General features: G+C 53.9%; 5 protein-coding genes across 33 annotated transcripts; 2 read left to right on the forward strand and 3 right to left on the reverse strand.

Annotated features, from left to right (window-relative positions):
- Positions 1-764: 764 nt before the first annotated feature.
- Positions 765-25,728, forward strand: ADGRE5 (adhesion G protein-coupled receptor E5). Of its 12 annotated transcripts, none has more exons than XM_074026134.1 (20): positions 765-900; positions 7,801-7,851; positions 8,052-8,194; positions 9,872-10,027; positions 14,070-14,201; positions 14,803-14,949; positions 15,379-15,525; positions 15,612-15,658; positions 15,785-15,862; positions 18,476-18,653; positions 18,738-18,848; positions 19,677-19,942; positions 21,362-21,541; positions 22,731-22,922; positions 23,296-23,522; positions 23,665-23,731; positions 23,835-23,926; positions 24,027-24,195; positions 24,915-25,016; positions 25,103-25,728. In XM_074026134.1, the coding sequence occupies exons 8-20, from the start codon at positions 15,614-15,616 to the stop codon at positions 25,130-25,132; spliced, it is 1,737 nt and encodes a 578-aa protein (XP_073882235.1). In that variant the 5' UTR covers positions 765-900; positions 7,801-7,851; positions 8,052-8,194; positions 9,872-10,027; positions 14,070-14,201; positions 14,803-14,949; positions 15,379-15,525; positions 15,612-15,613; the 3' UTR covers positions 25,133-25,728. The 12 variants fall into 12 exon arrangements, with proteins under 12 accessions (XP_073882235.1, XP_073882238.1, XP_065392354.1 ...); XM_074026137.1 differs by having other exon boundaries at positions 18,738-18,845; XM_065536282.2 differs by having other exon boundaries at positions 8,052-8,168.
- A 94-nt stretch (positions 25,729-25,822) lies between these two features.
- Positions 25,823-36,099, reverse strand: DDX39A (DExD-box helicase 39A). 3 transcript variants are annotated; one of them, XM_005588244.4, is made up of 11 exons: positions 36,028-36,099; positions 30,067-30,278; positions 29,604-29,731; positions 28,568-28,660; positions 28,018-28,201; positions 27,244-27,362; positions 26,770-26,901; positions 26,565-26,674; positions 26,331-26,475; positions 26,065-26,212; positions 25,823-25,981 (listed from the first exon to the last, which is right to left on the reverse strand). In XM_005588244.4, the coding sequence occupies exons 2-11, from the start codon at positions 30,272-30,274 to the stop codon at positions 25,965-25,967; spliced, it is 1,284 nt and encodes a 427-aa protein (XP_005588301.1). In that variant the 5' UTR covers positions 30,275-30,278; positions 36,028-36,099; the 3' UTR covers positions 25,823-25,964. The 3 variants fall into 3 exon arrangements, with proteins under 3 accessions (XP_005588301.1, XP_065392360.1, XP_073882241.1); XM_065536288.2 differs by lacking the exon at positions 36,028-36,099 and adding an exon at positions 33,235-33,296; XM_074026140.1 differs by lacking the exons at positions 28,018-28,201; positions 28,568-28,660; positions 29,604-29,731; positions 30,067-30,278; positions 36,028-36,099 and adding an exon at positions 27,449-27,577.
- An 18,247-nt stretch (positions 36,100-54,346) lies between these two features.
- On the forward strand, positions 54,347-95,494 carry PKN1 (protein kinase N1). Of its 13 annotated transcripts, none has more exons than XM_065536293.2 (24): positions 54,828-55,047; positions 56,093-56,157; positions 56,947-57,071; positions 63,277-63,577; positions 65,618-65,769; positions 69,075-69,210; positions 72,892-73,037; positions 73,421-73,634; positions 74,368-74,562; positions 81,724-81,833; positions 81,928-82,071; positions 87,446-87,521; positions 87,607-87,748; positions 87,839-87,932; positions 90,905-90,984; positions 91,065-91,140; positions 91,226-91,317; positions 92,993-93,169; positions 93,403-93,465; positions 93,564-93,640; positions 93,815-93,957; positions 94,210-94,317; positions 94,406-94,486; positions 95,214-95,494. In XM_065536293.2, the coding sequence occupies exons 5-24, from the start codon at positions 65,737-65,739 to the stop codon at positions 95,415-95,417; spliced, it is 2,391 nt and encodes a 796-aa protein (XP_065392365.1). In that variant the 5' UTR covers positions 54,828-55,047; positions 56,093-56,157; positions 56,947-57,071; positions 63,277-63,577; positions 65,618-65,736; the 3' UTR covers positions 95,418-95,494. The 13 variants fall into 13 exon arrangements, with proteins under 13 accessions (XP_073882242.1, XP_065392365.1, XP_065392366.1 ...); XM_065536294.2 differs by having other exon boundaries at positions 56,982-57,071; XM_074026142.1 differs by having other exon boundaries at positions 55,242-57,071.
- PTGER1 (prostaglandin E receptor 1) lies at positions 94,876-98,974 on the reverse strand. Its single transcript, XM_005588249.5, has 3 exons — positions 98,894-98,974; positions 97,012-97,970; positions 94,876-96,451 (listed from the first exon to the last, which is right to left on the reverse strand). Exons 2-3 carry the CDS (start codon positions 97,951-97,953, stop codon positions 96,185-96,187), a joined length of 1,209 nt encoding a protein of 402 aa, XP_005588306.3. The 5' UTR covers positions 97,954-97,970; positions 98,894-98,974; the 3' UTR covers positions 94,876-96,184.
- A 2,417-nt stretch (positions 98,975-101,391) lies between these two features.
- GIPC1 (GIPC PDZ domain containing family member 1) lies at positions 101,392-120,853 on the reverse strand. 4 transcript variants are annotated; one of them, XM_065536299.2, is made up of 9 exons: positions 120,796-120,853; positions 117,775-117,829; positions 115,747-115,833; positions 106,789-106,887; positions 104,142-104,327; positions 103,854-104,034; positions 103,037-103,149; positions 102,323-102,404; positions 101,392-102,198 (listed from the first exon to the last, which is right to left on the reverse strand). In XM_065536299.2, the coding sequence occupies exons 5-9, from the start codon at positions 104,322-104,324 to the stop codon at positions 102,047-102,049; spliced, it is 711 nt and encodes a 236-aa protein (XP_065392371.1). In that variant the 5' UTR covers positions 104,325-104,327; positions 106,789-106,887; positions 115,747-115,833; positions 117,775-117,829; positions 120,796-120,853; the 3' UTR covers positions 101,392-102,046. The 4 variants fall into 4 exon arrangements, with proteins under 4 accessions (XP_065392371.1, XP_065392368.1, XP_073882248.1 ...); XM_065536296.2 differs by having other exon boundaries at positions 106,789-107,106; XM_074026147.1 differs by having other exon boundaries at positions 120,683-120,853.
- Between the last annotated feature and the right edge of the window lie 1,043 nt (positions 120,854-121,896).

Below are 121,896 nucleotides of genomic sequence, written 5' to 3' on the forward strand. Positions count from 1 at the left end.
CAAACTCCCCAGCTCGGGTGATCCTCCCTGCCACAGCCTCCTGAGTAGTAGTAGCTGGGACCACAGATGTCTGCCACCAGCCTGAATAATTTTTTTTTTTTTTTTTTTTTTTTTTTTTTTTTAGAAACAGAGTTTCGCCATGTTGCCCAGGCTGGTCTCAAACTCCTGAGCTCAAGTGATCCTCCTGCCTCGGCTTCCCAGAGTGCTGGGATCACAGGTGTGAGCCTCTGCACCTGGCCTGTTTTCTCATCTGGAAAATGGCAGGGGAAGGTTCTGCCAGCTGAGACACTGGCTCTGCCAACTCTGACATGCCAAAGCTCTGGGCACAGGGCGAGCCCCACCAGCGTGGGCACCCAGAGCTATTTCTGACCAGGCCCCTTTGCGCCTGCCCAGGGAAGAGCCAAATGGCCCCAGGCTTGGGGCCTGCCGCCCAACCCGGCTGCCACACCTTCCCCTCCAGAGCAGCCAGCCGGAACACAGAGGCCAGAGGGTTCGTCAGAGCCACATGGTGGAAACTCCAGCAGAGGATTTTGAAAGCAGGTTGCACTTCATTCTTGCTGAGGGAGTGCACGCGCGTGTGTGTGTGTGTGTGTGTGTGTGTGTGTGTCTGTGTGTGTGTGTGTGTGTTTGCAGCGCCCCTGGGTCTGTGTTTTTATTGCACTTTCCTGCTGGTTTCCAGCTGCACCGCCAGTTCCGGGGAGGGCCCTGGGCCAGCGGCTGTCAGTCCCCACCTCCTTCATAAAGTCCTGGCTTCGGGACAGTCCGCACAGCTGCCCAGCCTGAGACGGGGCAGCCCGCAGAGCTGCCCAGCCTGGGGAGACAGGACAGACCTGTCCCACTCACTCTTTCCCCTGCCACTCCTGCCGGCAGCTCGAACCATGGGAGGCCGCGTCTTTCTCGGTAAGTACTTCGGGGCCCCGCTGGGAGGGGCGAGGAAGCTCCAGCGGTACCTTTGGCTGCGTCTGAGAAACGGGAGGCCCCGCTGATGGCTGTGGGGCCTGCGATGGAGGGAGCCACATTGTCAAGCAGGCACTCTCGGCACATGGGGAGAGGGGCTGGTTGTGCTTGGACACCCCCACACCCCGGGAGGAACTCCAGGGTGTTCTTGGAGCCTGCTACTCTGCCGGAGGTATCCTCAAGCTTTCTACTGGAGCCAATTTGGCATCTGCTCCCTAAGAGGGGAAACTGAGGCACGGGGGAAGGAAAGGGGCAAAAAGTGAGTGCTGGGACCCTGAGAGCCGCCGTGCTTAATGTAACGCATAGACGGACATGGGCGGGGGTGGGGAAGCTAGAGGCCAGGACTTCTCCACTGCGGGGGACCCCCAATTTGTCCCTCGCAGTCTCAGCAGCAGGGGCAGCACCAGAGTCCCCAGTTCTTGCTCCCCGCAGACCTGGCTGGGGCTCAGCTGTGGATCAAAGGAACTTTGGCTGGCTGTGGGTTTGAATTTGATTTTTGTTGTGACTTCCCGGGGACTCCCTTTCCCGCCCCACCCAAGGTGACTGTAACGGTTATCAGGGTAACTCGTTGCCTAAGCAACAGAGCAACAAAGAGAGTGAAGAAATGACATTTGGGGCAAAACCTAGAACTTCCCGGACCACAGGGACACAGCTTCCCTGGGCCAGCCCCAGGTGGCAGGTGTCAGCTCAGCACCCCGCCCTGGGCTCGAAAGCGAGAGACAAGAGCCCACGTTGGGGTTCTTGGGGGCACACCTGGTGGGGGCAGCTGCTAAGACCTGGCTTCCCAGTGGTTCCACGCCCTGGTTGTCTGTGTCACCAGGGCCAAGTCACAGAGCCTCTGCGCCTCACTTTTCTCATCTATAAAATGGAGCACAACCCGTCTCCATCTTAGATTGTTTTAAGGGTTGAGTGAGTTAGGACACAAACTATTCCTGGTTCACAGTAAGAATTAGGTAAACAGCATTTTAAAAGTGTTGGCTGGGCACGGTGGCTCATGCCTGCAATCCCAGCACTTTGAGAGGCCGAGGTAGGTGGATCTCTTGAGCCCAGGGGTTGGAGACCAGCCTGGGCAACATATTGAGATGTTGTCTCTACCAAAAAAAAAAATTTTTTTTTTTTTTTTTGAGACAAAGTCTTGCTCTTGTCGCCCAGGCTGGAGTGCAATGGTGCAATCTCCGCTCACTGCAACCTCCGCCTCCTGGGTTTGAGCGATTCTCCTGCCTCGTGCCCCTACCCCGAGTAGCTGGGATTATAGGCACCTGCCACCATGCCTGGCTAGTTGTTGTTTTTTGTTGTTGTTGTTGTTTTTGTATTGTTATGTATTTTTAGTAGAGACGGGGTTTCACCATGTTGGCCAGGCTGGTCTCAAACTCCTGACCTCAGGTGATGCACCCACCTTGGCCTCCCAAAGTGCTGGGAGTACAGGCATGAGCCACCATGCCCAGCCAAAAAAAATGTTTTTTAATTAGTCGGGCTTGGTGGCATGTGCCTGTCCTAGTGAGCCCTAGTGGCTCAGGAGGCTGAGGTGGGAGGACCCAGACCCCTTGAGCCCAGGAGGTTGAGGCTGCAGTGAGCTATGTTTGCACCACTGCACTTCAGCCTGGGTGACAGAGCAAGATCCTATCTCAAAAAAAATAAATAAATAATAAGGCCAGGTGCAGTGGCTCACACCTGTAATCCCAACACTTTGGGAGGCCCAGGCCAGCAGATCACCAGAGGTCAGGAGTTCGAGACCAGCCTGGCCAACATGGTGAAACTCTGTCTTTACTAAAAATACAGAAATTACCTGGGCATGGTGGCGGGCACCTATAATCCCAGCCAGTCGGGAGGCTGAGGCAGAAGAGTCACTTGAACCTGGGAGGTGGAGGTTGCAGTGAGCCGAGATCACGCCACTACACTCCAGACTGGGCGACTGTGAGACCATATCTCAAAATAAATGAATACATAATAAATTATGATGATTATTAAATTCTGGTAAGACGCTAGTAGGTCTGGGGAATTGTCTGGGGGTCCTTAGGAGGAAGCCTAAAGAAGGAGTGACTGCCCCGCCCCCCACCCCAGGGTCTCTATGCAGGAAACTGACTGCTTAGGGCTCAGCCCAGAGAATGCAAACCAGATGAAACTCAAACCAGAACAGCAGCTTCTCTCCCAGCTTCTGTTTGGGCAACTTCCAAGGCCCCAGATGGAGGCAGCCAGGCCCTGTAGCCTCACGGTGGGAGTAGAGAACCCAGCCCATGCAGAGGGGATGGGGCACAAAGGAACCCTTCCCAGGGCCCTGGGAACCTCAATCTCTCAATTCCTCCTTCCCCAGCCTCTTCTGTTCATTGGATTCTTCCTCATCCTTTTCTGGGCTCTAAGCCTCAGTTTCTCTATCTGTAGAATGGGCATCAACACAGCCCCTGCCTCCTAGAGCGGTTTTGAGCTTTAAAGGAGTTACCTGGGGCTTTGGGAGTTGGAGATGAATCTGCCTAGATCCTGTCCTGCCAGGGGAGGTCATTTTGTGGTCTGTTCTGCAAAGAGGAACTGGGTTCTGGCCGAGGGAGGAACTAGCCAAGCCCTGTGGCCAGAGAGGAGGAAGAGGAGAATCCTGACAGAAGCAGGGAGCGTGGGCTTGGGCAGCGGGGTTTAACCCAGCTGGAAGGAGTGTGGAGGTGGGAGTGGGGATCTCTGCCTTCCACCCACCTAAGGGGTATGAAATTTGAACACAGGGGCTGAGTGGTCAGGGGACCTCCAATCTGCACCCCAAATACCCGCCCTCTGAAGCTGTGCTCACAACAACAGACCCTAAAATTCCCCTGGGAGCTCCTCCAGGGTTGAATTGGGGCAAATGAGTGGTGAGTCATTCCTTCCCTTAGGCCCAGGAAGTGACTCACGCCCAGCCGTTGTCCTGGTCCCCATCCCTCTGCCCGACACCCCCCTTCAGGTCTCCCGGATTATTGGGGTCCCCAGGATTCCCAGATCGGCAGGGACTGGACGTCCCCTCCCAGCCCGCCCCAGGCCCCACCTGCTGCTCAGATCCCAACGCCCTCCCTTCCCCTGCCCTTCCCTTCTGTTTCCATCCACCCTCCTTTCTCATGGTTTTCTCTCTTCCTCGCTGTTTCTCTCTCTGGCCCTCTGTTCTCTCTGTCCCATTTCCTCCTGTTTCCTCTCCTGCTTTCTATGGGCCCCTTGTTTCTCCACCTCTCTCTTTCGCCATGTAATTTCTGTCTCTCTCCATCTCTCCGTGTCTCTCTCTCCATCTCTCCGTGTCTCTGCCTCCTTCTCTGTCTTCTCTTTCTCTAGCTGTCTTCTTTCTCCTCTCTGTCTCCCTCTCTCTCTTTCTCCAGCTCTGTCTCCTTTCTCCTCTCTGTCCCTCTGTCTCTCTGTCTCTCTCTCTTTTTTCTTTTCTTTTTTCTTTTTTTGTTGAGAGTCTCGCTCTGTTGCCCAGGCTGGCGTGCAGTGGCAGGATCTCAGCTCACTGCAACCTCTGCCTTCTGTGTTCAAGCGATTCTCCTGCCTCCAACTCCCCAGTAGCTGGGATTACAGGTGCGTGCCACCACGCCCGGCTAATTTTTTGTATTTTTAGTAGAGATGGGGTTTCAGTATCTCTGTTGGCCAGGCTGGTCTCACACTCCTGACCTCAGGTGATCCATCCGCCTCAGCCTCCCAAGGTGCTGGGATTACAGGCGTGAACCACCATGCACAGCTCTCTCTCTCTCTCTCTCTTTCTGTCTCTCTCTCTGTGTGCCTCTTTCTCTCTGTGTCTCTCTTTCTGACTCTTTCTCTCTCTCTGTTTCTCTGTCTCTTTCTCTCTCTCTCCCTCTGTCTGTCTCTCTTCCTGTCTCTCTCTCTAATCTCTATTTTCTCTCCACCCCTGCTTCTTTGACTCTCTCTCTCTGGTGAACAGCAAGGAGATCCCTAGGTCCCCATCTCTGAATCCCCTGGTGATCTGAGGAGGGTCCCCCAGGACATGGCTTGGGAGGGGGAACCCCCTGAGCGCTGGGAACCGCCACTCCATGTGCACCCCAACAGGCGGCCACAGTGTCTTCCTGTGGGAGGGGCGCCCAGGGTGTGAAATATCACCACTGGGTCCCAGGACAGACCGCCAGGGCTGGTGGCGGTTGTGGGTGTGGTGTGTATGCACCTGTGTCCCTGGAGGAAGCGTGGAGGTCCAGAGCATCTTAGAGCCTGGGGGATCCAACACCGTCATTTTTTTTTTTTTTTTTTCTGAGACAGAGTCTTGCTCTGTCATACAGGCTTGAGTGCAGTGGCATGATCTCAGTTCACTGCAACCTCTCCCTCCCGGGTTCAAGTGATTCTCATGCCTCGGTCCTCCAAGTAGCTGGGATAACAGGCACTTGCCACCACACCCAGCTAATTTGTTGTATTTTTAGTAGAGAGGGGGTTTCACCATATTGGGCAGGCTAATCTTGAACTCTCAACCTCAAGTGATCCGCCTGCCTCAGCCTCCCAAAGTGCTGGGATTACAGGCCTGAGCTACCATGCCCAACCACGTCTTCATTTTTACCTAAAGAAATGAAGATGGCAAGCAGGGCGTGGTGGCTTATGCCAGCACTTTGAGAGGCCGAGGCAGGCAGATTACGAGGTCAGGAGATCGAGACCATCCTGGTTAACATGGTGAAATCCTGTCTCTACTGAAAATACAAAAAAATTAGCCGGGCGTGGTGGCGGGCGCCTGTAGTCCCAGCTCCTCGGGAGGCTGAGACAGGGAATGGTGTGAACCTGGGAGGCGGAGCTTGCAGTGAGCCTAGTTCCCACCACTGCACTCCAGCCTGGGCAACAGAGCAAGATTCTGTCTCAAAAAAAAAAAAGAAAAAAGAAAAAAGAAAAAAGAAATGAAGATGGCAGGCCGGACGCGGTGGCTCACACCTGTAATCCCAGCATTTTCAGAGGCCAAGGCAGGAGGATCAGTTGAGGCCAGGAGTTCAAGACCAGCTTGGCCAACATGGTGAAACCCCATCTCTACAAAAATACAAGAAAATTAGCCAGGCTTGGTGGCGGGTGCCTGTAATCGCAGATACTCTGGAGGCTGAGGCAGAAGAATTGCTTGAACCCAGGAGGTGGAGGTTGCAGTGAGCCAGGATTGTGCCATCGCACTCCAGCCTGGGAGACAGAGAGAGACTCTGTCTCAAAAAAAAAAAGAAGAAGAAGAAGAAGAAATGAAGATGGCAGTAAATGCTCAGGCACACCAGACAGCAGTCATGTGGTTCATTCCCACACATACTACACTGGGGAGTGGGTGTCATCATCATCCCTGTTCTACAGAGGGAAACTGAGGCAGAGAGGCCCACTGTCTGGGATTTGAACTGTTTTCTTAGCCACTCCCCACACACCCCAGGTCAGAAGAGCGACAGCTGGAGCTGAGACCCCCTCCAGGCTTATGGCCCTTCCCTGCTCCTCAGTTCCTGAAACTCCACCCCCAAGCCGAGCTCGGGAGGCTGAGGGAGGAGGATTGCTTGAAGCCAGGAGTTCAAGATCAGCCTGGGCAACAGAGCAAGACTCTGTCTGTAAAATAATTTTTTTTTTTTTTTTTTTTGAGATGGAGTCTTGCTCTATCACCCAGGCTGGAGTGCAGTAGTGCGATCCGGCTCACTGCAAGCTCCGCCTCCCGGGTTCATGCCATTCTCCTGCCTCAGCCTCCTGAGTAGCTGGGACTACAGGCGCCCGCCACCACGCCTGGCTAGTTTTTTGTATTTTTAGTAGAGACGGGGTTTCACCGTGTTAGCCAGGATGGTCTCGATCTCCTGACCTCGTGATCCGCCCGCCCCGGCCTCCCAAGTGCTGGGATTACAGGAGCCACCGCACCTGGCCTAAAAATAATTTTAAAAATATTTTGGCCAGGAGCGGTGGCTCACGCCTCTAATCCCAGCACTTTGGGAGGCCGGGGCGGGCGGATCACGAGGTCAGGAGATCGAGACCCTCCTGGCTAACACGGTGAAACCCCGTCTCTACTAAAAATACAAAAACTTAGCCAGGCCTGGTGGCAGGCGCCTGTAGTCCCAGCTACTCGGGAGGCTGAGGCAGGAGAATGGCGTGAACCCGGGAGGTGGAGCTTGCAGTGAGCCGAGGTCATGCCACTGCACTCCAGCCTGGGCGACAGTGAGACTCTGTCTCAAAAAAAAAAAAAAAAAAAAAAAAGTATTTTTAATTTTTTGACCTGGCATGATAAATTATTTTAAAATTTTTGAGTCAGGAAATGTGGCTCATGCCTGTAATCCCAGCACTTTGAGAGGCTGAGGCAGGCAGATCACCTGAGGTCAGGAGTTCGAGACCAGCCTGGCCAATATGGTGAAACCCTGTCACTACTAAAAATACAAAAAGTTGGCCGGGTGTGGTGGCGGGCACCTGTAATCCCAGCTACTTGGGAGGCTGAGGCAGGAGAATCACTTGAACCCAGGAGGTAGAGATTGCAATGAGCCAAGATCACACTATTGCACTTCAGCCTGGGCAACAGAGCAAGATTCTGTCTTAAAAAAAAAATTTTTTTTAGTGCACACTTGTGGTCCCAGCTACTTGGGAGGCTGAGGCAGGAGGATTGCTTGAGCCTAGGAATTGGAGGCTGCAGTGAGCTATGATTGCACCACTGCACTCCAGCCTGGGTGACCAAGTGAGACCCTGTGTCAAAAACAAAAACAAAAACACAGCCCCTATGGGGACAGGGTGACAGACTCTTTGGCTTTGAGCATCCAAGTGGGATGTGACATCTGCCCACTCTGTTTGAACGACAGGCAGGATCTGAGCCTGAGAGGGGTCAGCATCCTCCTCCCCCAAAATGCATCCCCCTTACGCCTCCTTTCCCACCTTGGGATTCCCTCTGACCCCCCTTTCCTTTCTCTGTTGCAGCATTCTGTGTCTGGCTGACTCTGCTGGGAGCTGAAACCCAGGACTCCAGGGGTGAGTCTGCTGGGAAGCAGAAAGCACAGTCCACAGCCAGAGTCTGGGGAGGGACCTGGACCCCCGCCCAGCCCCCTTCAGCCCAGGGAAAGAGAGGCCTCGTGCACGGAAACTCAGTGCCCTGCCCCATCTCCCTCAGTGCCCCCTTTTTGTGTGTCCCCTTGCCCCTCACCTTCTGACCGTGCTCCCTGCTCTTGCAGACTGTGCCCGGTGGTGCCCTGAGAACTCCTCGTGTGTCAACGCCACCGCCTGCCGCTGCAATCCAGGGTTCAGCTCTTCATCTGAGATCTTCACCTCCCCCACGGAGATTTGTGACGGTACAGAGGCTTGAGGGCAGCGCAGGGTACATCTGAGATTATGAGGCTTTGCCCAGTGCCAGTGGGGGACAGAGGTTGTTGTTAGGGGCCACAGCATCACTTTCCAGACTATCATCATGGACAGAGAAAAGACAAAGAGGGCAGGCATGGTGGCTCACACCTGTAATCCCAGCACTTTGGGAGGCTGAGGTGGGCAGATTTTTTGAGGTCAGGAGTTTGAGACCAGCCTGGGCAACATGGCGAGACCTTGTCTCTACGAAAAATACACAAAATAACCGGGCATGGTGGCACACATCTGGAGTCCCAGCTACTTAGAAGACTGAGGCGGGAGGATTGTTTGAGCCCAAGGGTTTGAGGCTACAGTGAGCTATGATTGCACCACTGCACTCTAGCCTGGGCAACAGAGTGAGATCCTGTCTTAGGGAAAGGAAAGGGGAAGGAGAGGGAGAGGATGAGGAAGAGGGAGAGGGGAAGGGGGAGGGGTACGGGGAGGGGAAGGGAGAGGAAAGGAGGCAGGCAGGCAGGAAGGAAGGAAGGAAGGGAGGGAGGGAGATAGGCCCGGCGGGGTGGCTCATGCCTATAATCCCAGTACTTTGGGAGGCCAAGGTGGGTGGATCACCTGAGGTTGGGAAGGTCGGGAGTTTGAGACCAGCCTGACCAACATGGAGAAACCTCGTCTCTACTAAAAATACAAAATTAGCCAGGTATGGTGGCACATGGGCTCATGCTTGTAATCCCAACTGCTCCGGGGGCTGAGGCAGGAGAGTCGCTTGAACCCGGGAGGCAGAAGTTGCGGTGAGCCAAGATCGCGCTATTGTGCTCTAGCCTGGGCAACAAGAACGAAACTCTGTCTCAAAAAAAAAAAAAAAAAAAAAAAGAGAAGAAAAGAAAAAGAGAGAGAGGGAGGGAGGGAGGGAAAGAAAGGGAGGGAGGGAGGAATGAAGGGGAAAATAAGGGAAAAATATGAAGGAGGAGAAGTAAGAAGTGAATAGGCATGGCTTCCCAGGGAGAGAGAAGCTGGGTGCTCAGGAATCTGGAGTCTGTGCCTCAGTTTACCCTTAAGACTGGGGAGGGGTACATTCTGGCTATGAGTTTTTTCTGCCTTTTTTTTTTTTTTTTTTTGAGACAGAGTCTCACTCTGTCTCCCAGGCTGGAGTGCAGTGACCCGATCTTGGCTCACTGCAACCTCCACCTCCTAGGTTCAAGCGATTCTCCTGGCTCAGCCTCCTGAGTAGTTGGGATTACAGGCATGCACCACCACGCCTGGCTAATTTTATATTTTTAGTAGAGACAGGGTTTTGCCATGTTGGCCAGGCTGGTCTCGAACTCCTGACCTCAGGGGATCCACCCACGTCAGCCTCCCAAAGTGCTGAGATTATAGGCATGAGCCACTGCACCCGGCCGCCATGGGGTTTAAATTTCTACAAAAAGACTGGGGATGGGGATGTGGAGCTTCCTGTTCATCCCCCACCTCAGCTCTGTTCACTGTGTCCAAATCTAGGATGCCAGCCAGAGAACTGAGATCAAGTGTGGTCTTCAGGAATGGCTTGCTCCAGCTGCAGCACAGCCTGTGCAGTGCAACTTAGGATTCTTTCCAAAAGATACTAAGCAGCAGGCCCCATGTTGGGGAATCAGGATGGGGGTCTCTGCCCTGATGGAATTCACATCTTTGGGAGGTGACTCCCTGTCCTGTTGTGTTCCAGACATCAATGAGTGTGTGCCACCGTCAAAAGTGTCTTGCGGAAAATCCTCGGACTGCAGGAACACAGAGGGGAGCTACGACTGCGTGTGCAACCCGGGGTATGAGCTTGTTTCTGGGGCAAAAACATTCAAGAATGAGAGCGAGAACACGTGTCAAGGTAAGAACCACCCCACGTCCTCTGACTCTCCATCCGTGAGATTTGGGGTCACCACAGCCATTCTGGCAGCATCCAGAGAGCAGGGCCTTGGTTATAGGGTCAGTGAGATGGGACAAGTGTGCATGTACCTACCCCACCACCCCAGAGAGGCAGAGCGATGTGAGGATTAAGGGCTGACTCTGGGACCAGCTGCCTGGGACAAATCCTGAAAACCAAGTGTATGACATTGGCCAGGATACTTATTCAGAAACTTCTGTCCACATGTGAGATGTGATAACATTATCATGCTTGTAATTCCAGTGCTTTGGGAGGCTGAGGCGGAAGGATCTCTTGAGGCCAGGAGTTCAAGACCAGCCCATAGCAACATAACAAGATCCCACCCCTATTAAAGGGGAGACCAAGGCAGGTAGATTGTTTGAGCCCAGGGGTTCCAGACCAGCATGGGCAAGCAGGTGAAATCCTATCTCTACAAAAAATACCAAAAAAAAAAAAAAAAATTAATTAGCCAGGCATAGTGGCCTGCGCCTGTAGTCCCAGCTACTCAGGAGGCTAAGGCATGAGAGTCGCTTGATCCTGAGAAGCAGAGGTTGCAGTGAGCGGAGGTCACAGCACTGCACTCCAGCTTAGGTGACAGAGCGAAACTCCATTTCAAAAAAAAAGAAGACTGGGCGTGGTGGCTCAAGCCTGTAATCCCAGCACTTTGGGAGGCCGAGGCGGGTGGATCATGAGGTCAGGAGATTGAGACCATCCTGGCTAACACAGTGAAACGCTGTTTCTACTAAAAATACAAAACATTAGCCGGGCGTGGTAGCGGGCGCCTGTAGTCCCAGCTACTCGGGAGGCTGAGTCAAGAGAATGGCGTGAACCCAGGAGCGGAGGTTGCAGTGAGCTGATATTTTGCCACTGCACTCCAGCCTGGGCAACAGAGTGAGACTCCGTCTGAAAAGAAAAAAAAAAAAAAAGCACTTAAAAGCTCCTGGCTTGCAGAATGTGCTCTATCAGCAACGGCTATTGGGGATTTTATCGTAATTCTGATCTGATGCACCCCCAGGATGGGTACTGTAGCGTGCGAGATCAGAGAGCAGCTGCAAGGCTCTAACCCTGCACAGAGGCCACAGCTTTTGCTATGGTCTTGCTTGAGGCCATAGCTCAGGCCAGGAGAAACTGGAACTCCAGGCTTTGCCTCTTTTTCAGGGAAGCTGTTTGGGCAGGGAGGGGCTTCCAGGATCCACAGGGGCAGATGGGAGCCAGCAGTGGGCAGCTGAGAGCGACTCATTCAAAGAGAGGGAGTTAGTGCAGGGTACCAAGATCAGGAAGAGGAGTGGCGCGGAGGTGGGAGGTGATGAGACTCAGACTGCAGAGAGAAGAAAGGGCCCGCAGCCCAGATCCCAGCTTCCCAGCTCCACCTCTCCTGCTCTGCATTCAGGCAGAGTGCAGAGGGACGAAGAGGGAGGTAAGGTGGGGGACAAGACAGAGATGCATGTACCTGGGACATGAACCTGCATGGAGCCCAGCAAGAGACTTCTGTCCACCACACTGCTAGTCCCCAGGGGCCCTTGCAAGTGGACTTGGTGTTGCCCCACACGCATGTGACTTGGCCAGAGGACAGGGTCTTCCTATGAATTGGAAAAAGATCCCCCTCTCCCAGTGGACACATTTGACAAACAAAGAGTGGACTGGTTTTCAGCCCCTGCTCATCTCACTGGCCCAACATTTTTGTGCAGTGAGCAACCTGCACAACTGTACTTGGCGATCATGGTTTCCTCCCAGGGTGCCCCGGCTAGGGGTGCTGCCCACCCGCTGCTATGAGCCCTCTGCATGGGATGGTGGTTGTGGTTATGGAGGAGGTGTGCTGCTGTGTTAGAAACAGGCCTGGGCTGAGAGAAGGTGACTCAGTCAGGCAGCTGGGCAGAGACGTGGACAGCAGGGCTGAGGTGATAGAGGGACCTCCATGGACATCAAGGCAGGTGATAGAGACAGCAGCCTGCTGGTTTGGAGCAGGACCTATCACCAGAGGTGAGAAGCTCAGAGGGGCCTGGGCCCCTCCCTTTAACCTCAGCACTCCAGGCTTCACTATTACACCTGAGGACACATGCACCCAATGTCACAGCCCACGGGGCCTCTGACATCCGGCTCCATCCACTCCTCACCCCACTGTCTCCAGGCGTCTCAGGGCCATCCTAGACACCTGATCACCCATCTTTGTCCCAACCCTGAGACTCAGGAGCCTCCACAGGGGGCCACGTCGGAAGCTCAGAACATCCCCCTGCCCATCTGGCATCTTATTTGCATAAAACAAAAGGGGGCTGGCACTCAGGATATGTCATGGGCTCATGACATGGCGTGTGGTGGCGCATTCCAGTACAGTATCCATCCTTTCCGCCATCGCCAGGGACTGCCAGGATGAGACTTGCTGCCACTGGGGCTCACATGAGCTCAGCCACACCTGGAACCCCTCTGACACCCACTCCTACCATAATGAACCCCAAAACCCTGTCCAGAATCTCAGGAGGAGGGAATCTCAGCCAACAACCTTGCTTGGAGAAGATGCCTCCTGACCGTCTTCCTGGCCATTTAGCCCTCATCCATTTCCCCATTCAAGGCTCCACCCTCACCCACTCTGATAATTCCTGGGCCTAAATGCATCTCCAGTGACCAAAGCTTGGGAGGATGCTGTGGCCAGGGGTGGTCAGGGTGACATGAACCCCACAAATGGATTCAGAGGGCCAGGCGCTGTGACTCATGCCTGGAATCCCAGCACTTTGGGAGGCTAAGGTGGAAGGATCACTTGAGGTCAGCAGTTCGAGAGCAGCCTGACCAACATGGTACAACCCTATCTCTACTAAAAATAGAAAAATTAGCTGGGCGCAGTGGTGCGCACCTGTAATCCCAGCTACTCAGGAGGCAGAGGCAGGGGAATTGCTTGAACTCGTGAGGCAGAGGTTGTAGTGAGCTGAGATCACATCACTGCACTCCAGCCTGGGCGACAGAGAGAGACGCTGCCTCAAAAAAAAAAAAAAAAAAACAGGCACTCAGAGGATTGGATGAAGGAAGCGGCTCCAGCCTGGACTAGATGGCAAGAGAGAGTGTCACTGGAGACCATCGCCCCAGGCCTGATCCTCTCCCGAGCCCAGTCCTGGTCTGGAGCACTTGGGGACAGAGATGGAAGCTTGAACCCCATTCAGCAGGGCCCACAGGTCTCCATCCCTGGTGGAATGACAAGGGAAGAGAGGACAGATACATCTGCCACCCCTCACCCATCGGCACCGGTGCCCTCTCCAGCCACAAGCCCCCACTCACGGCCAGCTCTGCTCAGATATGGATTCTCACCACATCCTGCTATTTCCCTACCCATAGATCCCTTCCTGGGGGTCAGAAAAAAGCATCTTTGTAGACTCGGGGCTGCTTGGCTGGACATCAGCCCCCACTGTCCACCCCAGCCTGGTGCCCACTGTCCAGGCAGCCCTAGCCTGTCCCGCACCATCGCTCGTTCACCCCACCCCTGCCATTGCACTGCATCACGGGGGCCCTGGCTCAGGGAGGGGCCTTGGCCCATGTCCATGAAGCTGGGCTCTCAGAGCTAGTGTGGATGGGACAGCGCCGTCCTGCCAGGGCCACCAGGATTCTGAGAATTTGGCCAGCGAGCTGCCATCCTGGGGGAGTCAGGCCCAGGGCCACCATTGAGAGCCAAGACACGTCCTGCCCAGGCGCACAGCATGTCCCTTGCATTTGGTTCTCAGGAAGGCCCCACCCTGGCCTTTGCCCGGAATCCTCAGGCTGGGACACAGATGGCTGGGACACACCAGCTTGGAGCTGCCCAGAAAGGCAGAGCAGAAGGGAGGACTTGGCTGCTTCCGGCCACATCTGGACAACAGAGGGCCTGGGCCACCACCCTCACCATAGGATGCCTCTGTGTGGATTGGAAAAGGGAGGAGACAGTGGTGCCTTCCAGATGCTTCCGTGCCGGGAAACATGGCGGACCCTCAGCCCCGAAAGCTGCTCACAGCTACGGGCATCCTTCACCCTCTCCTTCCTCTTGCAGACGTGGACGAATGTCAGCAGAACCCAAGGCTCTGTAAAAGCTACGGCACCTGTGTCAACACCCTCGGCAGCTTCACCTGCCAGTGTCTGCCTGGCTTCAAGTTCAAACCTGAGGACCCGAAGCTCTGCACAGGTAGAGGCCCCGGGAAGACGCTGTGAGGCTGGATGGGAGCTGGGGATGGAGCCGAGGCAGGTCCTGCAAAGCAGCTGAGGAGGAGGGAGAAGATCCGCAGGTTCCCACAAGGTCAAGGACCTGCTAAGCCCCTGCCTAAGGATTCACCTCCCAGGAAGGTCCCGCCACAGCAGGGAGGCAGCAGGGCCTCTGGGGCTCGGAGTGCCCTGTGGGCCCCCAGACCTCACCCCTTCCTCATCTGTCACGTGTGAGTGGAAGAAGGTGTCACTTCCAGTTCTGAGAAGGGGAACCTCCACCATGACCAGGGAGGGAGCAGATGAGAGGTTTTAGTTTTTAGTCATGGAAGTCCGGCTCCCATGACTCAGTTTCCCTTTTGCTTTCACCTCCTATAAACTGGGGACCATGGTCCCTGCTGTGCCCTTCTGGTAGGAAGACCATCATAAGATGCTTTGAAGGTGAAGCTGAAGGTCACCAGGTGGCGACACGTGCAATAATGGTCTTCAGTCCGGGGCAATGAAAAGACAGGGAAGTGGGTGCAGTGAGTGGAGGGCAGGCCTGGGCTGGTCAGGGACAGGGTTTGACCCTCTGGCTTTGTCCTCAGATGTGAATGAATGCACCTCCGGACAAAACCCATGCCACAGCTCCACCCACTGCCTCAACAACGTGGGCAGCTATCAGTGCCGCTGCCGCCCGGGCTGGCAACCGATTCCGGGGTCCCCCAATGGCCCAAACAATACCATCTGTGAAGGTCGAGAGCTCAGATCCCACGTTCCCAGAGACCCACAAACATCTAACCACATGTTCAACGGCACCCCACGAACCAAGCGGAACGAACGCTGGAGGCGCCCGGCTGTGCCAGGCGCTCGTTCTTCTGAGGCTAGATGAGAAAAGAGCAGGGCTCCCCGGGAAGGAGCTGGGGTACTGAGGGGGGAGGCTCAGGGGGACCCCAGGCAACAGCTGATGACTCACTGGGAGGAAGACGTTTCACCATATTCGTAACCTGCACATCTGCACGGGGCACACCTGCTGTGCCCAGGCCTCTCCACGCTTCCATAACCCAGCGTCCGCCACTCCAAGGGGGGCACTAATGCCAGGAAGAACGAGCTGGGGGCACAGACAGGAGACAGGACCTTCTCTGAGCTCGGACAGGGCCTGACTCCCTTCTTCCTGTCCTCAGATGTGGACGAGTGCAGCTCCGGTCTGCATCAGTGTGACAATTCCACCGTCTGCTTCAACACCGTGGGTTCGTACACCTGCCGCTGCCGCCCAGGCTGGGAGCCCAAACACGGAATCCTGAATAACCAAAAGGACACTGTCTGTAAAGGTATGACCTGACCCTAGAAGCTCCCCAACCCCCAACACACACAGACACTCTCCCGCCTAATGAGCCGCTTGTCTCGTTCCCTGCAGAGATGAATTTCCCCACCTGGACCCTGCCCCCTGGAGTCCACAGCCAGGTGAGTGGCCCCTGCAGGGACGAGGTGGCAGGAACTCCATCCACACAGCACCGCATCTGTCTCCTTGTCCTAAGCTTCCCACCCACCGTCCAGGCTCTCTGACCCCCACATCTCCTCTCTCTGCAGACGCTTTCCCAATTCTTCAACAAAGTCCAGGACCTGGACAGAGACTTCAAGACAAGCTCAGCCAATGTCACCATCCAGGTAAGGGCAGGATGCTGGGGGACCCTAGGACAGTGTAGAATCAGCTGGGGGAGGCTTCCATGTGGCCAGAGAGAGTGCCCAACCCAAGCAGGGGCCTCTAGTCAGAGATGTACATGCGCATAAGATACACATACTACATACAGTATGTACACAAACATATGTACACTCGGACACATGAAGACGCACGCACACACACATACACCAGGTATAATGGCAACAGACTGCAGCACTTAAGAACCTGGAGATGGGCCACAGGAGTTCAAATCCCCCCATTGCCACTTCTTCTTTTTTTTTTTTTTTTGGAGGCGGAGTCTCGCTCTGTTGCCCAGGCTGGAGTGTAGTGGCCGGATCTCAGCTCACTGCAAGCTCCGCCTCCCAGGTTTACGCCATTCTCCTGCCTCAGCCTCCCGAGTAGCTGGGACTACAGGCGCCCGCCACCTCGCCCGGCTAGTTTTTTGTATTTTTAGTAGAGACGGGGTTTCACCGTGTTAGCCAGGATGGTCTCGATCTCCTGACCTCGTGATCCGCCCGTCTCGGCCTCCCAAAGTGCTGGGATTACAGGCTTGAGCCACCGCGCCCGGCCCTCATTTCTAAAATAACAAAAAAATTAGCCGGGCATGGTGGCAGGGACCTGTAGTCCCAGCTACTAGGGCGACTGAGGCAGGAGAATCACTTGAACCCGGGAGTCGGAGGTTGAAATGAGCCAAGATTGTGCCACTGCACTCCAACCTGGGAGACAGAGTGAGACTCAGTCTCAGATAAATAAATAAATAAAGTTAAGATTACATTTAACCCAATAGATCCAATGTATTACCACTTTAACATGGAATGATTTTTTGTTTTGTTTTGTTTTGTTTTGTTTTTGAGACGGAGTTTCGCTCTGTTGCCCAGGCTGGAGTGCAGTGGCACCATCTCGGCTCACTGCAAGCTCCGCCTCCAAGGTTCATGCCATTCTCCCGCCTCAGCCTTCCAAGTAGCTGGGACTACAGGCGCCGCCCACCATGCCTTGCTACTTTTTTGTATTTTTAGTAGAGACGGGGTTTCACCATGTTAGCCAGGATGGTCTCGATCTCCTGACCTCGTGATCTGCCCGCCTCAGCCTCCCCAAGTGCTGGGATTACAGGTGTGAGCCACCGCGCCCGATCAAAGTTATTGTTTTTGTTTTGCTTTGTTTTGTTTTGAGACAGAGTTTCGCTCTTGTTGCCCAGGCTGGAGTGCAATGGCATGATCTCGCCTCACCGAAACCTCCGCCTCCCGATTCAAGCAAGTCTCCTGCCTCAGCCTCCTGAATAGCTGGAATTACAGGCATGCACTACCATGCCCGGCTAATTTTGTATTTTTAGGAGAGACGGGGTTTCTCCATGTTGGTCAGGTCGGTCTTGAACTCCCGAGCTCAGGTGATCCACCCGCCTTGGCCTCCCAAAGTGCTGGGATTACAGGCGTGAGCCACCAAGCCTGGCCGGGAATTATTTTTTTTAAACCCTGAGATATTTTGTATTCTTTTTCTTAGAATAAGTCTTTGAAATCTGTTGTGTATTTTACACTTCAGAGCAGGTTCAGATGCATTAAAAGTGCCGGACAGAGTTAGAACAGAGCCTGCCGGGGATGGTGGTGGCCACCTGTAATCCCAGCTACTGGGGAGGCAGGAGGATTCCTTGAGCCCAGGAGTGGGAGCCTCCAGTGAGCTAGGATTGCCCCACTGCACTCCAGCCTGGGTGACACAGCAAGAGCCCGTCTTCAAAAATAAAATAAAAGGTTGAGTGCGGTGGCTCACGCCTGTAATTCCAACACTTTGGGAGGCCAAGGTGGGCAGATCTCTTGACCCCAGGAGTTCAAGACCAGCCTGGGCAACATTGTGAAATCCATCTCTACAAAACAGTACAAAAATTGCCGGGCGCAGTGGCTCATGCCTGTACTTCCAGCACTTTGGGAGGCAGAGGTGGGTCAGGAGTTCAGGAGTTCGAGACCACCCTGGCCAACATGGTGAAACCCCATCTCTATTAAAAATAAAAAAATTAGCTGGGCATGGTAGTGGACACTTGTAATCCCAGCTACTCAGGAGGCTGAGGCAGGAGAATTGCTTGAACCCAGGAGGCGGAGGTTGCAGTGGTCCAAGATCGCGCCATTACACTCCAGCCTGGGCGACAGGAGTGAAACTCCATCTCCAAAAAAAAAAAAAAAAAATTACAAAAACTAGCCGGGTGTGGTGGCACGCTTCTGTAGTCCCAGCTACTCAGAAAGTTGAAGTGGGAGGATCACTTGAGTCTGGGAGGCGGAGGTTGCAGTGAGCTATGATTATGCCACTGCACTCCAGCCTGGGAGACAGACCGAGACCTTGTCTCAGAAAAAGAAAAAAAAAGAACAGAAAATCAATACAGAGCCTGGCAGGCAGGCTGTGCCCAACCAGTGTTAAGCACTGTGATTCATACATACATGGAGGCATATACTCAATCCGCCACTTGTTTTCTGGTTACTGCATGATCTCAGTGATTCCCTTGTGCCTGTGGGTCTCCAGGATGTCCCCTGGTGGGCAGGGGGGAGGTGAGATCCAGGTCCTTCAGGCAACCCCTGTGGTCCCATGCTCCAGCGATTCTGTCACCCGCCACCCCATAGAACCTCATCAAATTGGTAGACGAACTGATGGAAGCTCCTGGGGACATAGAGGCCCTGGCCCCATCTGTCCGGCACCTCATAGCCACCCAGCTGCTCTCAAACCTTGAAGACATCCTGAGGATCCTGGCCAAGACCCTGCCTGAAGGCCCCTTCACCTACCTTTCCCCTTCGAACACAGGTGAGACCTTGGCCTGCCCTGCCCTAACCCTGGGCCCCACCTGGTACCCGGGGTCCCTAATCACTACTGCCCCTCTCCCCTCAGAGCTGACCCTGATGATCCAGAAGCAGGGGGACAAGAACGTCACTATGGGTCAGAGCAATGCACGCATGAAGCTGAATTGGGCTGTGGCAGCTGGAGCCAAGGACCCAGGTAGCAGTGGCCGTCTGGAACGGGAGCCCGTGGGAAAGAGATGGAGGAGCTGGGATGGGGCCAGGGTGAGGTTCAGAATATGGAACAACTGACCGGGCATGCCTGCAATCCCAGCATTTTGGGAGGCAGAAGTGGGTAGATCGCTTGAGCTCAGAAGTTCAAGACCAGCCTGGGCAACATGGTGAAACCTGGTCTCTACAAAAATTACAAAAATTAGCTGGGTGTGGTGGCCTGTGCCTGTAGTACCAATTACTCGGGAGGCTGAAGTGAGAGGATCAGTTGAGCCCGGGAAGTTAAGGCTGCTATGAGCTATGATCACGCCAAAGCACTCCAGCCTGGGCGACATAGTGAGACCCTGTCTTAAAAAAAAAAAAAAAAAAAAAAAAAGCCAGGCGCAGTGGCTCATGCCTGTAGTCCTAGCACTTTGGGAGGCTGAGGCAGGTGGATCACCCGAGGTCAGGAGTCCGAGACCAGCCTGGCCAAAATGGTGAAACCCCGTCTCTACTAAAAATACAAAAATTAGCTGGGTGTGGTGGCAGGCGCCTTTCATCCCAGCTACTCGGGAGGCTGAGGCAGAAGAATCGCTTGAACCTGGGGAGTGGAGGTTGCAGTGAGCTGAGATTGCGTCACTGCACTCCAGCCTGGGCGAAAGAGCGAAACTCCGTCTCAAAAATAAATAAATAAAGGAACAGCTAGAAACTGACTCATCGGGAGGGGCTCCTGGCGTCATCGTGGTGGGCTGGCTGAGCCTGAGTTGGGCCATCTTGGGAGGGAGGATACAGCATGGGAGGAGGACAATAGGAGTAGGCAGCAAGCGTGTCTGTTCCCCAGGCCCCGCCGTGGCGGGCATCCTCTCCATCCAGAACATGACGACATTGCTGGCCAATGCCTCCTTGAACCTGCATTCCAAGAAGCAAGCTGAGCTGGAGGAGATCTATGAAAGCAACATCCGCGGTGTCCGACTCAGACGCCTGTCGGCCGTCAACTCCGTCTTTCTGAGCCACAACAACACCAAGGAACTCAACTTCCCCATCCTGTTCGCCTTCTCCCACCTTGAGTCCTCCGGTGGGAAGGAGGGAAGAGACCCTCCTGCCAAGGTCTCTGCTCACTCTGCTCCTTCCTCAAAGATAACCCAGGGTCTTTGCATGTGCTGGGCCCCTCCCTGTGAAGCTCTTTCTCCATGTGACTCCGTTTTTTTTTGGTGAGACAGAGTCTCGCTCTGTAGCCCAGGCTGGAGTGCAGTGGCCGGATCTCAGCTCAGTGCAAGCTCTGCCTCCCGGGTTCACACCATTCTCCGGCCTCAGCCTCCCGAGTAGCTGGGACTACAGGCGCCCGCCACCTCGCCTGGCTAGTTTTTTGTATTTCTTAGTAGAGACGGGGTTTCACCGTGTTAGCCAGGATGGTCTCGATCTCCTGACCTCGTGATCCACCCGTCTCGGCCTCCCAAAGTGCTGGGATTACAGGCTTGAGCCACCGCGCCCAGCCTTTCTTTTCTTACTTATCTATATTTTTAGACAGGAGGGTCTCACTCTGTGGCCCAGGCTGGAGTGCAGTGGCGCAATTATAGCTCACTGCAACCTCGAACTCCTGGACCCATCCATTCCTCTGGCCTCAGAGTTGAGTAGCTGAGGCTACAGGCATGTACCACCACTCCCAGTTAACTTTTTTATTTTTGATAGAGACAGGGATCTCACTATGTTTCCCAGGATGGTCTAGAATTCCTGGGTTCCAGTGATCCTCCCGCCTCAGCCTCCTAAGTAGCTGGGACTCTAAGTGTGCTCCACTATGCCCAGTTAATTAAAAAAAACATTTTTTTTTAAATGGAGGTGGAGGTCTTGCTATGTTGCCAAAGCTGGTCTCAAACTCCTGGCCTCAAGCAATCCTCTCACCTTGGCCTTCCAAAGTGCTGGAATTACTTACAGGCGAGAGCCACCACGCCTGGCCACCTTCTAATGTACTATGTATGTTACTTATTCATTAGGTTTATGACATAATCTGCCTCTCCCACTTTTTTTTTTTTTTTTTTTGAAATGGAGTTTCACTCTTGCCACCCAGGCTGGAGTGCAGTTGCTCAATCTCAGCTCACCGCAAACTCTACCTCCCAGGTTCAAGCGATTCTCCTGCCTGGGACTCCCAAGTAGCTGGGATTACAGGTGCTTGCCACCACGCGCAGCTAATTTTTGTATTTTTTGGTAAGAGATGGGGTTTTGCCATGTTGGCCAGGCTGGTCTCAAACTCCTGACCTCAGGTGATCCGCCCGCCTCGGCCTCCCAAAGTGCTGGGATTACAGGCATGAGCCACTGTGCCCGGCCTCCTCTCCCACTCTTATGTCAACCTCACAAGGGTAGGTGCTTGTCTCTGCGGCGTTCACTGCTGTGTCTCCAAACTGTTACATTCAGTAGGCGCTCAGTCAATACTCATCTAGTAAACAAGCATCCCTCTTGGGCTCAGCGCAAGCCCAGGACCTAAGAGTGAGCTCCAGGCCAACCTCTCTGACCACCCCCATCTGCCCACAGGACGTGATGCCTGGGCCACGGCAGGAGCTGATCTGTGCCTTCTGGAAGAGTGACAGCAACAGGGGAGGGCACTGGGCCACCGAGGGCTGCCGGGTGCTGGGCAGCAAGAACGGTAGCACCACCTGCCAATGCAGCCACCTGAGCAGCTTTGCGATCCTCATGGCTCATTATGACCTGGAGGTGAGCAGCTGGGGCCATCCTCAAGCGCCCACAGGTAACAAGGTCCAGCAGCAACCAGACAGGCAGCTAGTTCTCCATGGAGCCCTGCTGGTTGCTCAGATATGTCTGCATGGTTGCACAGCCCAGGTGTCCCCACATCACACCCCTCGCATCCTCTTCCTTTGGCCTCTTCTCTACAACTCAGAAACTATACATCGGGTGCAGCCAGTAGCTCCTCTGCCTGTCCATCCTGTACCAATTGTGAGATGTCAAGTAAAAGCTCCCGGTGTAGAGCATTCCGAGGGAGCACCACTTGCCTTTTTTCTTTCAGACGGAGTCTCGTTCTGTCGTCCAGGCTGGAGTGCAGTGACGCAATCTCAGCTAGTGAGGTTCAAGGGATTCTCCTGCCTTAGCCTCCTGAGTAGCTGAGATTACAGGCGTGCACCACCATGCCTGAGTAATGTTTGTATTTTTAATAGAGACAGGGTTTCACCATGTTGCCCGGGCTAGTCTTGAACTCCTGACCTCAGGTGATCCACCCGCCTTGGCCTCCCTAAGTGCTGTGATTACAGGTGTGAGCCACCATGCCGGCCTTTTAAAATTTTTATTTTTATTTTTATTTTTTTTTGAGACAGAGTCTTGCTCTGTCGCCCAGGCTGGAGTGCAGTGGTGTGATCTTGGCTCACTGCAACCTCTGCCTCCCGTGTTCAAGCGATTCTCCTGCCTCAGCCTCCCAAGTAGCTGGGATTACAGGTGCACGCCACCATGCCCAGCTAATTTTTGTATTTTTAGTAGAGGCGGGGGTTTCACCATGTTGGGCAGGCTGGTCTCGAACTCCTGACTTCAGGTGATCCGCCCACCTCAGCCTCTCAAAGTGCTAGGATTACAGGCGTAAGCCACTGCACTCAGCCTGGAGCACCACTTTCTGTATGTGACTTCAGTAGAATCCATAGTTAAGCTGGGCCTTGTCGAAAACCGCAATTAGGCAGAGAAGGGGAGCGCCTGTGGTCCAGGCCATAAGCCCAGCAAGCACAAAAATGTGAAATCCGTAGACTCCCCTGCCAGCTGGTAAGTGTGGCCAGATCTAGGAGGGACAAGGGAGGAGGTCAGAGAGGTGGGTCCGTCAGAGTGTTGGCGGAAAAGGGACCACAAAGAGGGCAGAAAGGCCTCAGGCCCTGAAGGAACCCTGAGCACCCGGTGCCACTCCTAGGACTGGAAGCTGTCCCTGATCACCAGGGTGGGACTGGCGCTGTCACTCTTCTGCCTGCTGCTGTGCATCCTCACCTTCCTGCTGGTGCGGCCCATCCAGGGCTCGCGCACCACCATACACCTGCACCTCTGCATCTGCCTCTTCGTGGGCTCCACCATCTTCCTGGCCGGCATTGAGAACGAAGGCGGCCAGGTGAGGTCCCGCCCGGCTCCCACCTGAGCTCTGGGGTCAGGGAGACCTGGGAGGGGTTAGCCCCGCCCACTCCCGGGGCTCGGTCGGGTAGGCGGGCCCTGGAGGCATGAGGCCCCGCCCCTGCCCGGGATCTGGCCCCGCCCACCGGGGGGTCGGGTTGTCTCTTTAAAGGGCGCTGGCCTTGGAGCCGCCTGGCCATGCCCCGAGTCCCCGCTCGCTTCTGAGCGTTGTTGGGGATGGGCCCTGGAGGGGAGCCTGGCCCGGCTCCAGACCCGCCCACCCTTCGGCTGTGGTCCCGCCCACTCTCGGGCCCTGGCGCCGCATGCCCCGCCCCGCGCTGACGTCGACCCGCCCCTCCGTCCCCGCCCCGCAGGTGGGGCTGCGCTGCCGCCTGGTGGCCGGGCTGCTGCACTACTGCTTCCTGGCCGCCTTCTGCTGGATGAGCCTCGAGGGCCTGGAGCTCTACTTTCTTGTGGTGCGCGTGTTCCAGGGCCAGGGCCTGAGTACGCGCTGGCTCTGCCTGATCGGCTATGGCGTGCCCCTGCTCATCGTGGGCGTCTCGGCTGCCGTCTACAGCAAGGGCTACGGCCGCCCCAGATAGTGAGTGCAACGAGGTGGGGCAGGGGGAGGGCGGGGTGCTAGGCCCGGGGCTCACAAGCAGTGCCACGCACGATGTCCAGCTGCCCTCGGTTCTGCTTCTGGCTTCCTGGGACACTGATGGGACCCCTCCCTTACCTCACAGCTGCTGGCTGGACTTTGAGCAGGGCTTCCTCTGGAGCTTCCTGGGGCCTGTGACCTTTATCATTTTGGTAAGTGCCCACTCCCCCTCCATCAAAGCCCAAGCGCCATGGGCCCAGGCCCGCCTGGACTATCGCTCTCGACCTCTAACCCACAATCTGCTCCCCCGCCCAGTGCAATGCTGTCATTTTCGTGACTACCGTCTGGAAGCTCACTCAGAAGTTTTCTGAAATCAATCCAGACATGAAGAAATTAAAGAAGGCGAGGTGAGAGGAGGGGCTGGGAGGACTTGGAGGCGGGGCCGGGGTGAGGGGCATGAAGCTGGAGGTGATGTGGGGGCCCACACTGCAACCCCCCTCCCCGCAGGGCGCTGACCATCACGGCCATCGCGCAGCTCTTCCTGTTGGGCTGCACCTGGGTCTTTGGCCTGTTCATCTTCGATGATCGGAGCTTGGTGCTGACCTATGTGTTCACCATCCTCAACTGCCTGCAGGGCGCCTTCCTCTACCTGCTGCACTGCCTGCTCAACAAGAAGGTGGGGGCCTGGGCACGGTGGCACACACCTGTCATCCTCCCACCTACTTGGGAGGCTGAGGGGGGAGGATTGCTTGAGTCCAGAAGTTCGAGACCAGCCTGGGCAACATAACCAGACGCTGTCTTTACCAAAAAATTCAAAGATAGCCAGGGTGAGGCCAGACGAGGTGGCTCACGCCGGTAATCCCAACACTTTGGGAGGCCGAGGTGAGCAGATCATCTGAGGTCAGGAGTTTAAGACCAGCCTTGGCTAATGTGGTGAAACCCCATCTCTACTAAAAATACAAAAATTAGCCGGGCACAGTGGCACATGCCTGTAGTCCCAGCTACTTGGGAGGCTCAGGCAGGAGAATCACTTGAACTGGGAGGCGGCAGTTGCAGTGGGCCAAGATGGCACCATTGCACTCCAGCCTGGGGGACAGTGAGACTCATCTCAAAAAAAAAGATAGCCAGGTATGGTGGTGAATACCCATAACCTCAGCTTCTCAGGAGGCTGGGACAAGAGGATCACCTGGGCCCAAGAGTTCAAGGTTGCAATAAACTATGATAGTGCCACTGCACTCTAGCCTGGGCGACAGGGGGACCCGATCTCAAAAAAAAAAAAAAAAAAACACACACACACACAAAAACACCAAGGTGGGGCTTAAAGGCAGAGCATGGGGAGGAGCACGCACGGTCCCAGGGCCTGCTCCTGCCCTGACTGGGTATCTGGGCCGGCAGGTTCGGGAGGAATACCGGAAGTGGGCCTGCCTAGTTGCCAGCGGGAGCAAGTACTCAGAATTCACCTCTACCACGTCTGGCACTGGCCACAATCAGACCCGGGTAAGGGGCTGCGCCTGGGGCGGGTGTGTGGGCAGGAAGGCACCAGGGCTGGCAGGGCTCAGGTCTCACTGGGCTCTCCTCTCCAGGCCCTCCGGGCGTCAGAGTCTGGCATATGAAAGCACATGGTTCTGGACGGTCCAGCAGCTCCTGTGGCCGCAGCAGCTTTGTACACGAAGACCATCCATCTTCCCTTCGTCCACCGCTCTGCTCCCTCCACCCTCCCTCCCTAAGCCCCGTGTGTGCCACCAGGAGGGAGTGGCAGCTATAGTCTGGCATCAAAGCCCAGGACACCCAGTGGGGTGGAGCCGGAGCCACTGGTCCTACTGCTGGCTGCCTCTCTCCTCCACCTTGTGACCCAGGGCAAGTACAAGGGCTGGCCCAGGGCTGCAGCATGTTGCCTTGGCACCTGGGGCTAGTACTCAGGACAGACTGAGGGCTCGTCCCGGCCTGGACTTTTCCTCTCACGTCTGCTGCAGAACTGAAAAGACTAGGTGCTGGGGCTCAGCTTCCTTCTTAAGCGAAGACTGATGTCAGAGGCCCCATGGCAGAGCCCCTTGGGGCCACTGCCTGAGGCTCACGGTACAGAGGCCTGCCCTGCCTGCCCAGGCAGGAGGTTCTCACTGTTGTAAAGGTTGTGGATGTTGTGTAATGTGTTTTTATCTGTTCAAACTTTTCAATGTTGACACTTAAAATTAAACACATGCATACAGAAGATGGCCTTGCCTGCTGGTGGTGATTCAGACGCCAGGCCCAGGGTGTCCGTCAAAGGCCGAGATGACTAAGAAACAGATGGTGTGGGAGCCAGGTTTCCGTAATAACAAGTTTATTCTCACACAATTTCTAGCTTCTCAACAGTGGCACCTGGAAAGGGGAGGTGAAGCTGCATGCGGGCGGCTCCAGGTGGGCAGCTCCGGGTGGGCGGCTCTGGACTGGCGGGGCACGTGGTGGTTACCGGCTCTGCTCAACTGTAAGACACAGGAAGCGGTGAACCGAAGGGCCGGGGTAGGAACCCTCTGCCTCAGCCCCCTGCCCTGCCCAAGGCACTTACTGTATGTGGATATGTCAATTTCCTCTGGAAGTTCTGCCACATTAACTTCAAACCGGTCCTGGACGTCATTGAGGATTTTGGCATCATTCTCGTCAGACACAAAAGTTATGGCTAGGCCTTTGGTGCCAAAGCGACCCGCCCGGGCCACCTGCAGGCAGACAGGATCAGGGTCAGGCCACAGATAACACCTCAGGACTTGAGGAAAAGCAGGGTTGGGGCCCCACCCCACCGCCAGGGGAAAGCGACATGCCCGTGAGGCCGCTCACCCGGTGCAAGTAAGTGTCCGAGTCCTCAGGCATGTCATAGTTAAAGACGATGTTGACTCGCTCGATGTCCATCCCCCGGCCAAACAGATTGGTGGCCACCAGGATCCGCCGCTGGAAATCCTTGAACTGCTGATAGCGTGACAGGCTGGGGTGCAGGAGAAACAAGTGGAGGCCGTCAGACACTGGGCTCCTGGGTGGCGCTCCCTGCAGCCTTGGCGGGTGGCTCGCACTCACCGCTCCTCCTGGGCCATGCCCCGGTGGATGGCGATGGCCGGGAAGTTCTGCTCCACGAGGAGCTGGGCCAGGGCCATGCAGCGCTGCACTGACTTGACGAAGATTATCACCTGAAGGAAGGAGTGGCGGTCAGGGACACACAGTCCGGCGGCCCAGCGACCTCCCGATGGTCCAGAGCCCCAGGACGGGCTGATGGAAGTGTCACCTGGTTAAACTCCAGCACGTCCAGGAGATCAAAGAGCTTGCGGTTCTTCTCACTGTCTTTGAGTTTGACGTAGTACTGCTGCAGGCCGTGCAGCGTGAGCTTGGTCTCGTCGTCCACAAACACCTCCATGGGCTGTGTGGGAAGGGAGGTGGGAGGGGCGGGCAGGGATCACCTCTGGGCATCTCGCCTGCCCAGAACCTTCCAGTGGGCGACTCCTTTGTGCGACGCTTCCCAGAGGGCCTCCTGCACCAGACCTCAGTAAACATCGCTCAAAACCTGGATGTAAGCTCTGGCCCGGCTCAGGTGTGGACCAAGCTTGACTCCCAGTTTGACAAGACCGAGGGGAGGAAAGGAGGCTCCGCCGGCTCCCAGCATCCCAGCATCCTCCGAGGCATGTGGGCTGTGCGGGTGTCCTGGGGCCCCAGGCTCCAGGCCCCTGGGGAAGGCCGAAGCTGCCACTCTCGCCTTACTCACATCCTGCATGAACTTCCTGCACACAGGCCGGATGTCCTTGCTCAGGGTGGCGCTGAACATCATGCACTGCTTCTCGTGTGGTGTCAGGCGGAAGATCTCCTGCACATCCCGCCGCATGTCTGGGTGGGGAGGGCAAGACATGCGTGGGCATGAGCGTCTGCCATGCAGGACCCCCACCCCAGACCAGACCCAGACCCCTCCCAACCTGTGCCAGGGAGCCAGTGGCACCGTGACGAGGGCAGAGTGAGCCGCGGGAGTGGCCAGTCCTGGTGCCTGAGGGGCTGGGGGGTGGCCAGCGAGCGCAGGCGCGGGAGGAGCTGCAATCCACTTACGCGCTGGCGCGGAGCAGCCGTGCCCGTGCGCCTCGAGACACGCTTCAGGGAGGGGAGCCTGAGGCAGAGACAGCCGCTGGGGTGAGAGCTGCAGCTGCCTCCCAGGACACAAGCCCATCTCCCACCGGCCCTGTCGAGGCTCCCTGAGGGCAGGTGGGGCCTAGAACCAACCCAACAGGTGGCAGAAGTCTCACACTCCTAGAGGTATGTGCGCGTGCCTTTACGTCCAGGAGGGACGGGGGCTTATTTGGGTCCCGTGGTCCCATTCGGCTCGGGCTCAGAAACAGCACGTCCCTCTGCCAGCAGCAGAGCTTTCCCTAAGATCACCACAGGAGCCCCGCCTGCCAGCCACCCATGTGACCCACTCAAGAGTCTTCCGCCTGCTATGGGGCCCGCCTAGTCACTGACTCTCCAGCTGAGGCTGCAAGGGCAGATGACTCACCCAGCTGCTCCAGCATCTTGTCACACTCGTCCAGCACAAAGTGCTTCACATTCTTTAGGCTGAAGCTCCTGTTCCGCACGAGCGCCAGGATGCGGCCCGGGGTCCCCACCACGACATGGGGACAGTTCTTCTTCAACACTTCTTCATCCTTCTTGATGGAGAGACCCCCGAAGAACACAGACACCTATGGGGAGGAGGAGGAAGCTGCTCCATGCTGATACCTGGCCCAAGGCCCCAACCAGCTCGGCCCCAGCAGCCCCTGAGGGCACCTAATACCCAACCCCAGCACCTGTGAACAGGAGGCCTCAGGGGACCAAGGCAGGCCTGAGAGCCTCCGGGGCTCCACTCAAAGGAAGCCCCAGGCTGGGACCTGCACAGGCCCCTGGGAGCCATGCATAATTCATCAGGCTTTTAAGGAGCAAAAACCACCGCAAACCTCAAAGGCAGCTGCCCCTGCCAAGCTTGGTAAATGCTGGCTGGGCCAGAGCCGAGGCTAACAAAGCTGCAGAAACCAAGCGGCGCCTGACCAAGTCCAACCTGAGGGTCTCACCTTGACGCTGGGCATGTACTTGGAGAAGCGCTCATACTCCTTGCTGATCTGGAAGGCCAGCTCCCTCGTGTGGCACATGACCAGGACCGTCACCTGGGAAGTCGCACGAGAAAAGGGCCCTCATGCAGTATCCTAAACCCCTCCCCCACCAGAGTCCACCCAACCCAGTCCCCCCAACATACTGCACCCAACATCATAGGCCATTTGAAGACCCGGTCCAAATGCCTCCCCCTTCTCACGGCCCTTCTCCAACCCTCACTCCCTATACCCTCCCACAGCTACTGAAACTTGTCTCCCAACACCAGGACCCGCAACGAGAAACAGAAAATGGCCCGCATAATGGTTAGACCTGGCCTGCCCAGGTGACGTGGGACCCAGCTCTTTAAGGATTTCCTGAATCTCGGCACTCAGGCGGCCCCAGCCCCGGTCTTCCCACCCATGCCACCAGACACTGGACCACACCACAGCTCTCCACGGCACCTTCATCCATCAGGATGTGCTCTGAGGTAACAAGCGCACGGGCGCCAATATGAGGCCCAAAGATGTGCACCCGACCTGACTCAGGAGCAAGACACCAGAATTCACTGAAGTGTCTCCCCAAGATAGTGGCACACAAGATAAAGGGAGAAGACAGCCAGGGCCTAACAGCAAGGACAGCAGTGACAGCTGTATTCGGGGCAACCCAACCTTCATAGATGGACACTCTCTAGGTAGGTGGCACAGCAAAACAGCAGCAATACCTCTGGGGCAAGGGGCAAACTGTAGGCACTTTCCAGTTATTTTGGCTTATTGGCAATTTCTGATTTTTGTAATAACTGATTACTCTATATTTTGAGATTAAGTCTCCCTCTGTCACCCAGGCTGGAGTGCAGTGGTAGGATCATAGCACACTGCAGCCTCGACTTCCTGGCCTCAAGCAATCCTCCAGCCTTGGTTTCCCAAAGCGATGGGCTAACAGGTGTGAGCCACCTCATCCAGCCCCTCTACTTCGGCCGCCACAGGTAGGGTGGGGCTGGGAAGGGAGGAGCCCACCCACCTGTCCGTTAACAGGCTCAATCTGCTGTAGGGTGGCCAGCACGAAGACCGCTGTCTTGCCCATCCCAGACTTGGCTTGGCACAGGACGTCCATGCCCAGGATGGCCTGGGGAATGCACTCGTGCTGGACTGCAGGAGAAGCAGAGCGTGAGAGACGAGAACCTGGACACACCCCCGTGCAGGCTGCTCACCAGTTGACCAGGGGGCCCACAGTGAGGGCAATCAGAAAAGGCCAAGTCCGGACAAGGCCACAGACACCTGCAGGGCTAGGGTATCTGCCTGGTCAAAGCAGAGCACCCCGGTGCTGAGAGCAGCCATAGGCCCTGCTGGGCACAACTGATCCAAGGGGTGGGCAGGCCCCTCCCTCACCCACGGCACACTGGAGGCAGCACCGCTCTGGGCGGGCAGGGCTGGTCTTGTCTTGGTGAGGACCTGGGCAAGAGGATGACACCCAGAAGGCGTACCCTCAGACGGATGCTCAAAGCCACAGTCCACGATGGCCCGCAGGAGCTCCGGCTTCAGCAGAAAGTCCCGGAAGCCAGAGCTGTGGATGGAAACGTAGGATCCCTTGATGTCTTTCTTAGGGGGAGCCGGTGTGCTCTCTTGAGGAGCCTGGGGCTCTTCCTCTTCATCGTAATCCAAAAGATCATTTTCCACATCCTGTTCTGCCATGATGCTGAGAAGAGAGAGAGGCAGGGTCCCGCGAGTGGGCACAGAAGGATGATGAAGCTTCATTCAAACGGCATTCTCTACCACCTCCTTCCATAAGCCAGCCTGTCAGCTCCACCTGGGCTGCATCTCGTAGCTTCGCCCTGTCTTCACCTCCGCACCCCCAAGCCACCCTATCTCTCCCCCATGCCCCGCTTGCCACACCCACAGACAGAACACCCTCCACCTCCAAGGGCTTCCCATGGCTTGCAGAGTTAAAATCCCAACTCTCACCACAGGTCAGGCAATCCCCTTGGTTTGACCCCTGCCCACCTCATCCCACACCACCCCCAGCCTTGTTCAGCTGCTCAGACCCCTGGAACTCCTGCCCCAAGCCTTTGAACCCGGTTGTCACCACCAGCAATGCTCGGCCCCCAGGTCTCTGCACAAATGCCTTCTTCTCCACACGCAAGCCTCAGCTCCAGTGAACCTCCTCGGGCTACCTAGCCCAGAGAAGCCCCCTCCCTATCACTCCGCAAGGAACCCACTGGGCTTTCATGGGGCAGGAGCCCAAAGACCCCAGGGGTAGGGCTGCCAGGATGCTGGCGGGAACTAAGTTTGCAAGAGAGCAAGCAGTATCTGCCCAGCCCCAGCTTCTCCCGCTCTCTGTGGTCTGCACAGGGGAATAATTAAGTGCTCTCATGAAAGGCCTCCTATTGGGCCTGGGCCAATAAAAATAAAGCTGAGAAGATGGAAAATGGAATTAATACAAAGTCTGCCTACCTCTTTGCTTTATTAATCTAATGCATACCAAGTGCCTGCTGGGTGCAAGGGACCCAAACATGAGGACAATTGTCTTATATCCTCCTCCCCTACCCCAGACTCCAGTGGGGGGTGGAGCAGAGGGCTGCAGCTGATACAATTCTTCCTGAGGCTGGATGCTGAGGATCCTAAGCCACTTCTGGCCCCACTGTCACTCAATCCCAGCCCAGAAACAGCAATTCCATTCTCTCAATGGCTGTTTTTTTCTCTCTCAACATCCCTGTCCATGAGGCAGTGAATCCCATCAAGGCCCTCTGGCCAGTTCTCACCTATGCTACCATGCTGGCCCCAATGTGCTATCACCTGTTTTTTATTATTATTGAGACGGAATCTTGCTCTGTCACCCAGGCTGCAGCGCAGTGGCACCTCGGCTCACTGCAACCTCCGCCTCCAGGGTTCAAGAGATTCTCCTGCCTCAGCCTCCTGAGTAGCTGGGATTACAGGTGCTTGCCACCACGCTCAGATAATTTTTGTATTTTCAGTAGAGACAGGGTTTCACCATGTTGGTCAGGCTGGTCTCGAACTCCTGACCTCGTGATCCGCCCGCCTAGGCCTCCTAAAGTGCTGGGATTACAGGCGTGAGCCACTGCGCCTGGCCTTGTTATTATTATTTTTAATTAGAACAGCTTTACAGGCCAGGCGTGGGGGCTCACGCCTGTAATCTCAGCACTTTGAGAGACCAAGGCAGGCGGGTCACCTGAAGTCAGGAGTTCCAGACCAGCCTGACCAACATGGTGAAACCCCATCTCTACTAAAAATACAAAAATTTAGTCAGGTGTGGTGGCAGGCGCCTATAATCCCAGCTACTCGGGAAGCTGCTGCAGAAGAATCGCTTAAACCCGGGAGGCGGAGGTTGTGATGAGCCAAAATCATGCCACCTCACTCCAGCCTAAAAAAAAAAAAAAACTTCACAGAGATATTTACACGCTATACAACTCACCACTTAAAGCAGACAATTCAGTGGTTTTTAGTGTAGAACCAACATGTGCAACCACTACCACACGAGCAATTTTAGAATACTTCATCACCTTGAAATAAAAGCTCCTGTACCCTTTACCCATCCATACCCTAAATACCCCACCCCAGCCCCGGGCAACCACTAATCTGCTTTCTGTTTCTGTGGATTTGCTGGTTGTTGTGGATATTTCACATAAATGAAATCTTACAATTTGTGACATTCTGTGTCTGGTTTCTTCACTCAGCACAATGTGCTCCAGCACATCATCAGCACTCCCTTTTTTTTTCCCCCTCTTTGAGACAAGGTCTTGCTCTGTTGCCCAGACTGGAGTACAGCAGCCCAATCAAAGCTCACTTCAACCTCTGCCTCCTAGGCTCAATCAAGCGATCTTTCCACCTCAGCCTCCCTAGTAGCAGAAGCTACAGGCACCCACCACCACTAATTTTTGTATTTGTAACAGAGATGGGGTTTCACCATGTTGCCCAGGCTGATCTCCAACTTCCGGGCTCAGGCGATCCACCCCCCTTGGCCTTCCAAAGTCCTGGGATTACAGGTGTGAGCCACCACACCCGGCCTCATTTCTTTCCATGGTCACCTAATGTTCCTTCTCATCAATATACTACATTTTGCTTAACCACTGTCAGCTGGACATGCAGAGGCCATCATCTCTTGGCTGAATTAAGCCAACAGCCTCCTCCCTGGTTTCCCTGTTGCCATCCCCCAGCCCCTCCCCAGAGCAGCCAGAAAGATCCTATCAAACTGAGTCACGGCCAGGCCCAGTGGCTCACGCTTGTAATCCCAGCACTTTGGGAGGCCGAGGCGGGCGGATCACCTAAGGTCAGGAGTCCAGGACCAGCCTGACCAACATGGTGAAACCCCGTCTCTACTAAAATAACAAAAATTTGCCAGGTGTGGTGGCGGGCACCTGTAATTCCAGCTACCCGGGAGGCTGAGGCAGGAGAATCACTTGAACCTAGGAGGTAGAGGTTGCAGTGAGCCAAGATCACACCACTGCCCTCCGGCCTGGGCGACAGAGCAAGGCTATCTCAAAAAATTTAAAAAAAAATTTAAAAAAAAAAAAAAGCCTGAGTACATCACTGCTCTGCTCAGAAAACTCAAGTTTCCACACAGCCAGCCTACCAGGCCCCTCCTGATCTGACTCCTCTATACTCAGACCTCATCTCCCCCATTGCCCCTCACTCACCGGCCTTGCTACTGTGTCTCAAACACACCTCAGCACCTTTGCACTTGCTGTTCCTGCTGTCTGAGTCACAAATCCCCCACTTCTTTTGGGCCTCCTTTGCTCCAGAAAGGCATTTCCTTACAGCCCCAAATAAAACAGCACCGCTTCCAGTCAGCCCTGCCCTGTGAGAATAGCTAATGAGCACTCCATAGCATAGGCTGAATAAATGGAACTGGAATAAAGGCGTTCAGGCAGAGCTGAGCAGGTTTCTTTATCTGACCCTTCAAACAGGCAATCTGAAGGGGTCACTTCCCAGGCAGCAGGGAAAACATGAGCCAAGAAAGGTCAGTCCAAAAAGCACCAGAGCCTTTTGGGGTATGGAGAGTAGGAATAGCTGGCTGGCGTCGGGGCAGAAGAGAAAGCTGGAAGAGCTGGTCTGCCACAGGGCATGTTTTTTCTTTTTTTTCCTTTTTTTTTTTGGAGACAGGGTCTCGCTCTGTCACCCAGGGTGGAGTGCAGTGGTGCAATCATAGCTCACCGGAGCTTCGACCTCCCAGACCCACCCAGTGAGTCTCCCACCTCAGCTTCCTGTGTAGCTGGGACTACAGGTGCATGCCACCACGCCTGGCTAATTTTTGTATTTTTAGTAGAGACAGGGTTTCACCATGTTTCCCAGGCTGGTCGTGAACTCCTGGACTCAAGCAAACCTCCTGCCTCTGCCTCCCAAAGTGCTGGGATTACAGGCATGAGCCACCCACCACGCCCAGCCTGGGCATGTGTACTTGCTAAGCAATAGGGAATTGCTAATTAGGTTGGAGCCGAGTCACTCAATCAGGATCTGCCCAAGAGTACTGTAATTTACTCCACAGATGAAGGGGGAGGTTAAGACCAGCAGCAGGGAAAACCAGTCACCAAATGAAAGAGAAGTAACCAGGGTAGGGGCATGAGGTAAGGAAAGAAAGGGTGGGACATGCCACAAGACAGGAACATCCCCTGAGCAATCCACGGGTAGAGAAGAGCCACAGTCTATTCCGGGCTCCACATCTAGGTGGCCAAGAGATGCTGTATTTTAAGGAAATAAAGCAAAGTTGTTTTGCTGGTGGGGAAAGAAATTTGCGGCAGGCCGGGCACGGTGCTCACTTCTGTAATCCCAGCACTTTGAGAAGCCAGGGTGGGCGGATGGCTTAAGCCCAGGAGTTCGAGACCAACCTGGACAATAAGTTGAGACCTCGTCTATACAAAAACAATTTTTTAAAAAAATTAGCTGGGTCTGGTGGCATGGGCCTGTAGTCCCAGCTACTTGGAAGGCTGTGCCGGGGAGGATCGCTTGAGCCAGGAGATCGAGGCTGCCAGTGATGGCGCCACGGCATTCCAGCCTGGGTGACAGAGGGAGACCCTTTCTCAAGAAAAATAAACATAAAAAAAGAAATTGGGGCCGGGCGTGGTGGCTCACACTTGTAATCCCAGCACTTTGGGAGGCGAAGCGGGCGTATCACTTGAGGTCAGGAATTAAGAGACAAGCCTGGCCAATATGGTGAAACCCCGTCTTTACTACAAAAACAAAAATCAGCCGGATGTGCTTGCTTGAACCCAGGAGACAGAGGTTGCAGTGAGCGGAGATAGTGCCACTGCACTCCAGCCTGGGCGACAGAGCGAGACTGTCTCCAAAAAAAAAAAAAAAAAGAGAGAGAGAGACAGAGAAACATAAATTGGGGCAATCTGAATCCGTTAACACACAAAACTTTCGAGAAACCGGGCTGGGCAGCATCGAAAACTCAAAACAGGATCCGGCGGGGTTTTCTCCGCCCAAAGTGGGTGGCCACGACCGCCGAGGCGCTAGAAGCGGATGAACTTGAAAGGTGACAGCAGGGAACTCACAACCCAGACACGCCACGTATACCCATTTACCCTCAAGTGTCCCCTGGCAGGCTTTCCACCCCGGAGTTTATTCCCACCTGGGGACTCCTATTTCCAAAACAAAGTCTTTTTTTCTTTTTTTGAGGCAGAATCTCGCTCTGTCACCCAGGCTGGAGCGCAGTGTCGCCATCTCGGCTCACTGTAACCTCTGCCTCCCGGGTTCAAGCGATTCTCGTGCCTCAGCCTCCCGCGTAGCTAGGACTACAGGCGCCCGCCACCACGCTCGGTTTTTTGTTTTGTTTTTTTTTTTTAGTAGAGACGGAGTTTCACCGTGTTGGCCAGGCTCGCCTCGAACTCCTGACCTCAAGGGATCTGCCCTCCTTGGTCTCTCCCAAAGTGCTGAGATTACAAGAGCCACCGCGCCCGGCCTTCCAAAAGAAAGTCTTATGTGCCCCAAATCTCAGAACCCCGAATCCCGTAAAAAGTAGACCAAGAAGAAAGTAAACTGGGAAAAGGGTCAAGTCCCTTGGACCCAAAGAAACCCCTGAAAACTGGAAGCTCCGACTTCTCCCACCCAGGCCCCAGACCCCGGCGTCACCCCCTCGTCCCTCTCCAAATGGCCCCAGGCCGCCGTGGGGTCTATTCGGACGGACTGACGGACTCCAAGTGGGACTCGGAGCGCCGTCGGCCATGACAGCCCCTCCCAGAAGCGGGCCCCGAGCCCCGCGCGCCAACTGCCGGCCCACCCCTAGCGCATGCGCCCCGGTCCGCAACGGCCAACACACAGCGCTCTGACACACCAACCGCCCCGCCCCCCCTCGTCTCGCGACCCTTTCTCCTCCTCCCCTTAGCTCCCAACGTCTCCCCTAGTCCTCTCGCTCTCAGGTCAGACGTCCCCACACCGCTGCCCCGCGCCCGGGATCCACCGCTGCCCCGCGCCCGGGAGCCGCCGCTCACCTAGCTCCCCGTTCTTCTCCGCGTGCTGCTAAGAGAGCCTTCTGACTTCGGTTTTCCGCCGGGCGCTCAGACACGAGCTGCCGCGCTTCCTGCCTCTTGCGTCGGGCTGCTGCGCTGCTCACTGGACCGCTGCCTTTTCATTCAAGAGAGGCTGAAGCAGTGATTGGGTCCTGTGGAAGGGAGCGGGAGATTATTGGCGGAGACGGGAAGAAAGAGGGCGTGCCTTACGCCTCGCGTTCATTGGTCAATCTAAAAGTAGGCGCGCCCCAGCGAGCCGACAGACTGGGGCCGGCAGCGCGTGGTCTCGTGATCTGGGTGTGGTGCTCGGTGGGAGCCGCCATGTTTAGTACTGATAACTGAAGACCAGATGGTTGCCCCTTGGCGTGTGCCCCACCCTTTCGAAGCGTGGCTTCTGCGCTGGGCGCTGAAACCGGAACTATCCCAGTTGCTATCAATCTGCGGCCTGGGGTCCTCCACAGTGGAGGCTCTGAAAAAGAATAGGGATCTTGGAATGATTCGAGTGGAGAGAACATTGTGCAGTATTTGGATTTCTATCACTCCATGATAGTTTTGTCTCCTTGAATTTAACATAAGTAGAAGCATGCAATAGGTTGTCTTTTGTGTCTGACTTTTGCTCAACAAAACTTTTTTTTTTTCTTTTGAGATGGAGTCTGGCTCTGTCACCCAGGCTGGAGTGCAGTGGCGTGATCTGTGCTCACCGCAACCTCCGCCTCTCGGGTTCAAGCAATTCTCCTGCCTCAGCCTCCTGAGTAGCTGGGACTGCAGGCGCCCGCCATCACACCTGGCTAATTTTCATATTTTTAGTAGAGACGGGGTTTCGCCATTGTGGCCAGGCTGGTCTCGAACTCCTGGCCTCATGTGATCTGCCCATCTCAGCCTCCCAAAGTGCTAGGATTACATCAGCCATTCTGCCTGGCCCCAACAAAGTGTTTTTGAGAGTTGTCTGTGTTGTGGGGATATCAACAGCTCGTTTTCATTGCTGAGTGGTATTTCATTGTGTGGCTATACTGTAATGTAGCCAATATAGTTTCACCCACCTGTTCTTGGCTAATTGATTGTTTCTGGTCTTTGGCCACTGTTAATAAACTTGTACTGTAAGAGTATTTTGGGGAAGATAAATTTTCATTTCTTTTAAATACCTAGGAGTAGCATGGTGGCATTGTCACTGAGCTTCATTAGATCCTAGGAGTAGCATGGTGGCATCGTCACTGAGCTTCATTAGACCCTGGCAGATTTATTTTCCTATCTTCCTGCCTCTCTCCCTCCACTTTCCTCTTTCCTTCTTCAGGGTGTGACTCTGTTACCTATCATGCCCAGCTAATTTTTAAAAACTTTATGAAGGTAGGGTTTTGCAGGCCGAGCGTGGTGGCTGACACCTGTAATTGTAGCACTTTGTGGGGGCCAAAGTGGATGGATTACCTGAGGTCAGGAGTTTAAGACCACCCTGGCCAACATGGTGAAACCCCATCTCTACTAAAAACACAAAAATTAGCCGGGCGTGGTGGCGGGCGCCTGTAGTCCCAGCTACTTGGGAAGCTGAGGCAGGAGAATGGCATGAACCCGGGAGGCGGAGCTTGCAGTGAGCCGAGATCGCGCCACTGCACTCCAGCCTGGGTGACAGAGCAACACTCTGTCTCAAAAAAAAAAAAAAGAAAATGCCAAGTAAAGAAAGGATCAGCCAGGTACTATGGCTCCCGCCTATAATCCCAGGACTTTGGGAGACCAAGGAGGGCGGTTCACTTGAGATCAGGAGTTTGAGACCAGCGTAACCAACATGGAGAAACCCTGTCTGTACTAAAAATGCAAAAGTAGCCGGGCGTGGTGGCACATACCTGTAATCCCAGCTACTTGGGAGGCTGAGGCAGGAGAAATGCTTGAACCCGGGAGGTGGAGGTTGCAGTGAGCCGAGATTGTGCCATTGCACTCCTGCCTGGGTGACAGAGCCAAGACTCCGTCTCAAAACAAAAAACAACAATAACTATTGGCTATTTGGGGCTACTCAGGAAGCTGAAGCAGAAAGATCGCTTGAGACCAGGAATTCCAGACCACCTTGGGCAACATAGCAAGACCCTATCTCAAAAAATAAAAAATAAAAAGATAAAAAAATTGTACAAACATTTTGTGTATCTTAAGTTTTTGCCACCCTCTTAAATTTTCCTACCAAAGGCCAGCGCGGTGACTTATGCCTGTAATCCCAGCACTTTGAGAGGCCGAGGTGGGCAGATCACCTGAGGTCAGGAGTTAGAGACCAGCATGGCCAATGTAGTGAAACCCCGTCTCTACTAAAACTACAGAAAATTAGCTGGGCATGGTGGTGGGCACCTGTAATCCCAGCTACTCGGGAGGCTGACACAGGATAATCACTTGAACCCAGTAGGCGGAGGTTACCCTGAGCCGAGATCGTACCCTTGCACTCCAGCCTAAGCAACAGAGTGAGACCCCATCTCAAAAAAAAAAAAAATTAGCCAGGCATGGTGGCACATGCCTGTAATCCCAGCTATTCTGGAAGCTGGGCCAGGAAAGTCGCTTGAACCTGGGAGGTGGAGGTTGCAGTGAGCCAAGATCACGCCACTGCATTCCACCCTGGGCAGCAGAGCGAGACTCAGTTTCAAAGATGAAAAGCCAGGCACAGTGACTCGTGCCTGTAATCCCAGCACTTTGGGAGGCCGAGGCAGGTGGATCACCTGAGGTCGGGAGGTCAAGACCAATCTGATCAAGATGGAGAAACCCCTACTAAAAATACAAAATTAGTTGGGCATGGTGGCGCATGCCTGTAATCCCAGCTACTCAGGAGGAGGCTGAGGCAGGAGAATCACTTGAACCCGGGAGGTGGAGGTTGAGGTGAGCTGAGATCATGCCATTGCACTCCAGCCTGGGCAACAAGAGCAAAACTCCATCTCAAAAAATAGTAATAATAAAAAGGAAAGAAAAAGAAAAAATTAACTAGGTGTGGTGTTGCACACCTGTAGTTCCAGCTACTCAGTAGGGTGAGGTGGAGGGTGAGGTGGATGGATTATTTGAGCCCAGGAGCTCAAGACCACAGTGAGCTGTGATTGTGCCACTGCACTGTAGCCTGGGCAACAGAAGGAGACTCTGTCTCACACATACAAAAATAAAATAATAGGCCGGGTGTGGTGGCTCACGCCTGTAATCCCAGCACTTTGGGAGGCCGAGGCGGGGGGATCACAAGGTCAGGAGATCAAGACCACGGTGAAACTCCGTCTCTACTAAAAGTACAAAAAATCAGCCGGGCAGGTGGCGGGCGCCTGTAGTCCCAGCTACTCAGGAGGCTGAGGCAGGAGAATGGCGTGAACCCGGGAGGCGGAGCTTGCAGTGAGCTGAGATCACACCACTGCACTCCAGCCTGGGGGACAGCGAGACTCCATGTCAAAAAATAAAAATAAAAATAAAATAAAATAATATTAAAATTAAAAACAGATTTAATCCTTAAGTGAAGCGGATGACATGAGGGCATTAGCATATTCGTGGCCAGGTGTGTGAAGTAAAGCTCAGAGCACATTAATCTGAGGCCCAAGGTCACACAGCTGGCAGGGATCCAAGCCCAGGCCATCTCCCACTGTTGGAATGCACCGTGCAAAGGTGGAGAGAGAGACCAAGGCCAGGCAACTTGGAAACCTGGGGAAAACCAGTCCCTAAGGAGAGAAAAAAATGCCCCAGCAAAGCAGGTGGAGGCAATTTTGGAGTATCATGGATCGTCTGTATTGAGTAATAGAAGAGACTGTCAGGCTGGGCACGATGGCTCACGCCTGTAATCCCACCACTTTGGGAGGCTGAGGCGGGTAGATAACTTGAGGTCAGGAGTTCGAGACCAGCCTGGCCAATGTGTCCTGTCTCTACTAAAAATATAAAAATTAACCAGGCATGGTGGCAGGCACCTGTAATCTCAGCTACTCGAGAGGCTGAGGCAGGAGAATTGCTTGAACCTGGGGGGCAGAGGTTGCAGCGAGCCGAAAGCGCGCCATCGCGCTCTAGGCTGGGCTACAGAGCAAGACTCCATCTCAAAAGTAAATAAATAAATAGAAGAGACTGTCAAACCCAGTTAAGTCCAGTTGAGAGGTCTGAGAAAACAGGAAAACATCCCCAGCTCACCTACCATCCATGCAGACAGGAGGAGCTTCTGTTTTCTTCTTCAACAAAATAAAAACAAATGTTAAATGCAGAACAGATCAGAGCCTCCTAACTTACACCCACAATCCAAGATTAACAAATGTTAACATATTTCATATCGGCTTGATTCACTTCAGAATCGTTTAAGATATTTTTTTTGTTTTGTTTTGTTTTGTTTTGTTTTTTTTGAGACGGAGTCTGGCTGTGTCTCCCAGGCTGGAGTGCAGTGGCGTGATCTCGGCTCACTGCAAGCTCCGCCTCCCGGGTTCACGCCATTCTCCGGCCTCAGCCTCCCAAGTAGCTGAGACTACAGGCGCCCGCCACCACGCCCAGCTAGTTTTTTGTATTTTTAGTAGAGACGGGGTTTCACCATGTTAGCCAGGATAGTCTCGATCTCCTGACCTCGTGATCCACCCGCCTCGGCCTCCCAAAGTGCTGGGATTACAGGCTTGAGCCACCGTGCCCAGCCAAGATATTTTTTTAAAAATTATTATTTTTTTGCTCTTTCCTGCACATGGAAAGATATAAAAATTTTATTTTTATTCTTTCTTTATTTATTTATTTTGAGATGGAATCTCACTCTGTCACCCAGGCTGGAGTATGGTGGCACCATCTCTGCTAACTGCAACCTCCGCCTCCCGGGTTCATGCAATTCTCCTGCCTCAGCCTCCCGAGTAGCTGGGATTACAGGCGCCTGCCACCATGTGCGGCTATTTTTTATTTATTTTTTTTTTTTTTTGCATTTTTAGTAAGACAGGTTTTCGCCACGTTGGTCAGGCTGGTCTCAAACTCCTGACCTCAGGTGATCCGCCTGCCTTGGCCTCTCAAAGTGCTGGGATTACAGGTGTGAGCTGCTGCGCCCGGCCTGAAATATATAAAAAAAATTTTAAGCTTGCTTATCTGAATGCCTAAAAAGCAAAAGACTGGCCGGGCGCAGTGGCTCACGCCTGTAATCCCACGACTTTGGGAGGCCGAGGCAGGTGGATCACCTGAGGTCAGGAGTTCTAGACCACTCTGGCCAAGATGGCGAAACCCTGTTTCTGCAAAAAACAAAAATTAGCTGGGCATGGTGGTGTATGCCTGTAATCCCAGGTACTCGGGAGGCTGAGGCAGGAGAATGGCGTGAACCCGGGAGTTGGAGGTTGTAGTGAGCTGAGATCATGCCACTGCGCTCCAGCCTGGACAGCAGGGAGAGACTCTGTCTCAAAATGAAATGAAATGAAATGAAATGAAATGAAATGAAATGAAATGAAATAAAATAAAATATAGCCAGGCATAGTGGTGCATGCCTGTAGTCACAGCTACTCAGAGGGCCGAGGTAGGAGGATCACTTGAGCCTGGAAGGCTGAGGCTGCAGTGAGCCATGATCTCACCTACTGCACTCAGCTTGAAGAACAGTGAGACCCTGTCTCAAAGAAAAGAAAAGAAAAGGCCGGCATGGTGGCTCAAGCCTGTAATCCCAGCACTTTGGGAGGCCGAGACGGGCGGATCACGAGGTCAGGAGATCGAGACCATCCTGGCTAACACGGTGAAACCTTGTCTCTACTAAAAAAAAAAAAAATACAAAAAACTAGCCAGGCGAGGTGGCGGACGCCTGTAGTCCCAGCTACTTGGGAGGCTGAGCCAGGAGAATGGCGTAAACCCGGGAGGCGGAGCTTGCAGTGAGCTGAGATCCGGCCACTGCACTCCAGCCTGGGCAACAGAGCGAGACTCCGTCTCAAAAAAAAAAAAAAGAAAAGAAAAGAAAAGAAGAAAAACTATTGATACGTGCTGGGCTCAGTGGTTCATGTCTTTAATCATGGCACTTTGAGAGGCCAAGGCAGGCGGATCACCTGAGTCAGGAGCTGGAGACCAGACTAGCCAACATGGCGAAACCCTGTCTCTACTAAAAATACAAAAATCAGCTGGGTGTGGTGGTGGATGCCAGCAGTCCCAGCTACTGGGAAGGCTGAGGCAGGAGAATCACTTGATCCTGGGAGGCGGAAGTTACAGTGAAATGAGGTCTCCCCACTCCCCACTGCACTCCAGCCTGGACAAAAGAGTCTTGCTTGCAAGACTCCATCTCAAAAAAAAAAAAAAAAAAAATCAAGAAGGGAAAAAATTAATCTATGGTGATAGAGTCTATTTGAGGAGGTTGCCTGGGCAGGAGCAGAAGCAGTTCTGGCAAAGTGGCATGCCCCTGTAATGTCACCCACTTGGGAGGCTGTGGCCGGAGGATCACTTAAGGCCAGGAATTCAAGACCAGCCTAGGCAACATAGTGAGACCTCGGCTGGGCGCAGTGGCTCAAGCCTGTAATCCCAGCACTTTGGGAGGCCGAGACGGGCGGATCACGAGGTCAGGAGATCAAGACCATCCTGGCTAACACGGTGAAACCCCATCTCTACTAAAAAATACAAAAAACTAGCCGGGCGAAGTGGCGGGCGCCTGTAGTCCCAGCTACTCGGGAGGCTGAGGCAGGAGAATGGCGCGAACCCCGGAGGCGGAGCTTGCAGTGAGCTGAGATCCGGCCACTGCACTCCAGCCTGGGCGACAGAGCGAGACTCCGTCTCAAAAATAAAATAAAATAAAATAAAATAAACATAGTGAGACCTCATCTCTACAAAAAAGTAAAATAAAATAAAATAAAAATTAGCCAAGCATGGTGGCTGATACCTGTACTCCCAGCTACTCGGGAGGCTGAGGCAGGAGGATTGCTCGAGCCCAGGAGTTTGAGTCTTCAGTGAGCTATGATTGCACCACTGCACTCCAACCTGGGTGAAAGAGTGAGACCCAGTCTGTAAGATAAATGAATAAATAACACATTGTGATTAAAGTCAAAGTCACGGCCGGGTGTGGAGGCTCACGCCTGTAATGCCAGCACTTTGGGAGGCTGAGGCAGGCAGATCACCTGAGGTTGGGAGTTCAAGACCAGCCTGACCAACATGGAGAAATCCCGTCTCTACTAAAAATAGAAAATTAGCTGGCTGTGGTGGCATATGCCTGTAATCCCAGCTATTCGGGGGAGGCTGAGGCAGGAGAATCACTTGAACCCAGGAGACGGAGGTTGTGATGAGCCAAGGTCATACTATTGCACTCCAGCCTGGGCAACAAGAACCAAACTCTGTCTCAAAAAAAAAAAAAAAAAGGCTGAAGTCACTTGTGCTTCACTCCAATTCCTTTCCTTCCAGTACAGAAACAATGTCCTAAAGAAAAACAGTCGTACTGAACAGTTACTGCACCCAACTTTACAAGAATTACAGTCATTGGGTCACATAATGACAGGGACATGTTGAGAAATGTCTCCTTAGGCAATCTTGTCATTGTATGAATGTCATGGAGTTTGATATAGTTTGGATGTTTGTCCCCTCCAAATCTCATGTTGAAATGTGATCCTCCTTGAGCCCAGGCGGTTGGGGCTGCAGTGAGCCACGTTTGTGCCACTGCACTCCAGCCTGGGCGACAGAGTGAGACTGTCTCTAAAAAAAAAAAAAAAAAAAAAAAGAGGAAAGAGGCTAGGCCTGTAATCCCAGCACTTTGGGAGGCCGAGGCGGGTAGATTACAAGGTCAGGAGATCGAGACCATCCTGGCTGACACAGTGAAACCCCGTCTCTACTAAAAATACAAAAAACTAGCTGGGCGTGTTGGTGGGTGCCTGTAGTTCCAGCTACTCCAGAGGCTGAGGCAGGAGAATGGCGTGAACCCAGGAGGCAGAGCTTGCAGTAAGCCAAGGTCGGTCACTGCACTTTAGCCTGGGTGACAGAGCAAGACTCATTTAAAAAAAAAAAAAAAAAAAAAAGGCCGGGCGCAGCGGCTCACGCCTGTAATCCCAGCTACTCAGGAGGCTGAGGCAGGAGAATCGCTTGAACCCGGAAGGCCGAGGCTGCAGTGAGCCGAGATCGTGCCACTGCACTCCAGCCTAGGCGACAGAGCAAGACTGTCTCAAAAAAAAAAAAAAAAAAAAGAGGGAAAAGAAAGAAAGAAGCAGGAAAGAAACAAAAGAAAGAGAAAGAAGAAAAGAAAGAAATAAAAATAAAAAATAAAACAAAAAAGTAATGGAAAGAAAGAAAAAAGAAAAAGAGAAAAAGAATAAAACAAAGAAAAAAGAAAGAAAGAAGAAAAAGAGAAAAAGAATAAAACAGAAAGAAGAAAGAAAGAGAAAGAAGAGAGGGAGGGAGGGAGGAAGGAAGGAAGGAAGGAAGGAAGGAAGGAAGGAAGGAAGGAAGGAAGGAAGGAAGGAAGGAAGGAAGGAAAGAGAACAAGGAAGGGAGGGAGGGAGGGCAGGCGGGCCAGGCACGGTGGCTCATGCCTGTAATCCCAGCACTTTGGGAGGCCGAGGCAGGCGGATCACCTGAGGTTGGGAGTTCAGGACTAGCCTGACCAACATGGAGAAACCCCGTCTCTACTAGAAAAAATACAAAATGAACTGGGCGTGGTGGTGCATGACTGTAATCTCAGCTACTTGGGAGGCTGAGGCAGGAGAATCACTTCAACCTAGGGGGTGGAGGTTGCGGTGAGCCGAGATCGTGCCATTGCACTCCAACCTGGGTAACAAGAGTGAAACTCTGCCTCAAAAAAAAAAAGGTAGACAAAACGAAGGAAGGAAGGAAGGCAGACAGGTGATCTACAATGTTGGATATGGGACCTAGTGGGAGGTCTTTTTGATCATGAGGGCAGATCCCTCATAAATGCCTTAGTGACATTTCCACGGTAGAGTGAGTTCTCCCTCTCTATTAGTTCATGAGATTCCTGATTGTTTAAAAGAGCACGGCACCGCTGTCCTCTCTCCGTCTGGCTTCCTTCCTGTCTCACCATGGAATGCCTGCTCCCCTTCCCCTTCCCCTTCAACTATGATTGGAAACTTTCCGAGGCCCTCCCAGAAACAAATGCTAGTGTCATGCTTCTGGTACAGTCTGCAGAACTGTGAGCCAAATGAACCTCTTTATAAATTACTCAGATTCAGGTATTCCTTTATAGCAATGCAAACTGACCTAGACAGGTGAACTTAGATAAACCTAGATGGGTCTGGGCATGGTGGTTCACTCCCAGCACTTTGGGAGGCCAAGGCGGGTGGATCATGAGGTCATGGGTTTGAGACCAGCCTGGCGAACATGGTGAAACCCAGTCTCTACTAAAAATAAAAAAATTAGCCGGGCATGGTGGTACGCTCCTGTAATCCCAGCTACTTAGGAGGCTGAAGCAGGAGAATCACTTGAACCTGGGAGGCGGAGGTTGCAGTGAGTCGAGATCCTGCCATTGCACTCCAGCCTGGGCAACAGAGTGAGACTCCATCTAAAAAGAAAAAAACAAAAAAACAAACAAAAAAAAACCTACATGGTATGGCTACTACACATATAGGAAGGCTACATGTGTACATGTAGGCTATGTGGTGTAGCCCAGCAGTCACCAACCTTTTTGGCACCAGGGACCTGTCTGATGGAAGACAGTTTTTCCATGGACGTAAGGAGGGTGGATGGTTTTGGGATGAAACTGTTCCACCTCGGATCATCAGGCATTAGTTAGATTCTTATAAGGAACGGGGAACCTAAATCCCTCACATGCATAGTTCACAATAGGGTTTGAGCTGCTATGAGAATCTAATGCTGTTGCTGATCTGACAGGAGGCAGAGCTCAGGCGGTAGGTAATACTCACCCATCACTCACCTCCTGCTGTGTGGCCTGGTCCCTAACAGGGTCCCTGCACAGCGTGTAACCATCTGAATACTGCAGGCAATTGCAACACAATGCTAAGTATTTGTTCTGTTGTTTTTACCTTCATCTTCTTTGTGATGGTACAATGGTAGGTATTTGGATATCTATACATATCAAAACATAGAAAAGGTACTGGGTGCAGTGGCTCACACATGTAATCCCAGAACTTGGGAAGGCTGAGGCAGGAAGTTCAAGACTAGCTTGGGCAATGTGGTGACCTTATTTCTACCAAAAAAAAAAAAAAAAAAAAACCAACTAAAAAGCTACTTCATATACATTTCCTTCTTTTTTTTTTTTTTTTTTTTTTTTGAGACATAGTTTCACTCTTGTTGCCCAGGTGGAGTGCAATGGCGCGATCTCGGCTGACTGCAACCACACCTCCTGGGTTTAAGTGATTCTCCTGCCTCAGCCTGAGTAGCTGGGATTACAGGCACCTGCCACCACGCCCGACTAATTTTTCTTTTTTTTCTAACAGGGTCTGGGCTGGGCACAGTGGCTCACGCCTGTAATCCCAGCACTTTGGGAACCGAGGAGGGTGAATCACCTGAGGTCAAGAGTTCAAGACCCGCCTGGCCAAAATGGAGAACACCCCCCCCCCCCGTTTCTACTAAAACTACAAAAATTAGCTGGGCATGGTGGCAGGCACTTGTAATCTTAGCTACTCAGTTGTCTGAGGCAGAATAATCTTGTGAACCCGGGAGGTGGAGGCTGCAGTGAGCTGAGATCACACCACTGCACTTCAGCCTGGGCAATAGAGTGAGACTCTGTCTCAATAAATAAATAAATAATATAAATTAAAAAATAAACAGTCTAGCTGTCACTCGGGCCATAGTGCCAGGTGAGATCTCAGTTCACTGTAATCTCCATCTCCTGGGCCCACTAATTTTTGTATATTTTGGAAGAAATGGGGTTTTGCCATGTTATCCAGGCTGGTCTGGAACTCCTGAACTCAAGCAATCTTCCCGCCTCTGCCTCCCCAAAGTGCTAGGATTACAGGCATGAGCCACCCCACCCAGCCTCCTTTACTTTATACATTTTTTCACTTTATATATATATGTGTGTGTGTGTGTGTGTGTGTGTGTGTGATTGATACAAATGGTATCAGACTGCATTATTTTGTTTCTTTCTTTCTCTTTAGTATCATTATTAAAAAATAACTAGAGGCTGGGCCCAGTGGCTCCTGCCTGTAATCCAGCACTGTGGGAGGCTGAGGCAGGTGGATCACTTGACGTCAGGAGCTTGAGACCAGCCTGGCCAACGTGGTGAAACCCCGTCTCTACTAAAAACACAAAAAATTAGGCTGGCGTGGTGGCACACGCCTGTAATCCCAGCTACTCGGGAGGCTGAGATAGGAGAATTGCTTAAACCTGGGAGGCAGAGGTTGCAATGAGCCGAGATCGTGCCATTGCACTTCTGCCTGGGTGACAGAGCAAGATTTTGTCTCAATAATAATAATAACTAGAGATGAGATTCTCTCTATGCTGCCCAGGCTGGTCTGAACTCCTGTCCTTTGCAGTCCTCCCACCTGTGCCTCCCAAAGTACTGGGACTACAGGCCTGAGGCTTTATGCTTAGTCCTTTTTTTTTTTTTTTTTAAATTATTTATTTATTTATTTATTTTTTGAGACAGAGTCTTGATCTGTCGCCCAGGCTGGAGTGCAGTGGCACTATCTCGGCTCACTGTAACCTCCACCTCCCAGGTTCAAGCGATTCTCCTGCCTCAGCCTCTCTAGTAGCTGGGACTACAGGCACCCACCACCACGCCCGACTAATTTTTATATTTTTAGTAGAGACAAGGTTTCATCATATTGGCCAGGCGGCTTTCCAACTCCTGACATTGTGATCCTCCCGTCTCAGTCTCTCAAAGTGCTGGGATTACAGGCGTGAGCCACTGTGTCCGGCCTTTTTTTTTTTTTTTTTTTTTTGTATTTTTAGTAGAGACAGGGTTTCACCGTGTTAGCCAGGACGATCTCAATCTCCTGGCCTCGTGATCCACCTGCCTCGGCCTCCCAAAGTGCTGGGATTACAGGCACGAGCCACCGCGCCCAGCCCATCTTGCAATTTTCTAGCTTGTCTTTCCCAATTTTACTCCAGTACCTGCCCTTCAGGGAAGCCTACACTGACTGCTTCCTCTGAAATGAGATGGCTACCCACTCTGGCCTTTGCAGGTCTGGGATACCTTTCACCTGATACCTCAAACTGCGTCCACTCATTCCTTTCACAAAGACCGAAGTAGCACAGGCACTGTGCAATTTCAGGGAAGAGTAACATGCAAAATAATCAAACAGGGCCAAGGGCCCGAAATGACTTGGGTGTGGTCTGGGAAGATTGCTCAGAAGATGTAACATTTAAACAGATAACTAAATGAACAAAAGGGGCCAGCCTTGGAGAGATGTGATAGAAGGGCATTCCAGAACAGATAACAGCCTGTGCAAAGGCCATGTGGTTGGAAGTAAGGTAAGACTATTTGTTTTTGGCTTTTATTGGAGATGGGAGGTTGTTTGCTTTTTTTGTTTCTTTGATCTTACTCTGTTGCCCAGGCTGGAATGCAGTGGCATGATTTTTGTTTTTTATTTGAAACGGAGTCTTGCTGTGTTACCCAGGCTGGAGTGCATGGCACTGTCTCGGCTCACCACAACCTCTGCCTCTTGGGTTCAAACAGTTCTCTGCCTCAGCCACCCAGGTAGCTGGGATTACAGGCACCCGCCACCATGCCCGGATAATTTTTGTATTTTTAGTAGAGATGGGGTTTCACCATCTTGGCCAGGCTGCTCTTGAACTCCTGACCTCGTGATCCACCCACCTCGGCCTCCCAAAGTGCTGGGATAACAGGTGTCAGCCACCGCACCTGGCCTTTTTTTTTGTTTTTTGAGATGGAGTCTCACTCTATTGCCCAGGCTGGGGTGCAATGGCATGATCTCAGCTCACTGCAACCTCTGCCTCCCAGGTTTGAGTTATTCTCCTGCCTCAGCCTCCCAAGTAGCTGAGATTACAGGCGAGCACCACCACGCCCAGCTAATGTTTGTATTTTCCATAAAGACGGAGTTTCACTATGTGGGTCACGCTGGTCTCGAACTCCTGACCTCATGACCCGCCTGCCTCAGCCTCCCAAAGTGCTGGGATTACAGGTGTGAGCCAATCGCTGGCCTTTTTTTTTTTTTTTTTTTTTTTCTGAGACAGAGTCTTGCTCTATTACCCAGGCTGGAGTGCTGTGGCATGATCTCAGCTCACTGTAACCTCTGTCTCCCTGGTTCAAGTGATTCTCCTGCCTCAGCCTGCTGAGTAGCTGGGATTACAGGCACCTGGCACCACGCCCAGCTAATTTTTTTTTTTTTTTAGATGGAGTTTTACTCTTGTTGCCTAGGCTGGAGTGCAATGGCGCGATCTTGACTCACTGCAACCTCCATCTCCCAGGTTCAAGTGACTCTTCTGCCTTGGCCTCCCAAGTAGCTGGGATTACAGGTGCCCACCACCACACCCAGCTAATTTTTTGTATTTAATAGAGACAGGTTTCACCATGTTGGTCAGGCTGGTCTTGAACTCATCTCAGGTGATCCACCTGCTTCTGCCTCTCAAAGTGCTGGGATTACAGGCACGCCCGACCCAGTGGTGCAATCTTGGCTCACTGCAACCTCCACCTCTTGGGTTCAAGCGATTCTCGAGCCTCCGCCTCCCCAGTAGCTGGGATTATAGGCGTCTGCCACCACAGCTGGCTAATTTTTTTTTTTTTTTTTGTATTTTCAGTACAGATGGGGGTTTCACCATGTTGGCCAGACTGGTCTCAAACTCCTGACCTAAGGTGATCCACCTGACCTAGCCTCCCAGAGTCCTGGGATTACAGACATGAGCCCCTGCACCTGGCCAAGGTGAGACTGTTTGAAGAACATAGTGAAGGCTAATGTTGCTGGATGGGGGTGAGGAGAGTGAAGTGTTTGGACAGGTAGGCAGAGAAGTCTGACAAGACCATCTTGTAGACCAGGTAAGGAGTATGAAGTTTTTCCTAAGTCTTCTAGGAAACCAGGGGCAGGCATGTTTTCTAGCAGGGAGAAGCAGGGATGGTGATGGTGTGATTTAGGATTTCCAAGGCCCCTGAGTGAATTAGAGAGGGGTAAGAATAGCTGCAAGGATGTGCCGGTGCAGTTATCATGTTTTGTTGAGATTGTACAATTAGTGTGTCTCGCCCCAACGCTTTTTTTTTTTTAGTCTTGTTTTGTCTCCCAGGCTGGAGTATAGTAGCACGATCTTGGCTCATTGCAACCTCCGCCTCCTGGGTTCAAGCGATCTCCTACCTCAGCCTCCTGAGTAGCTGGGATTATAGATGTGTGCCCCACACCCGGCTAATTTTTGTATTTTTAGTAGAGGCGGGGTTTTGCCATGTTGGCCAGGCTGGTCTCGAACTCCTGACCTCAGGTGATCCACCTGCCTCAGCTTCCCAAAGTGCTGGGATTACAGGCGTGAGCCACTGTGCCTGGCAACCACCCCCTACTCCTTTTTTATTTTTAATATTTTTGAGATGGAGTCTTGCTTTGTTGCCCTGTCTGGAGTGCAGTGGCGGGATCTCAGCTCACTGCAACTTCTGCCTCCCACGTTCAAGCAATTCTGGTGCCTCAGCCTCCTTAGTAGCTGGGACTACAGGCATGAGCCACCATGCCAGGCTATGTCTCCCCGCCCCCGTTTTTTTTGTTTGTTTTTTGAGACAGTCTCGCTCTTGTTGCCCAGTCTGGAGTGCAATGGTGCAATCTTGACTTGCTGCAACCTCCGCCTCCCAGATTCAAGTGATTCTTCTGCCTTAGCCTCCCAAGTATCTGGGACTACAGGCGTTCACAACCATGCCCGGCTAATTTTTTTTTTTTTTTTTTGAGATGGAGTTTCGCTCTATTGCCCAGGCTGGAATGCAGTGGCGCGATCTCGGCTCACTGCAAGCTCCGCCTCCGGGGTTCACGCCATTCTCCTGCCTCGGCCTCCCAAGTAGCTGGGACTACAGGTGCCCACCAACACGCCCGGCTAATTTTTTGTGTTTTAGTAGAGATAGGGTTTCACCATGTTAGCCAGGATGGTCTTGATCTCCTGACCTCGTGATCCACCCGCCTCGGCCTCCCAAAGTGCTGGGATTACAGGCGTGAACCACGACACCCGGCCCGGCTAATTTTTTTGTATTTTTAGTACAGATGGGGTTTCACCATGTTGGCCAGGCTGATCTCAAACTCCTGATCTCAGGTGATCCACCCACCTCGGCCTTCCGAAGTGCTGGGATTACAGGCTTGAACCACCGGACCGGCTACATCTCCCCTTTTAAATTGCAAAGTGTGGCTGGATGTGGTGGCTCATACCTGTAATCCCAGCATTTTGGGAGGCCGAAGCGGGAGGATCACTTGAGGCCGGGAGTTGAAGACCATCCTGGGCAACACAGTGAGACTTCATCTCTGCAAAAAAAAAAAAAAAGAATTAGCCAGGCATGGTAGTGCATGCCTGCAGTCCCAGCAACTCAGGGGACTGAGGTGGGAGGATCACTTGAACCTGGGAGGTTGAGGCTGCACTGCAGTGAGCTGTGATGTCACCCACTGCACTCCAGCCTGGGTGACAGAATGAGACTTTGTCTCAAAAAAAAAAAAAAAAAAAAAGCCTGAACTGCAACTTTATTTCTAGTGCCACCAAACTCCCCAGTGGGTCTCCATAAATAATCATTCAGTAAATGAATGCGCGAAGGGTGGAGTGAGAATTTGGCTGTTTTCCCCAGGTCCATCTGGGGAGGCAGCCTGGGACCTCGCAGGCAGGGAAGGGAAGGCCCATCCCTGTGCAAGGTGGTTCCAGACAACCCAATCCCTCGGCCCCCACGAAACCTCACCCTGCCTTGTCCTCCTCATCTGTAGAATGGGTGGGCTGGAGAACCAGAGGGCGCTACTTCGTCTCTCAGGGAAAGAGCCATAGACATCCTGGCTTGATGATTGGAGTAAGGGGCTTCTCAGCTTACTCACTTGCAAAACTGGAGCAAAAGAACTAGTTTGGGCCAAGCGTGATGGCTCATGCCTGTAATCCCAGCGTTTCAGGAGATCAATGCAGAAGAATTGCTTGAGCCCAGGAGTTCAAGACCAGACTGGGCAATATTATGAGATCCAGTATCTACAAAGAAAAAAAATTGAAAAAACTAACCAGACATGGTGGCGCACACCTGTGGTCCCAGCTACCTGGGAGGCTGAGGCAGGAGGATTGTTTAAGCCTGCAAGGAAGAAGCTGCAGTGAGCTGTGATAGTGCCACTGCACCCCAGCCTGAGTGACAGAGTGAGACTCTGTCTCTAAATAAATAAATATCGGGCCAGGCGCAGTGGCTCACACCTGTAATCCCAGCACTTTGGGAGGCCGAGGTGGGCAGATCGCCTGAGGTCGGGAGTTCGAGACCAGCCTGACCAATGTGGAGAAACCCCATCTCTACTCAAAATACAAAATTAGTCGGCTATGGTGGCGCATGCCTGTAATCCCAGGTACTGGGGAGGCTAAGGGTGGGAATTGCTTGAACCAGGGAGGCAGAAGTTGCGGTGAGTCAAGATCATGCCATCACACTTCAGCCTGGGCAACAAGAGTGAAATTCTGTATAAACAAACAAACAAACAAATAAATAAATATCAACTAACTAGCTTGCAGAGTTGTTTTTTGTTTTGTTTTGTTTTTGTTTGTTTGTTTGTTTGTTTTTGAGAGGGAGTCTTGCTCTGTCCCCCAGGCTGGAGTGCAGTGGCGCCATCTAGGCTCACTGCAAGCTCTGCCTCCCGGGTGCACGCCATTCTTCTGCCTCAGCCTCTCGGGTAGCTGGGACTACAGGCGCCCGCCACCACACCCGGCTAGTTTTTTGTATTTTTAGTAGAGATGGGGTTTCACCATGTTAGCCAGGATAGTCCTGACCTCCTGACCTCATGATCCGCCCATCTGGGCCTCCCAAAGTGCTGGGATTACAGGCGTGAGCCACCGCGCCCAGCCCACAGAGTTCTTTTCTTTTCTCTTTTCTTTTCTTCCCTTCCCCTCCCTCCCTCCCTCCCTTCTTTCCTTCCTGCCTTTCTGACAAAGTCTTGCTCTGTCACCCAGGGGGTAATGCAGTGGTGCAATCTTGTCTAACTGCAACCTCCGCCTACTGGGTTCATGCCATTCTCCTGCCTCAGCCTCCCAAGTAGCTGGGATTACAGGCACACGCCACCACACTCAGCTAATTTTATATTTTTTAGTAGAGACGGGTTTCACCATATTGGCCAGGCTGGTCTCGAACTCCTGACCTCCAGTGATCCACCCACCACCACCTTGGCCTCCTAAAGGGCTGGGATTATAGGGGTGAGCCACTGCACCCAGACATTTTTTTTTCTTTCTTTTTTTTAGACAAGGTCTCGCTCTGTCACCCAGGCTGGAGTGCAGGGGCATCATGATTGCTCCCCACAGTGATGCATTCTCGGCCTCTTGAGCTCAAGCGATCCTCCTGCCTCAGCCTCCTGGTAGCTGGGACTACAGGCATGCGCTACCATGCCTGGCTGGATGGATTCTAGATCAGAATATTCTCCTCCTTCTCTCTTTCTGTTGTTAATATCCCCCAAAGAGTTGCTCAGATGAAAAAATAAGAGAGAAAACATCGCGCCCTGGTTTCCGGGACGACTGAAACCACGCAGAGCCACGCGTAGCTAAGGTACCCACAGCCCACGGCGCTTCCTCGGGTCCCAAAGGGCGCCAATGTGCAGACACCGCCGCCAGGGAGCGCTCCCCGCCGGAGCCCCGGAGACCAAGGTTTGGCTCCCTCGCCTGGTTTCCGAAGGAGTGAGGGTCCGACGGCAGCCGTAAACAAAGCTGCACGCTCTGCAGACCCCGGAGATCCCCTAGAAATTCCTCAGAGGCCTCCACTCTCCGCATGGGCACGAGTCTGCATTTATGGAGCGCCATCTGCATGCAGCAGCCCCGAAAAAGAAGGCGGTGCCCATTTTATTGTGTGGAAAACTGAGACTCAGAGGCCACAGGGGTTCCCAGGATGAACAGCGAGTTGGGATTCAAACCTCTTTTAATAACAATAACGATAATAGAGGTCAGGCGCAGTGGCTCAAGCCTGTGTAATCCCAGCACTTTAGGAGACCGAGGCGGGCGGATCACCTGATCAGGAGTTTGAGACCAGCCTGGCCAACATGATGAAACCTCATCTCTACTAAAAATATAAAAATTAGCCGGGCATGATGGCGGGCATCTGTAATCCTAGCTACTCAGGAGGCTGAGGCAGAAGAATCGCTTGAACCCGGGGGGCAGAGGTTGCAGTGAGCCGAGATCGCACCACTGCACTCCAGGATGGGCAATAGAGCGAAACTCCGTCCAAAAACAGCAAAACAACAAACAATTACGATAACATTAAAAGTGACAGCAGCTAACACTTATGGAGCGTCTAGAGTGTTCTCAGCTCTTGGCCTGCACTGTCTCATTGAATTTTACCAACACCTAGGAGGTGAGCGCATCATTCCCATTTCACAGATGAGGTGCCTGGAAGGATTTGGCTTCCCCAAGGCGTAAAGCGCTGGCATTTGAATGCAGATCTGCCCAGAGCTTGTCTCCAGGTAACGGGGAAACTTCCATGCCCTTGAATAGGGGACCACAGATGCAGGCGTCCCGAGCTTGCAAATGCACAGGGATGGGGTGGGGTGGGGGGGTTATTTTTTTTTTTTCAGGGGTTCTGGGAGGCCCAAAGGCCTCCGCCGCTCTCGGCTTGAACGCGGGGAACCGTTCTCCTCGGGTTCCCGCGCGCTCCAATGGGGGACCTCTCGGCAGCGTGCGGTCGTCGCAGGACCCGGAAAGAGGAAAGGTGGGGAGCCGATCGGGGTGCTCCGAGCTCGGGAGACTGAGGGGGCGGGCGGGCGGGACCCCGCAGCCCCGGGGGCCTCTGGGAGCCCCTCCCCCTCGGCCCCGCCCCCTCCCCGGGCGCCGACCTCCGGGGTCACGTGACCGGGCCCGGCGGCCGCTGGGGCTGGAGGGCGCGGCGCGGGGACGCGGCGGCCTGGGCAGGCGAGGCGGGAGCCTAGCAGGCCGGAGCGGGCCGCGGGCCGGGGAGGGTCGCGCCGCGCCCGCCCCCTCCCCGCCACGCCCGGGGCGCACGCGCGCTCCTCTGGCCGCCCCTCCCTCCGCGCGGGGACCCCTGGCGGGCGGCAGGAGGACATGGCCAGCGACGCCTTGCAGGTAGGCGCACCTGCGTCTGGAGTCCCGGGGCGACCGGACGGCTCCAGGGGACCCCGCCCTCGCGCTCCCGGGGGAGCCCCCCAGCCCCCCGAACGGGACTCGGGTGGCGATGGCTAGGGCGGGGACCTCCGGAGCGCCCGGCGCCCCCTCCCTGGGCCGGGACTGTGGAGCCAGCGAGGCCCCCTTCTCGGCAGGTGGCGATGTGGACGGGGCTGGTTTGGGGGCAATCTCGGAGGCACCCCCCGCTGCACCCCCAAACTCGGCCTCTCCCAGAGAACTAGAAGGGGCGCGGCGGAGGCTCTACTTCGGGTGTCTGTGGCTGGCTGGGAGTCCCGGTGCCTCTCGTCCGCCCCCAAACTCATCCCCCTCCCCAGGGTTGGGTGCCCGGCAGGTGCCGCTCCACCTGGGGCAGGTGCCTGGCGCAGTGCCGTGGGAGGGGAGGAGGCCGCCGGGCCCGGCCCGTGCCCTTCCCCCGCATAACAAAGCTCCAGCCACCCCCGCCTCTAGACAGCTTTATAGTGTTCCAGACGCCACCCAGATTGGCACCTGTTGGCGGAAGTACCCGAGTCACTGCATTAGGTCGGGGGACTGGGGACCCCCGCTCCTACTCTTGGACTGTCAGGTGGAACCTTCTCCCGGGTGGGGAGTGCCTCAGTCAACAGGCCAGGGATGCTCCCATATATAGAATCCTACTTTTTTGCATGGTGGCTGGGCAGGGCTGGGTCACCCCCACCCTCCTAACACACACACGTGACTGGCACCAGCCTTCTGCCCAGCCAGATTCCCCCGTGCCACCTGGTTGGTATCACTGACCTGGACTCATCTTCCCCGTCTGTGACAAGCAGGGCCAGCGTGACTGCCAACCTTCTTTGGTTCAAGTGACCCAAATCTGAGAAATGTCTGTGCCTCGGTGCCCCCATTTGCACCTCACCATCCAGTTCATCGTCCTGTGGCTGTTGTGTAACTGGGTTCTCGTCTCCTTCTGCACCTGCCCCCTGCCCCTCTGTGTCTCCCCCGTAACCCCCGGTCCCTCCCACCTCCCCAGTCCTGCTGATGGCCTGCCGGCCTTGCCGAGGAGCTGGGCGTATCTGGTGTTGCCGATCACACAAGGTCAGACCTCAGGGCCGGGATGGGCCGGGGTCCCTGCCTCCACCCCCGGCCCAGGGAGGGCTGTGTAGGAATCCCCGGGCGCATGCATGCGCTTGGCGCGTCCCACACATGACCCAGACAGGCTGTGATTCCTGCAGTGAGGCTGGACCCACGCCCTGGTCCCCCCTTCCCATCTCCTCCTTAGTCTCTTCCCTCCTCCTGGTCATCCCTCTCTCATGGTTGCTTGGGCCTGCCGCCCTGTCCCTCTATCTGTCCCAACGTGTGCCTGTCTGTTCTGTGTCCTGCAAACGGATGTCCTGTCCAGATTCCGGAAACGCCCAAGGCATTGAAATCTCCGGATGTGGGGGTCTAGGTCCCTGGCTGCTCTGGCAAGATGGGGATTCTGGGAGGCAGGTCCTCTGGGTCTGAGGTCTCCGCTCCATGGTGGGCAGCAGAGGAGCAGGGGTTCTCCATAGGCCAGGCCAGGCCCCTGAGTCCTGGGTTTGCCTTGGTGGCCCTCAGGTGACCTGTATGCCCTGGGAAGAAGTGAGTCACTCAGGGGAGGAGAACCCAGGAGCCCAGCCTCCCTCCCTCTCTGCATTACAGACCTCAGCTGCTGGAGGTGGGGCCGAGGGAGGCCACCTTTCCTCTCTGCCTGGACTTCCCCAGTTGAGCTGACCCCGCTCTTGGCTGTGTCCTCCCTCTGCCTGCTGGGGATGGGGTGGGGCCTGACTGAGTGAGGGTGGTATTTGGTGAGCCTGGGCTTAAATTCCGACGCTGACACTTCCTTGCTGTGTGTCCTGGGCCCAGTGCCTTCGCCTCTCTGAGCCTCGGTTCTGACCTAGGAAAAATGGGACTAAGAGGGTGTTCATGGGAGAGAGAGACCGAGACCTGGCCAGCACTTGGCAGGCGGGGCTGCTGTGAAGTCATTACTGGTAAGCGTCCTGGTCAGCAGCTCAGGGTGTGAATCTGTGTCCTTACTGATTGATTTACTTGTTTATATTTATTTATTTTGGGGGAGACAGTCTTGCTCTGTCACCCAGGCTGGAGTGCAGCGGTGCGATCCTATGTCACTGCAGCCTTGATTTCCGATTTCTGGGACTCAAGTGATCTTCCTGCCTCAGCCTCCCGAGTAGCTGGTACAAAAGGCACAGACCAACATGCCTGGCTAATTTCCTTTTACTTTTGTAGAGACAGGGTCTCGCTCTGTTACCTAGGCTGGAATGCAATGGCGAGATTCTTGTTCACTGCAGCCTCAAACACCTGATCTATAGGACTACAAGCATGTACCACCATACCTGGTTGATTTTTTTTTCTTTTTTTTTTTTTTTTTTTAATTGAGACTGGGGTCTCTGTCACCCAGGCTGGAGTGCAGTGGCATGATCTCTGCCTCCTAGACTCAAGCGGTTCTCCCACCCCAGCCTCCTGAGTAGCTGGGACTACAGGTGCGCACCACCACGCCTGGATAATTTTTGTATTTTTAGTAGAGGCAGGGTTTCGCCATGTTGCCCAGGCTTGTCTTGAACTCTTGAGTTCAAAGTAACCTGCCCACCTAGGCCTCCCAAAGTGCTGGGATTATAGGTGTGAGCCACTGCACCTAGCCTTTTTTTCTTTTTTCTTTTTCTTTTTTTTGTTTTGTGACAGGGTCTCTCTCTGTCGCCCAGGATGGAGTGTAGCAAGCTCCACCTTCCAGGTTCACGCCATTCTCCTGCCTCAGCCTCTCAAGTAGCTGGGACTACAGGTGCCTGCCACCACACCTGGCTAATTTTTTTTTTTTTTTTTTTTTTAGTAGAGACAGGGTTTCATGGTGTTAGCCAGGATGGCCTTGATCTGACCTCGTGATCCTCCCGCCTTGGCCTCCCAAAGTGCTGGGATTACAGGCGTGAGCCACTGCACCAGGCCTCTTTTTTTCTTTTTTGAGACAAAGCCTGGCTCTGTTGGCCAGGCTGGAGTGCAATGGCGTGATCTCGGCTCACTGGAACCTCTGCCTCCTGGGCTCAAGCGAGCTTCCCACCTCAGGCTCCCAAGTAGTTGAGACTAGAGGCACACGCCATCACACCTGGCTAATTCTTATATTTTTTGTAGAGATGGGGTCTCACCGCTATTTCCCAGGCTGGTCTGGAACTCCTGAGCTCAAACAATTCTCCGGCCTTGGCCTCCTAAAGTGCTAGGATCACAGGCAGAGTCACCACACCTGGCCAATACTTTTAAGATTTTTTGTAGAGATTTTTGTAGGTCTTGCTATGTTGCCCAGACTGATCTCCAATTCCTGACCTCAAACACTGCTCCTCCCTCAGCCTCTCAAAGCGCTGGGATTACAGATGTGAACCACCACACCTGGCCAAATCTATGACCCTTAACAGTAGGCTTCTCAGCCTTAGCACTACTGACATTGAGGGCTGGGTCATTCTTTGCAGTAGGGGCTGTCCTGCGCACTGCAGGGCGTTGAGCGGCATCCCTGGCCTCACCCTGATAGAAGCCACCTCCCTACCCACAGTCATGACAACCAAAAATGTCTCTGGATGTTGCCACATGTCCCTGGGTATGGGGAGAAAATCTCCCCTCCGTGGAAAACTGTTACTGGCTAGGCACAGTGCCTCACACTTGTAATCCCAGCACTTTGGGAGGCTGAGGCTGGCTGATCACTTGAGATCAGGAGTTCGAGACCAGCCTGGCCAACATGTGAAACCCCGTCTCTACTAAAAATACAAAACATTAGCTGGGCGTGATGGCACGTGCCTGTAGTCCCAACTACTCAGGAGGCTGAGGCAGGGGAATCGCTTGAACCCGGAAGGTGGAGATTGCAGCGAGCCGAGATCGCACCACTGCACTCCAGCCTAGGCGAAAGAGCAAGACTCTGTCTCAAAAAACAAAACAAAACAAAATAACAAAAAAATACTACTGTTACTTCCTTGAGCCTCAGTTTCCTCATCTGTGAAGTGGTGAGATTCTTGGCAGCTACTCAGGATTAGTAGAGAGGGGTTGGGAAGATGGTGGGAGTGATACACTTGGTCTGTGGCATTCCTCCCTGGGGGCAGCTGCTCTTGCGATCCCTCACGAGCCAAGGATAACATTCCTTGGCCAGGCACGGTGGCTCAAGCCTGTAATCCCAGCACTTTGGGAGGCCGAGACGGGCGGATCATGAGGTTAGGAGATCGAGACCATCCTGGCTAACCCAGTGAAACCCCGTCTCTACTAAAAAATACAAAAACCTAGCCGGGCGAGGTGGCGGGCGCCTGTAGTCCTAGCTACTCGGGAGGCTGAGCCAGGAGAATGTCGTAAACCCGGGAGGCGGAGCTTGCAGTGAGCTGAGATCTGGCCACTGCACCCCAGCCTGGGCGACAGAGCGAGATTCCGTCTCAAAAAAAAAAAACAAAAAAAATTCCTTGTCTGTGAAATGGATGCTCCCAGCTGAAGGAGATAATGCCAGGGGGCTATTTCCTAGCCGGTATTTGGAATCTGGGTGCTCTTGTTTTAAATCAAGGCCCCGGCCACGGGGCAGCGGCTCACACCTGTAATCCTAGCACTTTTGGAGGCTGAGGCAGGAGGATTACTTGAGGCTAAGAGTTTGAGATCAGCCTGGGCAACATAGTGAGACCCTATGTCTGTGAAAAATACAAACATTAGCCAGGTGTGGTGGCACATGCCTGTAGTCCCAGCTGCTTGGGAGGCTGAGCTGGGAGGACTGTTGGAGCCTGGGAGGTAGACACCGCAAGGAGCCATGATCACACCACAGCACTCCAGCCTGGGTGACAGAGTAAGACCCTGTCTCAAAAAAAAGAAAAAAATGTACATGACATATTCAACTTTATTGTAAAGTAGCTTTGTGTTAGATGTTTTTGCCCAACTGTAGGCGTGGGTAAGTGCTCTGAGCACATTTAAGGTAGGCCAGGGTGAGCTATCATGTTTGGTAGGTAAGGTGTATTAAATGCATTTTTGACTTATGATATTTTCAACTTATGACAAGCTTGTCAGGAAGTAACCCCATCATAAGTTGTTCTTGAACGTTACTGTGTGCTTAGCAAGTGGTTTTGTAGGCCACTGATTTGGGGCATTCATTCATTCTTTCTTTCTTTCTTTCTTTCTTTTTTTTTTGAGATAGAATCTCACTCTGTCGCCCAGGCTGGAGTGCAGTGGTGTGATCTCAACTCACTGCAACCTCCACCTCCCAGGTTCAAGCGATTCTCATGTCTCAGCCTCCCAAGCAGCTGGGATTACAAGCACGTGCCACTATGCCTGGCTAATTTTCAAATTTTTAGTAGAGATGGGGTTTCATCATGTTGGCCAGGCTGGTCTCGAACTTCTGACCTCAAGTGATCTGCCTCGCTCACCCTCCCAAAGTGCTGAGATTACAGATGTGAGCTACCACACCTGGCGTGGTTTTGGAAAATTTTTTTTTTTTTTTGAGACAGAGTTTTGCTCTTGTTACCCAGGCTGAAGTGCAGTGGCGTGATCCTGGCTCACCTTGACCTCAGCCTCCTGGGTTCAAGCAATTCTGCTTCAGCCTCCCGAGTAGCTGGGATTATAGGCATGCGCCACTATTTTTTTTTTTTTTGAGACAGAGTCTCGCTCTGTTGCCCAGGCTGGAGTGCAGTGGCGCGATCTCGGCTCACTGCAAGCTTCACCTCCCGGGTTCCCGCCATTCTCCTGCCTCAGCCTCCCGAGTAGCTGGGACTACAGACGCCCGCCACCATGCCCGGCTAATTTTTTGTATTTTTAGTAGAGACAGGGTTTCACTGTGTTAGCCAGGATGGTCTCGATCTCCTGACCTCGTGATCCGCCCGCCTCGGCCTCCCAAAGTGCTGGGATTACAGGCGTGAGCCACTGCCCCCGGCATTTTTTTTTTTTTTTTTTTTTTAGTAGAGACAGGGTTTCTCCATGTTGGTCAGGCTGCTCTCGAACTCCTGACTTCAGGTGACCCACCTACTTTGGCCTCCCAAAATGCTGGGATTATAGGCGTGAGGCACCGTGCTTGGCCTGGTTTTGCAAATTCTTATCCCAGTCCCCCAGTGCTGTCCCCTAATTGTGTTGGCCTGAGGGAGGTGCCACTGGGCTGGCTGGGACCCTGGACCTCTCAGCTATGGTCAATAACAGTTGGTGACTGGACTGAGAGGAAGCAGGAAGTTGGGACGGCCCGTCTGCAGGAAGGGGGCCTCGCCTCTGAAGAAGTGGCTGTTCTGACCCTGAAGGAGAAGCCGGGGACAAGGGGTGGCTGAGAGAGTCTGGCTGTAGGGACATATGCAGATAGTCTCAAGGCTGGAGGTCTGTGGGAGCATGGACACGCTGCAGGGGCCTCGGGGAGCGTGCATACGTGTGTGAGCATGTGCACACGCATGAGCATGTGGGCTGTACCCTCTCGGGCAGGTGGGAGTGTGTCTTGTATGGGTTCTAGAGTGAAACTCATAAGCATTTGTATGTGTTTGCAAATAAGTGCATATGTGGTAGGCATGGGAATGGGTACACTGTGAGCCCATTTTTCAGGCATACACCTGCAGGTGTAGAAGTGTGCACCTGTGTGTGGATCTTTGTTTCATCCACACAAACAGGCATGGGAGTGTGCACACGTGTGAGCCTGTGTTGCAGGCACACACCTGCAGCCATAACAGTGTGCAAACACAGGCCAGGCGCGGTAGTACACGCCTGTAATCCCAGCACTTTCAGAGGCCGAGGGGGGCGGATCACCTGAGGTCAGGAATTCGAGACCAGCCTGGCCAACATGGTGAAACCCTGTCTCTACCAAAAATACAAAAATTAGCTGGGCGTGGCGGCACATGCCTGTAATCCCAGCTACTTGGGAGGCTGAGGCAAGAGAATTGCTTGAACCTGGGAGGCGGAGGTTGCAGTGAGCCAAGATCGCACCAGTGCACTCCAGCCTGGTCAACACAGGGAGACTCCATCTCAAAAAAAAAAAAAAAAAAGAAAAAGAAAGTGTGCAAACACTTGTGACCCTGTGTTCTGTGCTATCCACATATGTATTTGAAAGTGTTTGCACACTCAGGTCAGCCTCCAGAGCCTGCATCCCCTCATGGATACACCATGAGTGTGTGAATGTACAAACTGCCTACACTTTGGACATTCTCTAGGGACAGGGAGCAAAGACTGTCCCTGGGTTTCATCTAGAAGAGCAGGCTTGGCCCCAGAGGTGGCTGAAGGGAAGGTCCCTTAGATGCCCTGGAGTTGGCCCCGCGCGAGGGGTGCTGGGAGTTGACAGGAAAGAGGAAGTGGCGGCCGAGAGGCCCTGGTGGGGCTGAGGTTCAGGAAGAGGGCGGAGCCCTCAGCCTGGACCCAGGATGGCGGAGGCCAGTACCCCCTCGGAGCAGGAGCTGGAGGTGGGGTCCAGGGTCCCTGTGGGGGCAGGCAGAAGGGGACCCCAAGTGGCATAGGCCAGTAGTCCTTCCCTGGGTACCTCTCTGTTTGGGAACAAGGAGAGGAGATGGGGCGCTGGCCTCAGAGTTCTCTGTTTGGAGGATGAGACTATCCAGGGCCCTTCGGGGCTCCCAGGTTGGGGAGAGACAGGAGGAGGGAGTCCAGGCTCTGCTCTTTAGGGTCCCAGTTGTTGAAGACAGGAGAAGAGCAGATGAGGGTCTTCAAGACCCCATAGTTTGGGGGTACAGCAGAGAGAAGACTTGGCCTGCCCTTGGGATGCCTTGGTTTTGGGGGTGTAGCCAAGGAAAGATGAGGCCTGCCCTCGGGATGCCATAGTTTCAGGGTACAGGTGAAGGAAGATGGGGCCTGTCCTCAGGACCCTGTAGTTTTGGGGATACAGCAGAGAGAAGACAGGGCCTGCCCTTGGGCCCTTAGTTTTGGGGAGCAGCAGAGAAAAGAAGGAATCTTCCCTTGGGACCCTCTCGTTTGGGGGAGGCAGCAGAAGGGAGACAGATCTTATTCTTGAGACCCCCTTAATGTGGGGGACCTGGTGGTGGTGGGGGTGACAAGGCCCTGCTCTTGAGACCTCCCAGTTTGGGGAGGTCAGGAAGCAGTGGCAGGGTCTCATCACCTTCCAGTTTTGAGAGTCAGAGGAGGTAGAGCAGGCCCTGTCTTGGGAGCCCCAATCCAGGGCAGAGGCTGGGCCAGGCTGGCTGCATGTGGTCTGCACCCAGAGTCCTCCTAACCCCACTGACCCTGCTGTGTCCCCTGCAGAGTGAGCCTCGCAGCTGGTCCCTGCTAGAGCAGCTGGGCCTGGCCGGGGCAGACCTGGCGGCCCCTGGGGTACAGCAGCAGCTGGAGCTGGAGCGGGAGCGGCTGCGGCGGGAAATCCGCAAGGAGCTGAAGCTGAAGGAGGGTGCTGAGAACCTGCGGCGGGCCACCACCGACCTGGGCCGCAGCCTGGGCCCCGTGGAGCTGCTGCTGCGGGGCTCCTCGCGCCGCCTCGACCTGCTGCACCAGCAGCTGCAGGAGCTGCACGCCCATGTGGTGCTGCCCGACCCGGCTGCCACCCATGGTGAGCTGGGATGCCTCTGGGGATGCGGGACTCCAGGCAGGGGCTCCACGGCTCACTGGCTCACCCATGGTCTCCAGAGCCAGGTTAACCCATCTCCACGGACCCCCAGGGAGACTCATGCCATGACCCACGCAGCCACCAACACCCAGAGAGGTGCATACAGCCATACCAGCACCCGGTAGCACTCAAGACTGTGCATGCTGTCACATGAATACCTCTAGACACAGCCACGCCAACACCCAGGCAACACTCAAGGATGTGCACACACTCACACAAACACCTAAAAGAACAGCCACACCAACACCCAGGCACACCCAAGGGTGCACATACTGTCACACAAATACCTCCAGACACAGCCACGCCAACACCCAGGCAACACTCAAGGATGTGCACGCGGTCACACGAATACCCAGAAACTCTCACAATTACATGGATGATGCCCAAAGACTGTTTATTTTTGTTTTTGTTTTGAGACAGGGTCTTGCCTTGTCACCCAGGCTAGAGTACAGTGGTATGATCAAAGCTTACTACAGCCTCAATTTCCTGGGCTCAAACAATTCTCCTACCTCAGCCTTCCAAGTAGCTGGGACTATGGGCATATACCACCATGCCTGGCTGATTTAATTTCTTTCTTTCTTTTTTTTCTTTTTGTAGAGACAGGATCTTGGTATGTTGCCAGGGCTTGGCTAGAACTACTGGCTTCAAGTGATCCTCCTGCTTTGGCCTCCCAAATGCTGGGAATACAGGTGTGAGCCATTGCACCCAGATTGTTTTTTAATTTAAAAAATTTTTATTGGTTTTACATTTTTTTTTTTTCTTTTTGAGACGGACTCTCGCTCTGTTGCCTAGGCTGGAGAGCAGTGGTGTGATCTCAGCTCACTGCAACCTCCACCTCCCAGGTTCAAGTGATTCCCCTGCCTCAGCCTCCTGAGTAGCTGGGACTACAGGCATGTGTCACCATGCCCGGCTAATGTTTGTATTTTTAGTAGAGATGGGGTTTCACCATGTTGGCCAGGCTGGTCTCAAACTCCTGACCTCAACTGATCCACCCACCTCAGGTGATCTGCCTCCCAAAATGCTGGGGTTACAGTTGTGAGCCACCTCGCCCAGCAGTTTAAATTTTTTCTGCGGGGGGAGGGGGACGGACAGAGTTTCACTCTTGTCACCCAGGCTGAAGTGCAATAGCACGATCTCGGCTCACTGCAACCTCCACCTCCCAGGTTCAGGTGTTTCTCCTGCCCCAGCCTCCCAATTAGCTGGGATTATAGGCATGAGCCACCACGCCTGGCTAATTTTTGTATTTTTAGTAGAGACGGGGTTTTGCCATGTTGGCCAGGGTAGTCTTTAACTCCTGACCTCAAGCAATCCGCCTGCCTCGGCCTCCCAAAGTTCTGGGATTATAGGCGTGAACCACTGCGCCCAGCCTCAGTCATTTCTGCACCCAGGGTCCCCTCGAGCATCACACCACTCTCCAGAGACTCACGCAGACACATGCATCCGGATGTGCCAACACCCGGAGACTCAGTCATACCAACCTGGAGATCTGAAGTCACAGTTGTAGCAACAGTCAGAGATGTACGCAGAGCATCTCCCAACACCCACGATCTCAGTCATCCTAACACATGGCGTCTCACAGAGTTACACTAACACCTAGGGAGACACACACTCAGCCATGCCAACACCCTGCAGCTCACAGATGGCACCACTCCCACACCCACAGGCTCACACAAGCCACGTACGTAGTTACTAACGGGCCTCCCAGATGCAGTGGACCCAGCACCAAGGACACACTAAGACACCTGGGTGCTCGCCTGCACTCTTTCATCCTGAGTCCTGCCCCAGCCCCGAGGAGTTTCCCCGGGTGGGTGGGTGGGTAGACTGCTGGGCCCTGGTGTCCCTCTGCCTGCCTGCCTGCCTGCTGGCCCCCAGCTCCCCCTCCCCGTGCCTCAGGGGCAATGCCCAGGCTGGGCTGAGGATGAAGCCTCCCAGGCAGACCGAGGTGACCATGCGTGATGACTCTCTCCCACCTGTGACCTGTAGATGGCCCCCAGTCCCCCGGTGCGGGCGGCCCCACTTGCTCGGCCACCAACCTGAGCCGTGTGGCGGGCCTGGAGAAGCAGTTGGCCATTGAGCTGAAGGTGAAGCAGGGGGCGGAGAACATGATCCAGACCTATAGCAATGGCAGCACCAAGGTGAGGCAGCACACGCACACACGCCGTGTGCACACACCACACCTGCGCACGTACAGTCCACCCACACGTGCACACCCACCCACATGTGTACACATCTGTCCCCGTGTGCACATGCCCACTCGAGTGTGCACCCACGCCTGTACGTGCACACACTGGCATGTACCCCCACATCTGTACATGCACACACCTACCTGCATGCATGCACTCACCCACATGTACACACACGTATACACCCACACATGCACACACCTGCATGTGTACACACCCTTGAACGTGCACACACAGCTGCACGTGCATGCACACTTGCACACATCCACATGTGCATATACCAGCATGTGTACATACACCCCCATGTGCACACACACCTGCGTATGCACACACACCTGCCTGTGCACCCACATCTGCATACGCATTTGCAGTGCACACGCACATGTACACACCCACATGTACACACTCACCCACTCGTGTATCTGCACACACACTGCACATGTATACAGCTGTATACATGCACAGGTGTGAGCAGATCACAGGCTGGGGGCATAGGGTGTAGCCTACAGCTGTCCCCATGGGAGGCTGGGAGCCTTTGGATTGGGGACACACTGGCTGATGGGTGTAACCTGGTGTCAGGACTAAGGCACAGGCAGCTCATGCGGGCATATGGGAAGCGTGACTATGGGCGATGTCAGACAGACATGTGGCAGATTGTCTCCCCTCCTCCCATGGTCTCCTGCAGAGCCTCAGGCCCATCCACAGTCAGGGCAACATGCAGCCTCTCACTGCTGATGGTCTTCTGTTACAAGCACACACAATCATGTCAATACCTTGACACACACACACCATCATAACATCTAGACACACACACACACATGCTGTCATAACATCTAGAGACACATACACACATGCTGTCATAACATCTAGAGACACACACACATGCTGTCATAACATCTAGACACACATACACACACACATGCTGTCATAACATCTAGAGACACATACACACATGCTGTCATAACATCTAGACACACACACACACACCATCATAACATCTAGACACACACACACCATCATAACATCTAGACACACACACACCCTGTCATAACATCTAGACACACACACACACATGCTGTCATAACATCTAGACACACACACACGCTGTCATAACATCTAGAGACACACACACACACACACCATCATAACATCTAGACACACATACATGCTGTCATAACATCTAGAGACACACACACACGGTGTCATAACATCTAGACACACACACACATGCTGTCATAACATCTAGAGACACACAGCGGTAACAACATCTAACAACACAGGGAGAATCCCACCACAGCCACATCTGGACACATACACACACTTACATTCATACCCAGAGACTGGTGCACACGGACGCACAGACACACACACATCCCCCATCCTGCCAGTCAGTCCCAGGAACACACAGGTCTCCATCAACACCCAGAAATTCTGACACCACAAGCACAGGCCGACCTACAGCTAGAGGATTAACGTCCAGACCCACAGGCTGGTGTGCGCCTGTCCTTCCACGTGAATGTCACATGGGAGGACAGACTGCATGGATTTTTTTTAATGACACTATTTTATTTATTTTTTTGAGACAGAGTCTCACTCTGTCACCCAGGATGGAGTGCAGTGGCATGCTCTCGGCTCACTACAACCTCCGCCTCCTGGGTTCAAGTGATTCTCATGCCTCAGCATCCCAAGTACCTGGGATTACAGGCATGTGCCACCACACCCCACTAATTTTTGTATTTTTAGTAGAGATGGGGTTTTACTATATTGGCCAGGCGAGTCTCGAACTCCTGACCTCAGGTGATCTGCCCACCTCGGCCTCCCAAAGTGCTGGGATTACAGATGTGAGCCACCTTGCCTGGACTAACATTATTTTATTTATTTAATTTATTTTTTATTTTTATTGAGATAGGGGTCTGTGTTGCCCAGGCTGGACTCGAACTCCTGGGCTCAAGCATTCCTCATGCCTTGGCCTCCCAAAGTGCTGGGATTACGGACGTGAGCCACTGCGCCCCATTTATCAATTGATGGACATTTGGTTGTTTCCACGTTTTTAGCGATTGTGAATAGTTTTGCTATGAACACCCGTGTACAAGCATTTGAATACCATTCCATGAAAATTTAAAACCTAGAACAACTGTGTATCTTTTTACATGTATCTGAGCATTATACACAAAAAGAATAAGACTTTCTCACCCCCTAAGAATTTCTGCCCCCTCGGGGGTGATACTGACCCGATGAAAATGAATAGAGTAGGCCAGGTGCGGGTCCCAGCACTTTGGGAGGCTGAGGTGGGCGGATCACTTGAAGTCAGCGTGGCCAACATGGCGAAACCCCAACTCTACTAAAAAAATACAAAACTTAGCCAGGCGTGGTGGCACATGCCTGTAATCCCAGCTACTCGGGAGGCTGAGGCAGGAGAATTGCTTGAACTTGGGAGGCAGAGGTTGCAGTGAGCTGAGATCACGCCACTACACTCCAGCCTGGGTGACAGAAGGAGACTTTGTGTCAAAAAAAAAAAAAAAAAAAAAAAAAAAAAAGCTGGGTGTGGTGGCGGGCGCCTGTAATCCCAGCTACTCAGGAGGCTGAGGCAAAAGAATCGTCTGAACCCAGCAGGTGGAGGCTGCAGTGAGCCGAGATTGTGCCACTGCACTCCAACCTGGGCAACAGAGCGAGACCCTGTCTCAACCAATCAATCAATCAATAAAACAAATTGCAGCCGAGAGAGGTTGAATGGCTTGCTGGAAGCCACACAGATGTTAAGTGACAGAGCCAGGATTCAAACCCCATTTACTACATCATCCCACTGTATCCAGGAATGCATGGAAGTGCATTCATTTACTTATTTATTTATTTTGAGACAGGGTCTCACTCTGTTTCCCAGGCTGGAGGGCAGTGATGCAATCTCAGCTCAGTGATGCCTTTAGCTCCTGGGTTTGAGTGATCTTCCTGCCTCAGCCCCCTGAGTAGCTGGGACCACAGGTGCACACCACCACACCCAGCTAATTTTTGCATTTTTTTTTTTGTGGAGACAAGGTCTTGCCATGTTGCCCAGGCTGGTCTTTAACTCCTGGGCTCAGCAGTCCACCCACCTTAGCCTCCCAAAGTGCTGGGATTACAGGCGTGAGCCACCATGCCTGGCCTGCAAATGCGTGTTGTTACATCCACATGTGAACACTGCCACAGTCACCTGGGACCTGCATGGTGTGGCCAGACCCCAACCACCCAGCCTTCCTCTCTCAGACTGTCTCTGCCTCCAGGACCGGAAGCTGCTGCTGACAGCCCAGCAGATGTTGCAGGACAGTAAGACCAAGATTGACATCATCCGCATGCAACTCCGCCGGGCGCTGCAGGCGGGCCAGCTGGAAAACCAGGCAGCCCCGGATGAGACCCAAGGTGAGTCCCTTGCTTCCAGACAGCTTAGCCCGCATCTCGCCTTGCAGGGCTCAGCCTCCAGCTCCATAATGAGTCCCTTTCTGGGGCAGGGAGGTGGATCCTGTGACCCAGTGTGAGACTTCAATACATTCCTGACCCTCTCTGGGCCAGAGCTTCCCATTTTGTCCCATGCAGAGTTTGGATTACATCAGGGGTTGGTAAATTACTACCTTCACACCAAATCTATCCATTGTCTTTTTTTTTTTTTTTTTTTTTTGGTCAATCCATTGTCTGTTTTTGTTTTTTGTCAATAAAGTTTTATTGGTACCCAGCCACGCCAATTTATTTACTATGTTTTTGACTGCCTGACTATTCTGAATAATGACCCTGGCACTTGGTCACAGAGAGTCACACTCACAGTCACACTGTGTCCACATGTGTCACTCACCTGGACACCAGTAACACAGACACAGTTCCAAGGAAGTTGATAGTCACAGGGATGTTGCCTTATAAACACAGTCTCAGCTGGGTGCAGTGGCTCATGCCTGTAATCCCAACACTTTGGAAACCGAGGTGGGCCGATCATTTGAGATCAGGAGTTCGAGATCAGCGGCCAACATGATGAAACCCTGTCTCTACTAAAAATGCAAAAATCGGCTGGGCATGGTGGCATGCACCTGTAGTCCCAGCTACTCAGGAGGCTGAGGCAGGAGAATCACTTGAACCCGGGAGGCAGAGGTTGCAGTAAGCCGAGATCGCCCCACTGCACTCCAGCCTGGGCAACAGAGTGAGACTCTGTCTCAAAAACACACACACAAGAAAACACACAGTCTCACCGTCACCCCTAGACCTGCTGCCACAAGGCGCTTAATCAGTCACTGGGACTTTTAGGAATAAAGTCATCCAGTCACCCATCCCTGCGACAATACCCAAAGACAAAGGAATGTGTGATCCTACCATCACACATAGTCACTGCGCAATCCATGCGGGTATCCACAGTGCAGGCACACAATCACGTGCACCATCGCACTGACACACACCCCAGGCCACACTTTTTTTTTTTTTTTTTTGAGACGGAGTCTCGCTCTGTCACCTAGGCTGGAGTGCAGTGGCACGATCTCGGCTCACTGCAACCTCTGCCTCCCGGGTTCATACCATTCTCCTGCCTCAGCTTCCCAAGTAGCTGGGATTGTAGGCGCCCGCCACCACACCCGGCTAATTTTTCTTTCTTTTTTCTTTTGAGACGGAGTCTTGCTCTGTCGCCCAGGCTGGAGTGCAGTGGCGCGATCTCGGCTCACTACAAGCTCCGCCTCCCGGGTTCATGCCATTCTCCTACCTCAGCCTTCCAAGTAGCCGGGACTACAGGCGCCTGCCACCACACCTGGCTAATTTTTTTGTGTTTTTAATAGAGACGGTGTTTCACCATGTTAGCTAGGATGGTCTCAATCTCCTGACTCCATGATCCACCCACCTCAGCCTCCCAAAGTGCTGGGATTACAGGCGTGAGCCACCGCACCCGGCCGATACACCTTTTTTGTTTGGACAGGGTCTCGCTCTGTTGCCCAGGCTGGAATGCAGTGGTGTGATCATAACTCACTGCAGGCTTGACCTTCTGGGCTCAAGCAATCCTGCTGAGTAGCTGGGACCATAGGCATGTGCCATCACACCCAGCTTATTAAAATATATATATATATTTTGTAAAGACTAGGTCTTGCTGTGTCGTCCAGGCTGGTTTCAAACTCCTGGCCTCAAGTGATCCTCCTGCCTTACCCTCCCAAAGTGTTGAGATGATAGGCGTGAGCCACTGTGCCTGGCCCGTGCCCCTTTTCTTGACCTTGTGCTTTGGCATACATGCATTTGTGTCTGTAACTGTGTTTCTCTGCCCCTATAATTGTGTCCCTGTGCCCAAGATGACAGGGCCGTGTCTGTGTAACAGAATCTGACTCATGACAGTGTCTCTATGTGGCAGGGTGACTGCATCTTTGTGACAGAGTATGTGTTCCTCTGCCTGCAGGTGATAGTGTGCCTATGCTGGTGACAAAGTGGTAATGCCATGTGTCCCTGTGGGCGACCGTGTGACAGTGTCAGTGCGACAGTGTCTGTCTTAACTCGGGCTGCCATAACAAAGTCCCATAGGCTGAGTGGCTTAAACAACAGACATGTATTTTTTTCACAGTTCCGGAGACTGGCAGTCCCAGATCAGGGTACCAGCGTGGTCGGTTCCTGGTGAGGGCGCCCTTCCTGGCTTACAGACGGCTCCCTTCTTACTGCACCCTCACAGGGAGAGACAGCCTTAGTGCCTCTTCCTCTTCTTCTTTTTCATTTTTAGTTTTTTGAGACAGGGTCTTGGTCTGTCACCCAGGCTGGAGTGCAGTGGTGTGATCACAGCTCACTGCAGCCTCGACTTTCTGGGCTCAAGTGATCCTCCTGGTTCAGCCTCCAGAATAGCTGGGACTACAGGCACACGCCACTACGCCTGGCTAATTTATTTTTTATTTTTAGTAGAGACAAGCTCTCTCTATGGTGCCCAGGCTGGTATCAAACTCCTGGCCTCAGGTGATCCTCCTGCCTCAGCCTCCCAAAGTGCTGCGGTTACAGGCATGGACCACTGCACCCAGCCTCTTCCTCCTCCGATAAGGGCACTAATCCCATCATGATAGCCCTCCCTCCATGACCTCCTCTAACCCTAATTACCTCTCAAAGGCCCCTTCTCCAAGTGCCATCCCACTGGGAATTAGGGGTTCAACATAGGAATTTGGAAGGAGGCAAACATTGAGTCTCTTAACAGTGTCTTTGTGACTGACAGCATCTGTGTGAGTGTAGTCGTATGTCTGTGGTTGTCCAGATGCCCATGAGTGTCACCGTACCTGGTTGACTGTATAACCTGGTGACTGTTCATTGGGGAATGAGGTGTGTCAACATGGGTATGACAGTATGATTTTTTTTTTTTTTAAATAACATGGAGTCTCACTCTGTCACCCAGGCAGGAGAGCAATGGTGCAATCTCGGCTCACTGCAACCCCCGCCTCCTGGGTTCAAGTGATTCTCCTGCCTCAGCCTCCCGAGGAGCTGGGGTTACAGGCCTGCGTCACCATGCCCAGCTAATTTTTGTATTTTTAGTAGAGACAGGGTTTCACCATGTTGGCCAGGCTGGTCTCAAACTCCTGACCTCAAGTGATCCACCCGCCTCGGCCTCCCAAAGTGCTGGGATTACAGGTCTGAGCCACCGTGCTTGGCCTATGATTTATGTGTTCTTGTCTCTTTGGGTGACAGCCCCTGGGTGACAGTGTCTAAATCTAGATAATGTGGCTGTCCCTTGGGGGCCACAGTGTGCCTGCGTCTGCCCCTGTGCAAATCCCTGGAGGTGAAGAGGGACCGTGACAATGTGACTGTCGGTAAGCCTGGGGTGACAGTGTGCCTGTGTGTCATTGCTCAGACTGTCCCCCGTAACAGGGTAACTTTTTCCCTAAGACTGGCCCTGTGAGTGATGGTGTTTGGATAGAAGAGTATGGGTTGAAGTGTGGCTGCCTGCAGGTGACAGTGCGACAGTGTCACTGTGCCTGCCCCTTGGGTGAAGAGTGATGCATCTTCATGATGGTTTGTCTGCGGCCGGTGCCTGTTGCTGCGAATGGCTGTGTGTCTGGGACTAGGTTGGTGGGGCGCTGCACGCTAGCCTTACTGCCCTGTATTCCACACTCACAGGGAGTCCTGACCTGGGGGCCGTGGAGCTGCGCATCGAAGAGCTGCGGCACCACTTCCGAGTGGAGCACGCGGTGGCCGAGGGTGCCAAGAACGTACTGCGCCTGCTCAGCGCTGCCAAGGCCCCGGACCGCAAGGCAGTCAGCGAGGTGAGGGGCGGAGCTTTCATTAGAGCTAGGGCTTTAGCAGGGGGCGGGGCTTCAGCCAGCGGCGGGGATTTCTCCAGGAACGGCCCTGGTTTGAGGGGTGGAGCCTTAAAGGGTATGTGACCTTTATATGGGGTGGGGCCTCAGCCTGGGTAGACTGCTGTGAGAAGCGGGGCATCAGCCAGGAACAGTGCCACTGTGAGGGGCGGGGTCTCTGCAGGGGGTGGGGCCTAGTTTTCCCAGAGGTGGGACCAAATTGGTTTGAGGTTTAGCCCTCTAGGGAGGAATTCAGTGCGAGACTCAGTCAGTCTGAGGACGGGCCATAGGGCTGCACTTGGGGAGGGGCAAGCCTGGTCCCGTCCCCAGCCCCACACTTCCCACCGCAGGCCCAGGAGAAATTGACAGAATCCAACCAGAAGCTGGGGCTGCTGCGGGAGGCTCTGGAGCGGAGGCTGGGGGAGCTGCCCGCCGACCACCCCAAGGGGCGGCTGCTGCGAGAAGAGCTCGCTGCAGCCTCGTCCGCCGCCTTTAGCGCCCGCCTGGCCGGGCCCTTTCCCGCCACGCACTACAGCACCCTGTGCAAGCCCGCGCCGCTCACAGGTGGGCCTGAGACCTGCCCCACTCCTGCAGCCCTGGGCCTCTGACTGCTCTGATTTCCCCATTCCTGTGACCCCCGACTTGGATCTCCACCCTCCCCAACCCTGGACTCCCATCCCATTGTCTCCTCCCCTCTCCAGTAGACAGCCCGTTGCACCCTGGACTTCTCACCCTACTTTGCCCTCTGATTCTGAGCTCTTGCCCCCTCCCCACCTCTCAGTTTCTCCATCTCTCTTCACCTGGCCCAGTATTTTTCCCCCAGCCCCTGTCCCCCAGCTCCACCTCAGCCTCACAACGCTCAGCCCTGAGCCTCCTATCCCCCTGCTGCAGACCAGCCAGCCCCACCTTCCACAGACCCCTCAGCCATCTACCCCTCCAGACCAGCCCCACCGTAGACCCCTAGCCCATCTCAGGCCTCAGGTCGTCCACCGAGTCCTCCCCTAGAACCCCTAGTCCTACCCTGTTCCTGCTTGCCTGAGCCCCGGCCTGCACCCTGAACCTCCCTTCTGCCCCTAAACTTCCGCATCGGAGCCCGTCCTGGAAGGACTGCTTGTCTCATGTTCTCCTATTCCAGCACGGACATCCCGGCCTCAGGCTCTGTGCTCCACCCTGGTTGTCCCTCACTGGCTCCCACTTGTACCATGGCTGCGTCTCGATGTGTCCCCTCCCCACTGTGGTCCCCTCCACTCAGCCTGCCCCAGAAATGGCCCCCCTGCTGAGCTTTCCCCTCCTGCAGGGACCCTGGAGGTACGCGTGGTGGGCTGCAGAGACCTCCCAGAGACCATCCCCTGGAACCCTACGCCCTCAGGGGGTGGACCTGGGACCCCAGACAGCCGCCCCCCATTCCTGAGCCGCCCAGCCCGGGGCCTTTACAGCCGCAGCGGAAGCCTCAGTGGCCGGAGCAGCCTCAAAGCAGACGCTGAGAACACCAGTGAGTGGCATCGTGGGCCCTGAGAAATGGGGTGGCATGGGGGACCCGGAATGCCCCATATTTGTAAACCTTTAAAAAATAGGCCGAGGGTCGGGTGTGGTGGCTTACGCATGTAATCCCAGCACTTTGGGAAGCCAAGGCAGGCGGATCACTTGTGGTCAGGAATTTGAGACCAGCCTGGCCAACATAGTGCAATGCAGTCTCTACTTAAAAATACAACTTGGCCGGGCGCGGTGGCTCAAGCCTGTAATCCCAGCACTTTGGGAGGCCGAGACGGGCGGATCACGAGGTCAGGAGATCGAGACCATCCTGGCTAACACGGTGAAACCCCGTCTCTACTAAAAAAATACAAAAAACTAGCCACGTGAGGTGGCGGGCACCTGTAGTCCCAGCTACTCGGGAGGCTGAGGCAGGAGAATGGCGTAAACCCGGGAGGCGGAGCTTGCAGTGAGCTGAGATCCGGCCACTGCACTCCAGCCTGGGCGACAGAGCAAGACTCCGTCTCAAAAAAAAAAAAAAAATACAACTTAGCTGGGCATGGTGGTGCACACCTATAATCCCAGCTACTTGTGAGGCTGAGGCAGGAGAATTACTTGAACCCGGGATGTGGATGTTGCAGTGAGCCATGATCGCGCCATTGTCCTCCAGCCTGGGTGACACAGTCAGACTCTGTCTCAAAAGAAAACAAAAACAACAAAAACAAACAAAACAGGCCAGGTGCAGCAGCTCACGCCTGTAATCCCAGCACTTTGGGAGGCTGAGACAGGAGGATCACTTGAGGCCAGGAGTTTGAGACCAGCCTGGGCAACATAGCAAGACCCTGTGTCTACAAAAAATAAAATGTAAAAATTAGCCAGATGTGGTGGCCCACACCTGTAGTCCTAGGTATTCTAGAGGTGGGAGGATCACTTGAGCCCAGGAGCTCCAGGCTGCAGTGAGCTGTCATTGAGCCATTTCACTCCAGCCTAGATGACAGAGAGACCCTGTCTCTAAATTAAAAAAAAAAAAAATCAAGGTTATTTAGATTTAAAAAAAAAAAAAAAAGGCTGGGCGTGGTGGCTCACGCTTGTAATCCCAGCACTCGGGGAGGCCGAGGCGGGTGGATCATGAGGTCAGGAGTTCAAGGCCAGCCTGGCCAACGTGGTGAAACCCCGTCTCTACTAAAAATACAAAAAAATTAACCAGGCGTGGTGGTGGGTGCCTGTAATCCCAGCTACTCGGGAGGCTGAGGCAGAGAATTGCTTGAACCCAGGAGGCGGAGGTTGCAGTGAGCCGAGATCACGCCACCATACTCCAGCCTGTGCGACAGAGCAAGACTCCATCTCAAAAAATAATAATAAATAAATAAATAAATAAAAATTTAAAAAGGAAAAACCAAACAAGAAACCAATATATCATACTCATTAGGATGACTATTTTACAAACCCAACAAAACAAACAGAAAATAACAGCTGTGTTAGGATGTGGAGAGAAATCAGAACCTTTGTGCACTGTTGGTGGGAATGTAAAATGGTGCAGCCCTATGGAAAATATATTGGCATGGCCGGGCGTGGTGGCTCACACCTGTCATCCCAGCACTTTGGGAGGCTGAGTGGGGGCAGATTACATGAGGTCAGGTGTTCGAGACCAGCCTGGCCATCCTGGCAAAACCCCTTCTCTACTAAAAATACAAAAATTAGCTGGGCATGGTGGTTTGTGTCTGTAATCCCAGCTACTCAGAAGGCTGAGGCAGGAGAATCGTTTGAACCCAGGAGGCAGAAGTTGCAGTGAGCCGAGATCGAGCCACTGCACTTCAGCCTGGGTGACAGAGCAAGACTGTCTGAAAGAAAGAGAGAGAGAGAGAGAAATATTGGCAGTTCCTGAAACGATTAAAAACAGAGTAAGCAGGCCAGGCACAATGGCTCACGCCTGTAATCCCAGCACTGTGGGAGGTCAAGGTGGGTGGATCACCTGAGGTCAGGAGTTCAAGACCAACCTGGCCATCATGGTGAAACCTCATTTCTACTAAAAATAAAAAGTTAACCGGGCGTGGTGGTGGTGTGCGCCTGTAGTCCCAGCTACTCTGGAGGCTGAGGCAGGAGAGTTACTTGAATCCAGGAGGCAGAGGTTGGAGTGAGCAGAGATCATGCCACTGTACTCCAGCCTGGGTGACAGAATGAGACTCTGTCTCAAAAAAAAAAGAAAAAAAACAACAACCAAGAATAACCATATGATCCAAAGCTACTTCTGGGCATATCCCCAAAAGAATTAAAAACAAGGCCTCGGACGTTCCATAATGTATACATATTTCAAAACAACATGTTGTACATGATAAATATATAATTTTTGTCAGTTTTAAAAATAGTGATAGAAAAATATTCTTTAAAAAAAGGGTCTAGGAGATATTTGTATACCTGTGTTCACAGCAGCACTATGAAAGCCAAAAATGGAAGCAACCCGGTGTCCACCAGTAGATGAATGGATAAACAAAACGGGGGCCGGCCGTACAATGGAACATTACTCCGATTTAAAAAGGAAAGAAATCCTGCCAGGCGCAGTGGCTCCTGCCTGTAATTCCAGCACTTTGGGAGGCGAGGCAGGTGGATCACTTGAGCTCAGGAGTGCGAGACCAGCCTGGGCAACATGGTGAAACCCCGTCTCTATTAAAAATACAAAAATTAGCCAGGCATGGTGGCGCACGCCTGTAATCCCAGCTACTAGGGAGGAAAATCGCTTGAGCCCAGGAGGCGGAGGTTACAGTGAGCCAAGATCATGCCACTGCACTCCAACCTGGGTGACAGAGTGAGACTCTGTCTCAAAAAAAAAAAAAAAAAAAAAAAGGAAAGAAATCCTGTCTCATCCTGAAACATGGATGAACCTTGAGGACATTAGTCTAAGTGAAATAAGCCAGTCCCCAAAAGACAAATATTGTATGATTCCAGTTATATGAGGTTCCTAGAGTAGTCAGATTCATAGAGACAGAAAGTAGAATGATGGATGCCGGGCAGTAGAGGGAGGGGAATGGGGAGTTTATTCTTTAATGTGGACAGAGTTTGGGTTTTGTAAGCTGAAAGTTCTGGAGATGGATGGTGGTAATGGTTGCACAGCAATGTGAATGTACTTTATGCCACCGAACTGGACACTTAAAAATTATTATGATGGTAAATTTTATGTTATATGTATTTTGCCATAATTTTGTTTTTTCTTTTTTTTTTTTTTTTTTTTTTGAGACGGAGTCTCGCTCTGCCGCCCAGGCTGGAGTGCAGTGGCCGGATCTCAGCTCACTGCAAGCTCCGCCTCCCGGGTTCACGCCATTCTCCTGCCTCAGCCTCCCGAGTAGCTCAGACTACAGGCGCCCGCCACCTCGCCCGGCTAGTTTTTTGTATTTTTTAGTAGAGACGGGGTAATTTTGTTTTTTCTTGAGACGGAGTCTCGCTCTGCTGCCCAGACTGGAGTGCAGTGGCACGGTCTCGGCTCACTGCAACCTCTGCCTCCTCAGTTTGAGTGATTCTCTTGCCTCAGCCACCCAAGTAGCTGGGATTACAGGCATGTGCCACCATGCCCGGCTAATTTTCTAATTTTTGTATTTTTAGTGGAGACGGGGTTTCGCCATGTTAGCCATAATTTTTTTTTTGAGATGGAGTCTTGCTCAGTCGCCCAGGCTGGAGTGCAGTGACGCGATCTCGGCTCACTGCGAGCTCCACCCCCCGGGTTCTCGCCATTCTTCTGCCTCAGCCTCCCGAGTAGCTAGGACTACAGGCGCCCGCCACCTCGCCCGGCTAATTTTTTTTGGGTTTTTTTTTTTTTTTTTTTTTTTTTGAGACGGAGTCTCGCTCTGTCGCCCAGGCTGGAGTGCAGTGGCGCGATCTCGGCTCACTGCAAGCTCCGCCTCCCGGGTTCACGCCATTCTCCTGGCTCAGCCTCCCGAGTAGCTGGGACTACAGGCGCCCACAACCGCGCCCGGCTAATTTTTTTTGTATTTTTAGTAGAGACGGGGTTTCACCGTGGTCTCGATCTCCTGACCTTGTGATCCGCCCGCCTCGGCCTCCCAAAGTGCTGGGATTACAGGCGTGAGCCACCGCGCCCGGCCTTTTTTTGGTATTTTTAGTAGAGACGGGGTTTCACTGTGTTAGCCAGGATGGTCTCGATCTCCTGACCTCGTAATCCGCATGCCTCAGCCTCCTAAAGTGCTGGGATTATAGGTGTGAGCCACCGCGACCGGCCGGCCATAATTTTTTTAAAAGAAAATTTGATTCCTAATCTCGCAGCTAAAGAAAGGACAAAGAAAGAAAATTAATACATGTGTACCAAAAAAAAAAAAAAAAAAAAAGGGAGTGTAGAGAAGAGTAATGGGAGAGCAGACACCCATGTTACCACCACCTGCGTTAGCAAATAGAATATGGCAGCCAGGGGCCACAGCTCGTGCTTGGAATCGCAGCACTTTGGGATTTGCAGGAGGATCACTTGAACCCAGGAGTTCAAGACCAGCCTGGGCAACACAGCAAGACCTTGTCTTTACAAATAATAAAAAAAATGGGGCACATGTCATCAGGCCCTCCTGAGTCTGTGTCACAGAAAAAAAGAAAACTAAAGAGAAAAAAAGCGAAGACAGACCAACCAAAAATTAACCAGACGTGGGCATGGTGGCTTATGCCTGCGGTCCCAGCTACTTGGGAGGCTGAAGTGGGAGGATCACTTGAATGCAGGAGGTCAAGGCTACAGTGAGCCGTGATTGCACCACTGCATTCCAGCCTGGGCAACTGAGCGAGACCCCATCGTAAAAAAAAAAAAAAAAAAAAAAGGAAAAGAAATAGAATATTTCCAGCTCTCCAGAAGCCCCCTCCTGTCTCCTTCCCAATTCCAGCTCCTTCCTCTGCCATAGAGGTGACTACTGTCCCGACTCTTATCATTTCCTTGCTATAATTCATAGTTGTAGAATTCCATGTTTGCATCTCCAAAAACTTTAGTTTAATTTTGCCTGGTATTAGAACTTTATATTGATAGGCTCATACAGACTGTATTCTATCACATGGCTTTTTTCATTCAACATTGTTTCGGGGCTAGGCATAGTGGCTCAAGCTTGTAATCCCAGCACTTTGGGAGGCCAAGGTGGAGGGATTGCTTGAGCCAAGGAATTTGAGCCCAGCCTGGGCAACATGATGAAACCCCATCCTATAAAAAAATGCAAAAAAACAAAACCAAACAAACAAACAAAAAAAGCATTGTTTTGGGAGACTCATCCATTTTGTTGTGAGAAGCTATAGTTAATTCATATTTATTCCTGCTTAATAATCCATTATGTTAGACTGAGCCATATCGAATTGCCTTTTTCTGAAACCAAAAAAAAAAAAATAGTTAAATATCAGCAATTTTGTACTTCAGCTACTAAGAGTGTATCGCAGTTTTAAAATATTAATTCTCCTGTTAATGGACTGTGGGATGCCTCTATTTTGGACTGTTATATATACTTTCTATAAATGTATCTACTGATGTATACATGCATGCATTTTGCTAGGGTAAATTCTTAGGAGGGCCTGGGCACGGTGGCTCACGCCTGTAATCCCAGCACTGTGGGAGGCCAAGGCCAGTGATCACTTGAGTTTGGGAGTTCAAGACCAGCCTGGCCAACATGGCAAAACCCCATCTCTACTAAAAACACAAAAATTAGCTGGGCATGGTAGTGTGTGCCCGTAGTCTGAGCTACTTTGGAGGCTGAGGCACGAGAATTGCTTGAACCCAGGAGGTGGAAGTTGCAGTGAGCCGAGATTGTGCCACTGCACTCCTGCCTGGGTGACAGAGAGAGACTCTGGCTCAAAAAATAAATGAATAAATAAATTCTTAGGAGTATGTTGCTGGGACTTCCATGTAGAATAAAACTGAATTTGGATCCCTGCCTCACCTCACACCATGGAAAAAAAAAAATCAACTGGATTAAAGGCTTCAATGTCGGCCGGGCGCGGTGGCTCATGCCTGTAATCCCAGCACTTTGGGAGGCCGAGGCGGGCGGATCACAAGGTCAGGAGATCGAAACCACAGTGAAACCCCGTCTCTACTAAAAATACAAAAAATTAGCCGGGCGAGGTGGTGGGCGCCTGTAGTCCCAGCTACTCGGGAGGCTGAGGCAGGAGAATGGCGTGAACGCGGGAGGCGGAGCTTGCAGTGAGCCGAGATCACGCCACTGCACTCTAGCCTGGGCTACAGAGCGAGACTCCGTCTCAAAAAAAAAAAAAAAAAAGGCTTCAATGTCAAATGCAAAACTTCACAGTTGGAGAAAAGTAATGGAGAGGAGGATTTATTTTAAAAAGATAGCAGACAGCCAGGCCTGGTGGCTCATGCCTGTAATCCCAGATACTTGGGAGGCTGAGGCAGGAGAATATCACTTGAGGCCAAGAGTTTGAGACCAGCCTAGTCAACATAACAAGACTCATCTCTACCAAAAAAAAAAAAAAAGAAGAAGAAGAAAGAAAAAGATAATAGACCTGCCCCTTTCTGCCAGCATTTTCTTTCTTTTTTTCTTTCTTTCTTTTTTTTTTTTTTTTGAGGTAGAACTTTACTCTTGTCGCTCAGGTTGGAGTGCAGTGGCGTGATCTCGGCTCACTGCAACCTCCGCCTCCTGGATTCAAGTGATTCTCCTGCCTCAGCCTCCCGAGTAACTGGGATTACAGGCATGCGCCACCACACCTGGTTAATTTTGTATTTTTAGCAGACACGGGGTTTCACCATGTTGGTCAGGCTGATCTCAAACTTCTGACCTCAGGTGATCCACCTGCCTCAGCCTCCCAAAGTGTTGAGATTACAGGCACAAGCCACTGTGCAAGGCCATTTTTCCTTTCTGTTTTCTTTCTCTCTTTCTCTCTCTCTCTTTCGTCTCGCTCTGTCACCCAGGCTGGAGTGCAGTAGCATGATCTCGGCTCACTACAACCTCTGCCTCCTGGGTTCAAGTGATGATCCTGCCTCAGCCTCCTGAGTAGCTGGCATTACGGGCGTGCGCCACCAAGCCCAGCTAATTTTTTGTATTTTCAGTAGAGATGGGGTGTTGCCATGATGGCCAGGCTGGTCTTGAACTCCTGGCCTCAACTGATCTGCCTGCCTCGACTTCCTAAAGTGCCGGGATTACAGGCATGAGCCACCTTGCCTGGCCGCTGCCAGCATTTTCTGACTGGGCCCTCTCCCCCATTTCAGGTGAAGTCAGCACTGTGCTTAAGCTGGACAACACAGTGGTGGGGCAGACGTCTTGGAAGCCATGTGGCCCCAGTGCCTGGGACCAGAGCTTCACTCTGGAGCTGGAGAGGGTGAGCTGCGTTGGAGGACAACAGGGCCCGGAGGAGGAGGAGGCGTTCCGTGCCTCTGGCACCCTGAGTGATGGCCCTCTTCCTCTCCCTGCAGGCACGGGAACTGGAGTTGGCTGTGTTCTGGCGGGACCAGCGGGGCCTGTGTGCCCTCAAATTCCTGAAGTTGGAGGATTTCTTGGACAATGAGAGGCATGAGGTGCAGCTGGACATGGAACCCCAGGGCTGCCTGGTGGCCGAGGTACAGCCCACCCCTGATCCTGAGAAAATGCTGCTTCTCCCTCACTCCCCCATTCCCAGTTTCCTAGAAGGGGAAAATCTGTTTTCGGTCTGGCTCTTCCAGAAGGGGAAGATACGATTTAGGTCAGGCTCTTCTAGAAGAGGAAAACACATTTTAGATCCAGCTCTTCTAGAAACAGAGGATATGTGTTAACTCTGCCTTTTCTAGAAGGAGAAGATATGTTTTAGGTCAGCCTCTTCTAGAAGGGGAAGAGATGTTTTAGATCTGCTTTTTTCTAGAAGGGAAAGATGTTTTAGATCAGGCTTTTCTAGAAAGGGAAGATAGGCTTTAGATCATACTCTTCTAGAAAGGGAAGATACGTTTTAGATTTGCCTTTTCTGGAAGGGGAAGGCATGTTTTAGGTCAGGCTTTTCTAAAAGGGGGAGATATGTTTTAGATCTACCTCTTCTAGAAGGGGAAGATACATTTTAAATAGATATCTTGTAGAGGGAAAGGTATGTTTTTGATCAGGCTCTTCTAGAAAGGGAAGATAGGCTTTAGATCTGCCTGTTCTAGGCTGGGCGTGGTGGCTCATGCCTGTAATCCCAGCGCTTTGGAAGGCCGAGGCAGGTGGATCACCTGAGGTCAGGGACACCAGCCTGGCCAACATGGTGAAACCATGTCTCAACTAAAAATACAAAATTAGCTGGGTGTGGTGGCGCATGCCTTTAGTCCCGGCTACTCAGGAGGCTGAGACAGGAGAATCGCTTGAACCCAGGAGGCAGAGGCTGCAGTGAGCTGAAATCCCACCACTGCACTCTAGCCTGGGCAACAGAGTGAGACTCCATCTCAAAAAAATAAAATAAAATAAAAGATCTGTCTGTTCTAGAAGGGGAAGGTACATTTTAGATCAGGCTCTTTTAGAAGCATAAGATATGTTTTAGATCTGGTTTCTCTTAGTACGGAAAGATAGTTTTAGATCAGGCTCTTTTAGAAGTGGCAGGTATGTTTTAGATCAGTGTATTCTAGAAGGGGAAGATACATTTTAGATCTGTCTCTGAACCTTGATAGAAAAGCACACCTTGGCCGGGTGCGGTGGCTCACACCTGTAATCCCAGCACTTTGGGAGGCCAAGGCAGGTGGATCACTTGAGGCCAGGAGTTCCAGGCTAGCCTGGTCAACATGGTGAAACCCCATCTCTATTACAAATACAAAAATTAGCTGGGCATGGTAGTGGGCACCTGTAATCCCAGCTACTCGGGAGGCTGAGGCAGGAGAATTGCTTGAACCCAGGAGACAGAGGTTGCAGTGAGCTGAGATCATGCCATTGCACCCCAGCCTGAGCAACAAGAGTGAGACTTTGTCTCAAAAAAAAAAAAAAAAAAAAAGAAGAAGAAGAAGAAAAGAACTTCTAATTAGCCACATCAGTGATATAACCTTAGCTGGGATTGGTTTTGTTCTGAGGCAAGATATTTAAAAAAAAAAAAAAAGAAGAAGAAGAAGAAGCTGATTTCCAAATTTAGAAATGTTTAAAGAAAAAAGGAAATAAATTATAAAATTTCATCCAGCCGGAAAAGTGATACAAAACCTGGCAACATATCGTGGTGATTGTTACCAGCCACAGTCAAGAGAAAGCGATTCCTTCCACAGCCGTGTGAGGGTGAAGGTCTGAATTGGGGTGGCCTCCCCTTGGCATTGTTGACATCTGGGGCCACATCATCCTCTGTGGTGGGGCTGTCCTGTGCACTGGAGAATGTTTAGCAGCACCTCTGCCCACTGCTTACAGGATGGCAGTAGCACCGGCTCCCCCTAAGGTTTGGCAGCCCAGAGGTCTCCAGACATTGTTTAGTGCTCCCTGGTTGGGAACCCCTGGTCCGAATGACATTTCTAGCTGAATTCGCCTAGCATAAGCCAGACTCTGTAGCGAGTGCTTTGGCGACGTGAACTTTTTAATTCTCACAACCAACTAGCAAAAGAGGGACTGTTATTACTCAAATTTGACAGAGGAGGAAACTAGGGCACAGAGAAGGAAAGTGACCTGACCCCTCATTTAGCCAAATTATCCTAAAAAACTCTTAATCTTCCGCTGACCTATATGTGTACCCCATTTTACATATATACATAATAGATTACTTATATATGTATAAACACATATTATCTATTATTTACCCACCTACCTGTCCATCCATCCACTCTGTCTGTCTGTCTATGCATTCATCCATCCATCTTTTTTTTTTTTTTTTGAGACGGAGTCTCGCTCTGTCGCCCAGGCTGGAGTGCAGTGGTGCGATCTTGGCTCACTGCAAACTCTGCCTCCCGGGTTCACGCCATTCTCCTGCCTCAGCCTCCTGAGTAGCTGGGACTACAGGCGCCCGCCACCTCGCCCGGCTAATTTTTTGTATTTTTAGTGGAGACAGCGTTTCACCATGTTAGCCAGGATGGTCTCGATCTCCTAACCTCATGATCTGCCCGCCTCAGCCTCCCAAAGTGCTGGGATTACAGGCGTGAGCCACTGCGCCCGGCCCAGCCATCTTATCAATGCATCCTTTATCCATTGATAGATATACCTATATTATCTATCTGTCTTATCTATGTATCCATCTATATTACCTATTTATCTAATCCATCTATCCATTTGTCTATCTCTCTGTATATTATCTATCAACCAATCTATTTTTCCATGCATCCGTCTCTATTATCTGTCAGTCATCTTATCCATCAATCTTGTATATACATCATCCATCCATCCATCTCTATATATTTCTCTCTATATACATCTACCCATTCCTCTATCTTTATCTATCCCTCTCTATCTGTGCCTCTAATTTTTCTCTCTGTAGCTAGATCTATCCATCCATCTATCTATATTATCTATCAACTAATCTATCTTTCCATTTACCCATCTGTCTATATTATCTATCCATATTATCTATCTATCCATCTATATTATCTATCATCTTATCCGTCCATCCATTTATCTTATCTATGCTTATCCCTTTATCCATCCATCTCTGTATATTCCTCTATCTCTATTTGTATCTACCCATTCCTCTCTCTGGCTCTATCTATCCCCGTCTATATCTATCTGTTCCTCTCTCTATTTTTCTCTCGATAGCTGTATCTATCTATCCATCCATCCATCCATCCTTCTATCTGTATGTATCCCTGCTTCTATCAGCCTCTCTCTTACTCTATCTGTAACTACCCTTCCATCCATGCCCCTCTCTATCTACCTGCATCTATATGTGTCTCTTTCTGTGTCTACTTATCCATCTCTCTATATCCATATCCCCAAGCAGAGGTTCTCCCCTGGTCTGATCATCAAGCACCACTGAAAGAAAGGGGCTGGTCCAGGCACGGTGGCTCACGCCTGTAATCCCAGCACTTTGGGAGGCTGAGGCTGATGGATCATTTGAGGTCAGGAGTTTGAGACCAGCCTGGCCAACATGGTGAAACCCCGTCTTTACCAAAAATACAAAAATTAGGCTGGGTGTGGTGGCTCACGCCTGTCATCCCAGCACTTTGGGAGGGTCAGGCAGGCAGATCACCTGAGGTCAGGAGTTCAAGACCAACCTGGCCAACATGGAGAAACCCAGTCTCTACTAAAAATACAAAAATTAGCTGGGCGTGATAGCACATGCCTGTAATGCCAGTTACTTGGGAGGCTGAGGCAGGAGAATCGCTTGAATCGGGGAGGTGGAGGTTGCAGTGAGCCAAGATCGCACCACTGCACTCCAACCTGAGCAACAGAGTGAGGCTCTGTCTCAAAAAAAAAAAAAAAAGAAAAAAGCTGGGCATGGTGGTGGGTGCCTGTAACCCCAGCTACTCGGGAGACTGAGGCAGGAGAATCTCTAGTGTCTGGGAGGTGGAGGTTGTGGTGAGCCCAGATTGCGCCACTGTACTCCAGCCTGGGCAACAGAATCTCAAAAAAAAAAAAAAAGGGAACTTTCTGCAGCTCTGTTGTTGATGTACCCACAGTGGCTGAGTTCTGTTGTAGATGGAAATGTTCTCTATCTGAAATGCAACCCGTGCGACCAGGGAACCAAAGTTTTTTTTTTTTTTTTTTTTTTTTTTTTGAGACGGAGTCTCGCTCTGTCGCCCAGGCTGGAGTGAGTGGCGCGATCTCGGCTCACTGCAAGCTCCGCCTCCCGGGTTCACGCCATTCTCCTGCCTCAGCCTCCCGTGTAGCTGGGACTACAGGCGCCCGCCACCACGCCCGGCTAATTTTTTGTATTTTTAGTAGAGATGGGGTTTCACCGTGTTAGCCAGGATGGTCTCGATCTCCTGACCTCGTGATCCACCCACCTCAGCCTCCCAAAGTGCTGGGATTACAGGCGTGAGCCACCACGCCCGGCTCAAAGTTTTAATTTCACTGACATTTTCACTAATTTAAATTTAAATCGCCACATGTGAAACCGTACCAGACACTGCAGTTCTGTGACTTCGGCATCTTCTAGAAATTGTGTTGGAGTTGGGAGAATTAAACTTGACGGGTGACTTCCGTAGATGGGTGGGCACCAGCGTTGCCTGGAGACTTGTTGAAATATTGAGTGCTTTAAGGCCGGGCGCAGTGGCTCACGCCTGTAATCCCAGCACTTTGGGAGGCCACAGTGGGCAGATCACTTGAGCCCGGGAGTTTAGGACCAGCCTGACCAAGATGGTGAAACTCCGTCTCTACAAAAAATACAACTATTTGCCAGGCATGGGGGTGTGCGCCTGTAGTCCCAGCTACTCAGGAGGCTGAGGTGGGAGGATCGCTTGAGCCCGGGAGGTGGAGGCTGCAGTGAGCCGAGATTGCACTACTATACTCCAGCCTGGGCAATGGAGCAAGACCCTGTCTAAAAAAAATTATCTATCTATCTATCTATCTATCTATCTATCTATCTATCTATCTATCTATCTATCTGTATAGATGTATCTCTCTCTCTCTCACACACACACACACACACACACAGAGAGCGCGCTTCCTCCACTCCGTGTTTCTGGCTCAGTAGGTCAAAGGGGGGGCCTGGAAACCTGCGTTTCTAGCAAGTGCCCAGGTGTTGCTGCTACTGCAGGTCTGGGGTCTGGGAGCACATGTGGGGAATCGGGGTGTGGGATGGTGTGGCGTCCGTTTGTGGTCGCTGTCTGTCAGTCTTGTTGGATCAGATGCTCTCCCCACCTCTAGAAGGGGACCCGGTTGTCTGCTTCTTGCTTTTCCAGGACGTCCCTTCAGGAGGGGAGCCGTGGGTGGCACTGATGGCCTCTTCATTGTCACCTGGTACTCGGGTTGAATCTGATGCCACCTGACCAGAACCCCACTGGGGCGTGCACACCCGTGCTCCTAGGGGCTTCCTTACCAAGCTGTCTGCCTGCAGGTGGGCAGGGGTCCTCACCGTTTGGTCCCTTCCCCCAGGTCACCTTCCGCAACCCTGTCATTGAGAGGATTCCTCGGCTCCGACGGCAGAAGAAAATTTTCTCCAAGCAGCAAGGTGAGAGGGTGCTCCAGGCCTCCTGGGGGAGAGGCCGGGGTCCTGGGAGTGTCATGGAGGGTGATGCCTGCCGCCGTCCCCCCAGGGAAGGCGTTCCAGCGCGCTAGGCAGATGAACATCGACGTCGCCACGTGGGTGCGGCTGCTCCGGAGGCTCATCCCCAATGCCACGGGCACAGGCACCTTCAGCCCTGGGGCTTCTCCAGGATCCGAGGCCCGGACCACGGGGTAAGGAAGGAGGGCCCCGGGGTCCCGGCCACCCCTTGAAGCCTGCGAGAGTCCTGGGCCCCAGACACACCCTCCTCTCGTCTGCGGCAGTGACATATCGGTGGAGAAGCTGAACCTCGGCACCGACTCGGACGGCTCACCTCAGAAGAGCTCGCGGGATCCTCCTTCCCGCCCATCGAGCCTGGTGAGGGTCCCTCCTTCTCCCCCGCTAGGCCTGGCCTGGGCAGCGTCAGGGGTCCTGCTCCAGGCTCAGAGACCACTAGGAACTTCCTTGGAGCCCCGCAGCATGTCTGTGGCAGAACCAGGGCCCAGATCTCTATGCTGGTTAAAACCTGTGCCCAGATCTCCATCCTGGCTAACAAACGGCTCATGCCTATAATCTCAGCACTTCTGGGAGGCTGACATGGGAGGATTGCTGGAGCCCAAGAGTTTGAGACCAGCCTGGGCAACACAGTGAGCCATGGTGAGCCATGATCCTGCCCCTGCATGGCTGCCTGGGCTACATAGGGAAATCTTATCTCAAAAAATAAAACAGGCCGGGCGCAGTGGCTCACACCTGTAATCCCAGCACTTTGGGAGGCTGAGGCCAGGAGTTCAAGACCAGCCTGGCCAACACAATGAAACCCCGTCTCTACTAAAAATACAAGAATTAGCCGGGTGCGGTTGTGGGCACCTGTAATCCCAACTACCCGGGAAACTGGGGCAGTTGAACCTGAGAGGCGGAGGTTGCAGTGAGCCAAGATCATGCCAACTGCGCTCCAACCTGGGTGACAGAGCGAGACTCCGTCTCAAAAAATAAAAATAAATAAATAAAACTGTGAGCTCGGGGGCTGGGCCGCCTGGGTTCCCATCCCTGCCCTGCCACCTCTTGGCTCTGCGCTTCACCTCTCTGTGCCTCAGTGCACCGCTTTGCAAAACGAGCATATTTAAAACTCATGTCGATGACAGAGTGATCGAGAGAGTGCTGTGCTCTAGGCAGAGGTTACCGCAAGCTGGGAGCCACAAGGGGACCTGCCGGGTAATGGAAATGTTCCTCGTCTTTATCTAGGTCAGAGGTCAGCATGCATTTTCCGGAAAGGGCCAGAGAGTCAATATTTTTGGCTTTGTGGGCTAGACAGTCCCTGTCTGCTTTGTAGTTTGAAAGCAGCCACAGACGATTTGTACACCATAAGCGTGTCTCTATTCCGGTAAAACCTTATTGGTAGTTCACACGGAAGTTTGAACATCGTTGAACTTTCATGGGCAATGAAATATTCTTCCTCTTTTTTTTTTCCCCCAACGATTTAAAAATGTAAAAATCACTTCACCTGTGGTCCCAGCTACTTGGGAGGCCGAGGCAGGAGGATGACTTGAGTCCCGGAGTTGGAGTCCAGCCTCAACAACATGGTGAAACTCCATTTTTTTTTTTTTTGAGATGGAGTCTCACTCTGTTGCCCAGGCTGGAGTGCAGTAGTGTGATCTGGGCTTACTGCAGCCTCCACCTCCTGGGTTCAAGGAATTCTCCTGCCTCAGCCACGCGAGTAGCTGGGACTACAAGTGTGCGCCACCACACCTGGCTAATTTTTGTCTTTTTAATAGAGACGGGGTTTCACCTTGTTGACCAGGCTAGTCTTGAACTCCTGACCTCAGGTGATCTGCCCGCCTCAGCCTCCCAAAGTGCTGGGATTATAGGTGTGAGCCACTGCGTCCAGCCACTGCATCTCTTTAAAAAAAAAAAAGGCCGGGCGCAGTGGCTCAAGCCTGTAATCCCAGCACTTTGGGAGGCCGAGGCGGGCGGATCACAAGGTCAGGAGATCGAGACCACAGTGAAACCCCGTCTCTACTAAAAATACAAAAAAAAAATTAGCCGGGCGCGGTGGCGGGCGCCTGTAGTCCTAGCTACTCAGGAGGCTGAGGCAGGAGAATGGCGTGAACCCAGGAGGCGGAGCTTGCAGTGAGCCAAGATCGCGCCACTGCACTCCAGTCTGGGCAACAGCGTGAGACTCCGTCTCAAAAAAAAAAAAAAAAAAAAAAGTGAAAGCTGGCCGGGCGCGGTGGCTCAAGCCTGTAATCCCAGCACTTTGGGAGGCCGAGACGGGCGGATCACGAGGTCGGGAGATCGAGACCATCCTGGCTAACACGGTGAAACCCCGTCTCTACTAAGAAATACAAAAAAACACTAGCCGGGTGAGGTGGCAGGCGCCTATAGTCCCAGCTACTCGGGAGGCTGAGGCAGGAGAATGGCGTGAACCCGGGCGGCGGAGCTTGCAGTGAGCCGAGATTGCGCCACTGCACTCCAGCCTGGGCGACAAAGCGAGACTGTCTCAAAAAAAAATAAAAAATAAAAAATTTTAAAAAAAATTAAAAAATTAAAAATGGACATTGTCGAGCCAGGCATGATGGGACTTGTAGTCCCAGCTACACGGGAAGCTGAACAATTCTGTAATCCCAGCACTTTGGAGGCTGAGGCGGGTAGATCACCTGAGGTCGGGAGTTCGAGACCACCCTGACCAACATGGAGAAACCCCATCTCTACTAAAAATATAAAAAATTAGCCTGGCTTGGTGGTGCATGCCTGTAATCTCAGCTCTTTGGGAGACTGAGGTAGGAGAATCACTTGAACCCGGGAGGCGGAGGTTGCAGTGAACGGAGATCGTGCCATTGTACTCCAGCCTGGGTAACAAGAATGAAACTCAGTCTCAAAAAAAAAAATTAGCTGGGTGTGGTGGTGCAAGCCTTTAGTCCCACCCCCTACCTTCAGGAGGTGAAGGTAGAGTTGAAGGCTGCACTAAGCTATGACTGTGCCACTGCACTCCATCCTGGGCGACAGAGCAAGACTGTGTCTCTAAAAAAAAACAAAAAAGAAAATTCGGGCTGGGCGTGGTGGCTCACGTCTGTAATCCCAGCACTTTGGGAGGCCGTGGTGGGTGGATCACCTGAGGTCAAGAGTTCCAGACCAGCCTGGCCAACATGGTGAAACCCCATCTCTACTGAAAGTACAAAAATTAGCCGGGCGTGGTGGTGCAGGCGTGTGGCTGGAGGAGAGTGAGTGAGGGGCCGCATGGGAGGAGAGGTGAGGACAGAGAGGTGGGGGGCAGATCTTGCAGGGCCTCAGAGGCTGTTGTGGTTATGAGGGCCTCTCTGACTCCCCTTACTCTGGCCTCTTCTCCGCCACAGAGCTCCCCGATCCAGGAATCCTCCATCACTCCCAAGCTGCCTTCGGAGACCCAGGAGACCCCAGGCCCCGCCCTGTGCAGGTGACACCACTCCCCGGCCCCCTGCCCACCACCCACCCCTGCCTGCTGTCCTTGTCCTCACCAGTGGCCTCTCTCCACAGCCCTCTGAGGAAGTCGCCTCTGACCCTTGAGGATTTCAAGTTCCTGGCGGTGCTGGGCCGGGGTCACTTTGGGAAGGTGAGGTGGAGGGCAGCGGATTGGGAGACCCCCCCCCAGGTCCCTGGCTGGCCACTAAAGCCACCCCTGCCCATTGTGGTTCCAGGTGCTGCTCTCCGAATTCCGGCCCAGTGGGGAGCTGTTCGCCATCAAGGCTCTGAAGAAAGGGGACATTGTGGCCCGAGACGAGGTGGAGAGGTGGGGACCTGCCGTGGTCCTCTGGGGACCTCTGTCTTCTCTTTTGGGAAATGACAGAGCAGTTCTCTCCTTGGAGCTGCAGGGAGAGTGACTCATAGTGGTCACTAATGCCAGGCACGGTGGCTCTCGCCTGTAACCCCAGCACTCTGGGAGGCCGAGGCAGGTGGATCACTTGGGCTCAGAATTTCAAGACCAGGCTGGGCAACATGGCGACACCCCCATCTTTACAAAACATACAAAATAATTAGCTGAGTGTGGTGGTACGTGCTTGTAGCCCCAGCTACTCATGAGGCTGAGATAGGAGGATCACCTGAGCCCAGTAGGTCAAGGTTGCAGTGAGCTGAGATCACACCGCTGCACTCCAGCCTGGGCAACACAGTGAGACCCTGTCTCAGAACAAATAAGTCACTAATACCTACTAGCCTAATACCAAGATAATAATAGTTCTTATAAAAGTTATTCATGGCCGGGCGCGGTGGCTCAAGCCTGTAATCCCAGCACTTTGGGAGGCCGAGACGGGCGGATCACAAGGTCAGGAGATCAAGACCATCCTGGCTAACACGGCGAAACCCCGTCTCTACTAAAAACACAAAAAATTAGCCGGGCGAGGTGGCGGTGCCTGTGGTCCCAGCTACTCGGGAGGCTGAGGCAGGAGAATGGCGTGAACCCGGGAGGCGGAGCTTGCAGTGAGCTGAGATCTGGCCACTGCACTCCAGCCTGGGCGACAGAGCGAGACTCCGTCTCAAAAAAAAAAAAAAAAAAAAAAAAAAGTTATTCGTTTGTTCCTCCATGTTGCCCTATAAGGTAAATACTGATGGCACAGAGAGGTTGAGCAATTTACCCAAGGTCACACAGCCAGTAAGCAGCAGGTCCAGGATTCAAAGCTAGAGACTCAGGTTCTGAAGCCTGTGCCCTTCGTGGTGCAAACATACTGCCTCTGCTTTGGGGACAGGATCCTGGGTTCAAATCTCACATCTGCAGCATGGGCTTGGAGATCCTGGGGAGGTCACTTCTCCCTTCAGAACCTCAGCCTCTTTGCCAGGCACTGTGGCTTACGCCTGTAATCCCAGCACTTTGGGAGGCCGAGGTGCATGGATCACCCGAGGTCAGGACATCGAGACCAGTATGGCCAACATGGTGAAACCCCGTCTGTACTAAAAATACAAAAATCAGCCGGGTGTGGTAGCGGGCCTCTGTAGTCCCACCTATTTGGGAGGCTGAGGCAGGAGAATCACTTGAACCCAGGAGGCAGAGGTTGCAGTGAGCCAAGATCGCACCACTGCACTCCAGCTTGACTCTGTCTCAAAAAAAAAAAAAAAAGAACCCCTCTTGATGTGGAGAAGCGGAGTGCTGCTGCCTTCCACACACACGGTTGTCAGGTGCTGTCTACACAGTGCCTAACCCCTCTAAACATTCGGTACAGGCACTGAGATTGTCCTTGGTCTTCCCAGCATTCTTTTGATAATCAGGAACCCAACTCAGAAACAAGTAAAGAAATGTATTGGTCTGCATCAGAAAAGTCCAGGAGTGTGCTGCCTTCAGGCATGGCTGTATCCAGGTGCTGAGATGACATTTCTCAGTTCTGCTTCCCTCTGTATGGGCTTTGCTTGCCGTCTGGGAGTCGGGGGTAAGCGGCGGCCATGGTCTCTGACTTCTGTCCCCCACCCCTCCCCAGCCTGATGTGTGAGAAGCGGATCTTGGCGGCAGTGACCAATGCGGGACATCCCTTCCTGGTGAACCTCTTTGGCTGTTTCCAGACACCGGAGCACGTGTGCTTCGTGATGGAGTACTCGGCCGGTGGGGACCTGATGCTTCACATCCACAGCGACGTGTTCTCTGAGCCTCGTGCCGTGTGAGCCTGGCCCCCCGGCCCGGGCCCCGCCTCCCTCCACAGCGTCTGACATTTCAGTCCCCTCGAGAGGCTGGCAGCCTGCCTCTCACCCCTCCACCCTCAGGCCTTGCTTCCCCCAGCCTCCCAGAGCTTTGGGGAGACTGGGGGGGCTTTTGAGGTTGTGGGAACCAGGCTTATGTGACCCTCCCTGCTTGCAGGGTGGCCCCACCCCTCAGCAGCCTCTCTCTCTGCAGGTTTTATTCCGCCTGCGTGGTGCTGGGCCTACAGTTTCTTCATGAACACAAGATTGTCTACAGGTGTGTGTGTGTGCGCGCATGCATGTGCACACTGCCCGCTGTGGGGACAGGGCCCAGACCCCCGCTCATCCCTCTTTCCATCCCCCAACCCCCAACAGGGACCTGAAGTTGGACAATTTGCTTCTGGACACCGAGGGCTACGTCAAGATCACAGACTTTGGCCTCTGCAAGGAGGGTGAGGGACTGGCCTCGGGATTAGACAAAGGAGCGGGAAGGAATGGGGTCCCTAACCCTACTTGGGGTACCCCCCACCCTGACCCTGGGACAGGGCTGGCTGTGTGGACAACCCCACATTGGGCTGAATGACTCCTCTGGCCCCCATAACCTCACATGGCCTTGCTGTCCCCAGGGATGGGCTATGGGGACCGGACCAGCACATTTTGTGGGACCCCGGAGTTCCTGGCCCCTGAGGTGCTGACGGACACTTCATACACGCGGGCTGTGGACTGGTGGGGGCTGGGTGTGCTGCTCTACGAGATGCTGGTTGGCGAGGTGAGACCCCACCCCTGTGTGTCTCGGATCTCACTGGAAACTGCGTGTGCCCTAGGGTGGGATCCAAGTCTGCCTCCACCAAGTGCTGTGTGATTGAGGGCTGCTCTGGCTCCCTGGCCTCAGTTTCCACCTCTATAAAATGGGACATTTCCCTGCCCGAGTTAGCCAGCACCCAAGAGCTGCAGCAGGCCGGGCTGGGTTTGGAGCAGCCAGAGGAGAGGCCCCATTCACCCCGGGCCTCCCTCTCCCCAGTCCCCATTCCCAGGGGATGACGAGGAGGAGGTCTTCGATAGCATCGTCAACGATGAGGTCCGCTACCCCCGCTTCCTGTCCGCCGAAGCCATCGGCATCATGAGAAGGGTGAGGACCCCCGACGTGGGGCAGGCCTGGGGAGGGGCACTGGGGCCCAGAAGGGGACAGATCCTGACACAGTGCTCCTTCCTCCAAGCTGCTGCGGAGGAACCCAGAGCGGAGGCTGGGATCTAGCGAGAGGGATGCAGAAGATGTGAAGAAACAGCCTTTCTTCAGGGTGAGGTTCCCCACAAGGACCTCAGTGACCCCGGCCCTCCCCCCGGTGCCGATTCATCACCCCACACCCGACGCCCCCCAGGCCTAGCCGCTTTGCCTCAAAGGCCTCGTTGCACCTCCAGGGCAACATTGTCACCTCCTTTGACACCCCGATTTCCCTCCTCCACTTTTGTTCCCCCCAGGGACTCCCCTAATCCCACATCTCCACTTTCCTCCGCCTCTTTTTTTTTTTTTTTTTTTTTTTTGAGCCAGGGTCTCACTCTGTTGCCCAGGCTGGAATGCAGTGGCTCAATCTCGGCCCACTGCAACCTCCGCCTCCCAGATTCATGCGATTCTCCTACCTCAGCCTTCTGAGTAGCTGGGATTACAGGCACACACCACTCCACCACAGCTGGCTAATTTTTGTATTTTTAGTAGAGATGGGATTTTGCCACTTTGGCCAGGCTGGTCTTGAACTCCTGGCCTCAAGTGATCCTCCCACCTCAGCCTCCCAAAGTTCTGCGATTACAGATGTGAGCTACCACGCCTGGCCTCCACTGTTTCCTAATCCCGCTTCTCCACCAGGCTATCGCAGGTGATCCCTCCTGAGCCCCAGTCCCCCCACCCCACTTTTCCCTATATGATGACTCCTCTCCGGGGTCCCCAAGCCCTAGGACTGGTCCCCACTGCAGCACGTCCCCTCCTCAGCCTCCCAGGCTGACCCTCCCCTCCGCTTCCCTCCCCTGCAGACTCTGGGCTGGGAAGCCCTGTTGGCCCGGCGCCTGCCGCCGCCTTTTGTGCCCACGCTGTCTGGCCGCACCGACGTCAGCAACTTTGACGAGGAGTTCACCGGGGAGGCCCCCACACTGAGCCCGCCCCGTGACGCGCGGCCCCTCACAGCCGCGGAGCAGGCGGCCTTCCTGGACTTCGACTTCGTGGCGGGGGGCTGCTAGCCCCCTACCCTGCCCCTACCCCTGCCCGAGAGCTGTTAGTTTTTAAAAAGGCCTTTGGGATTTGCCTGATCCATGCATCTTGCGTGTCTTCTTGTGTGCAGTCACTGGCGGTGGGGGTGTGCTTGGAGGTGTGGACGTTTGGGGGGCAGGTGGCTGGTTGGTCGTGGGAGTCTCCAGTGATGGGGGTGTCATTTGAAGAGGATCAAGGGGCGGCGTGGACTCGGAGCTGTTCTTATGGGGGGGAGCGTGGGTAAGCTGAGATGGGAGGCGGTCGGTATTGTGTTGGGGGCGCCCAGGGACATGGGGCAAAATGGTTTGGGGACAGGGTTTTGGGGCTGTATTGGAAGAACTCAAAGCCACAGTGAGCAGAATGGTTTCGGAAGTCCGTTAGGGCGGTGGCAAGGTCAGGAAACGCCCCCCACACCCTCTCGCTCTGCTCCCAGCACAGCCCCAGCCCCCGCCGCCCGCACGGTGCGCTTGCTCCTGCGGCTCCGGCGCCCACGGTCAGGCACCCTCGAGCCTCCTAGAACCGCGCCCCGGTGTCTCCGCGCCATCTTGTGGTAGGCCCCGGAACTGCACCCACCCTGGAAGCGCACTTGGCGCCTCTGCTGCCCCTTGCGCGGCCCCAGTGGATGCCGAAGCCCCGACGGGACTCACCGCTCTGTCTGGGCTCGTAGAATGGCTTTTTATTCCTCAAAGGCTCTTCGCCGCGTACCTGGGCCCGGCCCCAGGGTGGGTTGGCTTCGTCGTTGGGCCTCCGGTTGTGCTTAGAAGTAGCTGAGGCCGCTGTGCCGGGAGCTGCGCAGCGAGCTGGCCTCCCAGGCGCTCGGGGTTAGGCCCAGCCCCGCGGGGCCGCCCTTGGCCCCGGCCCTCGGGGGCAGGAAGCGAAGCAGTTGGCGCAGCACGGCCTGGCGCAGCAGGATGTACACCCAAGGGTCCAGGATCTGGTTCCAGGAGGCAAGGCGCACGGCCAGGAACAGTGGCCGCTGCAGGGAGGTAGAACTCCAGCCCCCGACAGCCAGCGCCACCAACACCTGCGGGGGAAGCCGGTGTGAGCCGTTTGGCGGGCGCAGGCGCAGGGGGGGCGCAGGGATGGTGGGGGCGTGGCTGGAAGGTAAAAGCCTGGGAGGAGGAGCGAGCCGTCGCAGGCAGGGTAAATGGGGATCCAGGTGGGAAGGGGATGCGGAAAAAAAGGAGGGAGGCAAAGAAACAAACGCCTTCAGTGGGTGGGGGCTCCGGCCGGAGAGGAGTCTCAGGTGTACCGGAAAGAGGAAAAACGAGGGGGTTGGGTGAAAGGACTAGGGAATGAAGCGCGGGGGCTTATAATGGTTGGGCAGGAGAGGAGGCTTGTGTGGGTCGGGGTGCGCTACAAAGACCCCAAAAAGGAAGAAGAGAGGGGGGCTAGGAGGAAGGATGGCAGGTCAGATGGAGAAGGCCATGCTGGCTTTTGGGGCAGGTGGGATGGGGCCTCCAGGGGCCGGGGCCTTGGTTGGGTCCAGGACGGAGGCCCAAGGTGTCCTGGGACGACGAAGGGCGGAGGGTGTTGAGAGGGAGAGGGAAGAAGCGTGGCTCGAGGGGCCGGTGCGCCCCTCACCAGCATTGGGCTCCAGCAGATGCACGACACCACCATGATACCGACAAGCTGGCCCACCATCTCCACGTCGTGGCTGCGAGCTCTGCGTGCCGAGCCGCGGCTCTGGGAGCCGCCAAAGGCTGTGGAGGCTGAAGCGATGGATGAGGCGGACGAGGCGGAGGCCGAGCGGGGTCCGCGCGCCCCCCAGCGACGCCGGCTGTCGGGGCCCGAGGCCGGGGGAGGCCCTCGGGAGCGGCGTCGCCAGCGGGCGCGTAGCAGGGCCAGGCCGCTGAGCGTGTTGCACACCAGCGCGGCGAGGAGAGCGACCAGGCCGAGGCCGGCGAAGAGGCCGGCGAGCAGTGCCTGGCGCCAGCCGCCCGAGGGACCCAGGCCGATGAAGCACCACGTGCCCGGGTACTGCAGCTCGTAGCGGCCCACGCGCGCCAGCGGTAGCAGCGCGACGGCTAAGGCCACCGCAGCTACCGCGGCCAGCGCCAGGCGCGCGCGGGAGACCGAGACCCGCGCGGCGTGGAGCAGCGGCCGCGTGACGCCCACGCAGCGCTCCACCGCCATGCCGCAGCCCAGCAGCAGCGGGCACAGGCCGAAGAAGACCATGCAGCCGCCCAGGAAGTGGCAGGCCCCGCCGGCCGGAGCGCGCCCCGCAGTGTACAGGCGCAGCACTAGCGCGCCCGGGATCACGTGGCCTGCCAGGTCGGTGGCCAGCAGGCTGGCCACGAACAGCAGGAAGGTGGCGGCCGAGCGGCGGCGTCGCAGGCGGCCCGCGGCCTGCGCCAGCAGCGCCAGCGCCAGCAGGTTGGACACGGCGCCCAGCGTCATGGAGAAGATGGGCAGCGCGGGCGAAGCGCCCGACGGCGGCACAACCGACGCGTTGGGGACCCAGGGCGCCGCGCATGTGGTCGCCTCGCCCGCCAGGCTCAGGTTGAGGGGCCCGCAAGGGCTCATGTCAGGCGCCGGGAGTGCTGGGTAGAGGAGAAGAGGGCAGAGTGAGGCTGGCTGGGCCCGGGCGGGGACCAGCCCACGGTGCCATCTCAGAACATCAGGCCCGTTTGACTCCCTGGCGTTCTCAGGCAGCCCCTCTGCCCATGGCAACTCCAAATGACCTGGCCACTCCACTTGGAAACCCTCCTCCCTCTCTTTTGCCTCTCACCGCCCCATCTCCTGCTCCAGGGCCTCCCTCTGTCCCCACTGGCCCCTTCTCTGTCCTTCATGGTTTCCTGCAAGATTCCCCTGAGCCCTGCCCTCAGGCATCTCTGCCAGTGCCTCTGGGCCTCACAGATCCCCCTCTGACCCCCACCTTCCATTTTTACACCGTAGCAAATTCCTGGGGCCTGTGGCTCCATCTGATAGCTGTCACCCATGTCTGCCCCTGTGGTCCTACCTGACTTTCCCCATGTCAGCTTTACTGCAGTCCCATCCTCGAGATACCCCAGCCCCATCTCTACCACCATGGGCACATCTCTACCCACGGTCATGTCCCTGTCCCCCATGGACCCATCTCCGACCCCACATGGCACAGCTACATCTATGGCATGGACGCATCTTTACCCCTGCCCCATGGACCTGCCTCTGATCCACTGTGGTCTCTCGCCAGGCCCCACTGCGATCACCTCTGCCTCACCCTGGCTGCCCACGGTTCCACTCCATGTCCCTGCCCCCAGAGGCCATGACCATCCACTCTTTGATATCCTGGTGGTGAGGGTGGAAAGGGCGGAACCGTCCACCAGGCCAGATGGGAAGGGAGGATGGACAGACGATAAGACAGGGACACACAGATCGGGGGGAAGAGCCCAGGGACACAGGATGGACAGACAGGTGGCCATGGCCCCACCCCTTCATGCCCTCCTCCTCCCCAGCCAGGGACCCTCACGTGCAACCCGCTTACCCAGTACTGCCTGGGATGCGGGGTCCCCATCACCGGCCGCTCAGCCCTGCTGCCCACTGCGCCCTGGCTCTCCGGCAGGCCGCTTCCTCCCTCCCTCTTCCTGGGGCGGCTCCTCGGCTCCTCCCGCCGCCCTTGCTGGCCTCCAGGGGCCGCTCCACCCCGCGCACGCCCGCTTGGGGCCTGGAGTGGCAGGGACCCCCCTCTCTGCTCCTGGCAATGGATGGGGGCCACTCTGGGCCCCAGCGGCTGCCTCCATGAGGAGGGAGGCTCCCTGGAGTCGTTCTGGCCCCCTGTGACCCCCTCCTCCCAGCAGGGCGGGAGTAGCCCCCTTCCCCCGAGGCTCGGGCCTCTTGCCTCATTAATAAAGTGGATAAAATCTAAACACTGGAAAATGTGAGTGTCGTCTGGGGCAGGCTGGGGCAGCTGCAGGGGGTGCCACTGCCCCCCTCCCTAGAGCTTTGGGACTAGGGGGGCTAACTCCAATTCTTTGGGGGCAGCAATGCCCCCCTGCCCTGCTAAAGCCTTCATGGACGTTGGGGTAGGTGCTGGTGGGCAGGGCCTTGGGCAGACTGGCTTGGGTCAGGCCCAGCCTGGCCAGGGGATCCGCCTACTATTTATATAGGGGCTTAAGCCCCGGCTAGGGCCACAGCGAGTCATATCCTGGGAGGCGAGAGGAGGCGGCTGAAAGGGGGCAGGGGAACCAGGAGGCCTGGCGACCTGGGGACTCTCCCCAGTGTCTGGCTCCTGCTTTAAGATGGGCTGAGTGACACCTGGGACACACGTCCTAAGCCACAAAGACTCGCCCTTCTGCCCTGAGTAGGGTCACGCTGGCAGCCCCACACCCTAAGACAATCCCGTCACTTACCACTCAGTGTCATCCTGTCCCCATCTCAGCACAGCCAGCTTGCTGCCACCACATCCCTGAACTCAGGGTCTTACCCCCAGCGCCGGGACACACCCAGAGTCACTACCTCAATTCCAGCCCCTCCCCTCAACACCCCAAAATGCAGCCCTCTGAGATGACCACCCACATCACCCTCCTTAGTGCTGGGAAACAGGGTCTCACTTGGCATCGAGAGACAGATACACGTGCGCGCGCACACACACACATTGCCAAAACTGCCCCGGTCACACTCTGTATGACTTGTAATGACCCCCCAACAACCCCAGATAGGCCCCGCCGGCACACTCCGTACACCTAAGGCACAAGAAGTGACACCCCCTGCCCCTGGACACCAGAGACCTAGCTGGCCACCCCCACCCTCACCCCAAAACAGCAACGCCCTGAGACATACACACCTGCATCCCTAGACACCTCGAGACCTAGCCAGCACCCCCACCCAGGAAACAGCAATACCCTGAGACATACCCTAATACCCCTGAACACCCCGAGACCTAGCCAGGCACCCCTCCTTGCCCCAGAAACAACAGCACCCTAAGACACACACACCCACATCCCAGGACACCTTGACACAGTCACTCCATTGCACTCTCCACCACCAGACACTGCCAGTTACACCTGCGGTTGCCCTGGAACACAGAGCCAGCGATCACATCCCTCACCCACAACACAGCCCTCCCTCACCGCGTCACGAGCCATCAACACTCTGGTAAGATGCACAGTCCTACCCAACCCCCGAGATGCACAGAGCCACACCTTCACCACCACAGCTGGCTCCCAGCACAGACACCCAAGGAGCCCACAGGTGCTCAGGTCTGCCCCGAGTCACCAGGACAGTGGCTCCCCTACACCACCCGGGTCTGCACACCAACACCCAGCCCCGAGGGTCTTCCCTTTTTCCCCCCTTCCCCTCTTCCTGGTGGCCCAGTGCCAGCCTGCCTATTGGAACGAGGATTGCAAGCTGGCCTCAGACTTCCCCACAGCCTCTCGGCTCACCCCCAAACATTCCTGTGGGGCCCTGTGGCCCAGCACCCCTTGCTTCAATCCCTTCCCTTGTCTCCAGGTCTGGCCAAGGTCCCACCCCGCCTTTCCCTGATCACCCTCAATCCTTGAAGATGAGTGGGTTGTCAAAACAAGTATGCCGGGTTTAGTAAGCAGGGTGCCCCATGGACGCCTGCATGTCCAGCATTGGGCCGCGTGGGGTGGGGGCTGCATCGTGTCTGCCCCCAACTTCCCGGTGTAGGGGTGGGGCTCTGGCAGGCCTGAGGTTCCATCTATTTCCAAGCCAAGTTTCAATGCCCTGGTACTCCCCCCAGTCCAGGGGTTGTCACCGGCTGCAGACGGCAGCCTTGTGAAGCTCCAGGGGGCGGGAGGCCTTGTGGGAGAGGGGGCAGGATTTGAACCCTCAGTAGTCCAGGAAGCTCTGGCTCTGCCTGGAAGCCTGGTGGCCTGCAGCCAGAAGGAACAGTGGGAGGGGGCAGGCGGCCTGGTGCCAGCTCCTAATTCAATTTGGAGCCTGCGGAAGATGGATTTCAGCTGCTGAATTCTTTCTCAGCCCCGACCCTCCCCCTCTCCCACCCCGAAGCCACGCAGGTCCAACAGCAGATAGATTCTTTATGTTCAAGACAGCAAATTCAGATACAAAAGCCCACCGCCATCGTCCCTCCCTCCCTCCTGCTCTGGGCCAGGGATAGGCCTGGAGGGGGGAGATGGGAGTTGGGGAGGAGGTTGGGGGGTTCACAGCAGACTCATGTCAAATGCGGAGGTAACAGGCTCCACGGGGCGGGGGCTCCTCTCAGGAGGGGCGAGGGCATTATTGCATTTGCTGGGGGGAGGGACAACCCTCTCCCCTATATTCCCTGCGTCAGGAAACTAGGAAGGTCATGACCCCCGAGCAGAACCCAAGGCCCCAGGGAGACGGAGGGACCAGTTTGGCAGCTGATGGTGGAAAGTGGTGGAGGCGGGGGTGGCCGCCCAATTTGGCCGATCCCTCCCTTCCCCGTGCCTGACCCGGCTGAGGTAGGTGGGGAACAGGGCACAGGGGGGCCGGGGACCCCGGACAGATTGGGAACCGGGGAGGGGATGGTACCGATTGGAGCGGGGCAGGGGGCCCGGCCCCACCTCCCCTCCCCATCATCCTTGGGCTGCTGAGCTAGGCTCAGGCTGGAGGCTTGAGTCCTGATGTCAGTGTCCCTGCTGGGGGCCCCCACCAGGTTGGGCCCGGGTCATCATCGCAGGGTCCGGGGGGAGTCCTAGTAGCGGCCGACCTTGGCGTCCCCGATGGCGCCCCAGACGTCAAAGACGAATTCGTCAGGGAAGGCAAAGTCACCCAGCCGTTCGTCCAGGGCCTCGGCCAGCTCATCCGGGTTCCTTTTGTCCTTTCCCAGCTCCACCATGGTGGCCGCTATTGGCGGAGGGGGCAGAATGGAGGCACAAATGACACCAGGGACCAAGGGACTCAGGGTGGATTCAGCCAGCACCAGACCTAGATGCCGCCCCCCACGCCCCCGCAGGCAGCCCTCACTTACCCAACTCCGTGTCCCTGATACCCATGTAACTCTCCAGCAGGTCATCCACCTTCTCAATGGCCTTCTCTTCAAAGGCGGAGGGCTGGGGGCCAGGAGGGGTGACAGCGACATCATAACAATGTGAATATACATTGTAATTGGACTGACCGCCCTTGTCACCACTTTACATATATTCCTATTTAGACCTCAGGACAACCCTGAGAAGAAGGTATCGGTGTTCATCTCATCCCCATTTTACTGATGGGCAAACTGAGGCCCACGTGCCCAAGGAAGGTCCCTGGGAGCTGGGAAGTGGCAGAAGTGGACTAGAATCCAGGCTGTCTGCCCAGAGTCCCCTCAGCTAACAGATGATGCTGCCTACTATGAAAAGGAAGTGAGGGCTGGGGGTGGTGGCTCACGCCTATAATCCCAGCACTTTGGGAGGCCAAGGAGGCTGGATCACCTGAGGCCAGGAGTTCGAGACCAGCCTGGCCAACATGGTGAAACCCCGTCTCTACTAAAAATACAAAAATCAGCCGGGCATGGTGGCGGGCGCCTGTAGTCCCAGCTACTTGGGAGGCTGAGGCAGGAGAATTGCTTGAACCTGTGAGGCTGAGGTTGCAGTGAGCCGAGATCGAGCTACTATACTCCAGCCTGGGTGACAACAGTGAGACTCTGTCTCAAAAAAAAGAAAGGGAAGGAATGCTGGAGATAGGGTCCAGCTGGAGCACTCACCAGATCCTCCACCGTGGCAGGGCCCCGGGATCGGAGCCGCAGGGTCCCTCGGCCAGTGCCCAGTTGTGGGCCAGAGCCAGGGCGGCCACCCGCTGAGCGTTGGCTGATCATGTCTGTGGGAGGTAGGAGAGGGGTGCGTGTGGGGGAAGCTCGGTTTTAGCACGCTCTGGGCAGGAACTTGGCCCTCCTGGCTTTCGACACCACCCCAAACTTCTCCAAGCTTCTGCAAGTTCCTGGGGGCTGGGGCCAGGGCAGGAATCCTGACTCAGGCCTGGCATGGATGTGGGGCAGAGCAGGGGGGACAGCTGGGGGCCAGGAATAGGAAATGCTAGAGGGGAGACTGGAGGGGCCACTTCTGCTCCCAGGGGCTGGGACAGGAAGCGGGTGTACCCCAGCCTGAGTCTCCAGCTGCCTGAGTCCGTCTCCTCTTGGCCAAGGGGGTATGGCTCCCGGGCCACAGACCAGCCCTACCTGCCCGGGGAAGTGATTCAGTCCCCCACCCCCATCTCAGGGGCCTGGGGCCCATTCCTTAGAGTTAGTGAAGCCAGATGGAAAAGTGGGGGGGCTGGTACTGAGCGGCCAAGTCTGACCTGTTAGGGGTGGGGGCTGGCCAGGGGTGAGGACACCTTCCTCCTTGCCCCCGCCCTTCTCTCCGGCTGGGCCAAGGACCAGCACCTCGTCTCGGGACCGGGAGGAGCTGCACCCACTTCCCTTTCGGCTGCCCAGGCTCGGGCGCCACCTGCTGGCCGCTCCCGGCACCACCGCCTGCGCCCGTGTGAGCAGCGCCATTGGGGAGGTGCAGGGGGCGGCTCCTCACCGAAGGCCTTGCGAGGCTCCGTGAGCTTCAGCGTGAAGGTACGGCCTCGGGGCAGCTCCTTGAGCAGCCGGGCCACCTCGTAGTGCCGGCAGCCCAGCAGGCTCTGCCCGTTAATGGCCTCGATCATGTCGCCCACGCTGATGAGGTGGATGTGGTCGATCACGCTGCCCTCCTTGATGCGCTGCGGGGATGGCGAGTCATCAGCCCTTGGGGCTCTGCCTTGGTTTCCAGGGTCCCGTGGCCCACCCTCACTCCCAGGCCTCCGAGGTGCCCCGTCTCCCCAGGCACCTTGATGAAGGCGTAGCCAGCCCCGTTGTCCGTGATGGTGAGCCCGAGTGCATCCTCCGACTTGAACACCTCCACCTCCTTGCGCTGCCCCTTCACGTGGGCGAAGATGAAGTCCTCCAGCCCGATCTGGCCCCCCAGGAGCTTGTCCATGTCCACTTTGTGGGTGTTCAGGGTGCAGAACATCACCTGCAGGGGTGGGAGACGCTGAACCCTCTCCCCCCTCCCTCCCCCTTTGCTAATCACCACTGGAGGGCGAAGGGAGAGAGCTGGGAGAGGACTAGGAGCATTCCATCCCAGTGCCCGATCACCCACTGAGCCAGGGCCAGGGCAGGGCCCGCATTAGCGTGTCAGCTCTGCTAGGACTAGGATTTAATTTTCCTTTATTTTTTTAAATTTATTTTTATTTTTTTTTGAGACGGAGTCTCGCTCTGCCGCCCAGGCTGGAGTGCAGTGGCCGGATCTCAGTTCACTGCAAGCTCCGCCTCCCGGGTTTACGCCATTCTCCTGCCTCAGCCTCCCGAGTAGCTGGGACTACAGGCGTCCGCCACGTCGCCCCGCTAGTTTTTTGTATTTTTAGTAGAGACGGGGTTTCACCGTGTTAGCCAGGATGGTCTCGATCTGCTGACCTCGTGATCCGCCTGTCTCGGCCTCCCAAAGTGCTGGGATTACAGGCTTGAGCCACCGTGCCCGGCCTCCTTTTATTTATTTTCAGACAGGGTCTTGCTCTGTCACCCAGGCTGGAGCGCAGTGGTGCAATCATAGTCACTGCAGCCTCAATCTCCCAGATTCCGGCAATCTTCCCACCTCAGCCTCCCAAGTAGCTGGAACTACAACTAGCCATGCCTGGCTAATTTTTGTATTTTTTGTGGAGATATGGGGTCTCACTATGTTGCACAGGCTGGTCTCCAATTCCTGGGCTCAAGTGATCCTCCCATCTCAGTCTCCCGAGTAGCTGGGACCACAGGCACACGCCACCACACCCACATAGTTAAAATAATTTTTTTTAGAGATGAGAGCCTCATTATGTTGCCCAGGCTGGCCTGGAACTCCTGAGTTCCAGTGATCCCCCCTACCTCAACCTCCCAAGTAGCTGGGACTATAGGTGTGCACCACTGTACCCAGCTAGGATTTCTGTCCTAGCAAAAATTCATTGCTGTGCCGGGCGCGGTGGCTCACACCTGTAATCCCAACACTTTGGGAGGTCAAGGCAGGTAGATCACGAGGTCAGGAGATCAAGACCAGCCTGACCAACATGGTGAAATCCTGTCTCTACTAAAAATACAAAAATTAGGCCGGGCGCGGTGGCTCAAGCCTGTAATCCCAGCACTTTGGGAGGCCGAGACGGGCGGATCACGAGGTCAGGAGATCGAGACCATCCTGGATAACACAGTGAAACCTCGTCTCTATTAAGAAATACAAAAAACTAGCCGGGCGAGGTGGCGGGCGCCTGTAGTCCCAGCTACTCGGGAGGCTGAGGCAGGAGAATGGCGTGAACCTGGGAGGCGGAGCTTGCAGTGAGCTGAGATCCGGCCACTGCACTCCAGCCTGGGTGACAGAGCGAGACTCCGTCTCAAAAAAAAAAATAAATAAATAAAAATAAAAATACAAAAATTAGCTGGGCATGGTGACAGGCACCTGCAATCCCAACTACTTGGGAGGCTGAGGCAGGAGAATGGTTTGAATCCAGGAGGTGGAGGTTGCAGTGAGCCAAGATTACACGATTGCACTCCAGCCTGGTGACAGAGCAAAACTCCATCTCAAAAAAAAAAAAAAAAATTCATTGCTGCTTTCAGGGAATGGAGCCTGGCACACAGTGAGTGCTCAGGAAATACTTGTGGAGGACACAGAAACTCGCCCCACTTATGGAGACCCCTGCATCTACTTGTTCAAACCCACTATTGCCATCCTTGCCCCCCTCCCATCCATCCCCACAGTGCTTGGTGCCAGGCAAGCCAGCCTCCCAGTGTTGGGATTCTCCAAGGAATCACGGAGAAGTGCATCTTGTATCTGGCCTCCAGCCTCCACCATCTCCTGGGGCACTGGCCTCCCAATGCCTGATGGGAACTCAGCATCCAGGTTTGGCCTCCAGTTCTCCATACTTCACTGGGGCACAGGCCTCCTAATGCCTGATGGGAACTCAGCGTCCAGCCCTGGCTGTCAGTCTTGCACAATAGACTGGGATGCAGGCCTCTCAATCCATCCATACAATCAATACATCCAGCCCCGGCCTCCCACAGTCCATTGAAGCTCAGGTATCCCAGTGCCTGCTGGGAACTCAGCATCCAGCCCTGGCCATCAGTCTTGCATAATCTACTGGGGGTACAGCCCTCCCAGTGCCTGATGGGATGTCAGCATGCAGCCCTGGTCATCAGCTCCCACAACCCACTGGGGCACAGGCCTCGCAGTACCTGAGGGGAACTCAGCATCCAGCCCTGGCTTCCAGTTCCCCACAGTTCACAGGGGCACAGGCCTCCCAGTGCCTGATGGGAACTCAGATCCAGCCCAGGCCATTGGCCCCCGCCACTGAGTGGGGCACAGGCTTAGCATCTGCAGCTTTGGCATCTGAACCCCAGCTCACAAATGGGATGCAGGCCCAGGCCTCTGGCCCACCATCAGGGACCCTGGTGCCCGATTCCCCAGTGGGTACCTCGGCAGTTGGCAGGCGGAAGGCCTCGGCGATCTTGCCATACAGCTCCTTGACGTTGGTGAAGCCCTCGATGCGGCCAGTGGGACTGCCATGGGCCAGCTGGGTGTGGAACACAAGGCGGGGCCGCAGGGCTGGGGGAGGGGGGGGCAAGCCCATTTGGGGCCCCCCCGCCCCACCTCCGCCCAGGGGCCCTGGCTCCCCCACGCCCAGCCCGCCACGGCCTGGCTCAGCCTCCTCATTTTCCACTAGAGGGGGCGCCTTTTTCCGCCGCCCCAGTCCCAGCGGCATGAGCAGCGAGAAGTGGGGTCACCAGAGGATCTGTAGGAGAGGAAGTGGGGCTCAGGGTCTGGGCAAGGGCCTTGGGTGCCCCTCCCACACTACTCAAACCAGACAGGCCCAAGAAAGTACTCAGAGAACAAACTGGCCTCCGTTGAAATCCTCATCTCTTGTATAGTGATGGGACACTTTTATATAAAAGTAGTAACGGGGCTGGGTGCAGTGGCTCACGCCTGTAATCCCACCACTATGGAAGGCTGAGGTGGGTGGAGTACTTGAGGTCAGGAGTTTGAAACCAGCCTGGCCAACATGGTGAAACACCACATCTACTAAAAATATAAAAATTAGCCAGGTGTGGTGGTGCGCACCTGTGATCCCAGCTACTCGGGAGGCTCAGGCACAAGAATAGCTTGAACCTGGGAGGTGGAGGTTGCAGCGAGCCGAGATCGCGCCACAGCACTCTAGCCTGGGTGACAGACTAAGGCTTTGTCAAAAAATAAACAAATAAATAAATAAAATAAAATACTCACACCTGTAATCCCAGCACTGTGGGAGGCTGAGACGGGAGGATCACTTGAGGTCAGGAGTTCAAGATTCCCGACCAACATGTCGAAATCCCATCTCCACCAAAAATACACAAAAAGTAGCCAAGCACGCCTGTAATCTCAGCAATTCAAGAGGCTGAGGCGTGAGAATTGCTTGAACCCAGGAGGCGGAGGTTGCAGTGAGCCAAGATCACACCACTGCACTCCATCCTGAGCTAAAGAGCAAGACTCTATCTCAAGAATAGTAACAGCAGCAGCTAGGATTATTGCTTTGTGACCTTGTTTGCTTGTTTCGTTTGTTGTTGTGACAGGGTCTTGCTCTGTCACCTAGACTGGAGTGTAGTGGTATAATTAAAGCTCACTGCAGCCTTGATCTCCCAGGCTCAAGGGATCCTCACGCCTGTCTCTCAAATAGCTGGGACCATAGGCACATGCCATGAAGCTCAGCTAACCTTTATTTTATTTTTTTGAGATGGAGTCTCACTTTGTCCCCTAGGCTGGAGTGCAGTGGTGTGATCTGGGCTCGCTGCAACCTCCGCCTCCCGAGTTCAAGCGATTCTTGAGGAGATCCTGACCTTTTTTTTTTTTTTTTTGAGACTGAGTCTTGCTCTATTGCCCAGGCTGGAGTGCAGTGGTGCAATCTCAGCTTACTGCAACCTCTGCCTCCCGGGTTCAAGTAATTCTCTTGTCTCAGCCTCCCGAGTAGCTGGGATTACAGGTGTGTGCCACCACACCCGGCTAATTTCTACACTTTTGGTAAAGATGGGGTTTCACCAAGTTGGCCAGGCTGGTCTTGAACACCAGACCTCAAGTGATCCACCCACCTCAGCCTCCCAAAGTACTGGGATTACAAGCATGAGTCACTGCACCTGGCTAACGCTCAGCTAATGTTTTAAAACTTTTTGCAGACCAGGCGTGGTGGTCTAATCCCAGCACTTCGGGAGGCCGAGGTGGGTGGATCACGAGGTCAGGAGTTCAAGACCAGCCTGGCCAACATAGTGAAACCCTGTCTCTACCAAAAAAACACAAAAATTAGCCGGGTGTGGTAGCATGTGCCTATAGTCTTAGCTACTCAGGAGGCTGAGGCAGGAGAATCATTTAAACCTGGGAGGCGGAGGTTGCAGTGAGCTGAGACTGCGCTATTGCCTGGGTGACAGAGTAAGACTCCATCTCCAAAAAAAAAAAAAAACTTTTTGCAGAGATGCAGGGGGGTGTCTCAATATGTTGCCCAAAGTGATCTCAAACTCCTAGGCTCAAGCAATCCTCCTGCCTCAGCCTCTCAAAAGTGCTGGGAGTACAGGAATGAGCCATTGTGCCCGCCTGTAATCCCAGCACTTTGGGAGGCCGAGGTGGACAGATCACCTGAGGTCACGAGTTGGAGATCAGCTTGGCCAACATGGTGAGACCCCGTCTCTACTAAAAATACAAAAATTAGCTGGCCGTGGTGGCAGGCATCTGTAATCTCAGCTACTCGAGAGGCTGAGACGAGAGAATCACTTGAACCCGGGAGGCAGAGATTGCAGTGAGCTGAGATTGCACCACTGTACCCCAGCCTGGGCAACAAAGCAAGACTCAGTCTTAAAAAAAAAAAAAAAAAGAGTCAGGGTCTCTTCTTGCTCTGTCCCCCAGGTAGGAGCGCAGTGGGCTGATCATGATAATGGCTCACTGCAGCCTTGACCTCCTGGGCTTAAGCCATCCTCCGTTCTCAGCCTCCCAAGTGACTAGAACTACAGGCGTGTACCACCACACCCAATTATTATTTTTTTAAATTTTATTGTAGGCCTGGGGCAATGGCTCACATCTGTAATCCCAGCACTTTTGGAGGCTGAGGTGAGCAGATCGCTTGAGGTCAGGAGTTTGAGACCAGCATGGTCAACATGGTGAAACCACAAAACCACATCTCTACTAAAAGTACAAAACTTAGCCGGGTGTGGTGGCACATGCCTGTAGTCCCAGTTACTGGGGAGGTTGAGGCAGAAGAATCGCTTGAACCCAAGAGACGAAGGTTAGCAGTGAGCAGAGATCGTGTCAATGCACTGGCTCCAGTCTGGGTGACAGATAGACTCTGTCTCAAAAAAAAAAAAAAAAAAAAAAAAAAAATATATATATATAGTAAGGAGTGGTTTTTTTTTTTTTTTTTTTTTGATACAGAGTCTCACTCTGTCACCCAGACTGGAGTGCAGTGGCATGATCTCAGCTCACTGCAAGCTCCACCTCCAAGGTTCACGCCATTCTCCATTATTTTTTTTTTTTTTTTGAGATGGAGTCTCGCTCTGTCGCCCAGGCTGGAGTGCAGTGGCTGGATCTCAGCTCACTGCAAGCTCCGCCTCCCGGGTTCACGCCATTCTCCTGCCTCAGCCTCCTGAGTAGCTGGGACTACAGGCGCCCGCCACCTCGCCCGGCTAGTTTTTTGTATTTTTAGTAGAGACGGGGTTTCACCATGTTAGCCAGGATGGTCTCGATCTCCTGACCTTGTGATCTGCCTGTCTCGGCCTCCCAAAGTGCTGGGATTACAGGCTTGAGCCACCGCGCCCGGCCTCACGCCATTCTCCTGTCTCAGCCTCCAGAGTAGCTGGGACGACAGGCACCTGCCACCACGCCTGGCTAATTTTTTGTATTTTTAGTAGACACGGGTTTCACCACGTTAGCAAGGATGGTCTCGATCTCCTGACTTCGTGATCCGCCCACCTCAGCCTCCCAAAGTGCTGGGATTACAGGCGTGAGCCACCGCGCCCGGCAAGGAGGAGATCCTTCTATGTTGCCCAGACTGGTCTGGAACTCCTGGCTTCAAGGAGCTTTTGGCCTCCCAAAGCTCTGGCATGACAGGTATGGGCCACCGTGCCCAGCCTGTGACCTTCCTTAACCCTCACACCACACTGTAACATAAGGATCACATTATGCAGTAATTATGCTCACTGAACAGATGAGAAAAATGAAGCCTCAAAGCGACTAAGCTTCTGTTTTCCTATCAGCCACAGTCACTAACACTGTGTGCAAAAAATTTCTGACTCTCCCCTCTTTGGACCAAACAGGTAGATGGCGCTTCCTGACCTCCTTGTGACTGGGCAGCTAAATGATTATTTCTGGCAAATGGGTTGTGAGAGGAAGTGGCACATGACATTTCTGGGCTGAGGCATTTAAGTGCTGGAGCCTCCAGAGATCTCTCTCCCAGGCAGGGTGATGAGCCACATTTGATATGGTGGCGACTCTGAAGCCAGGCCCTGAATGACTACAGTGAATGGCGCCCCCTGCTGAGCCACAATGGAAGTGCAGCAGGAAGAAAAAGCAAATCTTTGCTGAATTCAGTCACTAAGCATTTTGGGGTTGTTTTCTACAGCAAAACTTGTCTTGATGGACATACATTTTTTTGTTTGTTTGTTTGTTTCTTTCTTTCTTTTTTTTTTTGGAGACAGACTCTTGCTCTGTCACCCTAGCAGGAGTGCAGTGGTGCAATCTCAGCTCACTGCAACCTCTGCCGCCTGAGTTCAAGCAATTTACCTGCCTCAGCCTCCCAAGTAGCTGTGACTACAGGAGTGCACTATCATATTTGGCTAATTTTTGTGTTTTTAGTAGAGACGGGGTTTGTCATGTTGTCCAGGCTGGTCTTGAACTTCTGACCTCAAGTGATCCACCCACCTTGGCCTCTTGAAGTGCTGGGATTACAGGCGTGAGCCACTGCGCCCGGCCTGTTTCTTTATTTCTCTCTTTCTCCATTCTCCACTCCCTTCAAACATTTTTTTTTTAAGTACTTACTATATTTTACGCACCATTTTAGATATTGTCTTCAATAAAAAAAGCAAGATCCTTGACTAGGGCCACCATGTTCAGTTACACAAGTTGTGCACTGTGCAAAATTACTAGACCAAGGTGACAAGTAGGACTGAAATTTGGCCTACACACTGCCTGCCAAGCTACATTTCTTGGTGTGGTGTCTGCCAGGAGGAAGAAATGTCTTTCTTTCCTTTTTTCTTTTTTTTTTTTTTTTTTTGAGACAGAGTCTCGTTCTGTCTCCCAGACTGGAGTGCAGTGGTGCACTCTTTGCTCACTGCACCCTTCACCTCCCAGGTTCCAGCAATTCTCCTGCCTCAGCGTCCCGGGTAGCTGGGACTACAGGTACACGCCACCATGCCCGGCTAATTTGTTTTTTTTTTTTTTTTTTTTTTGAGGCGGAGTCTCGCTCTGTCGCCCAGGCTGGAGTGCAGTGGCACTATCTCGGCTCACTGCAAGCTCCGCCTCCCGGGTTCCCGCCATTCTCCTGCCTCAGCCTCCCGAGTAGCTGGGACTACAGGCGCCGCTACCCCGCCCGGCTAGTTTTTTGTATTTTTTAGTAGAGACGGGGTTCACCCGGTTAGCGAGGATGGTCTCGATTTCCTGACCTCATGACCCGCCCGTCTCGGCCTCCCAAAGTGCTGGGATTACAGGCTTGAGCCACCGCGCCCGGCCCCCTGGCTAATTTTTTTGTGTTTTTAGTAGAGATGGAGTTTCACTATGTTGGCCAGGCTGGTCTCGAACTCTTGACCTCGTGATCCGCTCGCCTTGGCCTCCCAAATTGCTGGGATTACAGGCGTGAGCCACTGCGCCCGGCCGAAGAGTTGTCTAATTCACTCACAGATGCTATATAGGCTAGCTGGGGCTCTGCCTATGACCTCCAGAAGTGGACAGTCCGGAAGAGGAAATGCACAGTGAGAAGGGAAATGAGTAAATGTCTGATATAATTTTTTCCCTTTATTTTCCTTTTTTTTTTTTTTTTGACAGAGTCTTCCTGTGTTGCCCAGGCTGAAGTGCAGTGGTGCAATCAGAGCTTACTGCACCCTTGCCCTCCTAGGCTCAAGTGATCCTCCCATCTCAGCCTCCTGAGTAGCTAGGACCACAGGTGCTTGCCACCATGCCCTGCTAATTTTTTTACTTTTATTTTTTAGAGACAGGTCTTGCTATGTTATCCCAGCTGGTCTCAAATTCCTGGGCTCAAGTAATCCTCCTGCCTTGGCCTCCCAAAGAGCTGGGATTATAGGCATGAGCCCACTGTGCCCAGCCTCATATAATTTTTAATAGTGATATCGGATTCTGGCCGGGCGCGGTGGCTCAAGCCTGTAATCCCAGCACTTTGGGAGGCCGAGACGGGCGGATCATGAGGTCAGGAGATCGAGACCATCCTGGCTGACACGGTGAAACCCCGTCTCTACTAAAAAAAAAAAATACAAAAAACTAGCCGGGCGAGGTGGCGGGCGCCTGTAGTCCCAGATACTCGGGAGGCTGAGGCAGGAGAATGGCGTGAACCTGGGAGGCGGAGCTTGCAGTGAGCCGAGATCTGGCCACTGCACTCCAGCCTGGGCTGCAGAGCGAGACTCCGTCTCAAAAAAATAAATAAATAAATAAAATAGTGATATGGAGACAAAGCAAGACAAGTTCTACGGATAAGATCAGTGAGGGTGTCTCTGAGCAAGTGAAGCTGAACTTGAGACCTGAACGACAGGAGGAGGCATTCATGCAATGATTTGGGACAAGAACGTTCCAAGTAGAGAGAACAGCCAGTAGAAAGGCCCTGAGCTGGGGCCGGGCATGGGGGCTCAAGCCTGTAATCCCAGCACTTTGGGAGGTCGAGGCTGATGGATCACATGAGGTCAGGAGTTCGAGACCAGCCTGGCCGATATGGCAAAACCCCATCTCTACTACAAATACAATACACAGGTGGGCGTGGTGGTGCACACCTGTGATCCCAGCTACTCGGGAAGCTGAGGCGGGAGAATCACTTGAATGCAGGAGGCGGAGGTTGCAGTGAGCCCAGATCACACCACTGCACTCCAGCCTGGGTGAAAAACTGAGACTCCATCTCAAAAAAACAAAGAAAAGCCCTGGCCAGGCACAGTGGCTCATGCCTGTAATCGCAGCACTTTGGGAGGCCAAGGCAGGCAGATCACGAGGTCAGCAGTTTGAGACCAGCCTGACCAACATGGTGAAACCCTGTCTCTACTAATAATACAAAAATTAGCCAGGTATGGTGGTCCATGCAAACCCTGTCTCTACTAAAAATACAAAAATTAGCTGGGCATGGTGCCCCATGCCTGTGATCCCAGCTACTTTGGAGGCTGAGGCAGGAGAATCACGTGAATCCGGAAGGCAGAGGTTGCAGTGAGCTGAGATCGCGCCATTGCACTCCAGCCTGGGCGAAAGAGTGAGACTCCGTCTAAACACACACACACACACAAAAAGAAAAGAAAAGAAAAGCCCTGAACTGGGCATGCAATTGGCATGTTTGAGGAACAGTGAGGAGGCCTGTGGGGTTGGAACAGTGAGTGAAGGGGGGATAGTGAGAACATGAGGGCAGGGAGGTAACACGGTTGCTATGTTGTCTTGATTTTTTTTTTTTTAAAGATGGGGTCTCACTCTGTCGTCCAGGCTGCAGTGCAGTGATATGATCACAGCTCACTACCGCCTCAAACTCCCAGGCTCAAGCAATCCTCCTGTCTCGACCTCCTGAATAGCTGAGACTACAGGTGTTCACCGCCATGCCCAGCTAATTTTTATTTCTTGTAGAGATGGGTCTCACTACATTGCCCAGTTTGGTCCTGAACTCCTGGGCTCAAGCAATCCTCCCGCCTTGGCCTTCCAAAGTGCGGGGATTACAGGCATGAGCTACCACACCCAGCCTGCGATGGTTTGGATAAGGTTTACCCCACTGAAACTCATAAAAATTTGATCTCCAAAGGGGTGGTGTGGTGTTGGGAGGTGGGGCCTAGTAGGAGGTATCTGTGTGATGGAGACAGATCTCTCCTGAATGGCTTGAAGCAGCTCTGGAAGCACTGAGTGCTTGCTCTCAAGAGCCTGGATTAGTTATCTAGAAAATACAGTAGTTGGCCAGGTGCGATGGCTCATACCTGTAATCCCTGCATTTTGGGAGGCTGAGGTGGGAGGATGACAAGGTCAGGAGTTCGAGACTGTCCTGGCTAACACAGTGAAACCCCGTCTGTACTAAAAATACAAAAAAAATTAGCCGGGCGAGGTGGCGGACGCCTGTAGTCCTGGCTACTCGGGGGGCTGAGGCAGGAGAATGGCGTGAACCTGGGAGGCGGAGCTTGCAGTGAGCCGAGATGGCTCCACTGCACTCTAGCCTAGGCGACAGAGTGAGACTCCATCTCCAAAAAAAAAAAAAAAAAAGGAAGAAAATACATGAGTTAGGCCGGGCACAGTGGTGGTGGTTCACGCCTATAATCCCAACACTTTGGGAGGCTGAGGAGGGTGGATCACCTGAGGTCAGGAGTTCGAGACCAGCCTAGCCATCGTGGTGTGAGCGAAAGGAGGCTGGTGTGAACCACTGCGCCCAGCCTGTATTTCTTTATGTAAAAGGGACTTCCTGGTGCCTCCTATCCAATGGTCTCTTCCAGGGGATCATGCTGGATTCAGCTTGGCCGCATCCAATCTTTTCTTTTTTCTTTCTTTTTTTTTTGAGACGGAGTCTCGCTCTCTTGCCCGGGCTGGAGTGCAGTGGCGTGATCTCGGCTCACTGCAAGCTCCACCTCCCGGGTTCACACCATTCTCCTGCCTCAGCCTCCCGAGTAGCTGGGACTACAGGCGCCCGCCACCTCGCCCGGCTAGTTTTTTTTGTATTTCTTAATAGAGACGGGGTTTCACCGTGTTAGCCAGGATGGTCTCGATCTCCTGACCTCGTGATCCGCCCTTCTCGGCCTCCCAAAGTGCTGGGATTACAGGCTTGCGCCACCGCGCCCGGCCCAATCTTTTCTTTTTTCCTTTTTTTTGAGGTGAACTCTTGCTCTGTCACCCAGGCTGGAGCGCAATGGCGTGATCTCGGCACACTGCAACCTCCATCTCCTGGGTTCAAGCGATTCTCCTGCCTCAGCCTCCTGAGTAGCTGGGATTACAGGTGTGTACCACCACGCCTGGCTCATTTTTGTATTTTTAGTAGAGATGGTGTTTCTCCATGTTGACCAGCCTGTCCTGGAACTCCTCACCTCAGGTGATTTGCCCGCCTTGGCCTCCCAAAGTGCTGGGATTACAGGCGTGAGCCACTGCACCCGGCCTGCACCCAGTCTCATGTATCCGTTTGTTCATGCATCTATTCATTTGTCTGTCCCCTAACACACCCTCTCATCTCACCTGGTCCATCTCCATGATCACTCACCTAAACTAGTGCGGTTGGCTCCTGTGGGCTTCCCAGCTTCCACCCTAACCCCCACGACTTCTTGTCCAGACAGCAGCCAGAATGGTCCTGTAAAATATAAGTCACGTCACATTTGTCTCTGCTCTGACCCCTCCCCGGGCTCTGACCTCGCTGGAAAGAAAAACCAGGGTCGGCCGGGCATGGTGGCTCACAGCTGTAATCCTAACACTCTGGGAGGCCAAGGCGGGCATGAGCCACCACGCCCAGCCGTATAGTTCTTAACTATTTGGATTTGTCTTTCTGTGAACTGCCTGTCTTTGCCCACTTTTTTTTTTTAAATGCATGGTCTGTTTTTAATTGCATGGCCTCTCCTTTTTCTTATTGATTTGTGAGAACTCTTTATATATTCTGGATACTAGTCTTGTATTGGTTCCCTCATCTCTCTATTCATAGCACCCATCACAGAGGCTAGCACACAACAGGCACTCACTGGCCAGGCACAGTGGCTCACACCTGTAATCTCAGCACTTTGGGAGGCTGAAGCATGAGGATGGATTGAGCTCAGGAGTTTGAGACCAGCCTAGGCAACACAGCAAGACCCCATCTCTACTAAAAATTTAAAAAAAAAATTAGCTGGGGCCAGGCACAGTGGCTCACATCTGTAATCCCAGCACTTTGGGAGGTCAAGGAGGGTGGATCATTTGAGGTCAGGAGTTTGAGACCAGCCTGGCCAACATGGTGAAACCCGATCTCTACTAAAAACACAGAAAAATTAGCCGGGTGTGCTGGCGCATGCCTGAAATCCCAGCTACTCTGGAGGCTGAGGCAGGTGAATTGCTTGAACCTGGAGGTGGAGGTTGCAGTGAGCCACGATCATACCACTGCACTCCAGCTTGGGCAACAGCAAGACCCTGTCTCAAAAGAAAAAAAAAAAAATAGAAAGAAAAGAAAAAAGAGGTTGGGCACAGTGGCTCACGCCTATAATTCCAGCACTTTGGGAGGCCGAGGCGGGCGGATCATGAGGTCACGAGATCGAGACCACAGTGAAACCCTGTCTCTACTAAAGAAAAAAAAAAGTACAAAAAATTAGCCGGGCATGGTGGCAGCGGGCGCCTGTAGTCCCAGCTACTTGGGAGGCTGAGGCAGGAGAATGGCATGAACCCGGGAGGCGGAGTTTGCAGTGAGCCGAGATCGTGCCACTGCACTCCGGCCTAAGTGACAGAGCAAGACTCTGTTTCAAAAAAAAAAAAAAAAAGAAAAGAAAAAGAAAAAAGAAAAGACCCCTCATCATCCCTCCAACTCCGCTAGCTCTATGCACTGGGAGGCAAGAAGCTAAAAACATGAATCTGGAACCTGGCTTCATCACTTAATAGCTGTGTGACTTTGGGCAAGGGTCTTAACCTCTCTGAGCTCAAAGGAAATCATGCATGTGCTTGAACAGTCCGAGCACACAATAAGGGTTGCATAAATATTGGTGACAATTACTGCTACTGCCATCTTTTTTTTTTTTTTTTTTGAGACGGAGTCTCGCTCTGTTGCCCAGGCTGGAGTGCAGTGGTGCGATCTCGGCTCACTGCAAGCTCCGCCTCCCGGGTTCACGCCATTCTCCTGCCTCAGTCTCCTGAGCAGCTGGGACTACAGGCACGTGCCACCACGCCTGGCTAATTTTTTGTATTTTTAGTAGAGACAGGGTTTCACCATGTTAGCCAGGATGGTCTCGATCTCCTGACCTCGTGATCCGCCCACCTCGGCCTCCCAAAGTGCTGGGATTACAGGTGTGAGCCACAGCGCCCGGCCTTGCTACTGCCATCTGTACCAAGATTCAACCTTCCTCCTTTTCCTAAGATCCCTACATCCTGACCACCAATTCCCAGCCTCCTTACTCTCTTTCTCTGCCCACACCCACTGCCCTGGTTCATGCCGGCTTCCACGTCCCCACCCGTAAGGAGGGATTAACAGCAGTGAGGGAAGTGAGTGATTAATGAATCTGCCTGCCACGGCCATAAGAGGCTTCGTGGCCTGGGTTCAAATCCCACCCCTGCCACTTACCAGCTGCGTGGCCGGGGACAAGTCACTTCACGTCACAGGGCCTCAGTTTCTTCATCTGAAAAATGGGTGGCATTCCTGTCACTCTCAAGGTGGTTGTGGAAATCCAAAGAGATTACTCGTGTATTCCATCCACACTCTGCCTCAGACTCCATTTAAGGATGCTGTTGTCATTATTATGGGTGTCTCCTCCTCTGCCCTGCCCTGCCCTGCCCTGCCCTGCCCAGGAATATCCCAGCCCTCTCTGCCCACCAACACCTACTCCAGGCCCACTCCTCCAGGGAGCCTCCCAGGCTTGCCCCAGCAAGCTGGAACCGCCCCTGTGGTACAGACGGCTCAGGCCCAGGAACCTAATTGCATGCTGCCCTGGCAGAACTCTTGTCTTCCAGCCTCAGCCTGTCATTTAACTTCATGTCTCTATTTTAAAACGTAAACCAGATGGCATCACTGCCCTGCCTGAAACTTTACAATGGTTTCCCACCTTCTGGAAGAAAAACTGCAAACTCTTTACTGGGATCCACAAACCCCTGCAGAATCGCTGCTCCGGGTTCATCTTCTGCGCCAACCACACGATTCCAAGCTTGGTCCAGCCTAAAGACCTTGGCCTTGCCCATCTTCTTCTTTTTTTTTTTGAGATGGAGTCTCGCTCTGTCACCCAGGTTGGAGTGCAGTGGCACGATCTCAGCTCACTACAACCTCCGCCTCCCGGGTTCAAGCGATTCTCCTGCCTCAGCCTCCTGAGTAGCTGGGATTACAGGCACATGCCACCACATCTAGCTAATTTTCATATTTTTAGTAGAGAGGGGGTTTCACCATGTTGATCAGGCTGGTCTCGAACTCGTAACCTCTTGACCCACCTGTCTCAGCCTCCCAGAGTGCTGGGATTACAGGCGTGAGCCACCACGCCCCGCCAATTTTTCTATTTTTAGTAGAGACAGGGTTTCCCCATGTTGGCCAGGCTGGTCTCAAACTCCTGCCCTCAAGCAATCCACCCGCCTCGGCCTCCCAAAGTGCTGGGATTACATGCGTGAGCCACCGCGCCCGGCCTCCTTGTCTGATCTCTGCGGGGCTGGCACCCCCTGCCCACAACTACTCTCTACAGTGCCACCTGCTCGTATTTTATTCATAGCACTTAATGCCATCTGAAATTATCTTCCTTTTTTTTTTTTTTTTTTTTTTTTTTTTTTTTTTTTTGAGACGGAGTCTCGCTCTGCCGCCCAGGCTGGAGTGCAATGGCCGAATCTCAGCTCACTGCAAGCTCCGCCTCCCGGGTTCACGCCATTCTCCTGCCTCAGCCTCCCGAGTAGTTGGGACTACAGGCGCCCGCCACCTCGCCCGGCTAGTTTTTTTTTGTATTTTTTAGTAGAGACGGGGTTTCACCGTGTTAGCCAGGATGGTCTCGATCTCCTGACCTCGTGATCCGCCCGTCTCGGCCTCCCAAAGTGCTGGGATTACAGGCTTGAGCCACCGCGCCCGGCCTGAAATTATCTTCTTTATTTACTTGCTAACTTGTGTGTTGGCTGCTTCCCTTCAGAGTGCCATCTCCTCAAAAGCAGAAATTTTGTTTTGTTCACTATTGTATTTTCCGTGCCAAGAACAGTGCCTAGCACATGCACATAGTAGGTGCTCACGAGATATTTGTAGACTAAGTGAATGAATGAATGTGTCTCAGGTCCTCATTCTGATTGCTCTCTGTGCCCCTCCATCCTCGAAACAGCCCCTCAAACGTGCCTGCTGTGGAGCTGCTAACTGTACTGGCCTCCCCGCTTTCCCTGGCTCCCTTCACACCTGAACACGAGATGAAGAAGAGACACTTCAGCCCGGATATACAGTGTATGGGCTGGAATTTCAGCATCCTCACCCCCTTATCCTGGCAAGGGCCTGAAACTTAGCAACCCCACCGCCACACAGAAACACAGTATGGCCAGCAGGAGGAGGGGAACCGGGTTCCTGGGAGCACACAGAAGTTAGGGGAAGGGGAAAACCACGCCCAGGCTCCCCCTTCCAGCATAGTATTGCTTTGGAGAGAAGGAGGGAGAGAGGCCTCTGATTCACTCTTGAAAAACCGGCTCCTGGGTGTTTCCGGGGAGAACGCCTACTTCCCAACCTCGGCCCAGGTTGCCGGGGGGACCCAGGGGGCCCAGGACCCCAGCATCCTGGCCCCCTGCAGACGTCACTCTCTTCTCTGGACTCAGGTAGTCAGACCTGCCCTCTCCAGCTCAGGGGAGAAGGGACAGGAGGGCAGCTTCCTGTTTGAGTGGCTGGTAAAGCAAAAGACCAGCAGGTGTGGCCCTTATGATGAGTACGGGGTAAGGGTGGGAGGGGTAGGGGGCCGAAGCTACTCAGGAACAATTGAGCCATGAGTTATTGGTATCCAGTCTAGAGGCTGTCACTCCAGTTCTGGACCCTGGGGCATGAGTTCCAGCGCCAGATGTGCCAGGTACTAGCTGTGTGACCTTGGGCAAGTCACTCCACCTCTCTGGGTCGGCTGCCTCACCTTTTTTACAAGGCACAGCACCTCCCATTGAGGTGTTTAGAGTCAATGATCCGCATGGTAAATACCTGATACGGAAGCCCTCCAATAAATGCTAGCTGGAGTGGAGTTTTTTATGATTGTTATCCAGACCCTGGTTCTCACTGCGTCCCCGCTCGAGACCCTGGAGGGTTCAGACGCTGTTAGCTGAGGGGATGTGCCCAGGAAAGGGTCAGAAACACCGACCCCGCGCCTGTCCACGCTGGGATGGGGACCGTCCAGAGGGGGGACGGGGGGAGGGGCAAGCCCGGAGACCCCAGCCCAGCGTTGGGAGGCGTTTGTCCCCTGACCCCCAGCAGGAAGGGAGCTGCCCCCACCACCCCCCACCCCCGCTCTCCCCGGAAAGGGGCCTCCGGCATCCCCGCGCGCAGCCTAGACCTCCAGTCGCGTCCACGGGGCCGGCCCCACCCTGCACGATCGACCGGATCCTCGCAGGTCCGCGACCCTCGGGGGCCCGGAGCAGACACATCCTTCCCGCCGAGGTCACTCACCTGCGCCGCCGCCGCCGCCGCCTCCGCCTCCCGGTGCGCACCCGGCTCGGCCCTCCGCAAACTCCAGCCCGGGCCTCTCCCGCAGTGGCGCCTGGGGGGCGGGGCCGACACCCGCGGCCGGCCAATCAGCGGCTGCCTCCCGGTGCTTACGGCCAATCCGCGTCGTCCGCTTCGGGTGGACCCGACGGAAACATTCCAGAGGGATCCCTCCTCCTCTCCCGGCTCTTCCCGACTCCCCCCCGCGCCGCGAAGCAGTGGACCGTCCCGCCCTGCTTAAGCCGCGGCGGGCTGTACCAACGGAGGGCTGAGGAGGGGGGGAGCTGCAGCTGGGCCCCGGCCAATCGCGAAGGAGGAAGGAGCGGAGCGGCCAATGGAAAGGAAGCTGGGGCCCCTGAACCACGTGCTGTCGGCTGAGTGCCCGTCTGGGGTGCCCTGGGTGGTGAGGGGCGGGGGAGTCAGGTGACCTAGGCCAGGTTTCGTGGAAAGGATTCGAACTTCCGACGTCCAGGAAAGCGGACCGTTTAGGAGGCCTGGGTGGGGGTCAATGGCAGCCCCCAACCCAGTTCCCCGCCCGGCCTCTTCTGCCCCAGCCCGGCCATCCTTGGAGCGGATAAAAAGATGCATTCATTCTCTGGGTGCGGGCGGGGGACCGACATGAATAGGGAGGGTCCCGAGTGTCCCTGCTTCCTGGGCTGTACAATGGACATTCATTCACTCATCAAATATTTAATGTGCCCCCTGCTCCGTGCCAGGCTCTGTCCTACCTCTGCAGACGCGTCAGTGAATAAGCCTAATGTGCTCCTGGTAGAGGTAACAGAGCGTGCGAAAGCCGAACAGAGCGATACAGCACGCTTTAGGATAGTGCAATATCGTGGGAGCTAGTAAATCAGTGTGGAAAAGCAAGATGGAATGAAAGGCAAGGGTGAGATAGTTTATTTGCTTGTTGGTTTATTGGGCTCTTACTGTGGGCTAGGTCACAGAGGGTGCCCAGCAGCCTTTCATAGATATCTGTCTCCTCCATCTGACTATGAGGGTGGAGGCCAAGTCTCTCTTGTCAACCCTTAACTCCCACCTCAGGCTGCCACACAGCAGATTCTCAGC

The sequence above is a fragment of the Macaca fascicularis genome, chromosome 19 (genome assembly GCF_037993035.2).
Source record: "Macaca fascicularis isolate 582-1 chromosome 19, T2T-MFA8v1.1".
NCBI lineage: Eukaryota > Metazoa > Chordata > Mammalia > Primates > Cercopithecidae > Macaca > Macaca fascicularis.

Excerpts from the sequence above, each read along its gene's own strand:
- ADGRE5 (XM_065536282.2), top strand. The coding sequence starts at position 879 with ATGGGAGGCCGCGTCTTTCTCG. Across the intron at positions 10,028-14,069 it reads GAGCGAGAACACGTGTCAAG|ACGTGGACGAATGTCAGCAG; the intron begins GTAAGAACCACC and ends TTCCTCTTGCAG. Across the intron at positions 21,542-22,730 it reads TGGCTCATTATGACCTGGAG|GACTGGAAGCTGTCCCTGAT; the intron begins GTGAGCAGCTGG and ends TGCCACTCCTAG.
- DDX39A (XM_005588244.4), bottom strand. The coding sequence starts at position 30,274 with ATGGCAGAACAGGATGTGGAAAATGATCTTTTGGATTACGATGAAGAG. Across the intron at positions 28,202-28,567 it reads AGTACATGCCCAGCGTCAAG|GTGTCTGTGTTCTTCGGGGG; the intron begins GTGAGACCCTCA and ends TCCTCCCCATAG. Across the intron at positions 26,213-26,330 it reads CGGACACTTACTTGCACCGG|GTGGCCCGGGCGGGTCGCTT; the intron begins GTGAGCGGCCTC and ends GTCTGCCTGCAG.
- PKN1 (XM_074026141.1), top strand. The coding sequence starts at position 54,449 with ATGCCCTTGAATAGGGGACCACAGATGCAGGCGTCCCGAGCTTGCAAA. Across the intron at positions 82,072-87,445 it reads AGGGCTGCCTGGTGGCCGAG|GTCACCTTCCGCAACCCTGT; the intron begins GTACAGCCCACC and ends CCCTTCCCCCAG. Across the intron at positions 87,749-87,838 it reads TCCGAGGCCCGGACCACGGG|TGACATATCGGTGGAGAAGC; the intron begins GTAAGGAAGGAG and ends CGTCTGCGGCAG.
- PTGER1 (XM_005588249.5), bottom strand. The coding sequence starts at position 97,953 with ATGAGCCCTTGCGGGCCCCTCAACCTGAGCCTGGCGGGCGAGGCGACC. Across the intron at positions 96,452-97,011 it reads TCTGCTGGAGCCCAATGCTG|GTGTTGGTGGCGCTGGCTGT; the intron begins GTGAGGGGCGCA and ends CTTCCCCCGCAG.
- GIPC1 (XM_065536296.2), bottom strand. The coding sequence starts at position 107,076 with ATGCCGCTGGGACTGGGGCGGCGGAAAAAGGCGCCCCCTCTAGTGGAA. Across the intron at positions 102,405-103,036 it reads CTGCCACGGTGGAGGATCTG|CCCTCCGCCTTTGAAGAGAA; the intron begins GTGAGTGCTCCA and ends CCTGGCCCCCAG. Across the intron at positions 102,199-102,322 it reads TATCAGGGACACGGAGTTGG|CGGCCACCATGGTGGAGCTG; the intron begins GTAAGTGAGGGC and ends CTCCGCCAATAG.